The sequence below is a fragment of the Ursus maritimus genome, unplaced genomic scaffold (assembly GCF_017311325.1).
Source record: "Ursus maritimus isolate PB19 unplaced genomic scaffold, ASM1731132v1 scaffold_16, whole genome shotgun sequence".
NCBI classification, from domain to species: Eukaryota; Metazoa; Chordata; class Mammalia; order Carnivora; family Ursidae; genus Ursus; species Ursus maritimus.
The window spans coordinates 10,829,769-10,954,058 of record NW_024424008.1 but is presented as its reverse complement, the minus strand read 5'-3'; the positions used below and the strand labels follow the sequence as shown (position 1 = coordinate 10,954,058).

Genomic DNA, 124,290 nt, shown 5'->3' with positions numbered 1-124,290 from the left:
CATTTACTTCAAACTCCGTCTCATTGGCACTTTCAAGTTCATTCAGCCGTTTCTGTCCTTCCACATAAACCCTAAAACAGCCCTCAACCTTGGATCAGTTCCTCGCCTACATCCCTTCCCATGTTGCTGTAGCTATTAGCTAACTATCGGTGCATAATAAATTATCCCAAACCTTGACTTAAAACAATAATAAGGGGCTTTTTTTGGTTTTTCCGTTTCATTTCGTACAGGTTTCACAGTTTCTATGGGAATTAAATTAGCTGAGTGATTCTGGCTTGGGATCTCTATCTGAAGACTGACGGGGGCCAAAGGGTCGGCTTCCCAGGTAGCTCCTTCCCGTGGTTGGCACTTGAGCAAGGGAAGAGGTCTGTTTCTCGCTCTGTGGACCTCCCTGTAAGGCTGCTTGAGCATCCTCACAACATGGTGGCTGGCTCCCCCTAGAGCGAGTGAGGGGTTAGAGCAGCATGGAAGCGACCCCATTGCAATGTGCCCGCCCATTTGTGTGTGGACAAAATCAGGTGGTAGGCATTTGTACGAAGCAGCAAATCTAGAACAACTTGATGGAAGTAAGGTGAAAAAATATTCAGTAGCATTTCTTGAAGTCCAATTATAAAAAGAGCACCGCGTGTGCGTTACTTCATTTACACCTCACAACATTCCCATGGCATAGTAATCATTGTCCATTTCATAGCTGAGGAAACCAGGACCTAGAGAGAAGAGTAATTTGTGATCGTCAGATATCACCAGAAGACTCTTCGCAAGAACACGGATATTATAGAATTCTGGTTATCTGTGGTTGCGTAGCAAATCAGTGCTGTAGCACTTAAACAATTTAGTTCACTCGCATCTTCTTTTTGGTAGGGCTTAGTGGAGGCAGTTCATCGCTCCTCCTCTGGTGTCCGCTGCGGCAGCTTGGCACCTAGGATCTAGAATCATCTGAGGTCTCATTCATTCATATGATCAGCAACTGATGTTGCCTGGAATCTTTGTTGGGATTATCAGCAGACACATCCATACGTAGCATCTCCATGTGGCCTAGGCTTCCTTGCAACATGTGGCCAAATTCTAAGGGGAAGTGTCTGGAGAGAAAGAGACAAAACTATGGAAGTTTTTATGACCAAACTATGGAAGTCATGTCATTATTTGTGCCATACTCTTGGTTAGAACAGTCAAGCCCACCCAGGTTCAACGGGAAGGGAAATAGATTCCATTTGCTAATGGAAGAGTGGTAGAATTCTGAAAGAATACCTGGAACCAGAAATACTGCTGTGGCCATTTTTGAAAAACATCATCTGCCATAATCTCCCCTCTGTTCGCAACATATCCTCATATCCTCAGCCACCCAGTCTCTTCCCCCTGTGACAGCAGGATTGAGCTGTTAAGAGGCTAAGAGGTTGCAGTCACACTGTGAGATTCCATTTATATAAAGTTCAAAAGCAGCAAAAATAATTTTTGTGAAAGAAGCCTGAATAGTAAATAACTTTAGAGGAGTAACTACATGGATGGAGCACATAGGAACCACGGAACTGTGAATGTTCTAGATCTTGATCTGGGTAGGGGTTATATGAATAGATCTGCCTAGGTAAAAGCTTATCAAGCTGTACATGTGAGATTATATCCTTTATGTAGTTCTACTTAAAAGTAAAATCACATCTGTCAAAACCTATAGAATGTACACCAGCAGGAGTGGACACTTAGGTGACCTATGGACTTCGGGTGGTAATGACACCTCAGTGTAGGGTCATCAGTTGTAACAAATGTACTACTCTGCCATGGGGTGTCGAGAGGGAGATTGTATGTCGGGGGGGGCAGGTGGAGGGGCTGGGTAGGACTGGAGGTACGTGGGACCTTTTTACACAGTTTCACTGTGAACCTGAAAGTGCTCTAAAAAGCAAAGCTTATTACTTAAAAAAGATAAGTAAAAAGGATTTCTTTTTTTAAAACAACTCTATTCATACCAGTTAGGAGTGTATCTGTGTGTCAGTGAAGGAATGAATGTGTGGAGGAAATGGTTTAAGGAACAGTGAAACTTTTTGGTTCACTTCACTGCAAAGTAAGTCCTAGAATAGTTCTGGCTACAGGCATTACTGAATCTAGAGGATTCCCATCCCTCAGCTCTGTCTTCTCCTGTGTTGGCTTCATTCGCAGGCTCCATGTGTTGACTCCCAGCAGTTGCAGGCTTCTACCATCCTCCCTGCTGATAGCCTCAGCAGAAAAGCACATGCCATCTCTTCCAACAGTCTTATTTAAAGTCTTGCTGTGTTGTTGCTGGCTCCATCTGGGTCACATGCCTATCCCTAAACTGTGGCCAGGGGAATGTAATACCCTGATTTGTCAGGCCTTATCCACATGTTACTCTTTGGAAAGGAGGGGGCTGAGTGGCAAAGTCAGTTATTCCAAAGCATGTGGTAGTAGGGTGGGGGTGGGCTTGGCTTCCCTTAGGAAAAATAGGGTACTACACAGCAAAATCACAGATGCTTATTAAAATAAGGCAGGGTACTGTGCGAGTCATGAAAATGTTCATATCCTTTCATAGAGGATTCCCATTTGTGGGAATAATCCAAAATATGTATTATTATTATTATCCAAAATAATCCATAAAGTTATATTTATAGAGATTTTAATTTCAATGCTATCAAAAAATTGACAACATAATTATCTTGCAATAGAAGAGTATTTGCATGTCCTACCTATTTACTCAGTATGTAGTCATTTAAAATGAAAATTACAAATAGTTAACATCAAGGAATATGCTTACGATATGTGAAAAAGCATGTACGTACATATATATATATGCATATATAAGAGGACACATATACATATGAGAAGAATGGAGGAACACATACCAAAACAGTCACTTATTAGAGTGGTAGCACCATGGATGATTCTTTCCTTTCTTTTGCAAGGTTCTTCACAGGTGTGATCGTTATGATTTATGTCATTGTTATGATGTATTAATGCATTTTGTAAAACTCCTTAGCATCTTAATAAGACTACTCCATTCCCCTCAGTACTATGGAGTAGAACCAAAATAAAGGAACTGCTACATCAGTTTACTGGTGATTCTGGTTAAGGTCATAGAACTTTGGAGTTAGCAGAAACCTCAGAGGTATTCGGTTTAATGCCCCATTTTACAGAAGAGACCCAGAGGGAAGAAGTAACTTACACAAAGTCACACAGGAACCACGGGCAGGTCTCCTGATTTTTCAGGCTAACATTTCCTACACTGACTGAACCAATCAATTTAGATTTGGATTTTCGTGAGATTGTCTGCTTTCCTGAAAACAAATCCTCAAGTTCAAGTTGCTATCCAGCCGTTCATTACTAATTCAAATTAAAGGAGCTATTATCACTTTCGTTGGGAAAGTGATGTTTTTAAAAGGATATTAAAAACGAATATGGCCCTTTAGGTGCTTGCCTAGAACATCCTCGCACATCTCTTTTTGTAAGCAACTCAGTCAAGAAATGCTGAGGAAACCCAGATCTGACTAAACTAAATGGGCCAATGCACGGTCTACTTTTGAGTATCAACCTCCTCATTCATTCGGTGAATGAGTGTTAGGCCCCATGCCAGCCCTTGGAGATATGAAGATGAATAAGTTACCACCGTTATTCTGGAGCTCACGGTTGAGTGGGGAGGTTAGACACATGCAGATGGCTCTATGTACCATAGAAGAACGTGATAACACAGAATGTTCATAAAGATGTTTCAGAAGTGCTGTAGGATCGGGGAGAAAAAGATTTTCATCACAGAAAGCTTCATAGCAGAGGTAGCATTTGGGTTGGGCCTCTTGAGTGAACAGGATTTTACCAGGCAGAGAAGTGGGGGAGGGGGTTATCAAAGGTATCACAGCAGAAGAATAAGAAGCAAAGGTTGGAAGTATGGAGGGACACATAGAATGGCAACGTCAAGGAGTGAAATGAAGGATGTTGGACTCTTAGTCGTCCTCAACTGGGAGTACTTGTTGGACTAACTTAGGGAGCTCTATCAAATTTCAGAAGATTGTAATGTACACCTTTGGCTAAAAACCTTAGATGGCTACTGAGATCTTGTGAATACCCTCAAGGTTTCTTGGGTCTGTGATTACCACGGTAATGAGAGAGCACCAGACTGAGTAACACAAGTTATTGCCATTTAATCCACATTGGAAGCCAAGTGGTAAATACACTGTCTGTGCTCTGGATGGTGATTTGACACTGATTAATGACTTGATCATCAGAAAACCAAAGGGAATTGCAAATGAAAATAGAAATAAAGACATAATCTCACACATTGAGTTTTCCTTAGTACATATTTTGGAAAAAAAAATATTTTTCAGGTTCACCCAAATGCTAAAACGCCTCAGGTGAGGAGCTGATGATAATCAGTAATTATCCAAGGTGAGATCCAAGATATTTCATAAAGATGGAAATAATAACCCTGTCGGAAATGGAAATCAGCTATCACGGGGGAGGGAGCAATAAATCCAAACATAATATCCCACTTGTCTTCACCTCAGAGAGTTTCCAGCTGTTTATGACGTTTTGCTGTGATTTGCCAGAGATGAAATGCATTTTTTTAAACTAGGCTCCAGCCGGCTGAGCGAAAGGCTTGGGAACCATATTCTCTTTCAAGAAGTGTTGAGCACTTGCAAAGTCTGCAGAGAAATGGTACAGGGTGTCCGCTTCCTTGTCAGTTCCAGTGAAGATCTTTTCCCTGCAACCCTAGGATTGATCATTATTTTCTAAGTGTGCTCGTGGAAGACCAGATCAGGTCTCTCTTGGATTGAAAGGGCACTTGCTAAGATGCTGTGAGCTCTAAACTTATCACGTCAAGGCCAGCAGGTCAAATCCACGCCCTGCTGAAGGCAGAGGAAATAAGGAATGCATACCTTTGGAGAGCCTGGGGAATCTATTTGTTGAGAAATGATTGTGGGAAGGAAATGGTCCAAATAACGCTTGTATGAGTATGTGCTCACGCACACACACACACACCCACACCCACCCACACACACACACACACCCTAAGCTGAAGCGTACAAGGCAGTCTATGGTGACAGCAATTAATCTCACCAGACTGATTAGAGACTTTAAGAACAGAGGTTGAGTTCTGAATGCCCAGCACTGTTGAGTAAATTACCGAATGACATGTGGAACCCGAGAAGACAGTGATATGGTCATGTGGCAGTGTCTCCCCACAGTCACTCCAGACTGCCTGAGCTTCTTGAGACAAACCCTGGGGCTGTTCTCCTCCCATTCTTCATCTGGAATCCTTTGATGCCATCCCTTCTTGCACCCTCTGGCCTTTTGAAGTGTATTAAAATCTTCATTCTTTATAGTCCATCTCAAATGTCTTTTGAAAATAATTCTCCATGCACGGATGGGAGCAGGGCGTGTTCTTGGAAGTCAAACAGATATGGGTTTGAATCCCAATTCTACCTCTTTCAAGTTCTTGAGCAAATTACCTCCGTTCTTTGTGCCTCAGTTTCCTCCAGATGGGTTTTGGGAAAGGTTAATGTGATAACACAAGTACAGTCTTAGCTCAGCAAGAAGCACAGGGTAGATAATCAGTGACTGTTTGCCCTCTCCCCTTGCTCACCTTCTTCTGTGAAACCCAGGTCTGTGCTTAAAATATGTTGCCTCCTGGGGCACCTAGGTGGCTCAGTTGGTTGGGCAGCCAACTCTTGGTTTTAGCTCAGGTCATGATCTCAGCGTCACGGGATCCAGCCCCACATCGAGAGCGCTTTGCGTGGAGTCAGCTTATCCTTCTCCCTGCCCCTCTGCCCCTCTCCACACTCTCTCTCGCCCTCTCTATCTCTCTCTAAAATAAATAAAATTTTTTAAAAAGGTTGCCTCGCTCTCCCTATACATTCTTTAACACTTTTCTCCCTTCCCATTGCCAATGATATCGTCAGATATGATTGCTGCCTCCTCTGTTCCAGAGTGCTTTGCTTATGCCTCTTTTCTAGCACTTATTATAGGCTGGCTGAGCTATAACTCATCGTGTTTCCCTCCCACTTTGGCTGAAAACACCTCAAGAGCAGTATCTCCAACAACCGGTGTAGGGACTGGTTTAGGACAGACATTCCATAAATGGTTGATTAATTGGAACAGCATTTAACCCAGCTTTCCAGGAGGCAAAGTGAGCATGTAACATGTCTTCTCCCAACAAGTGCTGAATGGTGTAAGTAGCAAGGAGGAAATTCCCCTGCAATTAAGTGGTTCAAAGTTGATTGCTGTCTGTCCTCCACTTCCAGATGTCTTTGTTTCTCCCACTTCCAACTCAGCCAAGCCAGAAGAGCATTCCCATAAGGGTAACCCAATATATCTTTTGGGGCTGATTTGATTAGAGTGTGAAATACTTTCTTTGGAGAAAATACACAAGAGTGAGGTTTTTCTCTGTTTTTGCAAGGGACAGAAGGTGAGGGAGAGAGAGGGAAATTGAAGCCAGAGGAAAATCTATTGTACCCCAGGAGATGAAGAACACATGTAGCCAGCACAACAGATATTGTCCTGGGTCAGAATTTCAGAGCCTGAGCCATAAATGACTCCATGCCCCCGCATTGATCTTGAGAAAAGAATTAAAAGAAGAAAAAACAAAACAAAACAAAAACAAAATCTCTTCCCCAGAAACTATTCCGTGCAATGATATTTGTACCAATGAAGAACCAGAAGCAACCTAAAAATTCAATTCAACAAATATTTACTGAACTATGAAGTACAGGGGCACTGGAGTTATGGAGATACTGGTGAAGCTGGACTTCTAAACTTAGGCTGTTCTTCTCTCGGCTCAATTATTTTCATCTTTGGGGAAAGCACAGTATTTCAGTCGGCATTCAGCTAAGGAAGGAGAATCACTATGAGTTGTGGGATAAGGGATTTATTACAGAAATTAAAACTTTTTTTTTAAGATTTTATTTATTTATTTGACAGAGAGACAGCCAGTGAGAGAGGGAACACAAGCAGGGGGAGTGGGAGAGGAAGAAGCAGGCTCATAGTGGAGCAGGGAGCCTGACGCGGGGCTTGATCCCAGGACTCTGGGACCACGCCCTGAGCCAGAGACAGACGCTTAAAGACTGAGCCACCCAGGTGCCCCCAGAAATTAGAACTTAATCAGTTGTGGGAGGAGGGGCTGGGGCAGTGCAGCTCTGAAAGGGGGCTGATCAGGGGAGTCACCAACCAGTCAGTTCCAGAAGTCAAGCACATCCAGCTGACAGGGGGCTGTGAAAGCTGATAGAGAAGTCTACAGGAGAAGCCCGTGGGTCCACAGCCAGGGGTCTGGTGGTGGGCTTGGAGCTTCTATTGACCAGCAGAGTCGGCAGTTAGGAAGAGCAGGGTGTGAAGTGGAGGAGAGTGAAGACAAGCTGGAACCTTCTGGGACCTCCACATCTGTCCATGACTTCAGTGATCAATGGCTGCTGATTCACTTCTGCTTCCCAAATCTCAAACAACTACCTTTTTTTTTAAAGACATTTATTTATTTATTTATTTATTTATTTATTTGAGAGAAAGAGAGAGAGCATGAGCAGTGGAGAGAGGGAGAGGGAGAAGCCGACTCCTCACCCAGCAGGGAGCCAGACACGGGGCTCGATCCCAGGACCCTGAGATCATGATCTGAGCTGCAAGCAGCCACTTAACCAACTGAGCCACCCACCTACCCCTCAAACAACTATCTTTTTAAGCCAACTTTAACGTAGAGTCACGCAGTTTGCCGCTTAACCGAGCCGGCACACCTAAATTTCCCCCACCGCCATAAAGTCGTTTCTGTCTTTTCCCAATTTCTTCAATGAAAAAGAGTGGGCTTTTAAGTCTGACAGGCCTGGGTTCTAATCCTGGGTCTTCCACCCCTCCACTCCCAGCTGTATGACCTCAGGTAAATGACCATTTCCGGACCTTAATGGATCAGGGATCCTTCCTCTGCGCTACTGTAGTCCCCTGTGCTTCTCTCGATTGTAGCATTTACTTCGTTTTCTTGTCATTATCTATTTATGTGTCCGTTTCGTGCGCCAGACCACAAGCTTGAGCGCAGGGATCATATCTGATTCTGCTCTGTAGTTACGGTGCCTAACAGTGCCCGACACAGAATAAAATGCTCAGTAAATGCTGGCTGACGGTGAATCCTTGGAATGGAGAAGAGAAACCCACCAGACTATCGAGCTAACAACAGTGGAGCCCAATACTAAGACTTTAAGGCGGTGAGACCCACCTCTGTCCCTATCACATTCGGTACCCTCTGTAAAAACAGGCTCCGGACACCCTTACCTCATCCACAGCTTCTATCTTGAACCATTCCACTTCCTGACCTGTTTCAATCATCCTGATTCCTGGCTCTTGGGCTTGTCTTCCGTTTATCACCTGCCATCACCTCTCGGACCCATTACTTTAAATGCTCAAGTCCCTGGCTCTCTATCTTGTTTGAACTTTTCTTTTCCCCTTTGAGTAAACTATTTTCCCTTTCTTGGCGTATTTCCCACCATCCTACCCAAGGTTCTCAGGTCAGAGACCATGAAAGTCCCTGCCCTCGGGGAGTTCTCGGGCTGGTGAAAAACAGACAAGGAAACCAGCAGTTCCAGGACAATGTGGTAAGAGGTCTGTTGAGGTATGTTCAGGGTACGGTGGGAGCATAGAAAGAATAAAGAGCACCTAATCTTACAAGGAGAAGGAAGTGTACATTGATCTGAGCCCTTGAGAAATTGCTTAAGAGATTCCCAGGCAGAGAAAAGGAGGACATGTGTTGTAGGAGCCCAGAAATGCAGAAGTGTGCAGACGGGAAAGACAGGGTCTGGGAGGCTGCAGGTGCATTGCTGTGGTGGGAAGAGCATGCAAGCACAGTTGGGAAGTGGAGGAAAATGAGCCAACATTGTAAAATTGGTAGATTTCACATGAGATTCTGGATCTCCAGTTTCTGTTTTAAAAGCAGAAGATCTGGCCATACTGGGCTCTCACTCTCATGTGAGCTGAGAGTTGTGCATCCTTGTTAGATGCCATAGGCACTTTTGTTTTTTGCTGTTGCTGTTTTTTTTAAAGAGTGGATCTTTTAGGGGCACCTGGTTGGCTCAGTTGGTGCAGTGTGGGACTTTTGATCTTGGGGTTGTAGGTTCGAGCCTCACGTTCGGTGTACAGATTGCTTAAAAAAATAAAATCTTCAAGAAAACACGAATGGATCTTTTATTTTTATTTATTTAGTTTTTAAGTAAGCTCTAGGCCCAACGTGGGGCTTGAACTCACAACCCTGAGATCAAGAGTCGCATGCGCTACCAACTGAGCCAGCCAGGGGCCCCACTGTATCTCCTTTGTAACTCTCTTGTCTCCACCACACTATTTTGTCATGATACTTGCACTCTTGTTTTTCTTTAAGGAGAGAAATATTTCTTAATACCTGGGTCTCTGTGAAAAGTGGGGAAGTGGAGGGGCGCCTGGGTAGCTCAGTCGTTAGGCATCTGCCTTCGGCTCACGGCGTGATCCCGGAGTTCTGGGATCGAGCCCCGCATCAGGCTTCCTGCTCCACTGGGAGCCTGCTTCTTTCTCTCCCACTCCCCCTGCTTGTGTTCCCTCTCTCGCTGGCTGTCTCTCTCTCTGTCAAATAAATAAATAAAATCTTAAAAAAAAAAAAAAGATAAGTAGGGAAGTGGAGTTTAGACCCAAGAGCTAGGCATTCCAAAAGTTGGGAATAGCATGTTTCTTGTGGAAGTGCAGAAACAAATGTGTCCGCTGGAGGACTGCAACTTTCACTTAAACTCCGTCCCCTTCACTCATTTATGTTACCTGCCAGGTTTGTTACATAGAGTGATGACTTCATGGGGCCACTTTACTTTTCATAAAACCTTGCAATGTTCACAGACCATCAAGAAAGAATGCGCCAAGAACTTAATCTTAAAGAAGGTGTAGGAGACACGTACATGTCCGTCTAGAGCTTGTCAAAGAGACGCCAGTGCTGACTCTCAGAGCCTCAAATAGGTGATGAATCAAGTAGAAAGTAATTGAGGCGGCTCAGAAAACAGCTTGTCGATGGCCCAAAAGCAGCTAATGGCAGGAGTTCTCCGCAGCCAGTGACAACATGGAGGAAGTGTAGTGTAACCCTCACTTCCAGAGCCAGAGCCAGAAGACCAAGGTGCTCCCAATAATCATGCAGAACCGGCCCAGCTTCTTAGTAAGAGGGTGACGTTAGAACCCCCCTTGGTCCTCAAATCCCATGTAGCCGCACTGCATTCCCGTGCAGCGAAGGCTTCCAGCCTTCCGAGAGCCTGGAACTCCTGCTCTGAGCTCTGAGCTCCTTGCAGCTGGCTGAGTGAGGAGAGACTGCCTTGGGCTCCTTTGGGGCCTCTTGTTTTCAGTGCTGATTCTCCGCAGCGCAGTGCTGGCAGTCTTACCTCCTCTCCCCGTGTAACTGATCCCAGTCCTCCGGCGCTGTCAGCGCCTCTGCTGCGTGCACCAGGACATGCGCGAGTCTCGAGCCAGCCAGGAACCCACAGAGTGAGGTGTGAGTGTGCTCACGAGCCATTGAAGCCTTTCTGCGGGATGCCAGACATTCGGGCTCTGCTCGTCAGCGAGCGGTGCCTTCGTGAGGTGGTCAGGGAGAAGGGACCCCCAAAGTCTTAAAATTGAACTCCCCCTCCCCGTCTTTTCCCACATCAGTTCTGCTTGTACCTGCTGAATTAATGCACATTAAAGCACGATGCTAAATGTGTTATACTTCTGCTGAAAAGCTTTCATTGGCGCCTCATTTTCTACCAAATTCAAACCAAGTCACCTGCCCTGGCATTTTGGGCCTTTCCCAGAAAGACCCCAAAGGCTTTTCTAGGCCCGTCTCCCCTTATAAACACCAAATACTCCAGCCAGAATGATACTCTCCTAGGCTGACTTTCCTTGTGATCAAAAGATGACTGCCGCAGTTCCAGCCATCACATCCAGACACTGCAATATGCAACAGAAGAGGGTCATCTCTTTCTTTTGTGTTTGGGTTTTTGTTTTTTTTTTTAAGTAGGCTCCACGCCCAGTGAGGAGCCCAATGCAGAGCTTGAACTCGCAACCCTGAGACTGAGACCTGAGCTGAGATCCAGAGTTGGTCATTTAACTGACTGGGCCACCCAGGCATCTTTTGCGTTTTATTAAGAGTGAGAAAGGGGGCGCCTGGGTGGTGCAGTCGTTAAGCGTCTGCCTTTGACTCAGGGCGTGATCCCGGCGTGATGGGATCGAGCCTCACATCGGACTCCTCCGCTGGGAGCCTGCTTCTTCCTCTCCCACTCCCCCTGCTTGTGTTCCCTCTCTCACTGGCTGTCTCTATCTCTGTCAAATAAATTAATAAAATCTTAAAAAAAAAAAAAAGAGTGAGAAAGCATTTCCCTGTCTCTCCCCTCCAAGTCTTTACATATGTTACTTCCTCACTGATGGCCCTCCCATACCTTTGGCTGGAGCTGGGTCTCAAGTGATTTAATCCTATCACAGACGAAAGGGAATAGATCACAAGGATTGGCTTGGGAAGTCATATTGGAGATAGAATCCCTTTTCCTGAGGGATGGATATCTGAACAAAATTAGGATTCTGTGAGCAGAAAGATGGGATGGTTGTTGGGTGGGTAACCAATAGAGTGTGCTGCAACTTGGAATCTGGCAGATGATAAATGTTAAATATGCATTAGTTATTGTTATTAACTGACTAGCTGTGTGAACTTACTCACGTCACCTATCTCCTAGAGCCCCAATGTCCTCATCTGTAAAATGGGAATAGGATTATCTAATTTGTTGGATGCTTATACAATTAAATGAGATGATATATGTAAAGTCTTAGGTGCTTAGCAAATAATGACTATTTATTATAATTGTATATAATTATTGCCAGAGTACTGGGCAGTAGGCTGAGGTCTCCAACAAAGACCAGGGGTTCCTAGGGTTAACCTCAGCCTGGAAAGGTCAAAAGCATGAGTACTAGGAGCAGTTCATACTTAATGTTCTGTGGTTGCCAGACCTCCCCCCCCCCCCCCCCCCAGTTCCTTGGTTTCAGGAGATCCTGAAAGACGGATTCCTGCTAAAGGTCCCACTCTCCTGGTGCTCTTGCCCCTAGAGGGCAGTAGACACAATCCTGCCTCCCCTACAGCAGGGATTGGATGGCCTAAGACCAACAACTCATTCAAAAGTAGATGTCACTTCTTGGCCTTTGAGTCCTCCACTTCGGATGGGAGATTGATGGGCAAGAACCCCCTATACTCTCCTTCGCATCTCCTCGCACCAAGGACTATAGCTTTCTCAGATCCACGTTCCCACCCCAGCTCTACCATTTACTAGCCGTGTGACCTCAGGCGAAGCTCTTTCTCTCTCTGTGAATATCATTTTCCTCACCTGTAAAATAGGGATGATAATACCCTATCTATTTCATAGAGTTGTGGTAAGGATTACCAAAGGTTTACACTTTTACAAATTAAGTTTTCCAAGTAGAGGTCGAACTTAGCCTTATCCGAATTTTTACACATGATGGTACTGAGGTTCAGAGAAAAAGAACCTGGTCCAATTTACACAGTAAGTTAGTGACGGAGCAGGGATTTGAACCCATGTATCTCTGGCTCCGAAGCCCCATGCTCTTCCACTGGCCCGTCTTTCTCTCTTAATCTATTCATGTAATCCCCTCTCTGAAGTCAGAGGCCCTTACTGATCACACCGCCACATCCCTCCCCACAGTGGTGTCTCCAGCCTCTGAGCCCCTAGGGCACTGGCTCGAACCTCCCATTGGTTCACACTTAGGAGTATACCCAGCTAGCCAGGCCGTAAGCCTGAGCTCACCCTTGACTCTGCCCTCTCCCTCATTCCTCATATCTAAGAGGTTAATAACGTTTGTCAATTCAACCTTTCCAATAACCCTGAAATTGCTGCATATTCTGCTCTTCCTGCTATCACCACCCTGATTTAGACCCTCAGCATCTCTTGGAGTAATGCAGCAGCCTCCTGACTAGTCTCTGTGTCCCAAAGTCACCCTCCAGAATGCCATTTCTGATAGAGAAAGCTGACCATGTCACTCATGCACTTAAACCTCTTTCAGAACAGGTGGCCCTCGCTCCTATGCAGCCTCATCTTTCATCACTTTCCCTTAAAATTCTGGTCACGGGTCACTTGGAATGATCTGCTGTTCCTGCAAAGACCACACTGTCTGTCCTCCCCAAGCCTTTGCTCTTGCTACTTCCTCTGCCAGGATCAATGCCGGCCCCACTTCCATGCTTGCCTGGAAACCCCTCCTCATCCTTTAGGATGGGGTTCAGGAAAACATCTCCGTTTTCTCCACCTCCTACCCACAGCTCAAATGATCTTGAAGCATTTGGTACTTATTTCTTCCATTGCATTTCTATAATGGCTGGTTTGTAACTGTGTTTTACTTTATCTTTGCCACTAGATTATAAGACCATGAGTGGAGGGTTGGGTCCCCCAATTTATTCATCAGTCTACCTTCAGGTGAGTAGAGTGTTACAGTGTTACCACTACACTGAAGTCTTATCAATGAAGGGGAGTTCTGCAATTTCCAATGAAGTTGCCATTGATGTTGTGTGGGGCCCCAGTGGCACCACAGAATCATTCACCCTCCCCCCCTCTGCACCCCCAGAATCCCAATCACAACAAAATAGCATGATGACTTACTTTCTTGGGAGACTGCCAGCAAGTGGAGCATTTCAATAAACAAACAATAAAAGTAGGGGACAAATGGGAGAGGGAAATGTGGGCTCCCAAGAGGAAGATTGGAGTTGGACTTGGCAAGAGGCTACGAATGCTCCCAAAGCTGACAGATTTATGACTGGGAATTTTGCGTTTCCATATGGACCTTCCCTGCATTTAGTATGCTAACAGGCAGGGCTGGACATAGAGTTAAAGTGAGTTGGAGGATGTAGGAGCCCTAGATTCATTTGACTTGGAAAGAGCTTTGAATTTTTATGTTCCGTCTTCAAACATAGGGGTGCTGAATGGGCTTAGTGGCGTATAGATGCCTTTATGCAGAAGTGTGCTCCCTGCTCTCCCTCTCTTTCTCTCTCACCACACATACGCACTCACACACACACTCATACACATACTTCTGTATGTAAGGATTTTTCTAAAAAACTTGATCATACTTCCATGCTTCCCCAAGAAATTAGATAGAAAGAAAAAAAACCCCATAAACTTCTTTTCTATTTCTCTGGATCTCAAGGATTTAGGTATTCAGATTCTATTTGTCTGCATCAAACCGAATGTCTCCATTCTAAGTCCCAGGGTCCCATTCCTCCCCATTCATGCCTTAACGTTCATCTAAGAAACTTGGGAACTTGTGAATTCTAACATTATAACTCTATAGCCACAGTATCAAAGCTTGGGTGTGATTTTCAATTATATTCGTCCTGAAGCTATAATACATAAATTATCTTAGAGCCATAGTAGAAGTTCTTAGGTTCTCAGAATGTGCATAGAACTGAGAGTTTAGAATTCTGAGCTTGTAATTTTCTTCCAGTAAGCCCTCCAGTGTAGTCAGAAGCAGCCAACCCATCTCAAAATCCTTGTAGTCACAATTCCTACCGTAACAGTCCATTTCAGCAGCAACTTGATCTACCAGAGACTTGCTTTTCCATAGCATATCATCCCAGGAATTCACAGGTATAGTTTCTAAGTAACTCTTTTGCCATTGCATGCCATCGATTACTAGTTATTGGAGAAGGCAGTCCACCAGGGATCCCAAGTGTCCCCGTACATCCTTGTTGAGTGTGCCAAACTGGAAGACCTAACCATGCTCTGTTCCTGAGTCATTTCTATAACTAGTTTCAAAGGCAATTAAGGCAATTAGGTCAAGGTGATCATAACATGGCTACTGTACAACCCTTCCCTCCCCAGGGGAAGGAGACTGGCTTGTTGGTTGCCTGTTATAAAAGGTTCTGAGCCCTTGTCCCAGGGTTCCTCAACTGCATTGTATGAGTGGCTGCCATCTGGGCCCACTGCATTGCCCATGGGACTTGGGGGCAAGGAGACCAGCCGTACCATGCTGTTGCCCCTGCTGTTGGCAGTGCTGTGAAATAGACTGTCTTTCTCCAATCTGCTGAATCTCGTTTTCTTACCTTCAGCACCTACAGAGTGTGGCAAGCCAACCTAGAGTCCTGTTACTCCTTGCCATCTTCCATGAGGTGGGGGCTTTTCCCTGAGACGACATCCTGTTTTCTTTTTCCTTTCTTTTTTTTTCTTTTTAAGATTTTATTTATTTACTTGATAGACAGAGAGAGAGAGCACAAGTAGGCAGAGCAGCAGGCAGAGGGAGAGGGAGAAGCAGACTCCCCGCTGAGCAGAGAGCCCGATACAGGGCTTGATCTCAGGACCCCGGGATCCTGACCTAAGCTGAAGACAGATGCTTAACCAACTGAGCCACCCAGGTGCCCCAGTATCCTGTTTTCTACTGGCAATGAGGTCATTGCTGAATTCACGTCCAGTCAGGTCATATAACAATCTCAGGGTTCTCTCTTTGAGGGTCAGTTTCCCACAACCACTTTCCATATCAACTACTATATCACCAGTGTCCCATGAGATGAAAAACAAGTCGTTCTAGATCTGTGCTGTCCAGTATGGTAGCCATTAACCATACTTGGCTTTTTACATTAAATTATGAAAATTAAATGTAATTAAAAAGTCAGTTCCTGGTTAGTAGATACTGTATTGGCCAGCATATTAGGACATTTCTGTCATCACAGAACATTCTATAGGACAGTACTACTCTAGATTATTTGAAGCAGAAAGGGATTTAAAGCAGGCAATTGTTTACAGAAATGTTAGGCGCATGGAGGAGTCCAAGGAAGGCAGGGCTCAGAGGAGTTAGAAGAGAGAAAAGGAGATTACAAAGGTGCTGCTGCCACCCTAGGTAAAGGCTGGCCCACAGGAGGTCCTGATCTATTAGGGGTACTGCTGCTGAGAAGGAACCCAAGAGCCTGTACTTGGTGCTGCTGCTCCTGGAGACACCATAAAAAAGCGGGACAAAACAATGGCTTCTTCCTTCCACACACCCTTCAGTCTCCTGCCAACACCTTCCATCTGGCAAGAGAGTCTAAAAAAAATGTAATTTGCAAGTGTCCATACGTCTTATAATACTACAGAGAGCAAAGAGGGTGGGAATGTATCTTTAGACAGACAAATAACTGCAAAGAAGGGATTTTTATCAATAATGATATTATTAAGGGTGGCAGGGCTCCCACCCTATAGCTCACATCCATTCTCTTTTCTCTAGCAACTTCCCCCTGCCCTGTATGTCCCAGCCATATGGAACTAATTTCAAATATGTTCCAAAACCTTATGCTCTTGCTCCTCCTCCAATCTTGCAGATAGTGTTCCCTCTGCCTAGAACACGCCTTTCCTTACTCTTTGCATAGGTGGCTATTTTCATCCTTCAAATATCAGGTCAGTTGTTACTTCCTCAGAGAGACTTTCCATGACCCTGCCAATCTGCCTAAAATAGCCTAATCTTCCTGACATTCCTGATGCCGCAGTCATTCCCCATCAAGCCACCTTGTTTATTTTATAGTTCTTGTTTCCATTGAAAATTATCTGTGTTTGTTATCTGTCTTGTCTCACTAGAATGTAAGCTCAATGAAGGCAGGGGCCTTGTCTGTGTCGTTCGGTGCTGTGTTCTCAGCATTTAGAACACGTCCCGGTTATGTAAGAGAAATTCAGTAAATGTATGCTGTCTGAACGAATAGTTTCCATCCATTTTCAGGTTTAGCTGGGTGAGGTTTATCTGGTATGTGTTCCCATAGAACCCACTCTTCTCCCATTCTGACACTTAAAAAAACAAGTATAATTACTTATATCTTATCCCTTGCTAGACTATAAACTCAGTGAAAGTAGGGACCATGTCTGTCTTGTTCCCAGTTGAATCCCCAGCACTTAGCACAGTGCCTGGGATAGAGCTGGAAGCAAGAAATTACTTGACGGATTTGGTCATTGTATTATTCTGTCAAAGAGTTTGGGAGATGGTTTAGTAATAAGTATATTGAAACTAAGCAAAAGAAAACAACAAGGCAATTATTAACTCTAGGAAAAACTAAAGTGTTAACAAAAGTGGAAATATAATCACAAAGCCCTACATGGCTTGGCTGTGAATAATATTTACATAGTCATAATCAGGACCAACAGGGCATATTAGTGATTTTAGACTTTATGAGTTGTTGACATTTTTCTATACTGGTTAGTAAATAATAACTATCCCAAGTTCCCAGAGTACCCCACTGCTATAGTTCCAATTGCCCTAGCTCCCTGTCTTAGAATTCCCTGAACCTTCCTAGAATCCAGCAACTAAAGAGACAATACCTAACATAGCCAGGGGCTCTAGAAACCTGCTGGAAAGGCCAGCATCTCTATGGCTCAGTCAGTGTTTGTGCCAATACGTAGCCTCCAGTCCCTTCTGGGTACTCCCTTTGTTTCCCCAGAAGGTTTACCTCAGCCCTGCTTGCTTGGGCCCAGGGAGCCAGCCCTACATGGGAACCATCCAGAGACACCAGGCTGCCAGCCAATGGCTGGCCTGCCCACCTCCCACACATCAGCCCCTGTCCCTGAGTGTTCTGCCTTCCCTCAACAGGCTCTGACCTTTCTAGGAGAGGCGACAGTCCTGGAGGGAATGTGGGCATCTCAGAGGGCAAATATTTTTAATGATACTTCTCATCAGGGATGCCTTGGTGGCTCAGTCGGTTGACCGTCTGCCTTCAGCTCGGGTCATGATCTCAGGGTCCTGGGATCGAGTCCCACATAGGGCTCCTTGCTCAGCAGGGAGCCTGTTTCTCCCTCTGCCTGCCACTCCCCCTGCTGTGCTCCCTCTCTCAAATAAATGAAATTTAAAAATGATACTTCCGGTTATAATATGTAAGTATTATATGATGATTTAACTAAAATTCATGATACAATTATATCAGAAGATGGGGCAGGGAAACGGCGTTAGAGAAATCTTCCATTGCTCAAAGTTGGTAGGTAAAGTCTGAACTTAAAAATCACAAAGCAGAGCTATATGGTGAGAAGGCATGTTAAGGGAAGGATATTCTCAGGCAAGGATGGCGGTGGACAATAGGAAATACAAAGGCACAAAAGCATGGGAGAATAATTTGGGGAGGGTGAGTCATCCCTTGTGGCTGCAGTATGGGTGGCATGTTGGGGGAGAAAATAGTGGGAAATAAAGCAGGACCAACAGTTTGTGAAGAGCCCAAGAGCCTATAGTGTAGTCCAACTGGTCCTCTCCCTTGAGCTGGTGACAGAGTAAAAGGCACAAAGCTTCTGAACATTAATTTGGAAATATATATATCAGAAGCCATTAAAATGATTCTAATCTCTGACCTAGCGATCTTGATTCCTGGAGATTGTTCCTAAGAGATTACTTTTTAAAGGATCAAGGATAAAGGATGAAATGAGCAATATTCATTAAGATATTTATTGCATCATTATTGGAAATAGTGAAAAATTGGAAAACAATCAATGTTTCCCTCAAAGGAGAATACTTAAGTAAAAGATGGTACATTCACCCGATGAATAAGAAATAGGCAGACTTGGTGTGTCGGGATTTAGATGGGCCAGCCCAGGAGGGCTGCTGGGCCCAGGGGAGGGGAGAAGGTCCAAAATGGACCATTTTGCATCACTCCTAAAAGAAGGAGCTGGCTTCTTCTGGACAAAGGAGGGAAGGAGAGCAACTTAGTGTGTGACCCATGCCAAGGGGCTTCGGGTCTTTGCCATCATGTTCTAGATGGTGTCATTGCTACATCCCAGAGCTGGGAAGGGTGGCTATGACCACTGCTCCCCAGCCCCAGCCTCTTTGCCTCTGGTGGTTGCGGTTCCCTGTTCCTTCGCGGTGGGCTCTCCTGGCTGGGGGTTAGGTCCCACCTTGCTGGAGGAAGGGCTAGCATGAGATTCTCCCTGACTGAGGGACGGAGGCCACGGTGACCCCAGCCAGCAAAAAGAGCAATGAGGCAGCAACATCCATGACTGGGTCAGAGCTGGGACCTAGTGATTTTTCCTTGGTTCCTGCTCACACCCCATCCCTCACTTGATCTCACTGTGACCTCTAGACCACCATTCCTCTGACAATTTCATGCATTTGCCTGTGCCGTTCTCTTGGTCTGGAGTGCCCTTTCTTATGCTTCCTGACCGAGCTAAACCCTGCCCGTCCTTTCATACCACTTCCTTGATAAAACTTTCCCCAATTTCCTTTTGGGTAATGAATCGTTCCCTCCTCTGGCTCCCACAGCGCTTGATTTGTATCTTTCCTATGGCAATTGTGTTTTTCTGTAGCGTGTTATAATTAGTCATGTCCATGTCTGTCTCCCACTACCTGGTGAGCCTCTCAAGGTGGCCAAGGAACTTGTCTTATCCAACTCTGACTCCTCACACAGTGTGGCCGACCGCTGGCATATGGCGGGTGTTCAGTCGATGGGTGGAGTGATGTTAAATTACAATGGCTGAGTTCTTCTACTTTCTATGTCATGGACTATCTGGGAAAGCTGTTGAGATGGTAGACAGATGACCAATTGGTTTGACATCCCTTTCTTCCCCGTGCATTTTGAAAGGGGCGGGAAGAGGAAGAGAGTTAAAGCTATCTGTGGATCCATATTCCAGAGGTTTCAGCCAAGGATCCTGAGCGGGGGGTAATAATATATATAATAGCTACCATGTGCAGAGACTCTTACTTATTTACACTTTCACACCCGTTAACTCTGCTGGGTCTCACCAGGACTCTAGGAAGTAGGCTGGGTGGTAGCACGTGGCTTGTCCCAATGTTACAGTCGAGAAAACCAAGGCTCGGAAGTGATTTGCTCAAGATTCCATCAACTCAAAGTAGAGCTGGGACTCAAACCCAGATCTGTTGACTCCAAATCCCACGCTCTTGACATTGTAGAGGTGACAAGGACACGGTCTCTCCTTCTTTTGATAAACATTTGCAGAAGGGCGCCCACGGCTTAAGCCCCGGTAAGGTGCATGGGGATCAGGCCCCAGTTGTTCCTCTCATGCATGTTTATCTGCTTATCTAGGGGTTTAGCCCCTCAAGGGGAAGGACCGGTCCTATTCCTTTATTTTGTGCCCCCAAAGCCTCAGGTCTTTGGCAAACCCCACACTTTTGCTGGGTCTTGGTTTCCGTGTCTGTAAAATGAGGAGGCTGAGCTGGAAGTTTAAATTGGGTCCCATTCCCACCAGCACCCACCACCTTCCCCGCGGCCGACTCCCAGCTCCAACACTAGAGGCCTCCAGGACTCCAGCTGACAAGCCGGAGTGTGTCCCCTGCACGGCGCGGCCTCTTCCCAGGCTGGCTGTGGAAACGGAGCCTCCTCCAGACAGCGGGGCTGCTCCGCTCACACGGATCAAGTCGGGAGCCTCATGAGTCATGACAGATGACATAGTTAACGCTCGGGGCCGGCCCAGCCAGTTCATCAAAAGCTCCTGTGTGCCTGGCTCCACGGGCACAGCCACGGAACTACGGTGTGTGCGGCGCAGGAGCAATGCCAGAGCGCTTCCAAATTGGTTTTGATTAATTGCATAGACATGTCTTTAATTGGTGCCAGGGTAGCAGCCAGAGAACTTATGGGAAAGCAGGATGTTATGCTTTCATTCCCTGAAGTCCCATAAAGCCGTGAAAGATGAGGAACAGAATCACTGCTCGTTGAAAATTTATTGACCGTGCAGACCCAGAAAACACAAATAACTATCTGAATCGAAACCTAACCTCATTTTCCCAACTCATTGGAAGCCAGGCATGTTCCTCTCTGCACCCCTGCTTGCCTGCTGAGATGTATAACTGACCAAAAGGTGTGATTTCTACGAAATGAGTGCCCTCGTACAGAGACGGTATACTCAGCTTTCCCAGGTGGGCGCAGAGGTGATCTGGGAAGGCGCCTCCCCTCGGAAACGTCTCTCCCTCCAGCCCATTACCATCCCGTGAAAGTGATATTAGAGGCTGATTCACTTTGGGTGAAAGGTTCATTCATACGTTCATTCTTTCTTTTCCACCTCTTGGAGATTTAAGACACATGGACTGAGTAGGCATGAAATGCAAACACTGTGTTGGTGTCCGGAGGAATGTAGGAGGCAGTGACGCACAGACCCCTCTGTCGAGCACGTGGTTATCTAGAAGAAAAGAGAGGACTGGTCCACAGACGAACTCATGCGTGGTGAGCACATCACATAAAAGGTGAAGCTTTGGGATTTGGCACCAAGAGGACTTGGTTTGACTCCTAGCTCTGAATCGTATGACTGAGCCACCGCAGAAGTCACTTTGGGGGGCGCCTGGGTGGCTCAGTTGGTTAAGCATCTGCCTGCGACTCAGGTCGAAATCTTGGGGTCCTGAGATCAAGCCTGCATCGGGCTCCCTGCTTGGCGGGGAGCCTGCTTCTCCCTCTCCCTCTGCCTGCAGCTCCTCCTGCTTGCGCTCTCTCTTTCTCGAATAAATAAATAGAATCTTTTCTTTTTTTTAAGAAGTCACTTTGATTCTCTGAGTTTTAACCACAAAATAGGATAATAACACAGCACACGGCGATCATGAGGCTTGTGAGAGCAGAGCTGAAAGTCCCCAGCACAGGGCCTGGCACTGATCAGTAAGTGGTTGCTAATTCTTACTGTCACTAGAGAGGTTCTGATAGAGGACCATGTGACAGCTCGTTTATTCGAGGAGCAAACAAATGTTTCCCAATCACAGCCTCTGTGCCAGGCTCCGTGCTGGGCATTAGGAGTTTAGACAGGAAGCTCTGCCCTGGATGAGACTGAGCTCCATAGTAGCCATGTTATAGTATGGAAGGGATTGCAAGTTGTTACAGGTGTGCTGACAGAAGTGTGCTCAGTGACAGTGCGGAGGAAAGGAGACAGTCACTTCGACCTGGGGAAGTCCGGATACATTTGCCTAAACAGGTGATGCTTGAGCCACGTCCTAAAGACAAAAGGATTTTCACTTGCAGATAAATGCAAGAAAGTGCAAGAGAAAGCATTTTATACACAATGCCAGTTTCTGTCTTTTTTGCTCCTCACCCCTTGATCTTGGAATCAGCTGCTTTCTTTGTATGGAAAGTTCTTCCCTTAGATATTCCCAAAGCTGCCTCCTTCTTGACCTGATATTTTCTAATTTGTTCCTTTGTTTATTGTATGTGTCCCCCACTAGAATGACAGGTCCATGAGAACATGAGATCTGGGCTGGCTTTTTCTCCACTCTATTACAACATATAGAACATTGCCTGGGGGCGCCTGGGTGGCACAGCGGTTAAGCGTCTGCCTTCGGCTCAGGGCGTGATCCCGGCGTTATGGGATCGAGCCCCACGTCAGGCTCCTCCGCTATGAGCCTGCTTCTTCCTCTCCCACTCCCCCTGCTTGTGTTCCCTCTCTCGCTGGCTGTCTCTATCTCTGTTGAATGAATAAATAAAATCTTAAAAAAAAAAAAAAAGAACATTGCCTGGCACAGTGTCGGTGTTGAATGCGTGTTAGTTGCATGAATAAAAAACAATAGGAAGCACGGGAGGGCACACTGAAATCAAGGGACTACGACCACCGCGTGTGGCGCACAGTGGGCATTGACTTTTTTTCTCATAAAGTTGAACAACGAGTTACGCTTGAAGCATAGCCCAGAGGAATCGAGGTGGCAGGTAATCGAAGAGGTGGCCTCCGAGCTTTGCCGCGAAGGCAGAGAAGGATGACAATGGGTGGGAATGTTGGGGAAGGGATTGGCAGGATGAAATGAGATAATTTACAAATCCTTTCCAACCTTGAGCCTCTAGGGATGTATCGCAAACAACTCGTCTCTTGCTACCTTTCCTGGTGCCCTCACCCCTATCCCTCCTTTCCACTCCACCCTGTCTGGAGGCTGTAAGGGCATCTGACACACCATTTCCTGCCAATGTAAATCATGGGCTGATGTGTGATGCTCATTCTTGGTTTTTACCATCCCCCAGGTGGAGATGGTCCCATAACTCAGGGTGGAGGCCCCAGGCGAAGCCAGCCTTTCCACAGGGTGGCAAATAAGGGGAACTGTTTACCCACCAGCACCTTCCTGGCCCTGCTCCAGATAATTTTATGTCCTCAGGTCCTGAATCTGCCCCGTAGCTGGATGCACCTCGGTTCACTTGCTGGAGCACTGACGTGTGACTGTTTAACTGCTGCTGCTCCCTGGCCCGGGGATCCTGGGCTTCAGGGAGCATGGGAAAGAGACAAGAAAGAGAGCTTTATATGAGGTGAGCTTTGACAGTAATAATAACGGCCCCAAACTAACTTACGCTTACATAGTGCTTAACAATTTACAAAGCCCTAGAGAACTCCTATTCATCCTTCAAGACCCTGTGCAAATGTTACCGCTTTTCACCAACCTTCAACTCTCCCAGGCAGAGCTAATCCTTCCCTCCACACTTTGTAAAACCTCCATTATACCCCTAACTACCTTGTAATAAATTTATTTGTGTACATGTCTCATTTCCTCCATTAAACCATCAGCTCCTCAGGGGCAGATCTCTTCTCTCCTAGTAAAACCCATTTCTTTCTTTCATAAAAAGTTATTTTCATGATACATATTTTTCTAATTATAAAATTAATACTTATAGTTACAATGATCAAAAATTGCATATATAAAAGTATAATGAAGAAAATTTAAGGGCGCCTGGGTGGCCCAGTTGGTTGGGGGTCCCATCCTGATCTCGGCTCTGGTGTTGATATCAGGGTCTTGAGTTCAAGCCCCATGTTGGGCTCCACGCTGGGTGTGGAACCTACTTTAAAAAAAAATGTTATCAGTGTCTTTATCTGGGTGATGAAATTATAGGTGACTTTGTTTTTTAATTTTTATTTATTTATTTATTTATTTATTTATTTATTTATTTGACAGAGAGAGAGACAGCCAGCAAGAGAAGGAACACAAGCAGGGGGAGAGGGAGAGGAAGAAGCAGGCTCCCAGCAGAGCAGGGAACCCGATGCGGGGCTCGATCCCAGGACCCTGGGATCAGGCCCTGAGCCGAAGGCAGACGCTTAAGGACTAAGCCATCCAGGTGCCCCTATAGGTGACATTAAATTTTTTCTTTCTTTTTTTTTTTTAAGGAGGCTCCACACCCAGCGTGGAGCCCAGTGTGGGGCTTGAGCTCACGATCCTGAGATTAAGACCTGAACTGAGATCAACGGTCAGATGCTCAACTGACTGAGCCGCCCAGGCGCTCCAGCACTGATACACATTTTAAGTATATCTTGAGCCTTTTTTTTAGCATACAGAAAGTCAATCTGGGTTTATATAATGCACGTAGTTTTACATCCTATTTATCACCTATTCTATTACGAACGTCTTTAAACATCATTGATGATTTTTCAAAATCATCATTTTAAATGACTGCATTATTTCATTTAATGAATATACCACAATTTACCCGACAATTTCCCCCACTGTGGGACATTCGGGTTAGCTGCTTCTTTTTACTATTTTGCAATAAAATGAATAGCTGCATACGTAAATCTTTGTCTCCGTCTTTGACCATTTCCCTAAGAAAGATACCTAGAAAGGGAATTTCTAGGTCAACTGGTTTCAACTCTTTAAAGGTTATCAACACTTCATGCCAAATTGCTCTGAGAAAGTGATAGCATTTATAATTTCACCAAAACATGAGTGGGCCCATGGCCCAGTGCTCTGACCTGCATTAGGCATTATCCCACTGGTATCTTTACCAAGTCCAGTGGTCTTCTCACCATGCCCCTCAAGGTGAGTATTTTTTCTTAAACACAGCAGAAAGTATACAGCCAAACTCAGTCTTCTTCCAATATTTCAACCTGGGAGGGTATATTTATCGCAACAGTGACTCAGCTACTTTAAACATTTCTGTTCTTTGCTTTGAAAATTGCCTGGGAAGCAGACAACCTGGGCTTTCGTATCTAAATTGTACAATTCTGTCTTTGGAGAATGATTTTTTCTTACTTTTGGCAACGGTCAGAAGGCATTTGGAACTCACAGCAAATGAGATGACGAGCTGCCCCTGGAGGTAGGGCTGAAAATGAGGTATAATTTGACAGTAATGACTGAGGTCTTTTCATGACCTGCAAAGGGGTGTCTCACTGGAGTGCCGGGCAGTGGCGGCATCACTCAGGTGGAGGCATGGGGCGAGCACATGGAAGTTATGGAACCTCTTCTCATGACGTCACGGTTACTCCGTGTACAGCCCCGGCGTTAGGCACCAACTTATTTTAGAGCTGATCCCTTTCCACCTTCTCTCTTTGTCAAGCCCGCTTGGGCCCGATATGTCTCCAAGACCCAGAGCTTAAGGGCCAGTTTAGTGGAGAGGGAGTGCATGGCGTGGCAATGGAAAGAGCCCTCAGAATGCGGTCGGAAAGAACTGGGTCTGAGGCCTGGCTCTGCCTATTACCAGCTGTGTTAGGTCTCATTTGTAAAAGATCTTATTTCACAGGATTGTTACGGAGAAATGGAGAACGCATATAACCACACGCAGACACGGGTAGGCAGGCAGACAGACAGACAGACACACACACAGATGCATAAAACATGTATTGAGCACTTTTCTTCTGTCAAGTCTTGCTAAGTACCATGTTTTTTGTTTGTTTGTTTGTTAAAGATTTTATTTATTTATTTGACAGAGACAGCCAGCGAGAGAGGGAACACAAGCAGGGGGAGTGGGAGAGGAAGAAGCAGGGTCCTAGGAAGGAGCCTGATGTGGGGCTCGATCCCAGAATGCTGGGATCACGCCCTGAGCCTAAGGCAGACGCTTAGCGACTGCGCCACCCAGGCGCCCCTGAGTACCATGTTTTATACGGAGTTGGCCATCCAGAAGCCATTTCTCCTATGCTACCTCCCACCACCTCTCCCTTGTTGTTGGGGTGGTCGTGCGGCCCAGCTCTGGCCAATGAGATTTAGGTAGCACTCTGCTGGGAGTTACTGGGGGAGCTTTTGCTTTCCTGATGAAACAGGACTGCGGAGTCTGAACTGCCACTCACCCCCACCGCTTCCTGCCTTGAACTTGGAGGTGAAAGCTGAGCACGGCAGTCATCTTGTAATCAAGATGGAGAGGACAAAGGAGCCTCTCAGGATTCTTGGTATGTCAGAAAATAACTACCTGTTTGTTCAAGTCATTGCTCGTCATCATGACTTGCAGCTAGAAATATTCCAAGGCACATCCACAAAAAGTGTCCATACATAATATATGCTCAATAAAGGGTTTCTCCTTACACTCTTATTTACATACAATTCCTCCCTCTAAAGAGCTAATGATACTGATGATGGTCATCTCGTATTTATGCAGTACTTGGCAATTTTCATAAGATTTTCACATCCATCGTTTTCATGTGATCCTCACAATTCTGCAAGGAAGGCAACTTTTTATCCTGAAGACTCTTCTCAATTGCAAAAGGATATATCAAGTGTATTCTAGAATGCTTATATGTTACATATAGGCTTGTCTTCTCTCCTCTCCTTTTCCCCTTCCTTCCTTCCTTCCTTCCTTCCTTCCTTCCTTCCTTCCTTCCCTCCTTCCTGCCAGTCCTGGGCCTGTTTTCCTCAGACCTATTCCCTAGCCCTCTCCTGCTCTGTTCTGTTCTGGAACACAGGCGGGCAGATCCATTTAGCCTGTGAATCCAGGCTCTAAGACATCTGGCTTCCAGCTGTTTGGCCAAAGGGAGGTACGAGCCAGAGACTGGGAGTAGGCGTGTGGGGGTGTTTCTTCTCCTTTCCATCTGCCTCAGGTAGCATCTCTGGCTACCTGAATTATCGTTTCTGATCTGGCAACTTCCAGAAACATGACCAGGTCTGCTAATATAGATAGGTTTCCCATCCCACTCCCTGCGACGGACACATAAAGATGCTGGGTGAACTATAACAGAAATGTTTTATTTTTACCGCCCAATTCGAAAAATGTAAAGAGAAATCCCTAGACGTCGGAAATAAAAAAGAAATGAAAATGCAAAGCCAGAACCGGGTACAGGTGACATGCCTTAGCAGAGCCCAGGGATTTCGCACTTAGCTACAGACCCTGAGAGCTGCAGGCTAGGGTTCCACTGCACGCCAAGGAGTACGAGATGGGGCTTCAGTCCCAGCCAGGTGAGGAAGCTGGAACGGAGCCCCCCCCCACCCTCCCCACCCCCCGCATAAAGCCCTGACATTGGAAGCTCCGCCCCCGTCCACGAAAAGGAGACTGGGAAAAGTGTACCCCAGCGTTAGTGAAGTCGCAAGGAAGCTTGACGTCTGAAGAGGACTTACGTGGGGAACAATGACACTCATGAGAAATAAAAACCCTAACCTCTGCCAAAAGCATATGGAGGTCTAAATTTATTTTGCGTGTATGCACAGGCACCTACTGAGATAAATTAACGTAAAAAGTGGTCCAGACCATTAAAAATCTTAGGTTAGGGCTGAAGTAAGACCTATGAAAATTCTTAGGTCAGAGCTGATGGTGTATTCAGAACAGCCCCGTAGGGATGCTTAACAAGCCAGAGCTTGAGGAATCCACGAGGAAAAACAACTCCTATTGGAGATGCTCACAAAACGTAAGAAACCACATGTGGAAAGAAACGACCAAAATGGAGCGTCAACACACACGGCTAACTAACTGGAAAAAGGGTAAAAACAGAACCATCTGAAAGAGACTATGAATTCAGGTGATTAAAATAGAGATGAGAGAAGGAATAGAGGCATTAAAAAAAAAAAAAAACCCAGAATAGTATGAGAGAGTTGGGAGATTTGAAAAAGACCCATGTAGAACTTCCAGAAATGAAAAACAGCCCCTGAAATTAAAAACTCAAAGGATGAGTTGAACTACATATGAGAGCTAGCTGAAGACGGAATTAGAAGAGAGATGGAGGAAATCACCCAAAATGGAGTAAAGACAGAAAGGGTTAGAAGACCTGAGTAAGAGTTTAAGAGATATGAAGGATAAAAAGAGAAAGTCAAGCATATGGCTAATAGGAGTTCCAGAAAGATTTAATAGAGGGAAAGGTAGAAAGTCATTATTAAAAATATTATAGCTGTATTAGTAAGGGTTCTCCAGAGAAACAGAACTAACGTGTGTGCGTGTGTATATGTGTATGTTTGTATGCGTATGCACACACACACACACACACACACACACATAAATTCATTTTGAGGAATTGGCTTACACGACTATGGCAGCTGACAAGTCCCAAGATTTGCAGTCGGCAAGCTGGAGACCCTGAGACCTGGTGATATAGTTCCAGTTTGAAGGCCCAAGAACCAGGAGAGCCCGTGGTGTAAGTTCCAGTCTGGAAGCCAACAGGCTTGAGACCCAGGAGAAGCCAATGTTTCAGTTTGAATCTGGAGGCCAGAAAGGGCCAATGTCTCAACACAAACGGCTAGGCAGGAAGGGTTTTCTTACCTGTTGGCTGCAGGGAGAGTAGCCTTTTTGTTCTCATCAGACCCGATCGGATGAGGGCCACCCACTGAGGGGGGACATTCTGCTATGGGTCATCCCCAAACGCCCTCAGAGACACACCCAGAATAAGATTTGGCCAAATATCGGGGTACCCCCTAGCGCATTCATACCCGGGTGAAATTGCAAAACAAGAAAAAAAATGAAAGCTCTCAGTGAAAAGGGACAGATTACCAAAAGGGGGGGTAACTACAACGACGGCAGCCTTCTCATCAGCAACAATGGAAACCAAAAGACAGGAGGGTAATATTTTCAAAGTGTGGAAAGAGAATAAATCGCAACACAGAATTCTATACACAGTTGAATTCATAAGTGAGAGCCAGATTCTCGGACATTTTCAGGCAAGCAAAGCCAATGAGCTTACCTCACACAAACTTGCTGAAAAGCGCACGAGTGGACATACTTCGCTGAGAAAATTCAGTCCAGAAAGAAGTTACAAGGAATGTGATTACAAGTGAGATTGGGGCCACAGCCAGCTCCCATCAGCCCAGAGAGCCAGCTGCTAAAATTTCAGCAATTTCGAGAACTGGTTGTTAAACATGGTCGTTATTAAGCATTAAATTATATTAACTTACAATTAAGTGAATTATTTTTTTAAAACAAGGTTAAAAAATCCTCACAATGCATCACTTCTTAATTATTTTACTACGACGTTGCTATTATCTGTGCTCTCGAGGTAATCCCTCTCTCCCATATCTATATGGTAGAAGTCATATAGAACGGTATGCTACCGGGCATTTGTTCCCATCTCTGTATTTCAGTGACGTCACGTTGGCAGTTTGAGTATTTACAACCAGACATCAACAAATGCTACAAATCAGGGCTCCCTTACCCCCTACCACATAAGAGCTGGTTGTAAATATCAGCACACCACGGATGACAAGAAATAACAGTTTCCACTCCTAGGTGTCTATGGAAGAGAACTGAATATATCCACGAAAATACTTGTACACAAAAGTTCATGGCAGCGTTATACATAACAGCTAAAGGGTGGAAACAATTTAAATGTCCATCAACTAATGACTAGTAAATAACACGTGGTTTATCCATACAATGGAATAATATTCAGGCATAAAAAAGAATGAAGTACCCATACATGCCCCGACATGGATGAACCTTGCAAACATCACGTGGCTTGAAAGATGCCAGAATGAAAAGCCATACATTACATGATTCAATTTATGTGACATTTCTAGAATAGGAAAATCCATAGAGACAGAAAGTAGTTTAGTGGTTACTAGGGGCTGGGGAGAGGAGGGAAGGGGAAGTGACTGGTAATGGATATGGGATTTCTTTCTTTCTTTTTTTTTTTAGATTTTATTTATTTATGTGACAGAGAGACAGCCAGCGAGAGGGAACACAGCAGGGGAATGGGAGAGGAAGAAGCAGGCTCATAGTGGAGGAGCCCGATGTGGGACTCGATCCCATAACGCCGGGATCACGCCCTGAGCCGAAGGCAGACGCTTAACGACTGCGCTACCCAGGCGCCCCCGATATGGGATTTCTTTTGGGGATGATGAAAATGTTCTAAAATTAGTGGTGATGGTTACACAGTTTTGTGAATATACTAAAAACTATAGAATTGTACATTTAAAGAGGGTGAATTTCATTGTATGTAAATTATATACATATTTTTAAGATTTTTAAACTTTTTTTTAAAGATTTTATTTATTTATTTGAGAGAGAGAGGGCAGGGGCAGAGGGAGAAGACTCCTTGCTGAGCAGGGAGCCCAACATGGGGCTCAACCCCAGGACCCCAGGATCATGACCTGAGCCAAAGGCAGATGCTTACCTGACAGAGCACCCAGGTACCCCTAAGATTTATTTATTTTAGAGAGAGAGAGAGAGAGTGGGGGGTGTGGGGTAGGGATAGAGGGAGAGAGAGAGAGAAACTCAAGCTGACTGCGCTGAGCACAGAGCTGGACGTGGAGCTTGATCTCATGATCCTGAGGTCAGACCTGAGCTGAAACCAAGAGTCAGATGCTTAACCAACTGTGCCACCCAGGTGCCCCATGAATTGTATTTCAATAAAGAAAAGGGACTGAAGAAAGAAAGGTAGGCAAAGAAATTAATATGCAGTCTTATAAATCTAAATAAATACTGGCTGTTAAATCATCTAATGGGGGGGGGTGGTTAAAAGTAAGTTGGAAGCAAAAAACTAAAACCTAAATTACTTGGAAGATAGAAGGGGGTGGAGATCAGAACTGAAGAATTCTAAGGATCCCGAAATCTTCACAATGAGCTAGAGATAGTGATTAACTTAACAAAGGTAGGTCAAGTATGCACATTCATGATGTAAGAACATCCACTGAAGGAACCGAATTAGAACGTGTAACTTCCAAACCACTCGTGAGAATAAAAAGGGAGTGAAGAGGACAACTAAACCAAATACAAGACAAAAGAATAAAGCAAACACATGGTAAACAGACAAAACAAAATAATGGAAAAAATTCCCAATATGTCATCATAATAAGAAATAGAAACATGACTAAGAAAAGAAAAATATTCTCAGATATTTCTTTTTAATCCAGCCGTATGTTGATTACAAGAATACATTCACAAGGTAACGACCCAGGAATGTTAAAGGCTGGGGGGAAATACACTGGGTAAACACTAAGTGAAGTAACGCAATATAACAGATTTTAAGGCAAAAAGCATTCTTAGAGATATAGCCATATCTCTTTTTTAAAAATTTATTTTTAAAAAAAATTTTTTAAATTATTATTTATTAAGATTTTGTTTATTTGAGAGACAGAGTGAAAGAGAGAGAGCACTCAGAGGAAGAGGGAGAAGCAGACTCCCCACCGAGCAGGGAGCCGGATGCAGGGCTCGATCCCAGGACCCTGAGACCATGACCTGAGATGAAGGCAGACGCCTAAGGGACTGAGCCACCTAGGCGCCCCACGGTCATATACTTTAGTGACAAAAGGAACAGTTCATCAGGAAGATATGACCCAGAACCTCTCTGTACCAACTGGAAACACTGCCTCCAAATACATAGGAGTATGAGGAGAAATGGACAAATCCACACAGTGAGAGTTTCTAACGTATCTCCCTCAGTAGCTGGTGGAGTAAGCTGATGAAACATTTGTAAGGCTATAGAAGATTTAAAGAACACAACAGTCCAGCTTTTTCTTTTCATCTTTCCATACACACACTCTTGGCCTCGGAAGTTCCTCTTCCCTATTGCTACACACTGAGTCCATTGCCAAAATTTGTGGATTCTCACAGTACAGTGGGTTGGTTCTGTGCCGACCCCCTTTCATCCTTAGCTAGTTCTTGGCTCAGGCTTTAGTTGCCTCTTCCCCGAACCGCTATAACTGTCTCCTAATTGACCACCCCCCTATATTTATGGAGAATCGCCCAAATGACATGTGGTTGAGTAGTTTCATTTCGATGCTATAAATTTTTGGATTAAGCCAGACTAAAGGTATTGCGAGATTTCAGTCACAGTGGATGCACTTTTACTATACTGAGCTCTAGTGTGAAGTTATCGGGTATTTGGAGGGATGGTAAAGATAAAATCCTAGCAAGCTCCCTCTGGCTGGTATATTATTCCAGGTACATACGGTATTCTCTTTATGAGGAATCCTGTGGGGGGGATATTCTGAAATCTGTACTTCTCCTGTCCAAACAATTTGTATATATTTTATGGACACCGAATCACGTAACTGATATTTCCACTTTGCTAGGGCCACTAGAAAACTCACAGTCAAATTTGCTGGCTGCTTTTAACAGGTATATAAATAACTAATACCTACTGAATACTTGTTTTGACCCAAGCACTGCTCAAATCTTTACATGTTTTAATCTATTTAACCCCCATCTCATGCCAATGAAATATGACCATTACGGGCCCCATTTTAAGATGAGGAAATTGAGGCCTGGAAAGGTTATATAATTGGCCCAGGATAACAGGTAGTAAGACAGAATTTGTACCCAGGCAGTCTGGTTCCAGAGTCTATACTCTGAACCACAATAAGACATTACCTTTTTAAGTCCTATGATATGCATGCCTGTGTGCTAATCATAGCCCCTGGCTCTATTTTTTTTTAAAGATTTTATTTATTTATTTGTCAGAGAGAGAGAGTGAGAGAGAGAGAGAGAGCACAAGCAGGTGGAGCAGCTGGCAGGGGGATAAGCAGGCTCCCCACTGAGCAAGGAGCCGGATGCGGGGCTCGATCCCGGGACCCTGGGATCATGACCTGAGCCAAAGGCAGCGTTTAACCGACTAAGCCACCCAGGAGCCGCAGTCCCTGGCTCTATTAATTTCCTATGCATATACTGTGGCTTCGGGCCAAGATGTAGTAGGGACTATACTTACCTCCCTAATCGAAGCAGCTACAAATTTGGACAAGACATATGAAACAGTGATTTTTAAGACATTGGATATCAAGCAACTAAAACCAGTGATCCCTGAGAAACAGAAGACAAGCGAGGTAAACCCTATGATTGTCCCTGCTTACCTCCTAGAGAGGGTTTCTAGGCCCTACGTAGTGCTGAGAGTAAACCCAGGTGGAACCAGTGGTTTTCCCGAGTTGAAGAGATGGAGGTCAAGGTGGCAAGAGTTCACAGGGAGGAGTGCCAAAGAGAAGAAAGCTGCACCAGAAGAAAGCTCTGGCTATCTGCTGAGCTTCCCCCTTGAGTCTTCAGCATGCAGGTGAGGAAAATACCTGAGACCAGAGAGCACCATCCAAAGGAACCAGAAGGAACACAGGTCCCGTTCCTGTTCCCAACATTCAGAGCGGCAGGCATATTTTATGAGGCATCGGGGGGCTTTGCCACAATAGTGGGGCAAAATTCGCCCCAGACTAATGTTGTTCTGGCCCCATCTAACAACATTGAAAGGTAACAGCCAAAAGCTATTTCCGAAAATACAAAAATCCCTCAATTGAAACTGACCAAGATAGGTAGAATGGATTGATAAAAACATTAAAACGGCTACAACTGTATTCTATGTGATCAAGAAGCTAGAGAAGGGGGCGCCTGGGTGGCACAGTGGTTGGGCGTCTGCCTTCGGCTCAGGGCGTGATCCCAGCATTATGGGATCGAGCCCCACGTCAGGCTCCTCCGCTATGAGCCTGCTTCTTCCTCTCCCACTCCCCCTGCTTGTATTCCCTCTCTCGCTGGCTGTCTCTCTGTCGAATAAATAAATAAAATCTTAAAAAAAAAAAAAAGAAGCTAGAGAAAGCACTGAGCTTGTTAGAGACACAGAAGATGTCAAAAAGGTTAAGTCACAGAAGCAACAAACACAGTCCACGCCCATCTCTTGGTTTCTAAATACCGTTCTCCAATAAAAGGACCCAGAGTTCTTCAGAGAAATGTTTGATTGCAGATCTAGAACAGGGAAAATACAAGATGACTCTGGAGCACGCTGTCGTATTAAAAGTAAGGAAGTGTTCAAAAACAAGAGAATGGGAGCGCGTCGAAGAGACACAGAAGCCAACCCGAAAGAGCATCCGATGGCCCAAAATGGAACAATCTGAGCAACAAAATAAATAACATAGCATTGGATTATAATGCAAAATATCAGATAAATATACATGAGTCCAAAATGATATAAATAATTGAATAAATAGACTGGGAAGGAAGATAATTAGTCCATACAGAATTCCAAACAACAGATGCAGATACTCCCCTTTTGCAGGAGGCGGAACTTAATCATTCCCCTTCCCTTGAGTGTGGGCTGAACTGGGCGACTTGCTTCCAAAGAACAGAGTATGGAAAGAAAAAAATTGTGTCTTCAAAGTAGGAAAATCTATCAAAACTACCTAATCAGGTGATTATAGTGAAGGCCACCAATGATGTGATGTGGCTATCATGTGTCCTTTAATTTGATGTAATAACAAGCACACTTTCCCTGGTCTTCTTTCTCAAAACCCATAACCCCAGCTAATCATCAATCAAACCAGAAAAACATCGGCCAAACCCAAATGAAGGGCTATTCTGTAACAGACATGACCAGTGCTCTTTAAAACATTCAAGGTCATGAAAAACAAGAAAAGACTGAGAAACTGTCATGGGTCAGAAGAGACTAACAAGACATAACAAGTAAATGAGACCTGATATCTTATTGATTGCTGGGACAGAAAAAAAAGACATTGGAAAGACTGTTGAAATCTGTATAACGTGTGGGGTTTCAGTAATCGTCGTGCCCAAATGTTTGTATCTTAGTTTTGGCATAAGTGCACCACAGTAAGATAATAACATTGGGAGAAACTAAAACTGGATGAGGGGCATTTGGGAATGCCCTGTACCATCTCTGCAAGTTTTCTGTAAATCTAAAATTATTCCAAAATAAAAAATATATTTAAAAAACCCAAGTCAAATTTCTTTTTTTTGTTTTTTAAAGATTTTATTTATTTATTCGACAGAGATAGAGATAGCCAGCGAGACAGGGAACACAAGCAGGGGGAATGGGAGAGGAAGAAGCAGGCTAATAGTGGAGGAGTCTGATGTGGGGCTCGATCCCAAAATGCCGGGATCACGCCCTGAGCCGAAGGCAGACGCTTAACCGCTGTGCCACCCAGGCGCCCCCCAAGTCAAATTTCTTGAGATGGAAACCACTGTACTTGAGATGAAGAGTACACAAAATGAGATTAAAATAGAGTAGACATTTCAGAAGAAAGCAATAGTAAATTTGGGGACACAGCAATAGAAACTAAAAGAAAGAGAAAAAAGGGGAAAAAAATTGAACAGAGTATCAGTGAGCTGTGGGACAACTTCAAGTGGCCTACTATACATGTAATTGGGGTCCCTAAAGGAGGGAAGGTGGAAAAAATATTTGAAGAAATAATGTCCATGAATTTTCCAAATTTGGTGAAAAGTTCAGGCCCACAAATCTAAGAAGCTCAATGAACTCCAAGCACAGGAAACATGAAAAATACTATACCAGGGCATACAAAATCAAATCACTAAAGTCAGTAATACAGAAGAGGCCTTAAGAGCAGCAAAAGAGGAAACAGTACATACAGAGAAACAAAGATAAGAATTACAGCAGAAATAATGCAAGCCAGAAGACACTGGAGCAAAATCTTCAAGGGACAGAAAAAAAAACTGTCAACTTATAATTTGAAAATATCTTTCAATAACAGATGTGACAATGGGAAAAGAGTTTTTTCAATAAATGGTGCAGGAATAACTAGAGATTAACATGCAAAAGAATGAAGTCAGACGCTTACTTCACGCCATATACAAAAACAAATTCAAAATGGATCGAAGACCTAAACATAATAGCTGAAACTACAAAATTCTTGGGAGAAAACATAGGGATACATCTTCATGACTTTGGATTTGGCAATGGTTTCTTAGCACAAAGCAACTATAAAAATAAATAAATAAATAAATAAATAAATAAATAAACAAACTGAACTTCCTCAAAATTAAAACTCTTCTGTACCAAAGGACACTATCAAGAAAGTGAAAACACAATCCACAGAATGGCGGAAGATATTTGCGAATCATATATCAGATAAAGGTCTAGTATCCCGAATATATAAAGAGCTCTTTCAACTCAACAACAAAAAGACAACCCAAATAAAAAGTGGGCAAAGGGGTTGTATGATAGACATTTCTCCAAAGATACACACATGGCCAGAAAGTTCACCAAAGCATGCTTGACATCATTAGTTATTAGGGAAATGCAAACCAAAGCACAATGAGATTCCACTTCACATGCACTAGAACGGAGATATATGTATATGTAGGTATGTACCCAGGAGAATTAAAAATAGGTGTTCAAACAAAAATCTGTACATACGCACATTCATAGCAGCGTTATTCACAATAGCAAAAGGTAGAAACACAAATGTATATCAATGGATGAATGGGTAAAGAAAACGTGGTGTATCAATGCAACGGAATATTATTCGGCCATAAACAGTAAGGTCTGAAGCTCCGATACGTGCTACAACATGGATGAGCCTTGAAAACATTATGCTAAATGAAAGAAGCCAGACACAAAAGGCCACATATTGCGTGATTACATTTGTATGAAAATTTCAGACTAAGCAAATCCATAGGGACAGGAAGTTGATTAGTGGTTGGTTGCCAGGGGCTTGGGAGAGTGGGTGAATGGGGAGTGTCAGCTTAATGGATCCAAGATTTCCTTTTGGAGTGATGAAAATGTTCTGGAACTAGACAGCGGTAGTGATGGTACAACACTGTGAATATACTGTCACTGAAATGTACACTTAAAAATGGTTAAAATGGTGAATTTTGTTATGTGAACTTCGCCACAATAAAAAAGCAATTACCGTAAGTCTGTTCTTTTATTCATCTATCAAACATTAATTGAACAATTCCAGACCAGCTTTATTCTGGATGCAGGGAATACAGAGAACAATCAGATATGGTCTTGGCTTTTGAGGAGTTCACGGGCTGGTAGGGGAGGAAGAACATTCTGCAAACAATTAAGTTCAATTAAGTGTTCAAGTTTCTCTGACATCAGAGTGCATACGTAAACTGGGGGTGCAGAGAACAGCAACGGTAAGGTTAAGGCTCGAGTGCTGAGTAGGAGTTTGCTGGGTGGGTGGCAGCAGCAAGTGCTTCCAGGCGGAGCGCATGACCCGCGGCAGCTCAGAAAGCTGGGGTCCAAGAGCCACCAGTTTCCAGTAAACTAAGCCATACGGCACATGTGTAGCAGTGTGGAGGATGGGCTTCAGGACACCGAGGTGACAGGTGGGTAACCAACTCAATCTGGTTGCAGTAGGTGATGCTAAGAAATGTTAGGGTAATGACATGTACCTCACTGAATGTGAGGGTCCAAGATTAGGCCACTTGGTGGGGGTGGACACTGCATGTCCCCAAGGTGGGTCTGCAGGACATTTTGTTCTCAGGACACATCAAACCAGAATTTACATCCCTCTTCCCCATCTGATGTATTCTATTTTTAATGATTTTTTTTTCATTTGAAACCTACTTCCCTTTTCCTTGGGCTTCCTCTGTTTTCCTGTTTGAAATATGTGTTACTATGGAAATGTCATGGCACAGTATACTGGCATTTACAAGTGAAGTGTAAAGAATTTTTGGAACATCTAGAAACACAAGTCTATGGTTTAGGAATATAAACCCTAATGATGTGATAGCATTCACGCCTTTAAACACTGTGTCATAAATATAAACACACCCGGAAATTTGAGACAGCATAGAGGAGATAGTTAAGAACTTTATTAGGATTTATATGCCCAGATTTTAAAAATATATATGAGACATATTAAAAACATAAAACCTAACACACTACTTGGAAAGAACATCTGGAAAAAATGAATGACAGAATGCCAGCATTTACTTACGAACACACACCTCTGGAAGGACCAGAGGGCCTGGACACCCCAAGGAAAAATGAATGACAGAATGCCAGCATTTACTTACGAACACACACCTCTGGAAGTTTCCAAGGAAACTTGGAAAAACCTTTGTCCTATTTCAATGCTATAAATACATTTCCTAAAAATTGCCTGTAAATCACCTGTTGGTAAGTCTTATTTCTCAAATGTGAGGTTGACTGCTATTTTAAAGATATCTTAACAACGTCCGCGTTAATAAAGGCCATTACTACCAGTGGAGTAATGGAAAAAAACGCACGGGGCTGAGTGAAATTCAAGGTCCTTCATTATTATCCTGGCTCAGCCACCAGTTAGATGTGTGATTCAAGAAAAGTCACTCAACTTCCCTGGGCCAATTTCCTCATCTAAGCTGAGTTGTAATTCTGAATTTTCACTTATTAGGTTCTTAAAGCAAGGTACAGGGGGACTGGCCCACAGCCTGACATCCAGTTTCTTCTGAAAGGTACAACTTCACACCGAATCCTGGGGATGGTACAGCCACGGGCCAATTAACCACTGTTCTGTGTGTTTTGCCTCTTTAGACCCCACTTTCTCATTCCCACAATCACCCTATGGGAGCCCATTCTCAGTGGTCTCTCCACCTCTGGCCCTTTCCCTATGCCATGAAGCCGGGCAGCCTGAGGGTAAGGGCCCAACCCTCTGTGCCTCACGCAGGCCCAGACCTGAAGGAATTCATTAAATGAATGTTCACTGGATGTTCCTGGAGGAAGATGAGGCAGAGAAATGGGTCTGGTGAAATACCCTAGGGGTGAACTTTTGGCTGCTGTTTTCCACCATTCCTGAACCTTCCAAAATTTCCGCAATGGGGTAGAAATATAAACATACCACAAGCATTAAGCCCTCCTTTTCCCGGCTTTCTGCCAATGCCCCGGCCTCCCATAAATAATGCAAACTTTGCCCAGTTCACCAGCGTTGGGAATAGGACACGGGGCACACATCTTTAACACAAACAGCCATTACAGTCTCTGCATGTGTGCTGCTTAAACAGCAATGACACCACGCATCTGTCTTCGTGGACCTAACACCTGCCATCTAGCCCCAGGCCAAGACCCCTGCCAACTGGCTTCAGAAAAGGCCATCTATCAACAGGGTTTAGGCACCATCTTGATTCATCTGCCATACAGGAAATACAAAACACAACTATAAGAATTATTTGTCTTCTTGAGCAAAAACAGGTTTAGGCTTTATTAACTGGCAAGAGCTAGAAGGCAGTGGGTCAGGCTTTTTGGCGATCATTGCCATATTACAGAGTAATTCAAGAGCCGTTAGGAAGACTAAGGCAGCAAAGGAAGTCGCTATCTATTGAGTCCTTTGCTACATGGGGGTCTTGTGCTGGGCGCCACCTACGGTATTTGAAGTAAGCCTCATAGCTAATAATCACTATCGAACACGCTATATTCTTGCTCTTGCCTGTCTCCTCCACTTAAATGTGTGCTCAGGGGGAGGAACACTCTGTTGTCTCGTTCATTGCTACATCCTCAGTGTTTAGAACAGTGTCAGTTACACATAAGCAGTCAATAAATATTTGTTGAACCAACGGAACGAACAAATCTACAAGATAAGTGTTATGATCCTCCTTTTACAGCTGAGTCAACTGGAGTGCTCCAAGGGTGCAAAATGAGCTGCCCCAAGGCACGTGGTTCGTTAAGGAGCCAGTACTGACACCCACTCTCGCTCTTCTGTTCTTTCTACAGACCGGCACTTAGACTTTGAAGAACTATCTCAGCTTGACAGATCGACGTGTGCCTAAAAAAGATGTGCGTACTCATTTGAAACTTTGAAATTTTACCAAGAAGGTGGTATATTTGGCATTTCAATGATAAACATTTTGCTAGGGGCGCCTGGGTGGCACAGTGGTTGGGCGCCTGCCTTCGGCTCAGGGCGTGATCCCGGCGTTATGGGATCGAGCCCCACATCAGGCTCCTCCGCTATGAGCCTGCTTCTTCCTCTCCCACTCCCCCTGCTTGTGTTCCCTCTTTCGCTGGCTGTCTCTATCTCTGTCAAATAAATAAATAAAATCTTTAAAAAATAAAAATAAAAAAAAAATAAACATTTTGCTAAAGCAACCACGAAGGACACATTTTCCCCAGATAACAACCATTTCATCTAGGGGTAGGCATTTTCTACGTCATTTCTCACTTTAAAATCCCGTAACATGATTACTCTTCAGACGTAAGCAAAAAGCGCAGCAATTCTGGATTCCATCAAAATAGCACTTGCAAACTTTAGTTTTGTAAGTTACCACAGTAAGATGACTAACGATATGCTGCGGAATTCTCAGTGTGGGATACCAAACAGTCCCATGTACATCCATGTTGCTCGAGTGTCCCAGTATGGGAGGAGGTAGGCTTGGCACATCAGAAGCCATTCCTATCCTCACAAAATTATATGGAAGGCTCAAGGAGCCTTCGGAGAATCAGCCGTAACAAAATCCATCTTGAGAATATTCCCTTTGTATGAAAGAATGCAAGAATGAGGTTAATTCTGCTTGGGAGAGCATTTTCACATCCTTTCCCATTGTCAGAACATACTTGATCCAGATGTGCTCTTTTATTTACCTGGGATTACATAACAGGAGCATGCCACTCATGGTAACATCCCATATCGCTTTGGCTGGGTTTTTTTGCAGGCATTCTGGTCCGTTGGCTTCTCCTCTGCGGCAGGCCCTTTTCCCTTCTGTCCCACTCTCGCTACCAACGCAGTAGCACACAGCCTCCATGTCCACCCAGCCAGTTAACCGTTCACAGACCAAGCTAGCGGTTTGGCCTGTCTCCATTGCCACTTTTTGGTGCTACTGTTTTATTCTGATGATAAAAGTGGTAACATTTTGGAGAAATTTTTAAAAGAGAAGAAACAGAAATTAAGAAAACACTTATCACCGAACCACCCAGAGTTAGTGCACCCGTTCCGGTCATTTAAAAAAACATTTTTGGATTTACATATACTATTTTTGTGTACCACTCTTTTCCCTTAACGTTATAAGCATTTTGCCATGCTGTTTTAACTGTGCATAAACATTAATTATAATGACTGCATAAGAGTCTATTGTACGGTCATACGGTAATTTATTTAACCAATTTTCTACTGTTGGACTTCTGGATTGTTAAGAATAAATTCTGCCCACATTTTAGACTATTTCTTTAGGACAGAGTCCCAGAAGTGGAATTAGAGGATCAGAAGATATAAACATGTTTAAAGCTCCTGACAGATACTGCCAAATTGCTTTTCAGAGAGCTGTTGCCAATTTATACTTCCAACATTCGCCAGCGTGTTTTTCTACCAATACAGATCTGTCTAAAGGATAATAAAATCTAAGTGGAACACACAGTCCTCAAGTTATTCATGCAGTTGGGAGAGGCTTCATGACGGCAGTGCAGAGGCCCATGGCAGGGGTCATACCTATTGCCGGGTACGCAATTAACAACGAGTTACTGTGAGCACGCGGAAGAGGAGTTCTCCCACAGTGAAGAGTAACAGAATTCGATTTCAGACTGTCAGATCTCAAGCCTGGGTCTGTTTCGTCCATTGCTGCACCCCAGCACACAGGACAGTGCCTGGCACATACAGTCGCTCGACAGAAATGTGTTGAATTAACACAGACTCTTCTTTCAAACGCATTTTTTTTCAGCAGCTGTAAGAGTTAGTCACTCCTGGATTCAAGGGAAACTTGACTGGCTGGATTATAAATACCCTTGTAAACATCTGTCCAATCCTGAGATTCTATTTCAATTTTAGAAAATCGGTTTAAATGAAGGTGACCCGATACAGCTCTCTTTAGAGAAAAAACAAGTAAACACATCTGAAAGGGTACACCCTGGGCACCAGCACGCAAAAAAGTGTAGCATTCAGTGCATGTTGTTACCTCCATAGTAGTCACTTCCATAGGTAAGAACTAAACTCGTTCAAATGCTGCCCGTGGCTGTGGCAATTTTGGACCCACCTTCAGTTCATTCTGTTACCGCTGGTTGCAACTCTGAACTATTTGCAGAATTGCCCAAACTGTTTCTGAGATATTATAAGGTGTAATATAAGTAGTTTGTGTAATATCATTTTTTGTTGATATGGTTAAGATAAACTGAGTCAATCATTCAGTTCTAGTTCATTCTCCTAGCACTGTAAAGATTCCCTTCAATATTCCACAATTTCTATATAATAAACTCAGACACCGCTGGATCTATAGGGCATTAACATTACTGTTGGAAAAGGATCAATCAACTATCATTTTATAAACATACTCTGTATACATTAGACCAGGGGTAGGCAAAATATGGTCCATGGGCCAAACCTGGTCCACCATCTGTTTTTCTCTGGTATATAAGCTAAGAAGTCTAAGAATGGCTTTTTACATTTTTAAGCAGTTGAACTAAATCAAAATAGAATTTTGTAACATGTGAAAATGATATGAAATTCAAATTCCAGTATCCATAAATAAAGTTTTATTAGGACACAGCCAAGTTCATCTGTTTCTGTATTAGCTAGGTCTGCTTTCGCAATAAATTGCTGAGCAGTTACAACACAGACTGTATGGCCCACAAATCCTAAGACATTTCCCTTATAGAGAAAATTTGTTGGCCCCTTCAGTAGACCCAAGGGTCCTTGGAGGTATTGAAGTTTCCCACTACGGATTTTTTATTTCTAGATATTAATACTGGGAAAAGGGTGATGCAACTGGGACAGTATTTGCAAGGATCTGATAAGGCAGAGACTAGAGAAGATACATACATGAAGGTTACCTTGGAAGTATGTAAAGCCCGGTAAAATCTGAGAGGTCTGATCTAACCAAGAAGCAGTTGGAGAATGCAGGGTTGTATATACGGTTCCAGCAGCAGAGGAACCTCTTGCCGATTGAGCCACATGGGACCCTGGTTAGACCCAATCCCAAGAAGCCTAGTGAGCCTAGCTGACAAGGTGGTCTGCAAACAGCAGGCTGGCTGAGCAGTGTATGTGACGCAGAGACAGACAGTTCCCCAATAATAGGTCCCTCCTTTACTAGATGTCCTCAAGTCAGTTGGTACCCAGCTTGATCCAGGCATCTCCACTGGCAAATCTGAACTCTAAGAAATGCATCTGAAAGGAAGGCTCTGGAAAGCAGGTCCCAGGTACACATTCTTCCCAAACAATAACATTTCAGTGAGGATTCAGAGCCAGGGGCAGAATTCAGAAGACTGCAGAACTACCCATGTTTTCTGAAATCAAAACTTGGTGAATATTTTATTCTCCCTGTTTTTGCTCATTACCAGTGGAGCTGGTGGGAGTAAGGGAGGGGTGATGGGTACAGGAAAAATTAGATAAAATCACTGATGGGATGATCTGCCCTGGAACGTGTCTCTTCTCCTGGACGTCCAGCTGTGGAATATAACATTCCATGTGGATTTTGCACCAGAATGGGATGGGGAGGGAGATCAGCCTGAAAGCCGATGATTCATTAACCGACTGTATGCGGAGCTTGAGAATTACCGTCAAGCTTTGCAGATGGCCAGCTCCCCTCCTGGTGTCCTACAGAGAGCCAGGCCTCATCGTCTACGTTTAGGTGGAGCTTACCCTGAGAGAATGGGATTGGGATGTTGTATTTCTGAAAAACTTTCATGACTCCTGAATACCAGAGATAACCAAATTGCTTCCTTAAGAAACTTGTAAAGCTAGTTGGGTCTGGGGAATGGAACCACTGGTGGCTAAGGGTGGGAGGGAGCTTCTTCTACTTCCCAGTACGTCTCTTAGATAAAACAAAAACAAGAACCCATCCCTTCATGTTGTCCCACCCTGCTTCTTGAGGATAGGAAAGCAGCTTGGGGCCAATTTCCCTACTCAAGGCTAGAGGGCTGAAGTGGGAAGCTGGAAAAGGAATAGAAAATTAAGAGTTGTAAGCTGAATGGAAAATTTTGACCAAAAGGGAGGGAGGTGTGATCCTGAACCAGAAAACAAAGCACCAGTATAACAGAGGAGAAAGAGCAAACTGGTAGAGAAGAAACAGGGGTGTGTAAGAAAAGCCAAGGACAGGAGCCTGGGGCATGATGATAGGTGGATTCTTGAGACTACAGGATCAGGACCTCAAGAAACCTGTGGGGTAGGTGGCAGTCCACGATGTAGTTCAGGGTAAATTTTGTGTCAGTGATAGAACAGATTTGATGGGCGGGCACATAGCGGTACTGTTTTATGAGAATTGTCCCGTCTGGGGATACTCCTAGGAGATCATGCTCTGGCCTGGGGCCTAGTGATTCTGAGCACCCACGTATGGGTAGTTTGCTGTGGGATGAGTGTTAGGGCAGAAATTTTACTTCCCCAAATCTGAGCCGTTTTAGGGTCTATTAACTTTTTTTTTTAAGGTTTTATTTTTTTGAGAGAGAGAGAAAGCGAGAGAGCCCGAGCTGGGGGGAGGGGCAGGAGGGGGACAAGCAGACTCCCCACTGAGCAGGGAGCCCGATGCAGGGCTTGATCCCAGGACCCTGGGATCATGACCTGAGCCAAGGCAAACACTTAACCAACTGAGCCACCCAGGCATCCCGGTCTATTATCATTTCACTGGATATTTTCTGGGAAGCCTTGCAAATGGGCAATGGGCTTAGGTAGAGTCATAGTTTGTTTGGTTTTAGTACTACCGACTGGTACTCAGCACATGATCTAAAGGAAAAAATTAAGTCCTTTTCATTACAGCTACTGGTAACAATTTGAATTCACATTCTTGATTACCTGCTTCTGGTTGCTGTGTCCAAACCCTGTCTGGGCCAACAATGCTTCTGGTACCCTACGCTCCAGCATGGTCTTGGTCCAGCATCTTTGGAAGGCTCACTCCAGCCCTGTTCACAGGACAGGAGTAAGTCCAGAAATAAGCTCTCTCAGGTTGGAGGTGCTACTGTAGGATCCGGGCCCTGGCCAAGAAGCATACAATTTTCCAGCAATCACCACTGAGCCTAGCAAGGATCAAGACGAGGCTCGGCCACGAAGTTGCAATAGCCAGCTGTGGGGGATTTGTTCCGGAAGTGCAGTGTCCCTGGAGGTAAGTGCTTGTGGGGAACCAGGGCATAATCTGATGCAGAAGACGTAATGGTCCTGAAGCAGAATGCCTACAAATGGCTAAGTAGGAAGAAGTCTGCAAGCTGTTGTTTGGTTTAAGAGTTCTTTTGCACATGACCTTTTATTTGTGGGATAAGGTCTAGGTTTCAGGGCGCTTCAAAACTGACAGGTATTAGCAGGGAACTTGTCATTTTTTGAAGGGGATACAGTGAAAGAATAGAACGAATAGAAAGAATATAACTATGTTGAATAAATAAGTGTTGGGCTTCTATCAACCAATATGGTTTACTAACTTACTAGTTAAGTAATAGGGACTGTCACACATAAAAATCCTTGGGTAAAACAGAGACATTGGCTAATCCCGTGAAATGCTGTTTGTTTCTTTCTTTTTCTGTTTCTTTCTTTCTGCTTTTTTGAATGCTGTTTCTAACCATCCCTCCCCTACACCTCCATCAGGCATTTCTGAGATATTTCCAGTCTAAGTGGCATTACTTGGAATCCACTTGAGAAAAGTTCCATTCCATAAATCCTGGCAGAGAGGCAGAAAGAGACAAAGGAGTCTAAACTTGCAGAACCTTTTTTGGTGGTGGTGGGGTTTGATGGGAAAACTAAATAATCAGTGAGTTATTATAAACCTATCCACAGATTCAGGGGAAGCAATTTATAAACTAATGGCATAGTTAGGGCAGAGGAGAGGAAGCAAATTATCCCAAATTGTTCCTCTTCTGCAACAAACACCATTACCTTTCTTCAGACTTTGCTATTTCAACCAACAGCACCATCATTTTCCTATCGATGCAGTTTTGAAGCCTCATGCTATTCCACCTGCTTGGGAAGCTTTCCCTAATTTCCTAGCCTCCTGTCTCACCCTTCTTTATGGATCCAGTCAGGAATCATCTCATCTGTATGTCCACCCAGCCAGCCCTTGGTGATCTTGTTTTATACCTTCACACTGTCAATGCCCAGCAGTGTTCTAAAAACTGCAGGTGCTCAAAAACACCTGACAGTGTCGGCATTAGTTACTAAGAACAGGCCACGGCGTGGGAATCAGCACCGAGGCAGCAGACTCCCATAATTCAAGGTCTAGAGTATCACCTCGTCTTCCTCCTCACACATCACAGCTGGGCCTGAGTCCGCTGGCTTATATTTTCCAGAACCAAATCCTCCTCTTCCAGCAGAGGGGACTACCCAAATGAGTGGGGGTCCAGAGCACAGGACTCATGAAACAAATCCAGCTCTTCTGTAAGAGACAGGTCTGTGAGAAGCTGAGGATAGGTGGCCAACCCCTGAGTACTGACGGGTTCCCACTGAGTCATTCGGGCTGGATATGCCCTTAGCACTGCTCACTAGGTCAGCATGCCACTGCCTTCTGTACCATACCTCAGGTCCTGCCTGTGAAGCGGGCTAGAACTGTAGGCCTTCTTTTGGGGTCCTCCCAGAATATGCCTTCCTGGGCACAGAAAGACTCAGGGAGGTCCTGTTCCCACCTTTCAGTGGTATGATCCCCTGAGGCAGAATGTTGGGAACACAGGAACAGGGCAGCCACAACAAGCTATGGTTTGGGCAGCAAGGAAATCCAAACTTGTTAAGCAAAAGAAAGCAAGAAACAAGCATGTACCAGAAGTCAACACCCAAGTAAGTTCCTCAAAATTGGAAGACGGCCCAGTAGTCCAGCAAGGGTAACTAGGAGGGTGGTAACATATGGGAAGGACCGGTAAAGACTGAAAATGGATGAGCCCCAAATGAAGGTGCCTAACTGTGAGGCAGCTTTCTAGCTTAGGCTCAACTCCCTCCCCTTCCTTTCACCAGGGGGGGAACCAATCCTGAGCTGCCCTGGTGGGAAGGCTTGTTGAGGATGAAGGCTGCAGAAGCTGGCTGGCAGGGTAGTGGTTTTGGGGATGGGATACCGACACAGGTATTTCCCCACCAGCTTCGCACTGGAGATGAGTCCACGTTTCAGAACTTATCTTTTTCCTTACACACGAGCTATTTTTCCTAGTTTCCTTTGAAAGATCAGAGTGAAAGTCAAATCTTCGAGGTTTAGATTCATCCTTCAAAATACCTGATATAACTTTTGCAGAAACTTTCCTCATATTCAAGTTTTCTTTCAAAATAAGTCTAACGGTTTCTTTATCTAAATTTAACTCTTCGGCCATCATCCTCACCGTCAACCGCCTGTTTGAACAAACCAAGTCCTTGACCTTCTGGATATTTTCATCTGTCCGGTGGGTGACTGGACGACCACTTCGGGCGTCATCTCGCACATCTTCCCGCCCTTCTTTAAACCTTTTGTGCCAGTCGAAAACTCGGGCCCTTGACATGACTTCATCCCCATAAGCTTCTTTTAAAAGGTGGTGGGTCTCACTTGCAGACTTATTCAATTTCACGCAAAATTTGATACTAATCCTTTGTTCTAGATAGCGGTCACCCATTCTGGCACTTAAACAACACGGGAAAGTAAAAAGACCTCAATTGTAAGGAGAAGAGAGTGGAACGAATCTCTATAGGGCTGCAGGTGTAATCATGTCGGTATTAATGATCCTCCAGAAGCCTCACCAAGGAAGAGTAATTGCTTTTCTGAGTTTTCGCCCCTCAGCTTCCGGTCGAGGCTAGGGAAGCCCGTCCTGAGAAGCTAATGGGGCCAAAGAGCAGCTGCAAAACTGGGGAAAATGAAATCTCCTACACGTCTCCGTTCAACTTGTGCACGCAGGTCTGCGGAGGGTGTGCAAATCCGTCAGCAAGGTCCTCCCGATTCCACGGCCCTTCAGAGTTTATGGCGATTTCTGCAATGGAGGCCTAAGTGGTGGCAACGTAAGCAAGCAAGGAGACATACACAGGTGATATAACGTGCAAGCTCGCCCCAGATCTGCGGAAACCCGCGCACGCCAAACCTACCGAAGGTGCGCCGGGCCCGCCTGCTCTAGAGTCCCGGGAGACACGTCCGCATGCGCACTGCCATCCCCTCGCGGGGTAGCTTGTGCGCAGGCGCACTGCAGCAGCCCGCGCCAGGCCTCGCCTCCACCTCGCCACACCCGGGCCGGCGCGCTTCTTTGCGCGTGCCCGCCAGCGGAGAAGTCGGCGGAAAGGAGGGGGCGGGGAAGGAAGGCTGAGGGAAGAGAGGGCACCCCCGGGCGCCAGGGTGCATTGTGGGAAGGAGGCGGCAGCGTCCCGGGCGGGCGGGAGGTGCACCAGCGGCAGCGGCGGCGGCGGCGGTAAATCCTCCCGGCCGCTCACAGCACTGTGGAGCCGCGTCCCCAGCCCGGCCTCGGACCGCGGCGCCCCTCCTGCCCCTCGCGGCTTCTCGCCCGCCGCCCCTCCCCCCGGCGCGCCGGCCTTGCCGAGCCGGCCGGCCGGCCTGGCTCCCCTCCCCGGCCCCGACGGGCGGGCGGGCTGCCCTGAGGAGGCGGGGAGGGGAGGGCTGGGCCGGCCGGCGGGTGGGCGACGATGCCGAACTTCTGCGCTGCCCCCAACTGCACAAGGAAGAGCACGCAGTCAGACCTGGCCTTCTTCAGGTTCCCGCGGGATCCGGCCAGGTAAGCGGCGGGCGCGGAGCCGGCAGCCCGGGCCCACCTCCGCGGTGCGCGCTGTGCGCTGCCAACCGCGGGCTCCGGGGCTGCGTGGGGAGTGGGCCACGGTCGTCGACCCCAGCCTCGGACGCAGGTGGGGAACGGGCCTTGAGCAGCGGGCCGGTGGGCGCCCGGGGAGCTCGGAGCACGTGCGCCAGCGGGGGCCCGGCGCGACGGGCACCACCCGAAGCAAGAGGCAACCAGGGCGGCGCGCAGGCGGCATGAGCTGGGTCCTCGGCCTGGTTAGCTTTGTGGGTGACCTCGGGCAGGTCGCTTTCCCCTCTAGGCTTTAGTTTTCTCAGCTGTCAAAGGAGGGACTTGGGATTCTGTGGTTGGGGTCAGCAGAGCCCTTTCCTCTCCTTACCATCACCCCCGGGGCAGTGTTTCTTTTTGGAGTCCGGTCATCTTCTTTGATCTCGTCCAGTCACAATTACTTCCTTCCCCGGATTTTTTCATGGTTCAAATTCAGGCTCTGACCGTTACTCATTGTCTCACTTGGTTATTGTGGGGATAACGGAGGGTGGGTGGGGGGATTACACCTGTGGGCGTGGGAATTGGTATTGAAATCTCTTCCTTGAGGTAACCCGCGCGCTCTGACTTCTATTTAAAGAGTGACAGTAGGGACTGTGAAAGTCTGAAGAATTTTCCTTGGCCTCTCTTGTTGATTCGTTTATTTCAAACCAACACTGTGTCCTGAGCACTAGTGTTAGGTGCTGGAAATTCAGATGTGAGTGAGACCGTGTTGCTGCCTGCAGAGAGCTCACAGTCTGTTAAGGAGACAGATACAGAAGGCGATTATAATATAGCATCCTGTTTATTCCACAGACATTTACTGAAGGCCTCCTGTGTGCTAGGCCTTGCTCTGAGCGCTTGGAGTGTACAGATAAATCAAAGCCCCAGCTCCCTAGAAGTTTACATTCTAGTGGAGGAAAACAGACAAATATGTGTATGTAGTATGTCCTATGGTGCTAAATATTATGGGGAAAAGGCAAATGTTGGGGGGTAGAATAAGGAGTAGCAGGGGAGGCACAATTGCTGTTTTAAATAGGGTGATCAGAGAAGGCCTCACTGAGAAGGTGAATTTGAGCAGAGACCAGAAGTAGGTGAGCGGGCCAACCACGGAGATATCTAGAGGAAGAGCATTCCTTCTGTGGAAACAGTAAATGCAAAGTCAGGGCATGCATGATACAGGGACAGCCAGAAGTCCATGGACAGTAGACTAGATTAAGGAAGGAGGGAGAGGAAAAAATGAGACCAGAAGAGTCTGTGTGTTTGTATGGTAGGGGCAAATTGTGTAGGACATTGTGGGCCATGTAAAGCACTATGGCCTTTATTCTGAGAGATACAGGAAGTCATCCAAGGGTTTAGAGCAGAGAGACTATACTTTAAACAGGATCACTGGCTTGTTAGATTGTAGGGAAGACCAGTTAAAGGTAATAGCAGTAATCCAGGTTAGTAGAGGAGGAGGTGGTAAACTGTTGAATTTGAGACATGTTTTGAAGGTGAAGCCCACAGGATTTGTTAATGGTTTACATGTAGGTTGTAAGAGGAAAAGGGAAGTCAAGAATAACTCTTAAGATTTTTTTAAACTGAGTATTCACTGAGCTATGGAAGACTGGGAGGAGCAGGTTTGGTGGGTACATATTAAAAGTTTGGTTTGGGACATGTGGAGTTTGAGGAGCTTAATAAATGTTCAGGAATATCCAGAAATGAACTCAAAATGGCCCATATTTAGATCAGTAATCTAAATATTTTAGAGCTAAAACCATAAAGAGATAGTCTGGAATTTAGAGACTTTTAGACTAGAGATTGTAAATGTGGGTGTTCTCAGTTTATAGAGGGTATTTAAAGTCATGCTCTGGGGTAAGTAAAGCAGAGTAAGTCTGAGGATTGAGGCCTGGGGCATTCCTGGTGTTTGAAGTTCCGGGAGGTAAGGATGAACTAGCTCGAAGAGTGGAGAATAGCCTTTGGGTTCTGTGGGAGCAGAGAAGGGGAACATCTGAATGTGACTGGGCCTTATCCCATTAAGCATTATCTTCCTATTTTAGCCCAAGGGCAATCTTGAGAGTATATTTCACTTGCATAATAAGGGCGATATTAGTTGATTCTGGACCACAGGTCACATGTGTCCGTATACTATAGCGAATGCTCTTTTCATTACACTCCTTAGAGGGGAGGGATTATGACCTGTAGGGGTGTACAGTCTCAAATTTGGAAGGCATTTTTAGATCTAGTGCAGTCTGTCCTGTTTGAGAATCTAACATAAGGATCTTACTTGAGAAAAGACAGAGACACAATTTTGCATTCCACTCTCAAGGTATTTATGGACCCTTTAGGGGCCCTGTGGATTCCGGACAGGTGGGCCTTTGCTAAAACACCTCCAATGACTGTCCTCTGCTTTGTGAAGGGACACTTCAAGATTTTGGACAGCTTTGGCTGTTGTTTCTTCCTTGTATTGAGTGGGAATATGCCTCCCTATAATTTATGCTTTGGGGGTCCTAGTTATATTCCTACAGTCACACTGAGCAAATCTGTGCCATTTTCCATGTCAGAGTCCTTTGACTATTTCAAGACCAAATTATGAGTTTTTCTTAACTCTTTTCTTTTAAACATTTTTATTGAGGTATAATTCACATACCATAAAATTCACCCATTTAAAATGTGTATTAAGTGCTTTAATATACATTATATGGTATTGATGTATATTTTACATTATTAATTTTTAAACATTTTGATAAAATATATAACATAAAATTTGCCATTTTAACCATTTTTAAGTGTATAATTCAGTGGAATTAATTACATTCACAGTGTTGTGCAGCCATCACCACTACCCATTTCAAAAGCTTTTTCATTACCCCAAGCAAAAACTAACCATTAAGCAGTAACCCCTTCCCTCCCCCGTTCCCTGCCCCACCCGCTTTCAGTCTCCATGAACTTGTGTGATCCGTGTACTTCACGTAAATGGAATCATACAATTGTCCTTTATATCTTGTTTATTTTAGTTAATATCTTCAAGATCCTAACTTTTTATCCAAACCAAATCTCCTCCTACTAAGGATTTCAAATTCTTCCGTATTTGACAGTTTCTTCTTTACCATGCTCAGAATTAATTACAATAAAGAAGTAGTTTTCAGCAGGGTGTATTGAATTAATAACAATATTTTTAGGGTTATTAATTATAATTAGTGTTTTTCTTTTTTTGGTAAATGAGTTGTAGGAAAGATTGATAAAAGGTGACATTGCCAACCTATCCTTGGAAAGGTAACTAATATTGTTAACTAAAAATAAAGATAGGATATTTAATGCTATTAAATAGCACATTTCCTTTTTGTTATATTTATAAATTTCATGGACGCTTTTGTAAACAACTATTTGAAGTAATTTAAAATTCAAAAGTGTAGTAGAGGGCACAGTGCAGAATTTCAAAATATAGTACCTTTTATTGGTTCAGAAAAAGTGACATTGGTGTGCTTTTTATATTTTATCTTAATTTTGGTTTTTTTTTTAATTGAAGTGTAGTTGACAATGTTCAGCATTAGTTTCAAGTGCACAACGTAGTGATTCAATAAGTCTATACATTATGCCATGTTCACCACAAGGGTAGCTACTATCTGTCACCATATAGTGCTGTTAACAATACCATTGACTCTATTTCCTACGCTGTGCTTTTTATCCCCATTGCTTATTCTTTCCTTTTTTTTTTTTTAAGCTATAAAATAATTGAATGAAGTCACTTTAGGGCAGTGGTAAGGAGGTCATAGATTACCTAAAATTAAAGTTAAAAGAAAAGAAAACCTGCCTAAGTCTGGATCACCCCAGGATGGCTTGACTAATGCCAAGGCTTGGCAGGAACCTGGGGGCAGCTCATAGTGGAGCTCATCCCCAGGTGAGGTGAGGGTACAAGTAGAGCTAATGAATTGCTCCTATTAGAGTGAGTTGGGTAATTGAAGCCCTCTTCCTCCTTCTCAGGCAGTTAGTTCTAACTCACCCCTAAGGTGTGAGGTCTTCCAGGGTTCTTTTGGCAATTTAATCAAAGTTAATTGAGAGTTGATGTGCTCTGCCTTGTAAAATGTACAACGGTGGTTTTTTGGACTCTCACGAAGGTCCCCCAAAACCCTTTCAAGGAGTCCACAAGGTAAAAACTGTTTCATAATAACACTGACATTATTTGCCTTTTTCATTCTCATTCTTTCAGCAGTGTGCACTGGAGTTTCTGAGGAACTCCATAATGTGGTAACATCATTGCTCTGATAAGTCATCTGTTATATTTTCTAAAATTTTCTAAGTGTGATTATATAGATGCTGGTGTTTGGTAGACATTTTCTCAAAAATGAATGAAAACCTGCTGCTTCAAGGGAAACAATTGACATTCAAACAAAAATTAGAATTTTGGAAAATTTATATGCACCACTTCAAGCTTAACAACTCTCTAAGACTTTTCTGTTGAGATTGGTGGTGATATTGATAAACGTGACTTTTTAAATAAATTGTATAATGGTGGTTTGCATAACTGACTGAACTGATATTTTCCAAATTGACCAATTCATAATTTTACAAAGACATGCACGGATAAAAGCCCTGTTCAAAGTATAAGATACTCCCAACAGATTTAAGTGTAATAGAGTGAAAAGCCCATTGGTCTGGTTTCAGATTCCACATCACAGCTCATCTTTAAGAAACCACCGCTTGTGGAGTTTTTGTGTAGTATTAAAGAATACCCACAGTAATGTGGGTAAGGGAGGAATATTTTAATTACGTTTTTTAACTGCGTAGCAGTGTGAGGCTAGATTTTCTTCATGTGCTTGAACCAAAACCACGCATGGCAGCAGATTAAATACAAAAGCATAGGTGAGAATCTAGCATTAAAGAGATTTGCAAAGATGGAAAACAGTACCATTCTTTTCGCTAGATGTTTTTTGTTTGTTTTGGAAAATGCAGTTATTTTTCGTTAAAATATTATGTATATTAACATAATGGGATTGCAGGTTTTAATGAATTAATAAATATTTTTAAGTGTATTTGGTTTTAATTTCCATAAAGATAAATATTGATAAACAAAAGCTCTTGGGTCCTCAATAAGAGTGTAAAAAGACTGTGAAGTTTGAGAGTCACGTCTATAAAATATGATCTTAAAGTGCTTTCATATCTCATGTAATTTTCCAGCCAGTGCTGTGAGCTGTAATAATAATACTTCTTACAGAATACTCATGTTCTATGTGCCAGGCAGTGTTCTATGTGCTTTATGTAGATTATTTCATTTAACCCTCACAATAGGTTTTAAGATAGTCCCTGGTTTCAGATGACCAAAGCAGGCACAGAGAAATTAACTAATGTGTTCAGAGTCCCACAGAAATATCTAAAACCCCAAGAAATAGGATAAAATATGTAATATTACCCAAACTTATTTGACCATGAAACTTTTTTTATTTTAATGGAACAGTTGACTAGTGTTCCTTGAAATATGTTTTTGGATATGCTGCAAGTAGGAGACCATCAAAGGGAAAAATAAACAAAAAGGCTGAATAGTATTGAAAGGGTGATTAAAATGAGGATTGAAAGTGACCATTGGATTTGGCAGGATTGAAATCATTCATAATCTTGGGGCGCATGGGTGGCTCAGTCGTTAAGCATCTGCCTTCGGCCCAGGGCATGATCCCAGGGTTCTGGGATCGAGCCCCGCATTGGGCTTCCTGCTCTGCTGGGAGCCTGCTTCTTCCTCTCACACCCGCCCTGCTTGTGTTCCCTCTCTCGCTGGCTGTGTCTCTCTCTGTCCAATGAATAAATAAAATCTTAAAAAAAAAAAAAAAAGGAAATCATTTATAATCTGAGCAGTTTCAGCGGAAAAGAGATAAAGCAGAAGTCTCCTCGGAATTAATTGAGGAAAGAATGTGAGATCAAGTGGAGATGGTGAAAATGGGCTCTAGTTTTGCTATGCAGAGGATCCAGGTTAATGAAATTTTTTAGATGGGAGATACTAGGGCATGTTTATACTGATGGTAATAATAAAGTAGGATAAATAAAGGATGTTGAGAGACCAGATACAGAGAGGAAGGGGAGTCTTTCCTATATGTGTGTGTATACATAGTCATACACACATATATACACATCTGAATCAGGAAAAGTTTCCTTCAAGAAGTGACATTTGGGGGCACCTGGGTGGCTCAGTCGTTAAGCGTCTGCCTTCAGCTCAGGGCGTGATCCCAAAGTCCTGGGATCGAGTCCCACATCAGGCTCCTCCCCTGGAAGCCTGCTTCTTCCTCTCCCACTCCCCCTGTTTGTGTTCCTTCTCTCGCTGGCTGCCTCTCTCTCTGTCAAATAAATAAATAAAATCTTTAAAAAAAAAAATGACATTTGAGGGGCACCTGGGTGACTCAGTCTTTTAAGTGTCTGCCTTTGGCTCAGGTCATTGATCCCAGGGTCCTGGGATTGAGCCCTGTGAGCTCCATATTGGGCTCCCTGCTTAGCAGGGAGTCTGCTTCTCCCTCTCCCCCCACTTGTGCTCTCTTATGCACACTCGCTTTCTCTCAAATAGATAAATAAAATCTTAAAAAACAAAAAACAAAAACATTTTCTCTGCAGTGTGGAGAAGGGGTTAGGGAAAGGCAAAGGACCAGTTTGGAAGTGGAATGGATTCAGAGAATCATTTCACTCTGCTAAGGGAAAAGGCTACAGAGTCTGGAGTACAGGGCCCAGAACAACCACAGGGTGAGCTAGGAAAGGGGAGGCAGTGGTCAATTTGAGAGATAATTATGTATATCCTTAAAAGCATTTAAGTATATATACATATGTATACATACACATATACATGTACACACATGTAAGTATGTAAAAAGCTTGTAGTCATATGTAACTTTTTTAACTTTATTGATATAAAATGTATATACACAGGCGATCACAAATCTTAAGTGTTGTATGGCATGTTGGATTTTCAGGGTGACCTGTTCCTGAAACTTTTGCCCAGATTAAAAAAAAAAAAAGAATATTACTAATATCTCAAACTCCCTCTCCCCTGAGGCTCTCTCGGTCATTATGCCACTATCCCTAGTGAGAGCCACTGTCCTACTTGATACAATTAGATTAGTTGGTTATTGAGAATAAGGGAGAGAGTGAGGGAATCTTTTATTGATATATGACATACATAGACAAGAGTGTAAAATTAGAAGTCTAGAACTTGATGAATTTTTATAAAATGAATACCCAGGTAGTGTTTGAGATATAAAACATGTTTCTACCCAGAGAAGCCCAGTAGAGATCCAGTGCCCAAAGTTTTTATTGTGATGTAGTCACATAGACACTCTCCACCAAACGTATGTGAAAATTCTAGACTCCCAGAAGAAAGGCAGATGTTCACTATAAATCATATTGTTAAAAAAATAAATCATGTTGTTTGCACAGTCTAAGTACAATGAACAACCTTATCAGTTAGGGAAAGTTGTTTTTTTTTTTTAAGATTTTATTTATTTATTCGACAGAGAGAGAGACAGCCAGCGAGAGAGGGAACACAAGCAGGGGGAGTGGGAGAGGAAGAAGCAGGCTCAAAGCAGAAGAGCCTGATGTGGGGCTCGATCCCATAACGCCAGGATCATGCCCTGAGCCAAAGGCAGACGCTTAACCGCTGTGCCCCCCAGGCGCCCCCAGTTAGGGAAAGTTTTATGTCAACATAGGGAACTGTTTGTCAACCAAGTTTCTTCCAGGCAGCAGCCAAAAGGCCATCCTTATAAGCAGGCCTTTCTAGGGATAGCAATCTCAGGCCTCCTATATTAACTTTTTTCCTGCATAATCACCATAGATGAGTTTCCTTATTTTTTTTTATGGCATCTGATTTTTTTTTAAGTTTATTTATTTAAGTAATCTCTACACCCAACATAGGGCTCGAACTCATAACCGTGAAATCAAGAGTTGCATGCTTTCCCAGGTAAGCCAGATGGGTGCCTCAAGTTTTGCCTATTCCTGAACTTCACATAAAAGGAATCATAGATGTACTCCTGGCTTATTTTACTCAGCATTATGTTTGTGGGATCTAGCTGGTTCACTCATTCCCATTGCCAAACAGTGCCACTTTCTCATCAGCATTTGATATTATCTCTTTTACATTGTAGTCATTCTTGAAGGTATATAGTAATATTTTACTATGGTTTTAATTGGTACATCCCTGATGACTAATGAGATTGAGCCCTTTTTTTTTTCCATGAACGTTTTTTTCATGTGTATCGGCCATCTGGATAACCTTTTTATTTTAAGTTGCTTGTTCAGGTCTCTGGCCCATTTTTACATTGTGTTGTCTGATTTATTTGTGGGAGTTCTAAATACATATTTTGGAGTCTGTTGTTGGATATATGTATTGCAGATACCTTCTTCCGTTTTATAGGTCGCCACTTCACTCTTCAGTAGGTTCTTTTAATGAAGAAAAGTTATTAACTTCAGAGTAGCCAGATTAATTCATCTTTTGCTCTAGAGTTTGTGCTTTCTTTTGCCTTCTTTAAAATATCTTTGTCTATGCCAAGGTAATGGAGATAGTCTCCTGTGTTATCTTTTAGAGGCTTATTGTTTTACCTTCCATATTTAGATCTGCAGTGCAGTTGGTATTTATTTTTGTGCACATGGTGTGAAAGTAGGAGTCAAGATTAATTTTTTTCATAAGGCCATCGAATTGGCTCAGCACTGTGTATTGAAAAAGACTTTTGTCTTCACTTCTGTGCATTGCTACCTTTGTCTTACGTGTCCATAGCTCTCCGTTTTGTTTCATTGTTTTATCCTTGTGCCAGTACCACACTGTCTTACTAAGCTTTTGTAATAAATATTAATATCTGATAGTGTACGTCTTTCAGCTTTTTTCTCAAGATTATTTTGACTATTCTTGGTCCTTTGAATTTCTATATAAAAAGTTTTAGAATTATCTTGTCATTTCTCCCTTTCTCTGTCTCTCTTTCACACATACACACAAAGAGACATGCACAAAAGAACATCTTGGGATTTGGATTATATGAATCAGTAAATCAATTTGAGAATTGTTATCTTTAGAATTCAGTGTACCAGTCCATGAACTTGTATATCCCTCCATTCATTAAAGTTATTTAAAATCTTTTTTCCATTAGAGGGTCTTGCACATCTTTCTCTAGATTTACTTCTAGATATTGATATGGCAGACATAGATGTAGTTATTTGGGCTATCTGCCCCATCTATTCTTGATCGAATCTGAATGCTTGTAGTATCAGAAAGCTGTTTCAACTTAGAACAGAGGTAATACAGACAGTAGTATTCTGTATGGAAGGTCTTCAGAGATCTAACAATTAAAAAACAAACAGCTGTAGCAGTATGGCAAATTATTTTTTAGTAAGACAGTTTCTGTACTAAATATCTGGATGTCGAAACATGAAATGTTTATGAAATCATATTGCACAACTGTGTAAAAATATTAAAATATGGACATCTTAGGTATCATTACTGTGCAGTAATACTCCTCATTTGAATGAAATGCTGTACAATTTAGGTGTGGTTTTAGTTTCAGTTAGATAATCAGCATTTCACCATGGTTTTGCATATTGAGAGTGGAGGAAATGAAGCGTCAGAGTGTGTGTGCGTGGAGGGGTGAACTGTAATATTAAGACATAGTATAGTATGATGCAATTATAAAATGAATTACGTTTTCAAATTTGTGACTGTGACAGCATTTTTATTCCTAGAAACTTGAGGAATGAAGGAAAGAAAGATCTAGCTGTAAGCTTTAGCAAATTACTTAACATTTCTGTGCCTTCACTTCTTCGTCTTCATACGGGGGATAATATACCCCTTTTGTAAAGGACTTAGAACAGTGTCTGGCTCATAATAAGTACTTAGTACACATCATCATCGGTGTTGTCATTATTATTATTTGTTTTTCTGCTGAGTTGTAAACACCAAAAGGGCATGGACTTTGTCTTCTTCACTGTCTTCAACACCTGTGTACTAGATGGTATGGGTACAACGCCTCAGTCATAGTGCTTGTAATCTAGTCTGTACATACTGTAGACAATAAATCGTGTTCGTAATAAGGCAGGTGAACACGCGCATCATGCTTCTGCAAGAAACTCTAATGATTTATAGAACATCTGTTTACTGATTTTTGGCAATGATAGTGTTGTTTCACATCCTTGTTTTAAGTTGAAATTCTGAGGGGAATGTTATGCAGTGGGTCTCATGGTTGTGCGACTTTTTGCTTGAACTACTGTTAAGTGAGTCCTCTGTGGTGCTAGGAGGTCCTGGGAATTGAAAGACTCAGATGGATGTTCTAGTTGTACAGGTGATTTTGTGCATGACTCTGGGCAAGTTACTTAACCTTGTCTATAACTGAATGTACTAAATGATTTCTCAGGTTTATTCTAGCCCTCATTTTGTTATCATTGAACTTCTCCGAATTATGTTCTGCAGGGAGAGGAGAGCAGGAATCCGTTGTCTATAATATGTATTTGCCTTATAGCTGAATGCTGAAATATAAATGTTGAGCTCATATTTCATAATTGTATTTTGGCTTTATTTATAGATGCCAGAAGTGGGTGGAGAATTGTAGGAGAGCAGACTTAGAAGATAAAACACCTGATCAACTAAATAAACATTACCGATTATGTGCCAAACACTTTGAGACCTCTATGATCTGCAGAACTGTAAGTAATAGAAGTGCTTGAGTTGTTTGCTTTCTCTCTCTCACTCAGTACCTCGTTGGAAATATAAATCTTTATTAATGTTGGAGTGTATCCTTGCACCCCACCCCTTTCTTTAAAGTTGAAGACAAATTCGGAGCTGCATAGTATCTGTTTTGTTCTTAAAAACCTGGGATTTTTTTAAGCCCCCCTGTTTCTGATGCCCCATTCCTGTTCACCAGAGGTTGCCACTTTTACAGTTCTTAACGCAGCCTTCAGAAAATTTTGGATGATTATTAAAGTGTTTGTTTAAGGTAGAGTTTGTGTTATGTGGAGTAGCTTCTCCAGAGCTTTTTTTATGAGTGAAATCTTCATTGAGAAATGGAGCTCTTTATTTTCATATTTTCATATGTACTATTAGAACCAACCCTTAATGTTTATGTGCAAGTTACAACAAGAAGCAAATCTTACATTTAATATGAAAAAAATTTTCCATCAGTAATTTTCAATTTCATATCAAGACGTGGATGTCTCACCTTTACTACTGTTAACTATGTAAATTTGGCCATGTCACTTTCCCTTTCTGGGCCCCAAATTCTAATAAGGAGATTAAACCACATAATTCCTGAGATCTTAAGATTTTTAACCCTCTGTGATTCTGTTGTTGCTGTGACTTAAAAGAGACACAAATAGGGCAGATTTGATTGAAATGAAACAGACTTGAAACACTTTAAAAACTCGTTAGGAAGACAGTTTTGTTAAATAATATATTCTTGTTTAGGTATAACTGATGTATCATCTCAGATATTGGGATAGACATAAACTTGATTTGAAGATACACTATATATTGTTATGCAGCAATTTATTTTGATATTTTTTTCAGATACATTTTGCAGAGGCATCAGAAAACTAAAGAATGATTGGGTTATTTTATTTCTCAAAATTAATTGAAGCAGATACTTGTGAAGTCATTGGGAGGTGAGCCAATTCCGGTTCAACAGTTTAATCACAAATATTTGAGGGATATTTTTGCCTTGCTTTGTTAAGAGGGTAAAATGATCAACCAAAATAAGGTATTTCTTATGTTTAAAAGGCAAACTACTTTTATGTTCTTGACATTAAGTAAAAATATCCCAAATTATTATTTTAAATATACAAGCCATATACATTTTTATTTTAGAAATAAATATGGTCTCTTTATTAGACAATTCCAGTAAGATTAATGTGAGAAATGTAAAATTATAGTTCACTCATATTCTTGTTTAGTCAGAGCACAGGACAGAAAGATGAGCTGTTTTTGCTTTTTAAATTTTCACATGATTCTTCCGTCTTGAATAAGTTAATGCAAATACGAGAAGATGTTCTTTCTACACATGTAGAAGAAGATACTGCTATTAAAAACTGGCTTATACGATACGTATATCCAAATGTTTGAGAGTTTTGACTTCATTAGTTTGGCGTTGAAGGTTTCATCAGTAAACATTCATGGCTACTTCAACCAAAGCCAAATAATTATCTTTGATGCGAGAGTGAGAACACTGCTTTATGCTCAAACCTTAGTTCAGCAGTTAAAGATTAAATCTTGAAAAACTGTCATGCACATAAATCGAATATAGCTCTTTTTTGCATGTGAACTTTTAAGTCAGTATTTATAAAAAGTAACATGTTTTTAATTCATGTTCTGCTCTTTGGTCTGTAATATCTTTATAGCAAATTAGTTTGATTTGAATTTAAGAAACACATTAGGAATGTTTTATCCCTCCTCTCCTTATTTAATAATTGGTAAGATATAAAGAGTTGACTGTGTTTGTGTATGTGTGACATGTTTGCTAAGCGGGAAAGATGCGATATTTGGGGTATAGTACAGTTTTTGCTCCCTTCAGTGATTGTTTCCCTAATCAATCTCTGATTCAAACTTCCTAGTAGACTCAGGATAATTGGTCCAGCACTAGAAGCTGAGTGTCATTAAGAAAAAGATTAAAAAAAAAAAAGTTTTCTTCTTTGTGTTTTCCATGAGATATGGGGTTGAACTGGAAAATATTGAATCTGAATAGAAACTCCTCCCAGATGTGTTTAACAACTCTTTAGATAAAACCCGAGATAGTATGTTCCCTTTAGTTATATATTTTTTCTTCATATCCTTCTAACCTTCCTTCCCTGGGTGAAAAAAATATAGGAGTTGTTGTTTGTGTTTGATATATACTTTGAACATGCTTTATAGTCAGCTTTGAAACAATCACTGCTCCCGAGTGAGCTTTTTAAAAAGAAGAGTGTTTATCTTTATCAGTGCAGACATGTGAAGAAGTTAAAGGCACTGTTTCTTTGGACTAGCTGAGGGGAATATATGCAGTTATTCATCTGTTACTCTTACTGTTAATAAACTTCTTGTCCCTACCTGACCTCTGGGTTGGCTGTTGAAGACTGTCAACATCTAAGTATGCATCCAGCTTCTAGCCAGGTTGGGTTAGGTTAACAGGGATTAGAATAGAGAATAGTCATCCTTCAGTGATAAGAACATTAGAATTAGAAATTTAGAAATACGTAGTTCAGTGTTTGCAAAAGTCCGATTATGTATATCACAGTTATGAATGAATTCAAGTGGCACATGAGTCAATTTTTATTTTAGGAGTTTCACAGTATGTCTTAAAAATATAACTAGCTCATCAGAAACATTATTTTATAGTTTGCATTGCCTAAGACAGTGCTAACTTAAAAAATGAGTGGATTATGTAAAAGTGCACAAGCATTATCATTAGTATGTGTATAATTTCATTTTGGGAAATACTGGTCTAGTTCAATACTTGAATTTTATGCAGAAGAGGAAAGTGAGGTCCAAAAAGGGAAAGTATTTGGCCAGGATCTCATAGTAGCTGGTAGTTTGGACTTGATCCTAGGTCTCCTGGGTCCCACCTAGCCCAATATTATTTCACTATACCTTGATGCTTCTCAGTAATAGTAGTGGAAGTGGAGTGAACAGCAGGTTAAGAAGGGAAGAATTATTAAGAACATACAAAGGGATAGCTTGAGAAGCTTTTGTGCCTACTGTAGATTTGTGGGCTCATTGAAGGGAGAACAGATGAAGTCACTGGGAGGATCAATTAGAAGTATATATGCAAGATGCAAATACATTTTATTTTTTATGCCTACCATCAATTCCATTCCTTTTTTAAAATAGTAAGATTGCCAGAAGGGCAAATGCAAAGAGTTAGAAATAACAAGCTAATCTGGACTGACATCGTCATTCTGCAAGTCTTTACACTTTAGAGCTGGAGTTGAAGGAGTCCTGGGGAAGTCATTACTGTAGCATTTTCTTTATGTGTAATACATTCTTATGGACTGTCTCTGAATTAACACATTTTTCTTTTTCAGAGTCCTTATAGAACAGTTCTTCGAGATAATGCAATACCAACAATATTTGATCTTACCAGTCATTTGAACAATCCACATAGTAGACACAGAAAACGAATAAAAGAATTGGTATGTCAGCGTGCTTTCGGCTTTCCCTGTAATACTGTGAAATCAAGTATAGATGCATTCATGTTAAAATTGAACCCAAGTTACTCTCTATTTCAAAGGTAGCATGGGAAGCGAATGCTGTAGTTGTTGAAGTAGCATGGATACAAGATGATTAGTTTTGCGCTTAAATTGGAAAATCTTTCTCAAGTTTAGCCCATTGATACTTATTGATTTGGGCCAAAACATGCTGTCAGTTATAAACCACTAGCACATTCCCTTCCTGGGAAGAAAAAAAAAACAACAACAACACTACCTTTTCTTTTATAGTAAGGAAAGTGGACCTGAGGGATATTTCCAGAATTCAGCACAAACGGATAAAGAAAGGGAAAGTATAAAAGTTAAGACATGGATACTTTTACCTAGAGGTAATGGTTCTATCACTATTAAGTACTGACAGGGTTAGAAAAAGCTTTAAAGTCCTTTTATGCATGTTTTTATATTCCTTTGATTCCCTTAGTTCTAATGATTGAAACCTGGTTTTTTTCTTGACATTAGGTGAACAACAATGAATTACTGAGACTCCTCAGTCTATGACTTTCTGTCATTGTTTCCACCAGCAAGACCCTTATTTTATTTTTCTTCCTCCTTCTGCTATTACCATTCCCACTTCCACTCCTTTTGGTATCCATGCTAGTGTATTTAATATATGCCATTTCATTTTACCTACTGTGTGCTTTTTAAAGACAACATTTATCTAATTTTCCTCATTTTTTGTTTCTGTGTTTACCTTTCATATTTAGATCTTTGATCTATTTGGTGTTTGTATGTCAATGTCTTACTTTCAAATACAGTGATTTCTTAACTCTTCTTTTTTAAAATTGTCTTAGCTATTTGTGGACCTTTATCCCTCCAGAAAATCTGAGAATTCTTTTGTCAGGTTATAGAAATTGTATGGGGATTTTCATCATGAATGCTTTGAATTACCATCTTTGCAGTATTAATTAGTCATATCCATAAACAGAAAAAAACAGCTATCAAGTAATAGCAGTCATTGATAAAACTAAATACTAGTTCTTTGAAAACACTATTAAAATACTTTTAGGGGCACCTGGATGGTTCAGTTGGTTAAGCGTCTGCCTTTGGCTCAGGTCATGATCTCAGGATCGAGCCCCAAGTCGGGCTCCCTGCTCAGTGGTGAGTCTGTTTCTCCCTCAGCGCCTCCCCCCCAATCTTGGCTCGTGCTCTTTCTCTCAGATAAATAAATAAAATCTTTAAAATAGAGTAAAAATTTTAAAATACTTTTAGGAGTGCACAAAGTAAAAAATTTGAAAAAACTTCAGGGTTTTTGCTGCAATTCTTTAAAAAGAACAATATGTACATTCTTCCTTAAATTACTTCCTAAATACACAATGGTTATCGTTGATATAGATTATGTATTCTGGTTGAGATTGTTTCTAGCAATTTTGAAGACCCCTTTTTATTATCCTAATATTCCACCAAGTTCATCCTCCAAATTTGCCTCTTCTTCCAATCCTCATAATTTAAAATTTTTCTGTTGCGTGTGTTATTGCTTAGTCGAGATCCCTAAGAGTACTGTGTTGAACAATCCCAGGAATGTCACAGCTGGTACATTTGTCTGGTTGCATTAAGTGTGACATTTGTTATTACCGTTAGATAGTTTTTGTCAAGTTAAGGAAATTCCTTTTATTCCCTTTTAGTCCTCATAGTCAGAATTTTTATCGTAACTTCTTGAACTTATCAGAAGATTTCACTGCATCTGTTGAGTAGAAAAAGTTCATGATTTTTTTAAGGCAGTGAATAACATGGATGGATTTTCTAATGTTGAACCATCTTTGCATTCCTGTGATGAACCCTAATTGATTGCAGTATATCTCTCTTCATTTGTTTGATTTAGTTGGTTAATCTTTTATTTAGGAGTTTGCGTTTATAATTTTAAGTGTTGTCCTCTAATTTTCTTTTTGTGTACTCCTCTTATGCAGTTAGGATATCAAGGTTCTGTTAGCCTTATATAAAATTGTTGGATAGCTCTCCTTTTTCTAGAGAAACTTGTATAAGGTATATACTGTCTGTTCTTGAAAGTTAAGCCATAAAACCATTAGAGGGCTTGGGGTGGGTGAGGGACTATTTTGATTGCCATTTTGATTTATTTATTGGTTTTCTCTTCTTGTATTTCATTTGTTTTCAACAGTTTATGAACTGCAGCTAGGATTTTGGAATGTTTGTTTTTTTCTGAACCTAAGATTATCTTAATAGTCCTTGCAAAGAAATAGTAGTTAGTTTTACCAATGATTGCTGCAGTTGTGAGGTATTTTATTGTTTTTTTTTTTTCTTGATTTGAGGGATTTACTTTTTAGCTCTTCTTCTAGCTTCTTGAATGTTTGGCTCATATTTGTGTATACCCAAAGCTGTAAATGTCTAAGTGTGTTTTAGCTGTGTCCCGCAATTGTAGACATGTAGTGCTTTCATTGATTAGCCAGGAGTGTTTTGTAAATTCCCCTCTTTCTTTAACATAGGATTATTTTGTTTCTAGTTTCCAGGCATGGATTTATTTTTTTAAACCATATCATAGTTTTTATTTGGAGTGTTACTAGTGATACGTACAGGATATATACAGTCTATGTGATACTGATTCTTTCTAGTTTTTGCATCTGTTATTGCTATTGAAGTCTGAGGTCAGCCTGATTCTTGCTCCTTTTTAGATGATCTGCTTTTCTCCCTCAAGGTCTTTTGTTTTTTTTTCTTTATGTTTGGCATTTTAAATTTTGCTAAACTGGGTCTGGATGGTTTTTTTAAATTATCTGGATTGACATCTTTAAGTTCTGAGAAATCCTGTTTTTATTTCTTCATTTCTTTCCTTCTATTTATTTATTTGTTTTTCTGAGACTTCTCATAGATGCATGCTTGACACTCCACAACAGTCCTCCACATCAGCATTCTTAGTGATACGTACCAGGGGTGAGGCGCTCAGCCACTTCCCACCCTGTAGCTATCATTCCCTTGTATTCTGCCCCTTGGGAACCTCAGATACCTTATTGCAGACATACTCTTCCAGATCTGCCATCCTTGCAATTGCAGCTCACAGGATAAGGAGGGAATGTTCCAGATTGACTAGCCTGCTGACATTTCTTGTTAGCGGTATCATGTTCTCATGCTGCCTAGCAGGTACCCTGCTAACTCCAGCTGTCATTGGTACTGCCATTTGCCTGCCCCAGAATAGTAACGGGGTGGGTTGTGATTTAAGCATTGTGGGGGGTTAGAGGGAGAGAAGAGGACACAGCTGGGAAGTTCTTCCTTGGTCTAACCCTGTATATATGTGCTACTTGGCCCTCTATGCTGTGTGCATCCATTTCTCTTCCATACTGTCACTGTGTTCCTCTTCGCTTCCCAGGGATTTTTCATAGCCTTTATGTTAGGTTCTGGGATCCAGCGAGTCTCTCGTACATGGCATCCCCCGGGATTGGGTTGAGGGGCCATAATTTGTGACCCCTTGGAGCGCGTCCTGTACTTCTGCCTTTTATTAGCCGGCAAACACTTGTAACCCAGTTGCGATGATTTAAGTATAAAGGAAGTTAAACAATGTATTCTTTCCCCTCCAGTATTTCATTATGAGCTTGGAGTCATTAGTAAATTATAGCTTTGGTTTTTCTGTCATCTGTATGTTTGAAGAATGTTTTCCTTATAAGGAATTTATGCTCTTGAAGGAATTAAGTTTGAGTCAAGATATGCTTTCTACTTCTGAGTCTACAGTGATGTGCTGGAGTTCAGTTTTCTTTAAAGGTGTTTTTTTCTTTTTTCTTGTCATTTAGAGTGAAGATGAGATCAGGACACTGAAACAGAAAAAAAGTAAGTGATAGTGTTAATGACTCAACTTCTGAAGGCCTTTTAAAAAGGCCTTGGCCTGGTAAGGACAAAGAATTACGTTCTACGTCCAAAACCTACCGTGAGAATGATGTAAGCGTGTGCTAGGCTTCGTCCCATGGTCTGGAATTGTCTGTGAGACTAAAGTGTTCGTTGAGTTTCTTGATTGAGTGCTACCGTGCCCTACACTTTGCCTTCTCGCCACTAGGGCTGTGCTGTCGGTGTGGCAGGAGTGGCAGACGCACGGACAGAGTGTCCCAGGGTAGGGAAGGACAGGCGGCAGGAAGGACAAGAGCAGTCTTCATCCACCCAATGTGTGGTGCGCAATAAGTTCTTGATACGTTTTTAAGGACTAAATGCTGTGGGAACACTTATCCTAATAGAGAGTGGGAGTCAGAAGCCTTCCTGCAGGTACCGATGCCTGACCTCTGTCACCAAAGAACGAAGACTAGAAGTTGTTTTTGTTCTTGTCAGTGATTGCTATTTTTTCTCCTTTCTCTGTCTCCTCCTCCTCCTGTTCTATTATTATTAACAGAACTCTTTATGTGTTCTGTGTGCCGAGTCTTTATTCTAAGTGCTTTACTTAATTGACTTAATTCTCACAGTAGTCCTGAGGCAAGTACTATTATTTTCCCCCCTCTGTAGACGAGGAGACCTGGGATCAGGCAAAGGAGGGATGAATATTCTGTACAGAAGTAGAGTGGCTTGAAGCAGGGTGCCGGATTTGGGCAGTGACACTCATTTTGTTGTTGGAGCTTCTAATGTCCCGTGATAATTAGAAAATGAGCATAGAGGGGACCACAGGATCCAGGACTTGCAAGGTTGTGTGTATGACAGTGGGCAGGGCACTAACCTCAGAGCCTCAGTTTTCCTATCCAAATACAAAGAGATTAGGCTGATACTTCTAGTAGTCTAATATTAGCCTGAAAAATTGCCTGAATATACTTTATGTTTTATTGGCTTGTATAACTCTCCTCTTCCATATAAAAGTGTAGCTTAATTTCGCAGAAGCTGCATCACCTTGGACCTTGGAGCCAAACAGGCTTGGATTTGAATTTTGCCTCCATCCTTCTAACCACATCTGTGACCTTGGGCAATTATTTACTTTCCTCATTTGTCAAATGGGGTTGTTAGCACCTGCCTGTAGAGGGAGTAATGTGATACATATAAAATGCTAATAAAATGCCAATACAGTGCCTCAGTAAATATTCTCTTCCTTTTCTTTTTTCTGAGGGCACAGACTGTTCTGCTCTGTATATGTTTTCTGTGATGTTCCTTGTTAAGTTTATAAGAAATCATTTCTCTCTTACAACATTTACGTGTAGGATTAACATATATCTGTCTACGGTTTTTGTCTCCTCCTCTAGAGTGTGTCTTATTGTGACCTGTGTCCTAGTCTGTGGTCCAGTAGGTGCCCTGTGAATGTTGAATGGATGAGTTTGTGAATTTTAAATATTTAACCAATCAAAAATGTAATTTTGTATTTGTATGGTTCTTCATGAGCCTGTTTATAAAATTAATTCTTTGTTTTCCAGTTGATGAAACTTCTGAACAGGAGCCAAAACATAAAGAAATAAACAACAGCAATGCTCAGAACCCCAGTGCAGAAGAAGGGGGTGAAGAACAAGATGAAGACATTTTACCTTTGACTCTTGAAGAGAAAGAAAACAAAGAATACTTAAAATCTTTATTTGAAATTTTGATTCTTATGGGAAAACAAAACATACCTCTGGATGGGCATGAAACTGATGAAATCCCAGAGGGTCTCTTTACTCCCGATAACTTTCAAGCACTGCTGGAGTGCCGGATAAATTCTGGCGAAGAGGTTCTGAGAAAGCGCTTCGAGACAACAGCAGTTAACACACTGTTCTGCTCGAAAACACAGCAGAAACAGATGCTAGAGATCTGTGAGAGCTGCATTCGGGAGGAAACCCTCAGGGAAGTGAGAGACTCTCACTTCTTTTCCATCATCACTGATGACGTAGTGGACATAGCAGGGGAAGAACACTTGCCTGTGTTGGTGAGGTTCGTTGATGAATCTCATAACCTGAGAGAAGAATTTGTGGGCTTCTTGCCTTACGAAGCTGATGCAGAAATTTTGGCTGTGAAATTTCACACTACGATAACCGAGAAGTGGGGGTTAAACATGGAGTACTGTCGTGGCCAGGCTTACATTGTGTCAAGTGGATTTTCTTCCAAAATGAAAGTTGTTGCTTCTAGACTTTTAGAGAAATATCCCCAAGCTGTCTACACACTTTGCTCTTCCTGTGCCTTAAACATGTGGTTGGCAAAGTCAGTGCCTGTTGTGGGAGTATGTGTTGCGTTAGGAACAATTGAGGAAGTTTGGTCTTTCTTCCATCGATCTCCACAACTGCTCTTGGAGCTGGACAATGTAATTTCTGTCCTCTTTCAGAACAATGAGGAAAAGGGTAAAGAACTGAAGGAAATCTGCCATTCTCAGTGGACAGGCAGGCATGATGCTTTTGAAATTTTAGTGGACCTCCTACAAGCACTTGTTTTGTGTTTAGATGGTATAAATAGTGATACAAATATTAGATGGAATAACTGTATAGCTGGTCGAGCTTTTGTACTCTGTAGTGCAGTAACAGATTTTGATTTCATCGTCACCATTGTTGTTCTTAAGAATGTTCTATCTTTTACAAGAGCCTTTGGGAAAAATCTCCAAGGGCAAACCTCTGACGTCTTCTTTGCAGCCAGTAGCTTGACTGCAGTGCTGCATTCACTAAATGAAGTGATGGAAAATATTGAAGTTTATCATGAATTTTGGTTCGAAGAAGCCACAAATTTGGCGACTAAACTTGATATTCAGATGAAACTGCCTGGGAAATTCCGCCGAGCCCAGCAAGGTAACCTGGAATCTCAGCTCACCTCTGAGAGTTACTATAAAGAAACTCTAAGTGTTCCAACAGTGGAACACATTATTCAGGAACTGAAAGATATATTCTCAGAACAGCACCTCAAAGCTCTTAAGTGCTTATCTCTTGTACCCTCTGTCATGGGACAGCTCAAATTTAATACGTCCGAGGAGCACCATGCTGACATGTACAGAAGTGACTTGCCCAATCCCGACACACTCTCCGCCGAGCTGCATTGCTGGAGAATCAAGTGGAAACACAGAGGGAAAGACATAGAGCTTCCATCCACCATTTATGAAGCCCTGCATCTGCCAGACATCAAGTTTTTTCCTAATGTTTATGCATTGCTGAAAGTCCTATGTATTCTTCCTGTGATGAAGGTTGAGAATGAACGCTATGAAAATGGGCGAAAGCGTCTCAAAGCGTACCTGAGGAACACTTTGACAGACCAAAGGTCGAGTAACTTGGCTTTGCTTAACATAAATTTTGATATAAAACATGATCTGGATTTAATGGTGGACACATATATCAAACTCTGCACAACTAAGTCAGAGCTTCCTACAGGTAACTCAGAAACCATTGAAAGCACCTAAGAGACTTGTGAAGTAGGCTTTCTCTTATGTTTGCTATTTGGAAAAACCTGTAAGAAATTTGAAAGCATCTTACAGAAAAGCTGTCAGGTGTACGTAGGCCACTTAATCACTGAATATCTTGACCTGTCGACCTCTCATTGGGTACATTAGCCATTGATAATCTGCCTGTTTAAATGGCCCCTGTTTAAATTCTCATGCTTTGGAGACATACCTGTTCTTCCAGAAGATAGCATTGAAAGTGCCATATTACACTTCTACGGAATCTCTGCTAATGGCACTTGGGAATTGTTTTAGTTAAGTCATTTTAGACATAACATTTATTATCACTGGATCCAATTGTCGGGTATTGAGTTATCAGTTCTCAGAAGATAAAGCTTTGGAAGAGGTGTGGGAGGAAGGAATACATTTTATAAAATGTTACAATGAAGCTCAAGAGTGACCTTTGACTAGTAGGAGCGTTAGTATGTTAAAAATCTGTAACAGACGGTTAAGGGAGTTACCAGACAGAGAAACAGGGAGCTTGCCAGCAAGGATTGCAGTAGAGATTCTGTCTTTGTCAACTGAACTTAAAGGAACAAGTTACAGTTTGAGTGGGAGAGCCTGCCATTGTTCCACATTGGGTTGTTGCTGTTTACATTCCTTCGTTGAGCCTACATCTTCACAAGCTCTTTAGCAAGCGTATGTTGAACACCTCTGTTCATGGTCAAGACAGGATCAGAGGCCGTGGATACTGACAACTGATTTGTCTGTTTTCCTCTTTTTCCATGACTATATCTACTGCCTCGTCTTGATTTATAAACAAAACCTGGAAAACCTGCAAAAATGAGTGTTTTGTGGTTTATCTAGGAATAATACAGAAAATATTGCTGTTATTTTTGGTGAAGAAAATCAATTTTGTATAGTTTATTTCAACCTAAATAAAATGTGAATTTTGTTTAAAGTTCAGGTACATTATTTTTGGTGGGGGACGAGATGGGTTCTTGTGGGAAATTCTTTTTATCACCTTCACAATTGAAGATGGGTCTTTGGGGGGTGGCGGTGGTATATGGTTTACTATCTGGGGTATAGAAAAGACATTTTAATTAAGAAATTTCTAAATAATAAGGTCTGTCTAACTGATGTTTTTAAATTTTATGTGCTGTATGACCCCGTTACAAATTTTCAGGGCTTGCGTACTTGTTAATAGCTAAAATGTAAACGAATTAATAGAATTGCCGAGATGTCCTTGAATTATTTTATGTTGGGATATGTTAGTGTCACTTGAGTTACAGAAAACAGAATGGGGTGCTTTTGCAGAGTGCAGGTCTTAGCGATAACTGGCAGTGCTTTTCCCTGTCAGGGGCAAGGCTGGCAGACGTGTCAGATCAACATTACCCATTCAGGGGTTAGGAAAAAGATAACAGTTTATCTTATAGCCAGAGCTCTAAGAGGTGCCTCTGTCTTGTGCAGAGAGCTGATCAGGTTCGTGGTGGCAGGGTGACAATGAAGGAGACAGAGCTGGCCTTCTAATACCTGCTTCTAGTTCTTAGGACACTTAAGAGTGGTGTGACCTTGGGGCCCCTGGGTGGGGCTCAGTCAGTCAGACATTGGACTCTTGATCTCAGCTCAGGCCTTGATCTCAGGGTCATAAATTCAAGGACTGCATTGGAAAAAAAAACCAACCAAACAAACAGTGGTGTGACCTTGGTAGATTATTTGACCCGGCTATGTTTCCTCAGCTATAAAAACCACACTAGGGTTGTGCTATGAAGGGTAGATAATTTATCATCAATTACCTATGACTGCTTAACAACACCCCAAAACTTCGTGGCTTAAAAAAACAGTTTATCATTCTCAGTTTTGTGACTTGGTTGAATGGTTCTTTTGCCAGTGTCATGTGGGTACTCTGCATTCAGCTGGCAGATTGGCTGGGGGCTGAGCGGAACAGCTGGGCCTCTCCGTGTGGTCTTTTATCTTGGGCTTAGGGCATAGTGGTCTCAGGACCAAGAAGGCAGAGGCAGTAGCTTCAAAGCCTGAGCTCGAGAACCCACAGAACATCACTTTCACCACATTCTTTTGGTCAAAGCAAGTCATAAGGCTGGCCCAGACTCAAGGGGTGAAGAAACAGACTGCTCGTCTTGATGAGAGGAGCTGCGAATACAGCCCTGGGTGCTGTCCACCATAGTGATGTATGCAAAACAGTCCTGCAACTAGCATTGGGTACGCTTTTAGGGTGCCCATTGTTTGTTTTTATAATCTGTATATGTTCTCTAAATTTGGGAATTTATTGAAAACCCCCAAACCTTAATTTATTAAGGCATTTTCACAAACATGTTTGAAGATAGATTGAGTCATTGGTGGTGTCCCCACACATAAAACAGATGGTTGCTTTTGCAAGATTAGATAGAAAGTGGTAGGTGTTGTGACTGTTTATTCCACAAGTATTAGATGAATGCCAACTGTGTGCCAGGTTTAAGTGCTGGCCATGGCAGATGCACTTTCTTACTAGAGCCTACAGTCTTGAGTTGGCCCGCAGGACCACAATTGTCCTTCTTTGTAACTATGCATATACACACAAACTTGATAGAGTCAAGTGAATCAGATTTACTAAAATTAAAAAGACATATAGGGTATCTATAAAAGCCTGTGCAGTTTTTTTTTTAAAATCTATATTAAATCTAAACAGTTCGTGAAATATGCTAGGAAGTAGATTTAAGACTTAGCAAATCAAATTGGAGAAGTTTTTGCTTTTGACATAGCCACTCTCATTTTTGGGAAAAGAAAGTTACACAGTTGAAGCCTAACATAGGATTTGTTACCTGAAAAATAAATGAGAACAAATCTTATAAGTAATTTTGTGTAATTTTTATTTAATTCCTAACAAAAACCCTGAGGTAAATAGTAATTGATTGAGTTGAAAGAGACCCCTCTTGAGGCCAGTTCCTCTGCAGTAACTTAATTGGATCTGGTTTTTATTTCATTTTAGGGACAGTTACCTTCAAAGTGCTATTTAAAGTGAGTGATTCATAGAACAGGAAAATTGTACTTGCAGTATTTATTAATATTTATATGATACTTTAGAGCTTACGGAGCACTTTGGATATATCATTCAAGTTCTCTGAAAAACTCAAGCAACTATTATCCCCATTTTTCAGTTGAGAAATCGAGCTCACAGAGGTGAATGATTTGCCCCAAATTATATAGCTAATAAGTGCCAGAGCCAGGTACTTCAATCCTTCAGTCTTAAAATTGATTATGAAAGCCACTTCATTCTTACGGTTTATAAAAGAAATATTTGCTTTAGAAAGAGGCTCCTTTTATGTTCCTGCTTTATCCATTGCCAGCTTTCAGCACAGCATCTCTAGAATGTGCTCATTATAGTCGACGTGGATTCTTTGGGGGAAAAAAAAAAAAAAGCCTGAAACTTCTGAGACTTCACAAACTGAGTGTAGAAATGCTGCCACCTTTGTTTGGCTGCCAAGGCACTACCACAAAGGACAAAGATCCAGGTCCATTTATTTCACGAGAGTGGGTGCAGCCGTCTTCTTGCCGTAATCAAATGCTCCTCTGTAGCCAGCTTTTTGTGGCCAGAAAAAGCAAAGTAATTTTTAGTACAGATTAGCATAAAAATCTCTACTAGATCGGTTTCAGGAAACAATTACTAGCTTAGAAACAACAATAAGTGTGATCTATAGGTTGGTTAAGGGGGCAGTTAATTTCCAGACTTTTGAAAATGCCCTTTATTTCTCACCGTGAATACTGTATAAATAGAATACACTACCTGCCGCTGTATTTGGTTTCATAAATTATTTGGACAGGGTGAACAACAGACTTCAAAACTAAGTAGAGGTAGTAAATCTGCCCTTTTTAATGAGTTTGAATTTACGGTAGTAGTTTAAACATCTGGAAGTTTAAAGTCTTAATTCATTCCAAATGTTCAACAAGGATATACTGCAAAGAGGATATTGTAATTGGAGGATCAAGAAAACTATTGACTCAATCTGAAGCCTTCCTAATTTCCTATATATACATTAATCACTTAAAACCTGAGAGGCTGACAGTTTAAAAACAGTAGAGATGGACCCAGATATCTAAGTTGGCATGCTCATAGAAGAGTAACTTAAAAGAGGGCATAGTTCTAACACGGATAAGGTTCAAATGCTGTTAGCACATCTAAGATACGGCCAGATAGTGCTGCTGCGTTCTGCGCTTCTTTACTTATGGGTATGTGGTGGGCTTTTTATAATTGTTCTTAAAACTGGACTGAGTGAAGTCAAACCTTGTGGCTTAGAAACTGTAATTTTGATTAATGCATCTTGTAATCCAAGAATCTGGTCTGCAGCCAGCACCTAGCATGAGACCAAGCATTCATTTAATACACACTTACTGAGTCCCTGCTGGATGTCTGTTAGGTGTCGGTTTGGTTTTCCTACAGCAAAAACGGTCGTGGTAACAGGAGGAGTGGTCATCCTGTCTGTGGTAGCTGCTGCTGACAGTGCTCCCTACATGCTGGGTGCTGTGCGAAAGCACTTTACTGGGATTGTCGCATTTAAAATTACCCACCCTGTGAAAAAGATCTCCTCTTTTTTGCAGGTGAAAACCAAAGGATTAGAAGGTCATGCGGCTAGTGAACGTTGGAACCAGGATTTTAGCTTGATGTAAAGATTTAGGAATCTAATCTGTTGTCCCTTGTATTTGTTTTTCATGCGAATTTCAGATATTGTCTTGAATGCCTGTAGTCAGTCTATTTAGCCACAGGCATGAGGCTAGGTGTCATGGATATAAATACGAATGAGGTAGAGCCCATGCCATGGATGCCAGGGTAAATAAAATTGAGCCCATACTTCTGGGGAAGCCAGACCTGCAAGTAAGGATCTGCCAGGAACTGGGCTAAAGGTAGAGTATTGGTATCAGCTCCTTCCAACCAGGGCACTTTTGAGAGTGTAAGGAAGCCCTTTTAACAGTTATGCCAGAATAACAGACAAACTGGGACTATCCAGAGCAAAGCAGGACTTAATGGTCACCCTCGCTAGAGGAAGACCCATGGTGTGAGTGGAGCTGACTCAAGGAGGTGACGCCCCAGGTACACTTGGCTCCAGTTATTACCCTTCCACCCTAGCTGTTTGCCCTCCAGACCTCAGCTTGGTTGTCACTTTTCTGGAGGCTCTCTGTCTTTGAAATCTGAGTCAGTTGGCCCTCGCATGTGCTCCCAGGCTTGCCTCGCTCTTCACTGGATGTAAGCCCTGGTGAGACTCTCGTGTGGTTTCAACATGTCTCCCTGCTTGTAGCTAAGAGTAGAGAGTAGGCAACAAACAGCCTTGCAGAAACCTATAAAAACAACAGTATTTCTTTTCCCATGTATTGCCTCATTTAATTGGCATTGGTATATAAAACTAAGCCAGATTAGCCAACAATTGCCAGTAAGTCCAGTTGGAATAGGTTTGAAGCCACTGAGAAATCGACATTTGTTAAGAGTAGATCCACTTTTGAAAATTGCGTGTACGTGGGACTTCATGACCCTAAATGTTTTTAAGCTAGTCTCTTGCTTCTCAATAAAAATGTGACTTGGTACCTTAGTATTAGAAATGTACCTATAGGGGCGCCTGGGTGGCACAGCGGTTAAGCGTCTGCCTTCGGCTCAGGGCGTGATTCTGGCGTTACGGAATCAAGCCCCACATCAGGCTCCTCCGCTATGAGCCTGCTTCTTCCTCTCCCACTCCCTCTGCTTGTGTTCCCTCTCTCGCTGGCTGTCTCTCTCTGTCGAATAAATAAATAAAACCTTTAAAACAAAAAAAAAAAGAAATGTACCTATATACAGTTGGCCCATGAACAATGCAGGGTTTAGGGGCACTGACGCCCCTGCACAATTGAAAATCGCGTATAACTTTTGACTCTTCAAAAACTTAACCAGTAGCCTCCTGTTGACCAGAAGCCTTACTGATAGCATAGAGAGCTATTATTATAATAAATTAACACATATTTTATATGTTTTATGTTCTTATACACTTTATTCTTACAATAGTACCTAAGTGTATCTTAAAATTTGGGGTATTTCTAGGTTATAGTTCATCTAAGAATTTTTTTCAAATTGTTGCAAATCTCCAAAAAATTTTCCAATCTATTTAATGAAAAAAAATTCACACGTAGATGGACATGCAGTTCAAACCTGTGTTGTTCAAGAGTCAACCGTCATGTCATTCATGTCCCCTCCGAAACAGTACATCATCATCGTGATCTTCAGTATCCTAAAGACAGGGTTTTTCTTCATCTAACCACCGTTACACATATTAAACCGTAAAATCTACATGGCAGTAGAGTTTTAGAGCCAGAAGGAGTTTTGGAAACTAACATAGACACATAGACAACCTCTCATTTTACAGAGGACTGGACAGGACATCTCGCTCAGGATGATGCCGCTCGGCGGTGGCAGAGGCCAGGGGAGAACGGAAGGGGCCCGGCACGGCTGCGCTCTGTCGTACCACACAGACGTCACTGAGGATGGAAAGCCCGAAGGAATCGCTTCTTGGCAGGTGAGTAGTGTCCACCGTTTAAACTGGTACTAACGTGAACGGTAAGCCCGTAAGTATGTCAGCTCTATAGGAGAGAGATTTATTAAGCAGGCCAGGGCCTGGGGCTAGTTCTTGGCACATTTCTGTTTTGTGTTACCATAAAATTTTGGTTTTAAAAATGTTTGGGATTGCTTACATCTTATTTGGCAAATTCCTATTCTTGGTACGATCATTTTTCTTTAGAAGAAGACATGTGGTTAGATTATGGATTTGCAAAGCCTTTTTCCCAAAAAAATAAAATGTTGAAAGCTTTCCTTATGATTACATCTTGTGGGATTTGGACTTCCTTTTACTACCAGCAGGGGCTCTCTGTTAAGCGCTTACTATGTACTATGTCCTGTTAGGTACTTTGTATGCCTCAGGTTTTGAGGTTTGCCATAACCTGAGCAGTAGCTCTTGCTATCCTCATTTCTTGGATCCAAAAGTGACTTGTCTAGGGCCGTTCAGTGGTGCAGTGGGATTCAAACACCGACCAATTGATTCGGGTCAACCAGTTTGCTCCTCCTTAGAGTAGAAATATCCATCTTTTTAAAAATGTGTATCAAAAGACTTGGAGGAAATTACATCAAAATACTAATGAGTAGCTCCAGGTGGTGGGAGTATGAGGATTTATAAAATTTTCTTCTTTGACATTTCTATTTTCCATATTTTCTATAGTACATATATTTTTCCTATCTTGGAAGAGATTAAATAGCATTCTGAAATAGAAAATTCAGATTTCAAGATCAGGTACATGAAAACATTTTTCTTCCGGAAGATTTGTTACTACTTTTCCAGTTCCATTTAACACACATCGTGCCAGACATCCCGCCAGGTGTTTTTGCTACAGAGATAGGACGTTGACCCTGGTGGCAAGTTGTTAGGCTGGGAATTCCTAAGGCCCAGCTCGTGTCTGTCACTCGTGCACCCCCACCTCTTGCCCCCAGTTCCTTCTTAACCACCTCTTCTGTTACCACTGCAGTTCAAACCACTGCTGTCTCTCTTTACCTTTCCCTCCAAGTTTATTTTCCAAATAATAGCCAGAGTGATCAAGGACCTCTTCTCAGCCCTTCCCAGTGGTCTTAGACCAGAATCCAGGCTCTGACTGCCACTCTCTGGACCTCCATGATCTGGTCCATGCCAGGCTCTGGCATCTCCTAGTCTGATTCCTATTCACCTTGCCCAGCTTTTATGGGTTCCTTCTGGTTTCTCCTTCTCTCCAAGCTCATTCAGAGAAGCTCGTTCAAGACCTTCATACCTGCTATGCCCTGAAATCTACCAACCCACTCATTCACCTTTGCATCATTTGATCTTTGCTTAAATAGTATCTCCACAGAAAAGCTTTCTCTGCCTCCCCTTTTAAAACTAGCCTACCTTTACGAGAAATGATTGGGCTTTGCATACTGGTATGTAAGTTCTCTAAGGGCCGAGACCGTGTGTTCACTGCAGTTGTGTCCCACTGCCTGAAACAGTGCCTGGCATGTCATGGGTGCTTTGTATTTATTGAGGGAAGGTCCAAGATGTGTTTTAGGACCATTGGGAAATTCAGAGTGGCCGCAGGGTTGAGGGGAGGGCAAAGCAACTGGAGATGAGGATGGAAAGGCATCTGGAGCTGTCCAATCTCTGAAACCTGCTGAAATTCCTGCTCAGAAATTAACCATCACCCTCTGGTCTGGGCTTACTCCAAGAGATCCTAAGCCTACACTCCTGGCCTACGTGAACTGCCGTAGGAGCAGAGTCCTCCATAGGCGCATAGATGTGTATGGCAGACTCCAGACTGCAGTTTCTGGGCATGTTTAGAAAATGAGAGAACACAGTTGAACTAAAAAGCAAACTCCACGTTGGTCACTGTTAATCATAATTAATAACATCTGTGATTTGTATAGTCTTCCGAAGCGTTCCAAGTCTTGAGACATGATCCCTTTGGTCCCTCCAGGCCCTGCCACAATAATGACCTTGGCATGTGACTCACCACCCTCCCCTGCCATATAATACCCTCTTATTTATCACCCGTCTTACCCCTTCCTTTCCAAGTCAAGTAATTTCTGCCTTGTTTTTTCTTCTCTTCCTTCCCTTCTCAAACCACAACCCATATAATTTTCATTGCCCTCTTTAGAATCTGTTTGCGTCTCGGCTCCAGCCTTTTTACAGAGAAGGGGAGCATACCTGGAACAGTGTGGAGGGAGAGATGTGCACTTTTAAATTACCCCCATTAATAGTGGCATTTTCCTCTGGGCTGCAATTCCCTGTCCGGCTTTGCAGTCTCCCTGGGTGATAGATGGCTAAACACAGAGGTGGCTGCTGGTGCTTTAAAATCATTAGCGATCTCAGTGCTCATTCAAGGTTTAAGTCTCTACCCATAGTATGAGATTGATCAGCTTGCTTAAATAATAGAATTAAGGTAATGGTTTCTTCTATGCTTCATGTAATGATGCTTAGGAAGGAATTTAATACTTACTGAGTGACTCCTGTATGCCAGGCACTATATGAGATCCTTTATGTATACAATCTCATTTAAAACCCACATTTTGATGAGGTTGTTACATTATCCCCATAAGAGAACTGAATTTCAAGGAAATTATTTGCCTGCAGTCACATGGTCCATGTCTGTCCAAAGCCAGAGCCCGTGTCCTTGCAAAACACTGTGCAGCTAGCCTCAACTCCACCACAGTACTTGACAGTGTACCAAGGGTCCTCACAGACATTATGTCATTTCAGTCTTCATGACACCCTGTGAGAATGGCGGTGTCGTCCCCAACTGACTTGCCAAAATGCAGCACCACTGGAAATCAACTTCACGTCTCCTCTAGCTCTGTGGCTCTCTGACTCGGAGCCTGGTGTTCGGGGAAGGGTCCCGTGCACATCACTCTGCTAAATGAGGGATTTGAGGCCAGCTCTAGAAGAGTTCGAGCATTGGTGGGCTATGCCAGAGGGACCAGACCACAACCCCCGTGACATCAATGAGAGCAGGGACGTAGGTGTTCACTGGGGAGGTCTGGATGAGACTGCCGTCGCTTTCCTGCTGGTGAGAGTGGAGGCAGGCCTGGCTGGGACCTGAAAGCATCAGAATGAGAGAAGGGGCAGGGTTGGACAGACCAGCAGTAAGAAGCAGAGGTTTGGGGGCGCCTGGGTGGCACAGCGGTTAAGCGTCTGCCTTCAGCTCAGGGCGTGATCCCAGCGTTCTGGGGTCGAGTCCCACATCAGGCTCCTCCGTTATGAGCCTGCTTCTTCCTCTCCCACTCCCCCTGCTTGTGTTCCCTATCTCGCTGGCTGTCTCTATCTCTGTCAAATAAATAAATAAAATCTTTAAAAAAAAAAAAAAAAAGCAGAGGTTTGGTGTGAGGACAACCAGTCAGTGCTGCTGCTTGGGAACTGTGTGGCATCGGGTGAACCATCTCACCTCCCTGACTTCAAATGTCACTCTGTTGATTGGGCAATCACAGGCAACCCTCAACACAGCTTGAATGCCGCTTTGTCCAAGTTAAGGCTTGGCTAACCTGACTGCTGGTTATGGGAAACTCCCAGAACAAGCAGGAAGTACTGATGACATGAAGAACCTAGAGACTCACTTCGCTTCCGTGCCCTTAAGAGAGAGGTTAGGCAAGTTACTGCCCCTCTCTGGCCTCAGTCTTCTCATCTGTAAAGCAAGGATGCTAATATCTCCATAATTAAGGAGATAATGTTTAGTCAGCTATATATGCTCTCATGTCACTGAAATGCTCTGATAGAAAAAAAGCTCCTAGATGAAATTAGGAAAGGATGAGCTTCACGCCAAAGGACCTGGAAAGATTCCTGGAGGAGCGTGGTATGAGGTGGATCCTAAGAGCTGGACAGGGGTCAGCAGGGAGGGATGCAGAGTTTGGGAAGACAGTCGGGGCAGCAGACCTGGCGTCCTCCCAGGCAGGCAAGGCTACTGCTCTGTCTCTTCCCTTCCCATCTGACTCCATTAGCGTCTTCCATGTTCACAGCTCTGGCCCTCAATTCTCAATTCCAAGAGGCTATTCGTTATGAGACACACTTTTAATTAAACAGCAGCTTTTAGGGGAATAAAAAAATATCTCCACTATAAACAGACACTGGTTTTAAGTTGCATCTCAGTTTCAAAACCATTAAGTTGTGGGGAGAAAGTGTATCTTAGAATTGAGAAAGTACTGAATATGTCACTTCAGAATAAATACTACCCACAAAAGTTCGTCATGGGGACCCCGAGACCGATATTCCTGTTGCCGTTCTAGCACATCCCGGCTTTATCCTTCAGGGCAAGTTGCTTGATTTCCCTGAGCGTCAACTCATTTTTTAAACGTCTATAAATTGCCTGGGCATAGGAGGTGAGCAGTTAAGGTTCTTTGAATCTGAATGTCAACTCATTTTGGAAAGAGGTCTGTAGAACATGTTTTGTCTAAAATCAGGGGTTGCCGTAGTTTAAAAAAAAAACCTATATATTGTCGTGTTAGGACAGTATAACACAGTATAACACAGTGGTTCTCAACTGGGGGCGATTTTAACCCTCAAGTGACATTTGGCAGCATCCGGAGGCATTTTTGGTTGTCACAACCGCGGGGGACAAGCTACTGGCATCTAGCGTGTAGAGGCTAGGAATGCTGCTGAACACCTTTAGTGCATAGGACGACCCCCCAGAACAAAGGGCTTTCTGGCCCCGCATGTCCATAGCATGAGGTCAAGAAACCCAGACAGAGAGATTAAGAATGTCGGTTGCAGGGGCGCCTGGGTGGCACAGCGGTTAAGCGTCTGCCTTTGGCTCAGGGCGTGATCCCGGTGTTATGGGATCGAGCCCCACATCAGGCTCTTCCGCTATGAGCCTGCTTCTTTCTCTCCCACTCCCCCTGCTTGTGTTCCCTCTCTCGCTGGCTGTCTCTATCTCTGTCGAATAAATAAATAAAATCTTTAAAAAAAAAAAAAAAAGAATGTCGGTTGTGGAGCCCAACTGTCTGGATTTGAACCCTGGCTCTGCCACCTACCAGCTGTGTATCCTTGGGCCACTTACTTGATCTCTGTCATCTGGGGGAGAATGATAACAGTTCCTGCCGCATGGGGTGGTTGTGAGGATTACTAGGACTGAGTGTGGGTAGAGAACTTCCAGTGGACACCGGCTTCTAGGAGGCACCCAGTGAGTGTCAGATGTTAGGGAATTGAATCACCATTAGACTGTGAATATACCTGGTGACCAGTACTAGGACTTCAGATAAGCAAGTTAACTCCTTGTGCCTCTGTTTCTCCATCTGTTAAAAAAAGTGGAGATCAAATGAAATCAATATGATAGCACACTGAGAACAGAGAAAGATTTTGCAAATGCATTTGTGTCATTATTATTGCCTCAAACTCCAGTAAGACAATGTCCTGGGGTGAAGCAGTGAACTCTCCTGGGCCCGATTGTAACTCAGAAGGAGCAACAGAGAGAGGAGGCGCTCAGAGCAGCACGTTGCAGGCCCAGCAACGGACTGCACCTTAAGTACATCCTCAGCTGTGAGTCCAGGAAGTTGCCTTTATTGCAAACTGCGCCCCGGCCCCACATACCACTTTCCCCGGAGGAGTGCTTGGCGAATCAGCATGCACGCCTGCGCTGCAGGCTCTAAACTCCGGGAAAACAACAGCTCCAGTGGAAAGAAAGTCCTGCAAACCCTTGGCCAGGGATCTGTTCCTCCTCCGCCTGCGTCTTCTCTGGCACTTAGATGAAGGAACTGGATGGCTGGCCTGGACTCCAAGGTCTGCCTGAACTCTAACTCCAACCATACAGGATTGAGTGAAGATTATTATCTTTAACAATTACATCAGCAAACGATTTAGCAGAATTGTGTCAAGCAGTTTACATAAATAAACGCATGTAATTCTCAGAACAACCTTGTGAAACATTGAGCATAATGTCCATATTACTGACAATATCGCTGAGACTCAGAGATATTAAGTAACTTGCCCAAGAATGCATAGAGCCAGGTCCACACTACGGTTAACTAACACACAAGCCAGAATGTGCAAAGGGCCTGGAAAACACGAGGCACTTAATATTTGCTCATTGAGTTTAATGAATGAATGCCCAAGGGCAAATCACAAAGTGGCTTGTCCTTTCTCCAGCTCTGTCCATCCCTGCCTCTCGTCACCTCATCGCCTCTCCTTGCCTGGGCTCCCAGTTCCTGCTCACTCTGGCCAAGAGCTTGGCACCCACTGGGCAGTAAGTAAAATTGTTCTTTCAGGGACCTTCAGTGGCAGTGGCAGAAACTAGCCTTTCCCACTATTCCATCTGGCGAGCCCACTCTTTGCCAAGCCTGGGAGTCTTGAGAACACAGAGCTGAGTCATCCTTCGTACCTGATCTGCGGGGGGGCCCCCATGTGTGGGAGGTCAGTGAGGCCAGAGGGAGACTGTTGAGAATACCAGCTAGTTACAAGCAGAATGCTAAAAGCAACCCTTGAAGGGGAGAGGCTCAGGGAAGCCTTCCCTGAGGGGGAGGCTGCTTTGAAGTTTGCATACCTGTATTTCAGATAGATTGGGCCACACCTGCCTTCCCAGCCATCCCAGTATATCCTCCATTCAGTGTCCTGGCACCATACAATTGAAAACTAAGAAATAGTCTCTCTAGCAGTTCCGAATCTGCGCTGGGGAAGAAGGGAGAACGAAACTGCTGCTAAGTACCTACCCTGCCAGGTACTTCCACCGACTTTATACTCCTGAGTGGCCACTGAGGTAGACACACCCATTGTAGAGTTAGGGAAAATGAAGTCAAAGAGGTTAGGCAATTTGCTGAGGGTGCCAGAGGAAACTGCTTATAGGGATAAACAAGTCAACTGGCCTCTTCCCATTTTGGATCCCTGTGCAGTCCACCCTCGTACGGCTCCGAGAGGGGCAGTGTTGGGGTGTCCAGTGGGCTGCAGAGTCTGGCTGGGGAGGGAGGATAGCTCTGTTTCTGCAGACCCCCACAACGTTCTTTGGTCAAAACAACTCGGGGCAGTGCCCCCTTCCCTGGAGTGCCTGTGGGGACAGTCTAAAGGGCAAGGGCACATAATGTGGCAAGGCACCTGGAGATCCACATCAGAGGTGGGCATTTTTCTCAGTGGGGCTTTGCACAGGGACGAGAGCCTGAGGAAGAGGCTTAGGACAGAGGGACCTCTCCGTCACCCCTGGGACTGCCCAAGATTGGGCCAGGAAGCTGCTTTGGGACCCTCAGTCATACCTACAGGCTGGAGGGTCTGCCTGCACCACCCATAATGAATGGAATTGTGGACACAGGCATAAAAAGCTACCGCGTCGCTCGCTATTAACCCAAGCACAGTCACCCCTATTAATGTAGTCTCCCATCCTCTGTCCCTCCCTCAGTCATTCCTCTATGGCACTGAGTAATTCCTTTCTTTCAGTAAAGGTCTGGGGACACTTGTCAGGCATCTGTAGAATTTTGCCAGGATCCAAGAAGCCTTCATCATGGTGCAGAAAGCGTTAAGATCCAAGCCTTGACGGATGAGTTGGAACTTTGGAAGGTAGAAATGGGTTAAAACAAAAAGCAGTCAGATGGAAGGGATGGTGTGAGCAAAGACAGAGAAGCAGTAAAATCTGGGAGAAGTGTGAGCTATAATCTGTCCTCCACTTAGACAGACAGTGTTTCCCAAGAATCTTTGACTGTGGAGCATCTCACGAGATGAGTGACCTGAGGAGTGCACTTCAAGAAAGACTGCAGCAGAGAGAGAGAGTGAGTGTGTGTGTGTGCGCGCCGCACGTGTGCATGTGGCAGAGAATAGAATAGTGAGTGCAGTGGCATCCGTGCTTGCTCCCAGGTGGGGATTCTCAGTATCTCTTCCACAGAACACTGGTCTGCAGAGGTTCTCTGTGGTCCTGCAATAAGCATGGGAAGGGCCACATACAGTGTCCTCCTCCGGATTGGATTCAGGATTCGGGAGGCAGTAGCGTATTAAAGGCCACTCCCCCACCCCCTCCAGTCCTGCAGCAAAGACACTTTAACTTTGCTTAACCCTGCGTGGACCAAACTGACTTCACCATGAATCCCTTTGTTTCAGGGAACATCTTTATTTGGGGGACTAGGGGGCTAATTTTTTTTTTTAATATTAACATGTACTTATGGCATGAATACATTTCAAGCGGAGCCATGGGGTATTGTGAAAAGTTTTCTTCCCAGCCTTGGCTCCCTTAGACTCCTAGTTTTCTTCTTCCACAGGGTGGCTCTTCTGTATCTTTCCATCCTCGGGACATGAGATACGTGTCTAGACATTCCTCTAGTGATGGCCTCAAGATTGTTTCTAGCCTTTTGTTCATCTGAGCTGGGGGTTGGTACACTATGGCTGGCTGGCTAAATCCAGCCCACTGGTTCTTTTTTTTTTTTCTTCTTCTTTTTCTTTTTTTAACAGTGAACCCCTATGGTCCTCAAGCTAAAGGCATCACTATCTTGTCCTTAATAGCTTCAAACAATGCTGTTACGAATATCCTTGCCCATTATTGCAAACACGTGCAAGCAGATCTCTCATAAATATATCCTATTTGGTCTAAGCCAATCTGAGGGGCATAGCTCACTGTTTAGCTGATTTTTCTTTTGTTTTGAGTGAGGTTAAGCATCTTTTCACAGATATAAAAATGTTTCTCTTTTTTGTAAATTTTATTTCTTTCTAATTGGATAAAGAATATGAACAAAGGTATTTTTCTTATTGCTTTACAGAAATATTAAAGGAATTCATATTTTGTCTGTCTCGTGTATAAATGCTTCCTCCACTTGTCATTTGTCAGACTTTGTTTATGTTTTTTTTTTAAAGATTTATTTATTTCTTTCAGAGAGAGAGAGAGCGTGAGCAGTGGGGAGAAGGCAGAGGGGAGGGAGAGAAATCCTCAAGCAGACTCCCAGCTGGACACGGAGCCTGACGCTGGGCTTGATCTTGATCTCATGACCCTGAGATCATGACCTGTGCTGAAATCAAGAGTCCGATGCTTAACCAATGGAGCCACCCAGGCGCCCCTATGGTTTTTTTGTTTTTTTGTTTTTTTTTTTTTCTGTGCAGAAATGTTCTCAGTTGGGGCACCTGGGTGGCTCAGTCATTAAGCGTCTGCCTTCAGCTCAGGGCGTGATCCTGGCGTTCTGGGATCGAGCCCCACATCAGGCTCCTCCGCTAAGAGCCTGCTTCTTCCTCTCCCACTCCCCCTGCTGTGTTCCCTCTCTCGCTGGCTGTCTCTCTCTCTCTGTCAAATAAATAAAATCTCAAAAAAAAAAAAAAAAAGAAAAGAAAAAGAAATGTTCTCAGTCAAGTGAAGGTGAGTTTGGGTGGGACAGCATAGGGGGTGGGAGGACCTGGCCCAAGCAGGCAGTTCTTGTGTCACAGAGCCCCTGTTTTGTTCCAGGCCCTGGCCAGGCACTGGGAATGCAGTGGCGAACGAGATAGGCAGAGGCCCTGCATGGTGGTGATGATGGGAGAGTAGGACAGTTCTCAGTGAGAATGTCACAGGGACACCTCCCCCAGTGGGACTGAGGAATGAGGGGGGATGACCCAGGGGTGCAGGAGGCAGGAGGAGAGTTCTGAGCAATGACTCCTACAAGGCTAGACCTCAGCGACGCGGCCATTTCAGAGTTCAGGTTCCTGGAGCCTAAGCCATTCTGGGTTGTGAGGAGGCACCGCCATGCCTGGCTGCTGGGGAGCAGGGACAAGAGTCCAGGGAGTCTCCTTGAGTTCCTGAGTGGACAGAAAATTGCCCTATCAGGGCCTGCCCAAGGGAGGAGTTTTGTCTCTTTGTACAGAGGAGGAAAGTTACTCTCAGGACGAAGTAAAGACTAAACCAAAGTCTGAGTGTCTAGGACTGGTTGGGGCAGTGGTGAAGTGTTCCTCCAGGAGCAGCAGAGGATGGGAGGAAAATGCTGACCTCTCCTGGAGTGAAGTCCTCTCCCTGCTCATCCACAGTCCTGGCCTTGTTCACACCTCTGCAGAAGAATCAAAGAGACAGCGAACCACATGGGCAAGACAGGATGGCAGCCAAGGAGGGGAAGACGAGGCTGGAAGGAGAAGTGATGAGAGAGAGGGGCTGACTCTCGGGCCTTGAATGCCAGGCTAAGGTGGCTAGAGGCTGATGGAGGTGATGCGGGCCAGGAAGCCTGGGAGCTGCTTTCCTGCCGGAAGCCCCACTCCCTGGGCTCCTTGGAGGCAACGACAAGGAAGGGGGGGGCCTGAGGGGAGAGCCAAGAGCTCACAAAGGTTCCGCTGTGCTTGGCCAGGGCTTCCGCCAGAGCCCGCTTGCCTGCTTGCTTGCTCTGAGGGAAGGATCTGATTCAGAAAGGTGGTTGCCCAGGGCTCAGGGCCAGGCCTGCTGGCTGCCAGCCCAGCACAGCACCCTCACGCCAAGCTCCCCATCCTGGGGCCTCCTCATCCCTCTTTCTTTTGGTGCTCCCTGTTAGACCCCAGTAAAATTCCACAGCCTCGCACTGAAGATATACTCAATGCTGGTGGCCAGTGCTCACCTGGGGAGCTGGGGGGGGGGTGCACATGCCCAGGATGGTCCAGTGGGCACTTCCTAGGGAGAGAGACACAGGGAAGCTGCTCTGCATTGAGCACCTACTATATGCCAAGCACCGGGCATTTGTAGGGTTCATATTTAATCCTCCCAACCACCCAGCAAGGTGGGTTTCATTATTTCCATTTAAAGATAAGAAAAGAAAGTCCCAGAAAGGCTAAGTGATGACTGCAAGTCAATAGCAGGGCTAGAATTCTAATTCAGGTCAGTCCTGCCTGTGAATCTAATCTCTACCTAAACCCTGTAGTGCTTTGTGCAGGAAATGGCCATGTCTTGCACGTGTCTGATGCAGAGTGAGGTTTCCATGCAAGTTGCCTTTATCAAATACTTTCTCTGCTGGACCTTGTGAACCTCAGGGCAATTCTTCAGGTCAGTAACCTTCCTCTAAATGTAATGATGGAAGCTCAGAGAAGCCGAGCAACTGGTCAAGGTCACACAGCTTGCAGCAGAGGATGGGGGCAGTTCAAAAGAAGTGAGGGGGTGGAGGAAGCTAGCCCAAGTAATGACAGGAATTTTCAAGATGTTCAGGCTGCCAACTGAAGATGGGGAGTATCCCTGGGAGCTGAGTGGTAGTGCTGCTCGTGGGGTATTTGGCCCTGACTCTCAGTGGGCTCTCACTCACCAGAAGGGCAGTGGTCAGGGCGCCTGGGTGGCTCAGTCGGTTGAGCGTCCAACTCTTGGCTTCAGCTCAGGTCATGATCTCAGGGTCCTGAGATTGAGCCCTGCGTCAGGCTCCGTGCTCAGCAGCAGTCTGCTTGAAATTCTCTCTCTCCACCTCCCTCTGCCCTGCCCCCCCTGAAAATAAATACATGAATCTGAAAGAAAGAAAGAAGAAAGAAAGAAAGAAAGAAAGAAAGAAAGAAAGAAAGAAAGAAAGAAAAAGAAAGAAAAGAACAGTGCTCAAATGGCTGGGCTCAGGACACCCCCCTGGCCCCTTGTGTTTCCTATGATACTTGCAGCAAGAAAGGGCCTTAACTGGGCCTATTTCCCCTTCTGTCAGATAAGGGCAGCTGGACTAGGTCTTTGATTTTCTTTTTTAAGCAGCGGTACTTTTCTTTAAAATAGTCTTAAACTGAACCTCCATATTCTTTCATCTGCTCAACAAATATTTATTGAGACCTTCCAGGTGCCTGGAACATATAGTTGACTGGATTTTCTTCCTACTTTGAGGCAGTCTGACATCTGGTAGAAAAATTAAGGGGCCCCACCCCTCTGCTCAGGATTAGAATCAGCCACCTGGGCTACCAGGGGTCCACATCCTCATCTGGGAGCCTACCCATCAGAGTTGACCTGAGAGGCTCACTGTCTGTGCTGACAGGAACCTTAGAGATACTCACATACTCACAACCAACCACATCACAGATTAGATGGCAAAGGCCCAGAGAGTAGACTAGGCCATGGGTCCCCTGAAGCAGTCTCTTCATGGCATCATTAATCAAAGAGTCTTTGCAGAGTTGTTAGAGACCAGGCATGGCTGCGAGGAGAGAGAAGCAGGGAGGACGCATGGCCTGGGCAAAACCTTCCAGGTGGGAAAGAATCCGTCTTGCAGAGGCCAAGCACCCCACCTTCCCCGGCCTGGCAGAGCCTTCTGAAAAACCTCCCCCTCCTCTCCCCACCCCCACCACCCTCTGCCCAGAGCCAGGGTGCCAGCTTGGGTTTGGTGACAGCAGCCCCAAAGGAGGTGTTGGGTGGCCGAAGCCCTCCATTGTAGAAGCTCTGGCATCTTCCCCAAGCCCAGCTCACCAAGCTGTCCTTCTGCCAAGCTGGAGAGCGGCTGACTCCTGAAGGGGACCCTCTCCAAGTGGGTAACTTGATCTTCTGCTGCCCAGCACCAGCCCATCTCTGGCTACCAGAGCTGGAGCCCTGGAGAGTTAATGGCAACATGGCAGGACCGGGGAGCGGTTTTCAGGGTCAGGAGAAGCAGCTACCAGGAGAGCCAGGGTGAGTGGGGGAGGAGATGGGACTGACAGGCCAGAGACCCGGGTTCTAGCCCCAATGCTTCACTGACTTGCTGTGTGAGTCTGGGTAAATCACCTCCTCTCTCTAGGCCTGTTTTCTCATAGGGGGTCTGCTAGAGGAGTGGTTCCCAGAAACTTGCGGATGGACTGGCTTAGGGCTCTGATGCCGTTTCAGGTAAGGGTCTGATTGCTCTGCATTGGGTGACCAGGGTCCTGCTGGCTCTGTGTCCCACAGTCCTCAGCCTCTCTCAGCTCTCATGGAACATTCTAAAATCAGTGGAACTCCATTGGGTGTGGTTTCCATTTCCTTCAAGATAACCAAGTAAAACAGGGTTTTCCTCCACAACTGCAATAAAGCCTAAGAGTAAGCTGGATATAGAACTCGCCCTGTCTGAATCCCTAAATTGACAAAACCAATGTGTGAATAATATTGTGAAATAAAGCTTTGATTGTTTCTCCCCTGGAATTTTTTTCTATCATATCATTTTTTACTATCCTATCATATTTATTTTTCTACTATCATATTTTTAACATATCCTTTTTTTTTTACTACCATCATATAAAGTATGCTGTTGTAAGCTCACCACTGTCCTTTATTGAGATTACGCTTTTCCCATTTTATGTGCCATTTATAGCATTGAAATGTCTTTTTTTTTTTTTTCAAATGAAATGATGGTGTGATAGTACATGGTAGTTCTCTGAGTAAATTTTTTTATGAGACCCACTGAACACACGGGGTAACCACCACCCAGATCAAGAAACAACATAGTTCTTTTTTTTTTTTTTAAGATTTTATTTATTTATGTGACAAAGAGACAGCCAGAGAGAGAGGGAACACAAGCAGGGGGAGTGGGAGAGGAAGAAGCAGGCTCCCAGCGGAGGAGGAGCCCGATGTGGGACTCGATCCCGGAACGCTGGGATCACGCCCTGAGCCAAAGGCAGACGCTTAACGACTGCGCTACCCAGGAACCCCAGCATAGTTCTTTTTTTAATGTCCTTTCCCCAGCAAAATGAGAAGTTGGCAACTTTACATTGTTCTCCCACTATTTATTTAAAATGTACCCATCTGTGAAACCTAACATTCGGGGACCTTCCGGGCCGGATGATCTAACGTCCCCGTGCAGTGTGAGCACTCGGCCGCTCTGTCTGAGCCCTTGGACCAGAGTCTCTGGAGCTGCACCACCAGAGGGAAGTAGGCTTGCCTGGAACTCTGCCCAACCAATGCCAGGGGAGAGGGAGAATCTGGCCAAATAGCCCTCCAGATGTGGAACTCGGCACTGCTGGCTGCTGCGAGCCAGGGCCAAGGGACAGTGAAGAGGAGTGGCTTTGGGCAAGAGATGCTGGGGGATGAATCACTTCTCCCACTCTGCCCTCCCACCCGCCCGCCTTGCTGGACACCTAAGAATCCCTAGGGGCTCTTCTGTGCACCAACGTGGCCGTCCCTTCTACCACAACCAATTCGCAGGTCGCGCTTCCCAGACCCAGGAGTTCATTCTCGACCTGTTTTATCTCTTCATTGATACAGGAGGAAATCCTGGCACCTTTCTGAAAGGTTAAGAAATTTGTTCAAAATCGCACAGCAGGCCAGGAGTCCAGGAGGCCACATCCGCTCCACCAAGGTAATGCACATTTATCAAGGACGCGCTTTGTGCCAAAAACACAGGAAAGGGTGACTGTAAGTAAGGAAAAAGAGCCTTTCTGTTCGATAAGTATTAAGTATTATTCTGTTCAATAAGCATGTACCCAGCCCTCACTGCATACTGACCATTCACACATTCAGCAAATATTTACGGAGCAGCTTCTCTGTGCCACTTGGCTGCCGTCACTAGTCCTTGGGGAGGTCACAGCCTGGTGGAAGGGAAGGCCAGACAAAATATGTACAGATGAAGCTAGACAGTGACCACAGTAATGAGAGTGGGAGAAGAGACGGGGGAGAGGAAGTGTCACAGGAGGTGGCAGCGACTGTGGAAATCTTCTGGAAGGCATGGTATTCGAATTTGCTCTCACTAGATGAACTACATTCCACCTACTCGGCTCCCCAGAGTCTCCCAGAATGTTCCTGTCCTGCTAGCATTTCAGTATTGGTCACTATTAGACTAAGCCTTCTGCTGAAAATGACTGCCCTCCTGCCACCAGTGGCCTTGGCTTAGGGGCTTGTTGTCACTCACTTAAAAAAACGAAAGTTAGGGCGCCTGGGTGGCGCAGTCGTTAGGCGTCTGCCTTCGGCTCAGGGCGTGATCCCGGCGTTCCGGGATCGAGTCCCACATTGGGCTCCTGCGCTGGGAGCCTGCTTCTTCCTCTCCCACTCCCCCTGCTTGTGTTCCCTCTCTCGCTGGCTGTCTGTCAAATAAATAAATAAAATCTTTAAAAAAATAAATAAAAATAAAATAAAATAAAAAAACAAAAGTTAGTTGCACACGCATGTAGTTCAATTTAGAAAGCCTACAAGGCTTGTAACGGAAAGCAGCAGTCTCCCTGCTTAAAACACACACACACACACACACACACACACACACACACCCGCACACGCATTTTCTGTTCTACAGAGGCAACTGCTCTCAACTCCATTTGCTTCCATTGCTACCTCTTGATGTTTTAGTTTTAGGCTTCTTTCTCCTTGCTCTCTCTATACCCACATATCCATTTTGTGTCTCCCACCGTCTGTCTTGCCCAGGATAATTACATCGCAAGCTTGGTTGGAAGAGTACTACTCCCCGTTTGCATTATTAGGGCCATATAAATGCTGCTGACAAGTGCGCTGCGTAATATTCTGTGATTACTTTTCCTTTCCTGCAAAACAATTACGGTTATGTAAGCTCTCAATATGTTTAAATGTGTTGGATAGTTTACCAATTTCATTTCTTGAAGAAATCTCTTCCAGAGTCTTCTGTCCTGTTCCAGTTGGGATTAGTTGCTTTCTATCGCAAACCTTTGGCCTGGGGACTCCTCCGCCCCCTCCTTTATGGCACCTTCTCTTCCTTAGATACCATGTGCTCCTCTTTCTCGGGTTACTCGCTCATTCCTTTGAAGCACTTCCTCCAGCAGCTTCTTGAGAAAGCGGGCAGAGACCTCACATGACTAAATGCGTCTTTATTCCACCTTCACTCTTTATAATAGTTTGGCTAAGGCATAGAATTCTGGGATGGAAATAATTCCCCTCAGAATTTTCACGGCACCTTGCCATTGGCTCCTAGGTCCCATCTTGCTATTAAGAAATCCAATGCCAGTATGATTCTTAATCCTTTGCATGAAGCCTGCTTCTTTTTTTCTTCTCTCTGGAAGTTTTTGCCATCTTCTCTTTGTTCTCAGAGTTCTGAAATTCTGATGTCATGGTAGCTATCTATGTTCATCCAAAGTGCTGAGTCCTCAGTGGGTCTTTCAGTCCGACACTCATGGATTTCAGTTCCAGGACATTTTCTCTACTGCTTCTTCCTAGAATTCCTGTTATTCAGATGCTGAGTTCCCTTAAACTAGCCCTCTAATTATCTTGTCTTTTCTGCTTTCCATTGCTTAGCCTTTTTGCTCTATTTTCTCGAATTTATATCTAACAGTGCTTTTGAGTTTTTCATTTTCTGCAATGATATTTTTAATTTCCAAGGGTTCTTTTTTTGTAGCCCCCCCGTTCTTGCTCATGGACGCCATACCTCACCTCTTAGGACATTAATGATGGTTTTCTCTTTCAAGCCTTCTGCTTTTTGCATAGTTGCTGTCTTTCAAGTACCCCCCCCGCCATGTGTGTTCTAAGCTCTTTCTTACCAGAGTCTTCCTCACATGTTTACTCATCCTTTGCAGTCGGCTCATATTTAAAAATGGGACTCTACAATACAGACTTGATACCATATGGTCATGACTGGGGCTGAATACATGGAGCTGGTTGGGCCACTCCTTGTCTTTTCTGCTGAGCTGGTCAAGAAAAAACTCCTTCAATCTCCTGTCTGGGGGGTACTATCCTGGCAGCCAGAGTTTGGGTAGCTGAATGGAGAAAAAAGACTGAAGACCTCAATATTGAATACACAAGTCATTACTTGATTCCCATTGTCACAGTGCCCCCAGAATATAGATCCTCTGCTACTCTCTACTGAGAATGGGCCTTTACTAGTCTACCATGTAAGGAGGGTGTCTGGGAGTCTAACTGCTGCTGCTTTTTTTTTTTTTTTTAAGATTTTATTTATTTGTTAGAGAATGTGAGAGAGAGAGCACGAGCTGGGGAGGGGGCAAAGGGAGAGGACAAGGGAGAAGCCGACTTCCCACCGAGCAGGGAGCCCCATATGGGGCCAAAGGCAGCCGCTTAACTGACTGAGCTACCCAGGCACCCCAGGCTAATTGCTTCTTAAATAGATTTTCAAGCAATCTTCCTATTTTTCAGCCTCCCCTCCCACCCAATTTCCAGAAGTACCTGGTACAGCCAACTCCTGAGCCATCTGGAGGGTTCACAGTGTAAATTGGGCTGCTTTTCAACTTTCTTTGTTGCCTGTTGAGGATTCAATCAGTTACTATTCTTTGTTGGCTGTGTCTAGTTTCTAGTATTTTGATAAATCCCTCTACTGTTGGTTTCGTTGGTTTTAGGAAAGACCACAGTGTGTGTTCGACTTGCTATCCTTATCCTATTTCAATTTTTCAATGAATAGAAACAACACATTTTAGAGCAGGAATTCTCTGCTACCGATTTCTAGAAGTAAACGGAAGAGAGCCTTCCCCGCTAGTTCTTTACCTAATAAGACCTTTCCTGGCTCTCAAAGCCCAGGCCAGAAACCATCCTTTGTGATGTCTTCCTCAGTCTCCCAAGCTTCTATCTGGTTTTACCCAAGTTGGGTCTACTGAGTGATAGACGTTGTATAGAACCTTACAGACATTATCCCATTGAAATCTTTACACTTTATACCTGTAGAGATTCGGGGGGGGCGGGAGGGTCCACAGACCAAGATCCCACAACTAGTGAGTGAAAGGATTGAGATTTGAACTCAGGTCTGTCTCCACTACCAGACCCCTTTGACGTTATTGTTAATTCCGAGGCGCCCCAAAGGAGGAGCTCACGTTCTCGTGGGGGGGGGGGGCATTAGGCACACGTACTGCACAGTCAGCCCCAGGCACAGGAAAGGAGTACCAAAGAGGAGGAAAGATGTTGAGTGGTGTGCAGTTCAGAAGAAGGAGGGCTTCATCCCAAGTGACTGAATCAGGGTGGGCTTCACAGAGGAGGTGGCCCCTGAGCTCATCACCACATCAGGCCACCTTCTCTCCTTGCCTAGAGGATTGGCAGTGACAGTGAATGATAAAGATGGTAGTGGTTTAGTTGCAAAGCCCTTTTATGCAAATCTCTTTGATATTACAGAATCTTGTGGGCTGAATGTTATCTCCATGTTTGGCAAGAGAAAATCAAGGCACAGAGAGGTTAATCGCCAACTCCTGGTTACCCAGCGGAAAATCAGAATTCAAACCCATCTCTTCCAAGTGCAGGCTCTCTGCTTCTCCTACCCCTTCCATGCTTGCTTTATCCTGGCCATCAGTCGAGGGAAGACTTCCTATTCTAAAACACCTCTTCACCAATATTTCACAATATATGTGGTGTGTGGCCTGCCTGTTTCGGCTCCCACTCTAGGCCTACCTAATCTCTGGGAGATGGGGTCCTAAAAATCTGCATTTTAACAACTGTCCCCGTGATTCTTGCGCTCACCTAAGAGCGAGTTGCCCTAGGCTTACAGTGACGCCAAATGGCGCAGTGGTCAGAGCGCGGACCCAGCAGTCAGCACCACCCTTCTTGGCTCTGTCTCAGGACTGCCTCAGTTTTCTGCCTGTGCAGTGGGCCGAGTCACACGTGGTCCGCTCACCCCGGTAGCACAGCGAACTCCACACCTGCCTCCCTCCCCAGGCTCCTTCCCACCTCCATCTGGCCGCCCCGCCCCGCCAGAGTGGAAGGAAACAGCTGGGGACTCTCTGCTTCCAGGCTGCGGTTGCCTCCTAATGGGCTGCGGACCCGCCCTGAGGTTGGGGCGCTGGGCCGCTTTCCGCACGCGCCGATCCCCCACCCAGGAACCACAGGGAACCCGAGTGCACGGCGCATCCCGCCAGCCCGGCAGTCGCGGCCCCCACCTCCCTCCTCGCCTGCTCTCCAGCAGCCCATAAATATTCCCTGGTCCCAGAGGGCGGAAACGGACTTTCCAGCGCGCCTCCTGGCGCTGGCCCACCTTCCCCCCCTTTCCCTTCCTCCCGCGCTCGGAACCCTGCTTGCAGAAGCCCGGACGCGAGTCAGCCCCTCTCCACCACGCTGCCGTGGGGCGCATGCGCGTGCGGATACCTGGCGAGGGACCTGGGACCCTAGCGCTCAGGGTGCGGTGGGCTCGGGCAGCTGAAGCAACCACACCCACCACAGGAATCTGCAGGAGGGCCCCCCACTCGACCCAGGGGTCGGGGAAGGCTTCCTGGAGATATTTAAGCTAAGCTCTGAAAGATGAAAGAATACTACGGGCAGAGGGAACAGAGTATGCAAAGGCCAATAGGGCAGCATTTAGAGGAAATTACCATTATTGTATGTCTCAGAAGTATTGCGTTCAAGGCAAAGTGTCAGGGGCAGAAGAGACTGTCAAGGGCCAACGAAGCAGGGTCTTATAAATTATGGTAGGCGGGTACTGTAGGGTTCTTAGCAGAGCATGTGACTTAACCAGATTATTTGCTTTTAAGAACGACCACTCTGGCTTGGTGTGGGAGGTGGAATTGGGGGGTTGCAGGGACATGGGTGAGAAGTCTGTAGGCAGAGGTCATGGTAGCCGGGCCAAGGTAGCTGCAGTGGGAATGAAGAAAAAGGGATAGACTGGAGAATTTCTTTGTGGAATGAGTAGGACTCTGTGATATGATAGACAGGATGTGGGGATCAGGAAATGAGTGGTGGGTGGATAACCCAGGTTTACCCCAGTAGGAAGCAAGAGGGAGGATGGTGCCTCCTCCCACAATGAGTGCCTCCTGGAAAATCCTCCTTCCCTATCCATCCATCTTGGATTCAGGGCCTCACTCAATGTCCTACCTCACCACCTCCAGGAAGCTTTCCCTGCTCACTTATGGATCTCAGAACGTCAAAGCTTGTATTTGGTCATTTCTGTTTTGATTAGTTCTAGAACTAATTTGTGTGCATCAGTCTTTAAGGGAGCCCTGCGTGGTGGTTAGGATCACATTAGAATCTTAGCTCTCCTGCAGACTTTTCTCTGTGACTGAGAAAGTCAATCAATGTACAATGGGGATAATAATCCCTCCCTTGAAGGATTAGGATTCTATGTGACTGGCATATGGTATGTGCTTAGTGAGTGAGTGAGGGTTTGTTGTTTTTTTTTTTTCCCCCTCCACTGGAGTTGGTCAGCGTGAAAAACAAACAGCGGTCTCTACAGTGTCTCCTGAAACTTCTTGTCTGGGGGCTTTTGGATAGAGGTTAGTAACAGAGTGAGGTAACAGAAGGATTTTAAGGCCAGGGATGGGAAGGCATGAGTTCCTGCTGAGGACTTCCTACTTAAGCAAGTCAGGACCCCTTTGTCTACCTTGGACAACAGGGACTGGGCTCAATGGCCCCTGAGATCCCACTGCTGCCTTGGTCAGTTTCTGTGGAGTTCGCTAGCTCCCAGAAGGCACTGAGCCCTGTGGGATCCCGTCCTTCAGTCCAGTGGGATTTACTAGGTCAGAGCCGGGCCCCTGGGACTGGTGACGTCTTCCCAGGTGGACAGTAGGTGGCGCTGAAGCTCTGTTTATCCAGCCTCAGGGGCGGGGCTACCTGCCCCTCACCTAGCCGGGTGAGACCCCTTCTCCAGCTTGGCCCAGGTGCTTTTGGACCCCATCTTCTGCTGATAGGGCTCTGAGAAGGGCTGGGCTAGGCTGGGCCTGGCTTTGTTCTCCCTCGTCCAGAAGCTAGGAAAGACACCTGCTTTGCGTGACAGAGCCACAGGGTGTGTGAGCAGGGAGAGCCTCCAGGGCTCTTCTGGGCCCTTTCACTGAGGCCGAGAGGGAGGGTTTATTAACCCACTGAGGAGTGGTTCCAGCGTGCTACATACGGCAGGTCATCCTGGCCTTTCCTCCTCCTAAGCCCCTCGCCAGTTCACCTCCTCCTTGCCATCCCCGCCACACTTTCCCATCCCACGCAGTCCTCAACCATCTGCCTGGCCAGGATCATTTTCCTAGCCTCCTCACGGGTTCTTGCCCTGTGGGTTTCTTCTACGGCTCCCTGTGCCTGCCCCCCCGCCCAGTCCAAGGATTTTTCTCACACATAGATCCAACATCACCCTCCCCTGCGGAAGCCCTTCCCTGCCCTAGCTCTTCCCTGCCCTGACCCCCTGGAGGTGCCTTAGTCCAGCAGTCCAGGCCTTGGGAGCAAGGCCCTCTCCCTCTCCCAGGCCTCAGCCATGCAAGTGTGGTCTGAGCCCCTCACACCTCGCCCATGCTGACCCTCCCTTCCCTGTCGTACCGTCAAACTCCCCCTCATCCTCTACCACTCAGTGGGCCCTCTGAGATGTGGAGGCCCAGGTGCTCCTCCTAGGCTCCCACGGCTGTGACTGCAGCGTGTGACGGGATGCCCCTGTGTCAGTCTCCTCTGCTGGGTGGGGACCCTGGCACAGGGTTGGCCTGCTGTTGGAGCTCAGTCTTTTTGGGTGGATGACAGAGGATAGGTACCAAGCACTGTCAGATGATTGCACGCTGCTTTGGGCCAGGCATTGTGTGCACAACAGCCTCACGGGCACAACACGGACGGGTCAGAGACTGCAGTTACCTCCCTTTTACGGGAGAGGAGACGAAGGGGCTGAAGGTCACATGACCAGTGAGTGAGAGAATGGAAGCCAGCTCAGCAGGCTGGGGGCACAGTGAGGCCTCAGGCCATAGCTGAAGGGGACACATGTCCTCGAGGATGTGAGTAAGGCCACTCTGGAGCCATCAGGAGGCCACTTGGGGTGCCTGGGACAGAAGGCCCTTAAGAAATAAGGCTTCCACCCTGTCTTAGAGCGTGGGGAGCTCCCAGCTGTTCTGAACCAGGCAGGGACCTGGGACCTGAGTACCAGAAGTGTTCACGTGACTGTTATGAGGCAGAGACCGGTGGCTGGAAACCCAGGAAGAGGTTGACCTGGTGATCCAGGGAGAGGCAAGGCCCAGCTCGGCGGGTGGCTCATGGTCTGGGATCAAGCTGGGCCAAAATAACAAGACTTTCCAAGGAGCCCCGTGGTCAGCAGGATGGAAGCCGGGAAGCCAGAGGTAAGGCTGCCTGCAGAAGGCAGGACGTGGTAATAGCTGCAAATATTTGCTGCAGGGAAACCCAGAGGCTGGGGATGGGCAAAAGGAAGGGCCTCTAGAGTTTCTCAGGTTTCTGGGTCACAGTGTCAATAACGGGACTGTCTTCAACTTGCTGCATGACATTGGTGTGGTCTATGCACCAATAAGGAAAATTCTAGCCTGGAGTCCCCCAAAGGGCCCCTGTGTCTGGGTGCCTAGTCTTGAAGTTACACAGAAGTGAGAAATAGAAGGACCCTGGTGCTTATGCCTGAGCCCTTCATTATCTGAAGGAGAAACTGAGGCTCAAAGAGGGACTGTGTTTGCCCCGTCCCACAATGAGCCAGGTGCAGAATCCAGGTCTCCTGACTCCCAGTCTGATTTGGTGGCGACTCAAAGCACATTCCCTCCTGTTGTTCCAAGACCTGGCTCACATTCTTTGGGGGAACCCTGGGAGGTCATTTGGCACAACCCCTGCAGCTGGGCAGCCCTGCCTTACCCCGCACCCCTTAGAAAGGAGTGTTCAAAATGCCTTAGTGGTTGAAATTCATTCCTGATGGTGCTGGAGAACTTCCCTCTAGCTGCAGTCATCTGCTTGGAGATGTGTTTGGGGCAGGGCAGTGTGAGGAGGTGCTGGCTAGGAGTGGGGTGTCTGCCTGGTGGCGACACCCAGCTCAGCCTGACGCCTGCCCGCCCGCTGGCATCACAGCGGCTGATGAGATCATCCTCTCTCTGGGAGGCTTGCTCCCAGGGGCTCCCACGGGGTCCTAGTCAGGTCTGCCCCCTGACTCAGCCAAGGGGTCCAGCCACTTCTGGAAGGTAACTCTTCTCCTGGGTCATCAACGTCAAGATGGATCACCTCTTCTAGACACCCAGTTCTGGATCCTAGAGCCTCTGGTCACTGCTCCCCAGCTGCCATGAGCTTGCCTCAGGGGACATGAGGGGCAAAGCATCATCCCACCCCAAGTAGGGAAATCAGGCCAGTCTTAACCTGCTGCAGAGCCTCTGTTCCTGGCCTCCTGGCTCTTCCTCAGGCTCGGCCTCATCCCTGAAACACCCCCTCCCTTCCCAGGGAAGGGCACACTGAGGGTACTCAGCCCATGGTCAGGAGGAGAGGAAACAAACATTTCCTGAGCTCCAGCTGGTGCCTGGTGCGAATACCTTCTCCGGCGGTCCATGTAGCGACTCTGTGTGGTGTGAGTGTCACTAGCCCTGATGACCAGCTGAGACCCCAAACTGCCAAGCCACTAAGTGGGGGAACCGGAACTTGAATGTCCCTATTTGTGTATGGGGAAAGATCACTCTTGTTTTTTTCTTCAAGTGATCGTCACTGGTGAGAATAACCATGCATTTCAGCTAACACACAGTAGGGGCTCAATAAATATTTGTTGAAGGAACGAGTGAGTAAATGAACTAGTTCTCAGTGGCTAGGGGTGCTGGATGAGCCCCTGCCCTTACTGGCATTCAGGCCCCTGGCCAGAGAGGAGGTGCCCCTTGGGGACCTGAGGGCAGAGCCACCCTTGTCCCTCACAACTAGCTGGGGTGTCATTTCCTCTCCCTTTGTCCCCCACCATTGAAGGGTAGGCATGGCAAGTCTAAGGAGGGGAAGAGGACCAGGATTTGGATAGAGGCTGAATTAACAGCAGGGTGTCCCCTCCATGGGCTCCTGTGTCTTGCCCTCCTGCATGGCTCTCCTGCCTCCGTCCTCTGTGCTCAGCTGGGAATACAGCCGTAGGAAGCCCTCTTCTCCTACAGACTCGACCTGGCACCAGAGCCTGCAGTGGGCCTCTCCCTGGGCTCCCCCAGCCTTGTGAACTGTCACGCAAGCCGCATGTTGTCATTGACTAGTTATGTGGTTGTTGCTCCATCAGACCAGGAGTTCCCCGAGGGCAGGGCTTGTCTGCAGCTCCCATGACAAGGCCAGGAAGGAAGGTTGTTGAACCAGTGAAGGAATGAACGAATGAAGAAATGAATGAATGAAGAGACAGGCAGCACGAATATTCCCAATCGGCAAGTCTGGGGCCTCAGTTCTGCCACCAGCTGGCTGGTCGACACTGGGCAAAGCCGGGTTCCACTTCGGTTTCAAACATCCCACCTGTCCGTTGGGGTCAAGGGACCTCCCAGCTGTCCCTCAGAAACCAGGAGTGGGGGCAGGGCTGAGTGCACCCGCAGGTGCTCACACGAAGCTGCCCTGCTGTCCCTGCCCGCTTGGCCCTCGGCCCCACTGAGGGAGGGTGGGGGAAGCTCTCATCACACTGCTTGAGCCCCACGCGGCTGCATACCGCCTCGTCCCAGAAATGCGCCATCTCGGCTCTGCTGTCTGCCCCGAGCAAGCCTGCTCGGCCAGCAGACCCGCTGACATCAGCCAGGGCTTGCTGGGGACAGGCCCCACAATCCAGCCCCAGGGTCAGAGAGCGTCTGCGATGCTTTGCAGGTCTCCAAGCCTGTGCCACTCCCCAGCCACTCTCCCCACAGTGCAGGGGGCAGCCTCTCAGTCTTCATGGTCACCCAGGAAAGTGGGAGCTGCAGAGGGAGGGGCCGGACCGGCCCTGAGTGCTCCATGCCCGGTGGGCTCGCCGGGAGTCTGAAATCAAGCTGTAAACTCCAGACTGCTTTATTTTAATCCCCAGGGCTGCCTGAAGGTGTGAATTTGAGCAAGTGGGTAATTTCCTTTCTTTATCTGTTTTGGGAAGATAACTTGCACGGTAGCCCTGAGGGTGCCGGTAGAGATGGAGTGGCCGCTTGTGGACTGTGGGCCTGTTCCTCACTGCCCCCATCAGCCTCCTAGCCAGGGTGGTGGCTGCGGTGGAATCCTGTGCACCTGCCACTTTTCAGGCCCGGGCTGTGGGCATCACAACCTGAGAGAGTCTAAGCTGCTTTCATCTGCCCAGCAGGCTCGCTGTCCCAGGCCTCAGCTCAGCTGTGATCACAGAGCAGACCCCCCCAGACCTGCTCACAGTCCATCTCCAAGCTGCCCCCCCCATCTCTGTCCACGTTCTGGACATTTCTTCCCAGATTCAGATTCCTCTCTTTCACGGGTGCCTGGGCTTCAGCGCTGGGATGTCCCATGGGCTCCTCAGATGGGAACACTCGGGCACCACCACACCCAGCCTCTTTCTCGTCCAGCTTTCCCCAGGCCCCTGAATGACTCCTGCCATCTCGGCATCTTTCCAGGCTCCCTTCTCCCTCTCCCTCACCTGTGACACCTCAACAAACCAGCAGTCAGCTCGGAGGGTACCACCTCTAAGTGTCTGCTAGTTCCAGTTTTCTCCAGTTCTACCCCACTACCCTCGTCGAACCCTCATCTGTCAAGTTTTCCCGGGATCGGGACAGTTGCCCAGCTGGTCCCTCTCCCCATCTTGCACGTGGCAGTGGCATATCTTTCCAAAACGCAGACCCGACCATGTCTGCTTGAAACTCTTCCAGGCTCCGCATGCCCACAGACGAACACCGTGTTCTGGGGGTCGGTGCCCGGCCGTGCCACCTTCCAGCCTTGTATGGTGCCTCCTTGCCCTTCACACCTGGCCTTCCTCCAGCTCCTCAAGCTCCTGCCTCAGAGCCTGTGCCTTTCTGCCCCCTCCACCCTCACCTCATGGCATCCACGGCTGGCCAATTTCCTCCTTCCGTTGCCTTCCTGGAGCTGTCTTCCCCGACCTCCGGAATCTAGTTAGGTCCCTCCGCGTACTCTCTGCCGCCCTCCCTAAGGCTGTGATCTAGTCTCTTGAGGGCCTCTGCTGACCATGGGGGCTCTAGAACTAGGAAGAGCCTCTGCGTTGCCCCAGTCTGGGGTAACGGTGGCTGGGCAAATCGATCGGTTGTTGATAAAGCCTGGCCCTAGGAGGGGGTATGACCTCGGGCAAGACAGTTGTCTTCAGCAGAGCTAGTCTCTCAAAGGGCTGACAGCTGAGGCCACATTCCTGACCCTTCAGTCCTGTGCGGGGACCCGGCAGGCCAAGCACGGTCCATGACACATGCGGAAACGAGCTCATAGGGGTTCTGAGATTTGCCTCTGGTTGATCTGTGATTGCACGGCTTCTCGGTCTCAGCCTGTCTACTCCCAAACATCCTGTCTGCTCTTGGCATCGGCTTTACCCTCGGGGCACCGTGAAGGCAGCCGCGCTCCAGTGGGTCTTAGGGGTGCTTCAAGTAATCCAATGATCCAGCGCACGGGAGGGGAGAGGGTGGTCCCTCCACCACATGGTCTCACCTGGCGCTCAGAGAGGCGTTGCAGAAGTCACCTCTGGGGCACGGAGGGAGGGGGGAGATCTCAGGCCTCATCACTGTCCTCACTCGGGCCTCAGCGCCACCCCTGGCCTCCCGTATCCCTCGGAGGCACAGCCTGGGGACGGGCTGAGAGCCAGCAGGTGATGTAAGTAGTATGTTTCAGGAGAAAGATAGGCAAGCCAGAGCTGGGCCCTGCCATTCCCCAGCTCATGGGTTAGACAGGCTAAACAACAAAGAAAACAAAGCACCCAGTTCCCCAGCCATCTGGAAAGATTCATCAAGAGCTTCGCCTGTGCTCTATGTGCATTGCAGATAGTTCTCACAACTCTGGGAAGAGGTACAGTTCATTCCCCCATTCTAGAGATAAGAGACTGAGGCCGGCATTGCTGAGCTATGGTGACTTGCACGGTGGTGCAAATCGATGGTGCAAATCGATGGTGGGTAGTAGGCACCTGGATAGGAGACGAGAATTCCAAGTGAAGGGGAGGAGTCGGAGCCGGGAAGGAGTCCCTGACCTGAACCACTGCTACCTTTCCGGAGCCCTGGCGGCCATCCAGGAGGGTAGAAAGAAAATCCCCCAAGCCCAGGACCAGCCAGGTCAGCTGGAACTCGCACTGGGAGGTGTGCTGGAGGTAAGACAGGTTCAAGTTGCCTCGGCCACCAAGCCCTACGTGCATCTTGCCTGACCCTCTCCTCCCGGCTACCGCGGAGTCCTGGGAGTTGAAGGAAGGGAAGAAAGGAGGAGCAGAGCCACTTTCCCGAGCATGGCCACTGGCTACAAAACAAAAGAAGTTTCCTCTTGGGTAACAAGGAGAGGGGCCTGATTTCCAACCGCTCTGCCCCATGTGGGCATCTTCTTTCAGAGATAGATGAGGGGACGAGGGTTTATTATCAGGAAGACTCTTCTTACCTGAGGTTGGGGCTTGTCAGGCGCTGCTCGTGTGTTGCCCTGTCTCGGCAGCTCTGGGGCTGAGTTTAGAAGCTGCTTTACCTAGTGTGCGCCTCCTGTGTGCCGAGCCCTGTCAGTGGCCTCATCCAGTTCGCACAGGGGCCCGTGGGAGACAGGCTGTCCCCTCCATTGCTCTGATGGGGAGACGGAGGTCCAGGAAGGTGAAGGGACTCACCCAGATCTCCTAACGCCCAGCCCAGCATTCTCTCGATTTTCCCAAGCAACATCCCCCAAAGACAATACCTGTCTCTTACAAGCCCTGAATTCGGGAGCAGATTCTAATGGGTTTGGGTTGGGTTTCATGCCTGTTGGGGAGAGATTTTAGTTGGACCTGCCACCTCTCACTTTCCCCATTTATTAAGTGGGTATTAATACTAGAAGTAGTGTGACTAAATACTGTGCCTTTCAGGATGCCATGTGATTCGGGGGTGAGCACAGGCAGAGGGCCTGGAGCACAGGAGGGCCCTACAAAGGTTGGTTGGTATTTCAGGGTAGGTAAGGGAAGAAGCAGGCAGACCAGTAAATGCTTAGCCGCCCCACCCCCTTTAGGGCCCGTGTCCCTCGCCTCTTCTTGACAAGGTCCTCAGCAGGACCCGGACCCCCCTGTGGGTGTGTGGTGCGCACACTTGCATTCATGCGTGAGTGTGATGCTTCTGCCCTCAACGAGGGCCCCGGGAGCCCCCAAGGCCATGTCTCCCCTCCAGATTGGGGCTCAACCCAGAGGGTTCTGTTCATGGTGCCTGATTGCTTAATGAGCTTGGCATCAGGGTTTGAATAATTGCACCATAAAGTATGTAAATCTAATCATAACAACACCACGCTGGGCAACCTGCATTCTCTCAGCTCTCAGGTGCCCTAATCCTGGGACAAAAGTTCCGTGGGAACCACACCGCCCAGCTCCCTCCCACTTTTCTGAAATTATAACTGCGGTGTGTACCTTGGCCTGGGCAATTACAGTTGCACAAAGGGCTCCCTGCCCCCACACCACCCGGGTCTCACAATAACAATGAGCGAACACTGACGGAGTGCTTGTGATGGGGAAGGCATCGTTACATCTATTAACTCATTGAATCCTCCTAATAACCCCCGGAGAGAAGCCTTCTTGGATTCCCTGTTTTGCAGAGAAGGAAACTGAGTCTCAGAGGGGCCGAATAACTTGCCTAAGGTCACACAGCTACTAAAGTGAGAAATTCTGCAGAAAGGGAAAGAAACTGAGGCACGGAAAGAAGAAATGGATTTATCCAACAACTTATGGTAAATCAGGGTTCACCCAGGTCTCCTGGGACCCCTCAGCCATCTCTGGGGTCTGCGAGGGCCGAAATGTCACCCCAATATGTGAGTCTAGCTGCAGCGTGTATGTATTGGAGGTGTGGACCGAGGCCTCATTCTGGGAAAGTCAGGGGATACAGCCAAAGTAAAGAGCTATTTTAAGGCCTCCCTTGCCTTCCCTGCTCCCCACATAGCCCCTCTGCTGAGCCAGGCGGCAGTGGCCGGGGGCCTGGGCCAAGCACGGAGAGTTTGTTCCGAGAGCAGAGGGAAGTCTTGGCTCCGGGACATTCACACCCAATGAATTACTTCAACGCTAGATTAGACTTGCAGGCTTGGAGCAAAGTGATAATAGGGCTCAATTAAATTAATTTATATGGACTCTATGCTCCGGGCCCCTCCCTCAGTGTCGGGGCAGGCCTGACCCACCGCACTTGGCCTCAGGCTCAGCCCACGCTGGGGAGTTTTGGATAGCGGTCAGCGTTGGGTGTGGGGGCCACTCCTTCTGTGGTGGGAAAAGCAGGGCTGGAGCTGCGGGGGGAGAAGAAGCCGGGATTGTTGTTTTTTGTTTGTTTTTGGTCTGACGTGCAGGTTGGGAGAGAAGGACCCTGATGAAACAAAGACTTCAGGGAGCTAACTCCTGGTTAGAGAAGATGAGGACTGGCAGGTCTGGAGGCCTGATTCCCAAGGTCCTTGGGAGGAACCTTGAAGACATCATTTGGGGAGGCCCTTGGTCCACGACCTGGCCTGTGTCCCTCCATTAGCCCAGACAAGGGGACATGTGGCTCTTTGTGGTGAGTGGCTGGGAACAAGGGAGGGCCTGGCCCCTGGGACACAGGCTGGGCTCTGCTGGCAACTTGCTGTGTGAAGGAATCACAGGGCCCTCCCAATCCAGCCCCTGTCCGCCTCTCCTGCTTCTGTGCAAACTGCCTGCCCCCCTGCTCTTTAGATGCCCCGAATCCATCTGCCGTTCAGTGGCTGGCCCGCTTTGCCATTCTGCAACCCCCTCCTCCCCAGGGCCTTTGCACTTGCTGTTCTGTCCAGGATGGCCTTTCCCCCCACTTTTCCTAAAGAGTGCCTGATTCTTTCCCTATCCCTGCACTTAACACTCTGAATGTGGGGATCTGTCTCAGAGCCTGTCTCTCCAGGAAATGGCCTTCTGGAGGGCAGGGGCAGATCTGATCACCCCTGTGGCTCCAGGGCCAGGACAGGGCCTGGCACAGAGGTGGCACTGGGGGAGGTTAGATGATCTCGAGTGTCCCCTGCAACATTAATGTCGTGACTCTATCTTGGTCTCTAGCCCAGGCCCGGGGCCATCATTCAGCTGTGTAGGTGGCACTGGATAAAGAACCAGGTGCCACACTTGTGAACCGTCTGTCTCATTCACTGGCCTGAGATGAGTTACTCGCTTGTCCTCAGTTTCAGTTTCACGGTCTGCAGAAAGTGGGACTTGCTGGCCTGCATCTGGTGTGCAGGGACTCCAGCAGGTTTTGCTGTAGGTCTTGCTGTGCCAAGGAGAGGCCGGCGCTGATGCCGTGAAGTGGAGGGGGGCGAAGGTGGGCCCTCTGAAGTGGGTCTCAACCTATGGACTGCTGGAGGGCTTGCACAGGAGCTGGGCCTCTCTTGCTGTCTTTTCTCTGGCATACTGGACCCATTCCACAAGTATTTATCGAGTGCCCCGTATGCTGGTCCCGCCTCCACCGCTGCCACGGACCCTCCACTTCGGGGCCCTGGCTGCATCTGCGGGACCGGGAGCTTCTGCCAGGTCTGCATGGCTCTGAGCCCCAGAGAGCCCCCAAGGGTCTGGGGGTAAGGAGTCAATCAATCCTCCCTCTTTGCTGACCTGACCCCCTGTTTTTTGAATCCGGATGAAGGAGTTTGGACTTCACCTAAGAAATGTGGGAGTCTGGGCAAAGCAGGAAATGGCCTAGTCAGCTGGAGGCTTGGGGGATAAGCCTGTCCTGAGCGGCCTCCAGGTGGGGTCCCTGTGGGCGGGCTCTGCTCCCCCCAGGGCAGGCCCATCTCTTCCTCTGGCATGGACGAGCTAGTTTGTCTTCCTCAGACTTTCCAACAGGGCATTTCCAACCACAGAAACCCACCCCCACTCTCCCCAACTCCACCCCCACCCCCCAAGGATGCCAGGCCTTTTTGGGGTTGTAAATTTATGGCGGAAGCTGAGGGCCAGGCCTGCTGCAGGCCGACTTTGAACCTCAGCCTTACACTCAGCACCCACCAGGGGCCTTTCCTCCAGCCAGCGGGAGGAGCAGGCCTTTGGCCTGGAAAATGGAAGTCCTCTGTGGGGAAGCGGGAGCCTGTGTAACTCCCCCTGACCCCCAGCTCACCCCTCCAGGGCCCCCGAGGCAGGCCTCGCTAGCGGAGCTGCAGGAAGGCCTGGCTTGAAAGCCTAGAGCCAGCTTGGGCCCTCCACATCCACAGGCCTCCTCTGCCTCTTTCTTTGGTGAGGACAGCTGATGGGATGGAGACTTAGAGCTGAGAGTCCCCACCTTCCAACTCTGTCTTCTCTGGGCCTCAGTTTCCTCTTCTGTGACAACAGGGGGTTAGATAAAGTCATCTCCAAGTTTCACTGAGGGTCTAATGTCCCACCGCTTTCCACTTTCTGAGCCCCTCTTTTGTGCCAATGCCAAGGTCAAGAGAGATGCCAGGGCCTGCTGGTGAGTCTGAGTGGGGAGGGGGACAGGGAGTGGGACTGAGGGAGTCCAGGACCAGCTTGTGTACTCTGGAGGCAGGAGGAAGGAGGCCAGCAAGACTGGCCACCGTGGGTGAGAGCTGAGTGGAGGGCTGGAATTACTGATGCATTCATGTATTGATTAGACAAGCATGGAGCTAAGTGCAGCCGCTCCCACTGCTGTGCGTGCGTGCGTAGAACAATGACCAAGAAAGACCTAGCCCTGAGAACAAAAGTTTCCAAGTGGACATGGAGGGAGGGCATTCCAGGCAGAAGGAGAGCTAGGCAAAGGCAGTGACTCATGAAAGCGCATCACGGGTTCGGAGAAGGACACAAGGCTGTGTGTGGCTGAAGCAGGAGAGCGGCGAATGCTTTCTGGTGTAAATGGCTCTGGAACCAGAGAGACGCAGGATCAAATCCCCGCTCTGCCCTTAGTAGCTGTGGGACTTTGGGGGTTGCTTGATTAGTCTGAGGCTCAGAGTTTGTAGAGAATGGGCTATAATTCTTACTTCTCAGGGGCGTGAGAATTACGTGAAAGGAGGTAGAGAAAGCGCCAGCCCAGCGTCTGGCAGAGGTCAGTGCAGGGATAACCAGTGTGAGTACAGCCATTCAAGTTTGCTATCAGTCAGAATCTTCTTACTGTGGAAGAAGCTGCAGGGTGGGGAGTGAGCTCCCTGTCATGGGAGGTATGAGAGCTGGACTAGGGTTTATGTCAGGGAGGCAATGGGAGGATCTTGAACCAGAGATCTCTAAGGTCTTCTAGCTGTCTATAATTCCACCAAACACAGATAGCCATCTATCCCAAGACATCCTTATAGAGGTCTGGGACTAGCACCCTTGTCCCAAGTTTGCTTTTCTCCAGGTTGACCTGGCCCAGAAACCTCAACATTCTCCACATGTTCTGGATTCCAGAACTCTCACCTCCCTGGTTACCTCCTCTGACCACACCGTTCCTCGCCCACACGGTCACCACTCTCTCAGAATCCAGTCAGTATGGAGTAGATTAAGAAAATCACCTCCCTGGATTTGGGCACAGTCTCTATTGATGTGACCAACGAAGTCAGTGGTGGTTTGGCAGCCTGCCTTTCACTCCACTCCAGCAGGGAGACCCCACCCACTTCGGCTAAATGCTCTCAGACATCTCTAAGATTTGTAGAAGCACAGAGCATTCCAGGGAAGTGATAAATCCTTGTGGGATGAATGAATGAAGTGTCTGACTTTTGGCTCAGGCCAGCCCTGAGGAAGGAAATCCAGAGAATTAGGGGGCGCAGAAGGATCCTGGGCTGGGGACCATGTTGCAGTTTTTCCTTGGGAGCTCAGAATGCTTCCTGTCTCCCCATTCATCATCACCCCACCCTGCTGGTTGCTTTCAGTCTTCACAATGCCCCTCTTTGGGGGATGGAGTGGCAGGCTGATAGACTCATAGAATCACAGGTTGTCAGTCTTGAGGGGCCTCCACAGAGGGTCCGGTTCAACCTCCTCATCATATGGATGGTGAAACCAAGGCCGGAGTGGAGGGAGGCTGGGGGGAGGTGCCCCAGAATCACCCAGTGAGTTCCTGATGGAAGACGGCGCAGGCAGGTGGTGAGGACCATGTGGATGATGTAAGGTGGGTGGCCCCTGACTCAGGGGGATAGCTGATTCATCCTGTTGGTGAGGTCTCTAGGTTACCCCCATCTACCACCACCAAGAACCCTGCCTGAACTAACAAATCGCAGCTCAGTGACCCTGGCAGAGTCCCAGACCCCAGACCCCACTGGAGGAGCCTGGCAGGGGACCGTCGGAAAGCATCTATCCTGGGGTGTGATCACAGGGTTGGCACAGGAAGACAGAGCCTCCAGTTCGGGTTCCGGTTCTGGCTTTGCCCTTGCTCTCTATGGGACCCTGCGCGGGATCTAGCCCTTGCTGGGCCTCAGTTTCCCAACTGTGAAAGGATGGTGCCAAACTGGACCCCAGGGCCTCGGAGCTCTCACCGGCTGTTTATCTGAATGCTTTCACAGGGAGGAATCTGAACTTACCTTGAGCATTTCCTGCCTTGGCACACACCAAGCCCCCTATCTAATCCTGGGGTCCCAGGCCTGCCCTCCAGGGAGAAATTGCTGTGATTTAAGGTTCCAGATTTCCTGGACCATTAGTGTCATGATACCTTATATCTGGGCCTCAATTGCTTTTTAATTAAAAACGAATCCCTCCCAATCCCTGGTTTTCCGTGCGTCTCTGGGAGCCCTTGGAGACTCGAACAGCCTGATGCTTTGTGTAGCCCTGCTTTCTGCTCTTCTGTTTCCTCCGTTGTTTTAGGAAGAGAAGGCTCTGGGACCATTTATGGACACCTTCTTTGTGTTAGGTGCTGAGGCCCCAAATTGTATACCGCAGGAATGCAAAAAGAGATGGTCCCAAACTAGTTCTGTGACGGGCACTCACCTCTAGCCTAAGTATGAGATGAAGCCGGGGCTGGAAGGACAGGCCTGGTGTGCAAGGAGGCTGTCCCCTCCTCATGGCAAGTCCTGGATTTGGGGGGCAGGGAGATGTGTGTTCGATTCTCACCTAAAACACCATCTGAAGCCTTGAGGCTGGAGGGAGGGGACAGCGGACTGCGTGGTCAACCCTGCTTTGCCAGAGTTTGGCAGGCAAAGAAAGAAGTTTCCTGTGGGCCAAGGTGGACACTCTGGAATGGAGTGGGCACAAATCCTTTAGCATGACCAGTCCAGGGGTCTGCTGCCTGCCAGGGACAGGTGACCACCACGGAAAGTGTCTGTCTGGGGTTGAGGGAAGGGTGGAAGACATCAGCTGGGAGAGGTGTCAACAAATTGTTTCTTAGCAAGGAGGGAAGTCACTCAAAACTCCGCAATACACCCCAAAGAGAGAAAGCTGGGTTTTGGACATTGCCACCGGGAGAGGATGCCTGGGCCAGATTCTAGCAGCTCCGGGTAAACCCTACTGTTGTGTCCACTCCCCCAACCCCCAATCTAAACCTGCCTCTGGAAGTAGAGAGCCACATAGAGCAGTGGAAGGAGGGAGGGAATAGAGGAAACCCACTACCCCTCCCCTTCCCAGTGGCTAAATTCGGAAATGTGCCTGAGCTGGGGTGGGGGGGGTACTTTGATTTGGGTGTGAGGGTGACCTGCTGAGGTCAGACTGGGTGCACCTGTTACCACCTGAAAATGAGAGTGTCCTTTAATACCTAACATAGAGCAGGAAGGCTGGGGTCTACCATAGACCCCTTCCAGGGGTCAAGAGGGAGAGCCAACAGGGCGGGTTTGAGAGACAGTGGTGAAAAATAAAGTGTGTTTATTTGCATGCCACAGAATCCAGCCTGTTCCACATGCCATATGTATGTGTGTGTGTCTATGTGTATATATATATAGAATTTCAATGAATCTCATAGCCAGCTGTGGGGTCAATTTTATCACTTCCAAATTACAGGTGAAACAATGGAGCTTTGGAGAAACCCCCTGCCTTGCCCAGGGGCCCTTGATTCGGGATTTGAGTGGACTCCAGCATCTGGGCAGGACTTCCTAGTCTAGCCTCTCTCCTCAGCCTTCAAGCTTCTCAGCCTTCAAGCTCAAATCCCAGACAGGAGATCAGGAATGGGACCAAGGACTCTGCATTTTCTTTTCTTTTTTTTTTTAAAGATTTTATTTATTTATTTGACAGAGAGAGAGAGGGAGAGCATGAGCAGGGGGAGAGACAGAGGGAGAAGCAGACTCCCTGCTGAGCAGGGAGCCTGATGCAGGGCTCGATCCCAGGACCCTGGGGTCATGACCGGAGCTGAAGGCAGACGCTTAACCGACTGAGCCACCCAGGCGACCCTCTGCATTTTCTTTCTTTCTTCTTCTTCTCCTCCTCCTTCTCCTCCTCCTCCTCCTCCTCCTCCTCCTTCTTCTTCTTCTTTCTTTCTTTCTTTCTTTTTTTTTTTTTGCTGGATAAAATATCAGCAAGTATTTTGATTGCATAATTGAGTTTCAAAAATGTCAAGAAACTCCGCAGAGGCTGAAAACATGAGGGCTACATACAACACCCGGTGCTCATCACAAGCACACGTCTCAGTGCTCGTCACCTGTCTCACCCATCCCCCACCACCTCCCCGTCCCTAACCATCAGTTTGTTCTCTGTAGGGACGAAGAGTCTGTTTCCTGGTTTGAAGGACTCCGTATTTTCACAGTGCCTGGGAGACTCTGGGGCAGGTAGCTGCTCTGCAGAGCGTGTACTGGGAAGTACCAGCCTCACCTCGATGTCTTCGTGGTCAGAACAGCCCTGCAGAGGCGCCTGGCTGGCTCAGCCGGCCGTCTGACTCTTGATTTCGGCTCAGGTCACGATCTCAGGGACATGATGTCGAGCCCCACGTTGGGCTCCATGCCGGTTGTGGAGCCTGATGGAGATGGTGTCTCCCCCTTTGCCCCTCCCCTCGCCTCAGGAGGAAAAAAAAGAAAAGAATAGCATTGCAGGCTATTGGGGTGGCTCTGCAATGGCCAGGCCAGAAGACAGCCTTCTTGTCCCCATGTTCTCTGTGCCCTCCAGTCCCCATTCATGGCTCATGGGTGAACGTAGAGTGTGCGCCAAGAATGGCCATTTTGGGCTCTGGAACCAGACTTCACAAGCCTGAAGCCCGGCGCTGCCGCCTCTTACTTGTGTGGCCTTTGGGCAAGTTACTTCTCTCCGTGCCTCAGTGTCCTCCCCTGTAACATGGGATGATTTTGGTACTTACCTCATGATTTTGGTGCTTACCTCATGATTCTGGTACTTACCTCATGATTTTGGACTTACCTCATGATTTTGGACTTACTTCATGATTTTGGTGCTTACCTCATGATTTTGGTACTTACCTCATGAAGCTTCATGAAGGTGGTAGGTGTAACTCAGTGTTGCGTGTAATAGATAGGGAGCGAGCAGTCTAGAAATGCTAGTTATTATCAGTGTCACGATCCTTCATAGTAGTAGTACTAGTAACATTGCCCGTGTAGCAGGAACACGTTGGATCCTTCAGCACCAGGGGAACTGGAGGGCAATGGCTGGGCTACAGGCCAGGTTCGGGAGGGCCTTGAAAATCAGGGTAGAGGGTTTGAGGGGGGCTGTTGGGTATGGGCAGGGGACAGTGGAACTGGGGCTTCTGTTGGAAGATCCTTGGAACTCCAGGAACAAGAAGACCGTTGGCTGGATTGGGGTAAGCCCTAGAGGGACGCGGCCTTGGTGACGACACATTGTGCCCAACCCTTGGGGCAGTGGTTGGCACCACCTTGCCTGGAGGGCAACGCAGGAACAGAATAATAGCACCTGCTGGGCACCTTGACCTCACTGGGGCCCCACAACAACCCCATGAGGGAAAATTAGCTGCTCTTATTATTCCCATTGTAGAGATTAAGAAATTGGGAGCTGGCTTGCTGAGGTGCCCTACTCCTTGGCAGAAATAGGGTCCAAACCCGGGGCTGACTCTAAGGCTTGAGTCTTTAACCACGGCCCCCTACAGAAGGGAAGCAGAGGGGGGCCTCTGGCTCCCGCCCTATTCTAGCTCTCTGAGGACCACACGGGGGTCAGTCCCGCTTAGGATACAGCTCACCCAGCACCAGACGAGCAGTCCCGCGGCACCTCCTCCGTCAGACTAGCGGGGTGCAGAGCCATTCCCCCGCGTCTCTCTGGCCACAGGGCAGCGAGGCAGGCAGGGGGATTTATCTCGGTGGTCCAGTCACATGGGCCTGGCAGCTTCCCTTGGGTGAGGGGGCGCAGCTGCTCCCTGGAGAGCTCAGGGTTCCTGGGGCAAGGGGACCCCGGTGGTCTCAGGGCTTCCAAGCCGTCTGCAGTGACTTTATGGGGCAGCTGTGTTCGCTGGGCCCATAAAACACGTGGAGTTTGAGGCCCTCAGAGTTTCCATGTGTCCCAGGCCGGAGGCCAAAGAGAAAGCAGCGGGAGCCCCAGGTAGCAGCGCTCTGTGGGGAGGCTCCCAGCGCTGGCGCCTGCCCAGGGCCCGGGGGCGGCTTTCCGCAGGAGCAGGCCCAAGGCCGGCCTCCCCCGGGTGCCTCCGCCCTCGAGCCCCTGGGGCAGCGGGGACCCTTCCGTTTTCAACACCACGTTTTAGCCTGTTTTGGTTTAGTAAAATAGTCTAATATCCTCCTCTTACAGGAGATGAGGCTGAGGCTCAGAGAAGTGAAGAGACCCGAAGAACGAGGGGGCTGGGGAAGATGGGCACGGGGAAGACAGAATGACCTAGAGCGGGGCCTGTCCAGGGGGACGCTCCCTCCCCCCACTAGAGGGGGGTTCTTGTCCCTATGAAGTTGTATTTAAAGCAGAGTTTATTTTTTTCCCTCACTGTATGTAAAAGAAATAATGTGAACAAGGTTTTAGGCTACGTGACAGGTGGAGGGGGTGGGGGAGTAGAAATTGGTTTGGCCCCCAGAACAGCTCTGAGAGCAGACAGGGCAGGTGAGGGCACCGAGGGGATGGCCCTGCTCAAAGCCACATGGTTAGCTGGTGGCAGGCTGGCCTGGGCCATTTGGGCGAGGAGGCCATCTGATGTGGAGGCCTCTTCCCCCTTCTGGACCTTCAGGGAGGGCACCTGTCAGCTGGCTGATCTCTGGCCTACGAGCTCTTCCTAGTCCTGATGGGAACCAGCTCCTTCCCAGTGGAAAGAATCTCAGACCCAGACACACCAGATCTTCAGGAGGGAACCCTGGCTCCAGCAATCAGCCACGTGTCCTCGGCAAAGGGACTCTTCCACCATCCTTGATGGGGAGCTCACTCCTCCCGGGACTGCACCTCCATGGGGCTGTCCTGCCTGGGAGAAGGTCCTTTCCGGCACTGGTTCAAACAATTATCTCCCTGTGCTGCCTTTCTCTTGGCCCTCACTTTACCCACTGGGACCTCACTCTCTCGCTCCTTCCTTTCCTCCCCCCCCCCTTCCTCACTCCTCCTCTTCCTTTCTTTCTCCTGCAAATATTCGCTAACCTAGTGTGGGTGGAGTCTATGTCTGCCTTTCCCTCTGCCTGTCAGCCCCGCTGGGATGAATGGCCTGACTGGGTCCTCTGGAGCCTGCCTCCCACCCTCAAGACTAATCATCAGTTCTTTCTCTGCCCCTACCTTCCTGTCACCCAGCTGCCCCTCTGAGCAGTTATCAAGGACCCCCAGGAAGCTGTGGGTGGCGTACAGCCCGGAGCCCCAGGTGGGGTGTGAAGGGCCTGGTTACAGGTGCAGCTCTGGGTCTGCTCCCCATGTCCCCCTGTGATAAATGCCTCTCTTCTGTATAATGGGGAATTGAAAGCAGGTGATATTGAGGGGGTCACCTTTTCTCCCTGACCCTCAAAGCTCTGTATGAAGGCCACCTCTAGCCCCCCGATGCCCCACTCATACTCTTTCAGTTCCTTCTCTAGGAATGGTTATCTCCTCTTAGTATTGTCTCTGTGTGAATCTAACGTGCCCGGGCACGTCTATCCTCACCCCTGCCCCAACACCAGGCTGGGGACAGAGGAGGGTTTGCTTCGCGTGGGAGTGAACTGAGAGGTGGGTGGCACCCGGCAGGGTCACAGCATACATTTTGGGGGCGGTTGATAGGCTTGAACCCTGACCGCAGCACATGCTCTCTCTGTGAACTTGAGCAAGTTTTTAATCTCCCCAGCCTCAGTTTCCCCACCTATGAAATGGGACTAATACTCAGAGGCAGAGTTAAATAATATAAATATGCCATTATTATAGGCATTCAATAAATGATATTGAATTCTATCATATAACATATATCATTTTATTTTACTTTTCTCATATAGGGTCAAGCGTTTCTTTACAGAGATATCTGTCCATTCTATGGGAATGTGTCCATAGAACGTAATTGTATTGAACTCACCCAGTTTGGGCTGGGCACCCACTGTCTGTCCCGCCTGTCATGCCGGGCTCGTCACCATGCTTCCCAAGTTGCAGACTGCACAGGGTGGGCAGCCAAGCAGGCTGTGTGGCCAGACGCTGGCTGGTGGTAGTAGCCAGGCCTTGGAACACCCTGTTGTTGGAGGCCTGGCCGCCAGCACGGGCAGGCTCAGGGGGGCCAGGCCTCCTGCCAAGGTTGGGCTGGCTTGATTACCTCCACCCACCCTCCTGGCCTGGCCCAGTTAAAAGGTTCTGCCCCACTGGACTTGGAGCCCCTGGGGCGGAGGAACTCGTGGGAGAGGGAAGGCCCCAGCTCAGGCCAGGCAGTGCACACAGCTGCCCTCTCCCTTTCCCAGCTGCTTCAGTTCATTCTCTAGCCCTTTCCTGAGCACCGACTGTGTGCCGGGCCCTGGCTGTGTTATCTCACTGCTTCACTGGCCTTCGAGGCAGGGGTTATCATTCCTAGTTTACGGATGAGACTCAGAGAAGGGAAGTGACTTACAGGGTTACCCAGTCTGCAGGCTGTGGAGCCAGGACTTGAACTTGGTGTGTGTGATTCCAGAGTCCAGTGCTCTCCTGTCGCTGTACCGTGAGTGATGGGTTATGACATGGGGCAGGCCCCCGCCCTTCCTTCTTTCTGTAAACATGTCCAGGGAGGGTGCTGGGTGGGTACATAGGGCCCCTGCCCTCAAGGAGCTCATCGTCTGGTGGGGACAACAGACAGAAGCTGACAGTGCATGAGGAGGCCGGAAAGGAGCGAGAGAGAAAGGGAGAGGATCCTGAGGAGGCCTGGGCTGGGGGAGAGGACATGTTTTCAGGACTCTTCTTTCAACAGACTTTTATGAAACCTTCAGATTAATTTATTTTTGGTCCACCTCATTGCAAAAGGGAGGTGGCCTACAGACGTATGTAGAAAACAACCAGTTTTTAAAGGAAGAAGGGACAATAAGGAGAGAAAAAATACCAGTATATAGGGGGTGAGTCAGCTCACAAAATGCCAGGTGGGAGAGTCTCTCTACTCATCAAACATGAGTCTGGAACACAGCTCTGTCCTTCTGAGAACCCATATGAAGCAGGAGAGACACCAGTGGCTTTCCATCTAGTTTTTAGCACTGTGTCTCATTTTCCAGATGAACTCTCTTGCAGAACCCCAGTGACTATGACTTGGTTGAAGGAAGATGAAGGAACCCCAACCACTCAGCCTTCTCTCAACCCTCTCGGCTGTTCCTGGGGCCTCTCTGAGGATCTTGAGGGCTCAGTTTAAGACGACCAAGCTAGGGACCCCCGGGTGGCTCAGTCAGTGAAGGGTCTGCCTTCGGCTCAGGTCATGATCCAGGGGTCCTGGGATGGAGCCCCACATGGGGCTCCCTGCTCAGTGGGGAGCCTGCTTCTCCCTCTGCCTGCTGCTTCCCCTGCTTGTGTGCTTGTGCTCTCTCTCTCTGACAAAGAAATAAAATCTTAAAAAAATAAAAGACCCCAAGCTATACTCTTCTTTGTCCATTAGATGAAAAGTGAAGGAAGCCAAGGTACCCCAGTTCTGGCTGACACGGAGCCGGAGACCGAGTCTTCCCGTGGGACCTCATCCATGCCAGGCTTGTCCTGGGCTCTGGGGACCCAGATGACTCAGGCCATCCTTGCCCGGGAGCCTCTCCTCTGGCGAGAGAGACAGATACGTGGCAGGGACACTGGCTGGCTGAGCCAGCATTGCTCCATGTATATGTTTGTCATTGCAGTATGGGTAAGGGATGTTGGGTTCCGCAGTGGGAGGAGGAGGAAGACTTTGACTGGAGTCCCGGCCAGGATAAGAAGACCAAGTCAGAAATTTCCAACACGGGGGCGCCTGGGTGGCACAGCGGTTAAGCGTCTGCCTTTGGCTCAGGGCGTGATCCCGGTGTTGTGGGATCGAGCCCCACATCGGGCTCCTCTGCTATGAGCCTGCTTCTTCCTCTCCCACTCCCCCTGCTTGTGTTCCCTCTCTCTCTGGCTGTCTCTATCTCTGTCGAATAAATAAATAAAATCTTAAAAAAAAAATTTCCAGCACGTACTGAGCCCTTACTAGGTGCTAAGCAGGGTCAGATCCAGATTTGGGGAGCCTGAGACCTATACAATTTGGGGAGCCCTCTTTAAGAACAACAATACAAAATCAGTCCCCAAAGTGAATATTTACTTAGAATGAGAAAAGAATTCACAATCAAGTCTACATTTTCTGGAGTGGACCAATACCACAAACATCACCAAATTCAGAAAAATAGTATTTTCCCCAAGTGCTGTAAATACCTTTATAACATCTTTTTCTTATCACTTTGGACTTTATCTGCCCCTCATAGTACAATAACTTTCATAATATGTTCGCTAGAAAAACTAGAGAGACCATTGAGTCTTTCCTCTTGTATGGTTATTCGTTTATTGAATACCCGTTTACTGTTAGTCGTAGCTGGGATGCGTACAAGATGCCACTTCACACACAAATATACTTGCTGCTTGTTCTTCTGCTACGGACCGCGCCCCGCAAACGCAAAACTTCTGGTAAGTTCTGTTTCACACCATTCCCATCATGGAAAAAAGGACGTATCCCTAATTTCTAATTCCATTGGCCTGGTCATCAGTGACATGACAGACAGATGAGTTTCTGTTTTGATGAGGCCTGAATTATTTGCCTGCCATTCGGCACATTTGATGCTTGAAAGAATATTCCCCTGACGAACTTACAGCTCCATGCATTTCAAACCGTGTTTCTCTTCCACTCCCCACATACCTCCAGGGCCGGTCACAGGTCTGGTGCTCGATGAGTCGGCACAGTGGGCAGCAGGGATCTTGGTTCTGGAAGCTGTACCTACACCAGGACGGCTGGCACTAACTATGCCCATAAGTGACTGTGCAACGTAGAACTATAAACGAATAATCCCAAATTCCTGTAAATGGGCCAGCTTCCCTTTAGCTAGAGTTCCAAAAGGCCTTAGCTCACAGCACCCCTCAACTGGAAAGAACGATGGAGGGGATTCGGGTGAAAGAAATGGTGCTATCAACCCTTTATGGCCAAAATATCTTCTATTTTACAAAATTTCACGAAGTCGTATATGGCCACATGAGCACATTTTGAGAGTATCTCCCAGAAAAGGGACAAATGCAAGCAAACGGCCTTGAAAAGTAGACCTCGTTACCTTCTGGGTGAATCTGCTTCGGTGCCAGGCACTGCTCTAATCAGCTTACATGTATTGTCGCGGGGAATCTCGTAACTACCCTGAGAGGTAGGGTTTTTAACAATGAGACTGAGAGAGACGGGGAGGGAAGCCAAAGGTCATGCAAGTTGGGAGGACACTTTTGAATTCAGAACCACGTGACCCCAGAGCCTGTGCTGGTATCTTTCCTGCCCAGAAGGGGATGGGACTGTTGTCAAGAGTTGGGTGGATGGGTGGATGGAGTCCTGCCTTATCTTCTGGTGCATTGAGTACCCAATTGTTTTTACTGGGAGTTGCGTAAACTCTCCAACGGCAAGACGTCCCTGGCCCCAAGAGCTTGGCACCGGGCAGGGTACGGAAGAACAACTTCGGAAAGGGCCAGGCCAGGGACAGAGGGCTGAGGACACCCAGGTCCCTATGCTCAGGAGCTCAGCAACAGCGCAGGCTGAGGCGGTGTGTCATGGAGCCGTGCTCACGGGGCACCAGGGCAGGGGTCCGCCGAGGGGGCGGCATACGGACGGACCCAGGTCCTCCCCAGGGGAGTCTTGCATGGACTGGGTGGGGGTGGGGGTGTGAGGGCACATTGACTTCTCAGGTTCCGAAGCCTGGCAAACCCATCCTTGTCCACTCCTCTGCTCCAAGGGATTGCCAAGCCTCCCTGTGGAGTTTTCCAAGATGTCTAGGGAATGAGCTGCCCACCCGGGTGGCCCATTCCAAGGTTGAAGAGCCGGAACGGACAATGCCAGATTGCTCCAAGCCGAGCTCAGTTCCGCTTGAGGCATTTTATGGGCCCAGCCTGGGTAAACACGGACCTCATTAACGTGCGGGGGCCTCCACGTTTGCTGCCCGCGGTCTCACCTCCCAGAGCCGCGGGCGCTGAAGCATGAGGCCCAAGGGCAGCGGGGAGAATGCACAGCCAGGGCCGAAATGGCTGCATGGCAGGGACCCTCACTTTCGAGTCTCCGTTCATACACTGGGGACTGAGGCTTGGGGACGGGAGGGCACAGAGACCCACTGAGGCAGAGCCCACGCTTGAACCCCACCAACTCAGGCCACACAGCCCACTGTGTACCATCCCCCCACAGGCCCCGAGCCCTCCCATAGATACAGATGGTGCTTTCCAAGACAGCAGCTGGGACACATGATCTGGCAGCATCCGGGTCCTTATGGGAGCAACTGGAAAGAACATGTGAAATCATCATCACGTTGACAACTCCAGGACTCTCTCTGCCCCCATTTATCACTGGGTCCCCCCACTTACTCCACACACCTTTCCTGATGCCAGCTCCACTCTAGGCCCCACGCTGGGGCTGGGGACCCCAAGATGAGTCAGACCTGGCCTTTGTCCAGGATGAGGTCACAGTCTGGTGGGGAGAAAGGTGTGGACACAGGCCATGACAATGACAAACTGGCGTGCTCCGTACTGGGACACAGGGAAGCTCAGGGGCTGTGGAAGCCTTGAGGAGGGGCCTGTCGCATAGTCTGGGGTCCGTGGGGGGGGGGGGCTCCCTAGGAGGAGAACGGAATTTTACTTTATTTTATTTATTTTTTTAAAAAGATTTTTATTTATTTATTTGACACAGAGAGAGCAGAAGCAGAGGGAGTGGCAGGCAGAGGGAGAGGGAGAAGCAGGCTCCCTGCTCAGCAAGGAGCCCAATGCGGGGCTCGATCCCAGGTCCCCGGGATCAGGACCCGAGCTGAAGGCAGACATGTAACCAGCTGAGTCACCCAGGCACCTCAAGAATTGGATTTTAAAGATGAGTTAATCCGGCACTTCAGCTATGGGAAGGCCCCTAGGCCTAGGGAGTCGCACCTGTGAAATAACAGTCCTCTAGAGGGCACGGTGTGGTTGAGGAAGAGAGCCTGGCGCATTGTAAATGCTCTGTGAATACCTTTGAATAAATAATGTTAAGAAGTTTGGTGTAGCTGGAGTGTGGGACTTTGGGGGGCATGTAGGGGTTGGAAGAAACTGGAAAGGGACTAGACATTGAGAGTCTTACAGACCATCCTAAGGAGTTTGGGTGGGTCCTGTGGCCAGAGGGGAGCTGGAGGAGGGGGGAAGGGATGTGGCCAGATCCGCCCTTGAGAAAGGCCACTCAGGAGGGTAGGGCTGGAGATGGGCTGGGGTGGAGTGTCAGAGGAAATACAAGACACCCAGTTCAATGTGACTTTCAGATAGGCAAGAAGTCATTTTTTTGGTCTTCGTGTCCTTGGCAGCCCTAATCTGGAGCAGGGGTGGAAGGAAAGGGGAGGTAGGCCCATGAGGAGAAGTTCTGGCAGTGGTGCAGGGGGAGGTAATGAGGGCCTGGTAAGGTGGCCTGAATGACGGCGGGGGCTGTGGGAGGGGAGGAGGGGCCAGCCAAGAGGGTGAGGCGTTTGTGTTAATGAAAACTCGGTAGTGAAGCCTAACGTGCAGGGGGGGAAAGCACAAACGTTAACGGCTCCATCAATTATCAAGCGTGAGCACACCTGGGGCGCACGGCTGGCTCAGTCGGTTGGGTGTCTGCCTTCGCATCGGGTCATGATCCTGGAGCCCCGGGATCGAGGCTCGCGTCGGGCTCCCTGCTCGGCGGGGAGCCTGCTTCTCCCTCTGCCCCTCGCTCTGTTCTTGTGCTCGCTCGCTCTTCCATCTCTCTCTCAAATAAATAAAATCTTCAAAAAAAAAAAAAAAGAGTGAACACACCCGAGGAGCCACCAGGTAGGTCTAGAGGCAGAACAGAGCCCCGAGCCCTGCCCAGTCAGGACCTCCTTCCGAAGTGCCCACTGTCCTGTCTTTGGTCACTTGCTGCTCTGGGGCCCCTTAGGGGTGATGTGCCCGCGTGTATCTGGCCGCTTTGGTGGAGCACGATGTCCGTGACGGTCGTCCGGGGCTGCGTGTCACGGGGTGTCTTGGGCACTCCCGTTGCTGCGTGCCGTTCCACGGTGCAACCGAGCCCGGCTCAGGGGCCCTTCCTACGGCTGAGTCGTGCTGCTGTGAATGTTCTCGTCCATTTGTGCGGGCTCTATCCGGCGATGTGCGGGAGGCAGCCCCCCACCCCCCGGCTTCCGAGACTCGTTCCGTGCACCTGCTCCCAGCTCTGCGCCCAGGGCCATCGCGCTGAAAGTCTGCACGGGCCCTAGTGGGAGTCGTTGTACCACAGGAACAGGCAGATGCCACCGCTCAGGGCTTGTCTTTCCCCCAAGAGCTGGTGGGTCGGCATTTACCAGCCCCCCACCGGGGACACCCCTAAGAGGGGATTACTGGCCCATTAGGTATGTTCAGCTCCAACGGCAGCACAGTTTTCCAAACCGCTTGTGCCGATTGGCACCCCCCAGTAGCGTGTGAGAGTGTGAGGGGGTCCACAGGTTCACTGTGGAGAGGCTGTCATGAGGTGGGGTCGCCAGACCGTGTGGACAGGCTCACGGAGGGGAGGGAGGGCGAGGCGGGACCCTGGGGAATGCCCACACTCTGTCTGGGCTCCTGGAGGGTGGGAGAGAGAACACAGGGGGAGACCGGGGCTCGGGGCGCTTTTGCACCTGCAGGGCTGGGTCTGGAGGGCCTGTGGGATGTCCCGGGGCTGCTAGATGTGTCAGCAGCCAGCACAAGGTCTCAGGCCTGAGAGAGAGTGTGCTTCATGCCGCTCCCCACCGCTCCCCCATAACCCTTCGACAGCGCCCCAGACTTCACACCGGTGCTGCTACCTGGACTGAATCCTCTGCATGGCTTCTCGCTCCTTCCCCTTCATCTAGGGATGTGGGGACCTGGGGTCGGTGCCCCCTCCCATCCCAGCCACTCTGAGCCACACTGACTCAGTATGGGACCGGAGACAAGGACCTCATGGGAGGTCCCACTGGAGGGCTGGAGGACCCCATGGAGGTAGTGGGGGGCAGACCTCTAGGTTCCCACCCCTGGGGGTTCTGGGCAATCTCATCCCCTTGTGAAGCTCGTCAGCCCTTCCCAGAGCGGGTCGTTCAGGAAGCATCGGGGATTTGTGGCCCATTAGCCTGCTGACGAAGGCCTTATAGGGTTTTACAGTGCACAGGTCTTGCTGGGAGCGCCTCGTTGCCTCGGTTGTCCTCCACAGCTCTGTACTATCTGCCCGCAGGGAGGGCATCCAGGGCTTTGCTAGGGCCACACAGCCTCGGGAGTGGCCAAGCCACTGGGATTACGGGGCCCGGCTTTCTTCTCTACCTCAGTGTCCGCATCCAGGCTGGCAAAGTCTTAGGACGGGGCCAGGGCATACTTACCCATCACCCCAGTGCCCAGCCCAGGCCCCGGCATGGAAAAGAGGCTTGATGGAAGTCTACTGAATAAAAGAACATTCTGCACCTGCCCTCAGTCCTCTGTACAGGGTTCCCCAGACAGGAGTCCTGGGATCAGGCCTATGGATGGGCTGAATATATGCGTCTGTGGGGGGAAGTGTATGCGTGGGGGGTAGAGGATGGGGGGAGTGGGCAGGGGAGAGGAGAGAGGGCGGACACATCCCTGACCAGCTGGGCCATGGGGGTGGTGGTACACAGACTACTCTGAGACTATGGCCCATTTCACCCGGGCAGTTCTCTGCGAAGCCAGGAAGTGGTTTGTATTTTCAGAAGGAAATGAGTGGGTTTTACTCATGGGGAGCAGACAGCTCTGGGAAACAGCTCCAAGGGAAACAGGCCATGGGATGGGGGGTAGGGGGTGAAGGCCAGAGCCAGCAGCTCCCCTCCTCTGCGAGGCGAGTGGGGGGCAGGTGTGGACCAGCAGGCTGACAAATGGGCTGCCCGTGTCCCTTCCCTGACGCTGTTGAGAGATGCCTTTCCCGAGGGGCTGGCTATCCTGGAGACTCTCAGAGGTGCACAGGGACCAAGCAGGAAGGGGAACGGGGCCCCGACTCTTTTCACCACCTTGGGGACCCCACAAATCTGAGCTGGTGACAGGAGGACAAGGCCTCTCTTGCCTGGGAGGCCAGCACAGGGGTGCCAGAGGAGCCCGGGAACTAGCTGGAGGCCTTTTGGAGGCTGGAGGTTCCTCCAGTCACTGCGTTTACCCACCATCCTTCCACCAGCCAGCGGGCCCGCCAGCCCTGCACCCAGAGGAGGTCCCTGAGCCGGGACTGGGTGGGGTGGAGACGGAGCAGGCTCCAGCCCTGACATCGAGGGGCTGCAGACCTAATGTGGAGGGGGGTGCCCATGGTAGACAGCGAAGGAATGGTCTGGGGGCACCCTGAGGCGGCAGTCAGCAGTGGCCTCAGGGAGAGGGTAACATCTGAGTGGGGTTTTGGTGGGAGTAGGAGGACGTCAGAGGGGAAGGTGGGGACGCGGCCCTCTCGGGCACTGTGGGTGGAAAGTGCTTAGATCCTCAGGCCTCAGGGAACTCTGAGGGGAAGGGCAGGGGCAGGAGGGGGCTGTGAGTACATCCCTGGGCTGGCCTGGGTTCTGTCCTCCCTTGGCCCCTGGTTCTCCACATGAGGCCCACCGGGAGCCGCCCCTGCTCTGCTCAGCCCCTGGAGGCCCATGAGGGACTCTGGGAACCGCAGGCAAGGACTCAGTGAGGCTCGGCTCCCCAGCCTAGATGGGGACCCTGAGCCTTTACAGGTCCAGGTGAAGGTGGGTGAGGAGTTACCCTGGAGGAGAAATGCCAGGGAAGTATGGAAGAGGCTCAGGCCAGAGTTTGAGAAGCTCCCATGAATTAGTCCCTTAGTCCCTCCACAGTGGGGCTCAGGCCGTGGCCCCTGCCCTTTCCTGGGCCTCCAGCCTTGCCCCTTCCTGTCCATCTCCTGCCAGCAGTCAGAAGGGTCCTTGTCCCTCCAACCAACTTCATCCTTCCAGAAGCCCTCCAGTGCCTGGCCCGGCCCGTGGGCCCCTTTAGGATCCAGCCCCGTGGCCTCTCCAGGCCTCCCGTTTCTCCCAGCCCTTCCACCCTGCGCTCCTCAGCTCTGGTGGTGGTGTCGGCCTTTGGGGTTTTGCACGTGCTTTCCCACGGGCACCCCGTGTCTCTCTGAAGAACTGTACTCATTATGCAAAATCCAATTTAGCACCACCTCCTCTGAGCAGCCTTCCTCCATCAGCCCCTTCCTCGCCAGAGTTAAGCCCACTCCTCTGGGTGGCCCCTGGCCTCCCGCAAGCTCAGCTCACTGTGTTTCAGGGGGTGTCCTAAGCCCGTCTCCCCAGCAGACTGGGGGCAACCTCAGGGCAGCTGACGGAGTGGGAGCTGAGCAGCGGAGCTGAATCGTCAGGCGGGCGATGCCTCTGTCGAGCCAAGCCTGGGTATCGGGGCGA

The 124,290-nt window shown here is 46.6% G+C and overlaps 2 protein-coding genes and 1 long non-coding RNA gene across 3 annotated transcripts; 2 read left to right on the top strand and 1 right to left on the bottom strand.

The window, feature by feature from the left end:
* Positions 1–20,619: 20,619 nt before the first annotated feature.
* Positions 20,620–47,605, bottom strand: GVQW3 (GVQW motif containing 3). Its single transcript, XM_008707364.2, has 3 exons — positions 44,368–47,605; positions 22,956–23,100; positions 20,620–21,059 (listed from the first exon to the last, which is right to left on the bottom strand). Exon 1 carries the CDS (start codon positions 47,121–47,123, stop codon positions 46,494–46,496), a length of 630 nt encoding a protein of 209 aa, XP_008705586.1. The 5' UTR covers positions 47,124–47,605; the 3' UTR covers positions 20,620–21,059; positions 22,956–23,100; positions 44,368–46,493.
* Positions 47,606–48,074: 469 nt separating this feature from the next.
* THAP12 (THAP domain containing 12) lies at positions 48,075–70,615 on the top strand. The gene is made up of 5 exons (XM_040630865.1): positions 48,075–48,224; positions 58,781–58,901; positions 62,247–62,354; positions 66,161–66,197; positions 67,748–70,615. The coding sequence occupies exons 1-5, from the start codon at positions 48,136–48,138 to the stop codon at positions 69,679–69,681; spliced, it is 2,289 nt and encodes a 762-aa protein (XP_040486799.1). The 5' UTR covers positions 48,075–48,135; the 3' UTR covers positions 69,682–70,615.
* Positions 70,616–76,056: 5,441 nt separating this feature from the next.
* Positions 76,057–111,717, top strand: LOC121102886. The gene is made up of 3 exons (XR_005834990.1): positions 76,057–76,190; positions 90,199–90,292; positions 111,145–111,717. It is a non-coding gene; the product is annotated as an uncharacterized LOC121102886 (long non-coding RNA).
* Positions 111,718–124,290: the final 12,573 nt, after the last annotated feature.

Excerpts from the sequence above, each read along its gene's own strand:
- GVQW3 (XM_008707364.2), bottom strand. The coding sequence starts at position 47,123 with ATGGGTGACCGCTATCTAGAACAAAGGATTAGTATCAAATTTTGCGTG.
- THAP12 (XM_040630865.1), top strand. The coding sequence starts at position 48,136 with ATGCCGAACTTCTGCGCTGCCCCCAACTGCACAAGGAAGAGCACGCAG. Across the intron at positions 62,355-66,160 it reads GAAAACGAATAAAAGAATTG|AGTGAAGATGAGATCAGGAC; the intron begins GTATGTCAGCGT and ends CTTGTCATTTAG. Across the intron at positions 66,198-67,747 it reads GACACTGAAACAGAAAAAAA|TTGATGAAACTTCTGAACAG; the intron begins GTAAGTGATAGT and ends TTTGTTTTCCAG.